This window comes from Osmerus mordax, chromosome 19, assembly GCF_038355195.1.
Source record: "Osmerus mordax isolate fOsmMor3 chromosome 19, fOsmMor3.pri, whole genome shotgun sequence".
Classification (NCBI taxonomy): Eukaryota; Metazoa; Chordata; class Actinopteri; order Osmeriformes; family Osmeridae; genus Osmerus; species Osmerus mordax.
Window position 1 is genome coordinate 309,939 of NC_090068.1, and position 135,019 is coordinate 444,957.

A 135,019-nucleotide genomic window follows, 5' to 3' on the forward strand; every position below is an offset into this window, starting at 1 on the left:
ATGATACCTGCCAATTCTGGGGAAGATTGGACAAAAATTGTAGGAGAAGTAGCGAAAAAACGTGTTTCCTAAATCTTTATTGTACAAAAAAATCCAATATGGCGGCCGTTATAGGTTATTGAGGCTTTTTTGTTCCTCATGAGAAATAAGGCATATCTAATGAATTTCAGAATTTTGGGACAAAAGGGATGCAAATGGCATCACTTTGTAAATGGACAATTGGGGCTTGGCCGTAGCGCCACCTATGGATAATGGTGTGTCATTTGTGGTGTGGTAGTTACTCCTGGCCTATACTATCGGAAACACACTAGATCTAGTGATAACAACTGGACTAAATATCAATAATATTTCAATAACTGATCTACCCCTCTCAGACCATCATTATATACTTTTTAATGTGGAAATTATCCTAACAAAAACCAAAAAAGAATTCTTAGTCCATAGAAGATATTTAGACGATACAGCTATGATGACATTTTCTGAACAATTTGCTCTACATGAGCCGACTTACCATGATTGCTCTCTGAATGAAATGGTAGAGAACCTCAATTATGCACTATTATCTGTGTTAGACTCTGTTGCACCACTGAAAACCAAAAAGAAGTGCACAAGCAGAACCTCCCCATGGCTGAGAAATAAAAATGTTAGTGAAACGAAAAGAAAATGCCGTGCAGCAGAGAGAAAATGGAGGAAAACAAAGATCACTATCCACTACAATATCTACAAAGATACACTAACCACCTTTAACAAAACCATCCGTCTAGCAAGGAGAGAATATTTCTCCAACATTATTACAGAAAATGCCAGAAATTCCAGAGTTCTTTTCTCCACCATTGACCAGCTGCTAAACACTGTCCCTGCCCCACCTCCATCCTCAGCAGTTAAATGTGAAGAGCTTGCTTTGTTCTTCAAGAACAAAATAACTTTGATTAGAGCGAGTATTATTAATAGTGGGGTCGAAACTGACATCAGTAGATTCTGCAACATAACCATGAGCACATTTACCTGTATCACACTTAGTGAACTTTCCAAAATTGTCAGCGAATCTAACTCCACAACCTCAGATATTGATCCTATACCCACAACATTCTTTAAGCGAGTGTTTGATAGTGTCTCAGGTCCGGTGCTAGAGATTATAAACACATCCCTTAGAACTGGCGTCTTCCCAGATGCCTTCAAAACAGCTGTTGTAAAGCCCCTATTAAAGAAACCCAAATTGGATAACAGTCTACTTGCAAATTACAGACCAATATCAAACCTCCCATTTATTAGTAAAGTACTGGAAAAGATAGTTTTAGTCCAATTAAATTCTTTTCTTGAAGAAAATAACATCCTGGAAGTCTCGCAGTCAGGTTTCAGGAAATATCACAGTACTGAAACTGCTCTCACCAAAATAATTAGCGACCTCAGACTAAACTCTGATGCAAATAAAGTCTCTATCCTTATCCTGTTAGATCTCAGTGCAGCATTTGATACAATTGATCACGACATCCTAATCAATAGACTGGAAAAGCTTATTGGGTTCACGGATAGTGTATTGAACTGGCTGAAATCATATATCACAGGAAGGAAGTTTTATGTTAGTTTAGGTGACCATAGGTCCAAGAAACATCAGAACTGCTACGGGGTTGCTCAAGGAAGCTGCTTAGGTCCATTACTTTTTTCTCTTTATATGTTACCACTCGGCGACATAATCAGAGAACATAACATAGATTTCCATAGCTATGCGGATGACACACAACTATATATATCCACTGAACCCAACGATGCAACGGCCATCAATTCCATTACAAACTGCCTGTTGGCAATAAACAAATGGATGAATGATAACTTTCTTAAATTAAATGAAGACAAAACCGAAGTCCTACTATGTGGCCCCAAATCCAAAAGAGAGATGCTTATTAAGAATCTTGGAGGCTTAACCCCCTGTCTTAAACCAGAGGTGACGAGTCTCTGCGTAATCCTGGACTCAGATTTGAATTTCAACTCTCACATTAATAAAGTGACCAAAACAGCTTTCTTTCACCTGAGGAATATAGCAAAGGTACGACCATTCATAAACCAAAATGATGCAGAGAAGTTAATTCATGCTTTTATATCCAGCCGGCTGGACTACTGTAACGCACTTTTCACTGGTCTTCCCAAGAAAACCACTGAAAGACTACAGCTCATTCAAAATTCTGCAGCTAGATTATTAACCAAAACTAAAAGGAGAAAACACATTAGTCCTGTCCTAGCTACTTACACTGGCTCCCTGTTACCTTCAGAATTGACTTTAAGGTCCTTTTTCTCACATACAAAGCTCTACACGGACAAGGACCTAGCTACATTGCTAACTCCTTTATAAACTACACACCAGCTAGAACACTGCGATCATCAAATGCAAGCCTATTAGAGGTCACCAGAAGCAGTCATAAGAAGATTGGTGATTCGGCCTTTGTCAATTACGCCCCAAAACTATGGAACAAATTACCCATAAATATTAGGGAAGCTAACACTCTAGACATTTTTAAAAGACAGCTTAAAACCTACCTTTTTACCGAAGCATTTAAGTAATTTTATCTCAAAAGGGTTTTCCTACTTTTTAAAGTTGTTTTCTCTCTTGAACAGAGATCTTATTGGGATTTTTATTATTGTTTGAATTATTTATCACTTGTATTATTGTTTTTATTGATTTTATGTAAAGCACCTTGAGCTACAATTCTTGTATGAAATGTGCTATATAAATAAAGTCTTACTTACTTACTTACTATCAATGTTTCAGGATTTTGAGAACATTTTCTAAAATGCATTACCATCAAGATCCACAAGGGCCTTCACTTCAAGCCAAGGAATGAGTGGGGGCTTGGTCAGCCCACAATTGCCTGAAATGTTGTGTATGCGTCTCGCCAAGCCCGCGCGTGTGTAAAGGGAAAGGCTGAGTGTGTGAGAATGTGGAGCACGCGCGCGCTGAAGAGCAGGGGAGACATTTCATTGAAAATTTCGTTAGCAATTAGCCAAGCATGCATGTTTCAAATATTCACATAAAATCGACTTTTCATGTTACAGTCAACTTTTCCTCAGATTTGTGTACTAAACATTCTCAAGAGTCTTCAGATGAACTTGTGATTGAATCAAAGTATCAGTTTTTGACCGGCGGATGTGTAAAGCATTATTTTAGCGTTAGCGATAAATTCGATTTGCTTTATATCAATCATTTTTTGAGATATGAAGTTGCCTTTGCACATGGTATCATGTTGTAGTGTCGTCCACCGATATACCAAGTTTAGTGTTGATATCTCAAAGATTTGCTGAGATTTGACCCAAGTTCCTGTTTGGTTACTTTTTTGCTGATTTTGATTGGCTGTGCCGGACAAACGGTTTAGAAAATCAAAACGCCATGGGATAACTTTTGTGAGGCTTGGTCTGAAGATCATCTCTGGTCATTTTGAAGAAGATATAACAAAAATTGTAGGAGGAGTAGGCTTTCAAAGGTTTTTGATACAACCGGAAATAGCGGAAAATCTATATAACCGGAAATTGACGTCATAGGGTGCGTTGAACTCGTCTTGATCCAGGGAATCCAATGGTACCTCATTTTTGAAAATCAGTCATACGGTTCAAAAGTTGCGTGTGTAAACACAAGTCCAACTTTGACCCATTGGTGGCGCTAGAGTGGTCTGATGGGATACATGAAACTTGGTGTAGGTATAGAAGGAACTGTCCTTAATGAGTGTGCCAAATTTAACAAAAAGTTATCCAAGGGTTCTAGGGGCTGCCATTGACTCCCATGGAACTAGAATAATAATAATAAATATAACTGCAAGCAGCAATGGCGGATTCCTCCAAACATTGCAAACCACTGAAAAATGTATATTCTTTACAAATTGTCACTGTAAAATTCCATGCTGCAGACTTACCAATGGGATAGCAAATCTGAAATGCAATACCATCAAGATCCACAAGGGCTTTTATTTCAAGCCAAGGATTGAAGGGAGGGGGCTTGGTGAGCCTACCCATTCCAGAAAGCCTTGTATCTTTTGTGTATCAGGGCGTGGCCTGTAGCGTCACTTATGGGTGATATTGGGCCATTTGTGGTGTGGTAGTTACTCTTGGCCTATACTATCAATGTTTCAGGATTTTGAGAACTTTTTACCATTGCATACAAAATCGGAAATGCAATACCACCAAGATCCACACGGGCCTTTGCTAAAGACCAAGCAATGAGTGGGGGCTTGGTCAACCCACAATTGCCTGAAATGTTGTGTATGCGTCTCGCCAAGCTTGCGCGTGTGTCAAGGGAAAAGCTGAGTGTGTGAGAATGTGGAGCGCGCGCGCTTAGGAGCAGGGGAGACATTACATTTACATTTATTCATTTAGCAGACGCTTTTATCCAAAGCGACTTCCAAGAGAGAGCTTTACAAAGTGCATAGGTCACTGATCATAACAACAAGATAGCCAAAAAACATCGCGAGTAGCCAAAACATGAAGCACACATTGTGAACAACCAAAGTAAGTGCCAAAGGGAAGAACCATAAGAGCATGTAGTTAAACAAGTTACAATTAAACAACATGAACCGCTATAAGTGCAAGTGTACCTGTGGAAAATAGCAAGCAACAGTAATAAAAACAATATATCACAGCGAGAATTTTTTTTTAAAACAGTTACCACTAACCACAAGAGCAACAAGTCTCTAAGCAAGAGTCATTGTGATCCTTGAGGAACCTAACATCGGGTCAAGCGAACAATTCCTAAGTACCGTTGTACTCCCGGAACAAGTGCGTCTTGAGCCTTTTCTTGAAGGTGGAGAGACAGTCAGTATCTCTGATGGAGGTGGGGAGTTGATTCCACCACTGGGGGGCCAGACAGGAGAAGAGAATATCTAATGAATTTCAGAATTTTGGGACAAATGGGATGCGAATGGCATCACTTTGTAAATGGACAATTGGGGCTTGGCCGTAGCGCCACCTATGGATAATGGTGCGTCATTTGTGTTGTGGTAGTTACTCCTGGCCTATACTATCAATGTTTCAGGATTTTGAAAACTTTTTCTAAAATGCATTACCATCAAGATCCAAAAGGGCCTTCACTTCAAGCCAAGGAATGAGTGGGGGCTTGGTCAGCCCACAATTGCCTGAAATGTTGTGTATGCGTCTCGCCAAGCCCGCGCGTGTGTCAAGGGAAAGGCTGAGTGTGTGAGAATGTGTAGCGCGCGAACTGAGGAGCATGGGAGACGTTTCATTGGAAATTTCCTTAACAATTAGCCAAGCATGCATTTTTCAAATATTCACCAAAATTCAACTTTTCATCTTACAGTCAACTTTGTGTAAAGCATTATTTTAGCGTTAGAAATAAATTAGATTTACTTTATTTCAATCATTTTTTAAGATATTAATTTGCCTTCTCACATGGGAACATGATGTAGTGTCTTTCACGTGACACACCAAGTTTGGTTGTGATATTTCAAAGATTTGCTGAGATTTGATCCAACTTCCTGTTTGGTTGCTTTGTTGACGATTTTGATTGGCTGTACCGGACAAACGGTTTTGAAATTCAAAAATCTGTTGAAGAATTCAGTGAGGGTTGCTCTGACGATGATACCTGCCAATTCTGGGGAAGATTGGACAAAAATTGTAGGAGAAGTAGCAACAAAATGTGTTTCCTAAATCTTTATTGTACAAAAAAATCCAATATGGCGGCCGTTATAGGTTATTGAGGCTTTTTTGTTCCTCATGAGAAATAAGGCATATCTAATGAATTTCAGAATTTTGGGACAAATGGGATGCAAATGGCATCACTTTGTAAATGGACAATTGGGGCCTGGCCGTAGCGCCACCTATGGATAATGGTGCGTCATTTGTGGTGTGGTAGTTACTCCTGGCCTATACTATCAATGTTTCAGGATTTTGAGAACTTTTTCTAAAATGCATTACCATCAAGATCCACAAGGGCCTTCACTTCAAGCCAAGGAATGAGTGGGGGCTTGGTCAGCCCACAATTGCCTGAAATGTTGTGTATGCATCTCGCCAAGCCCGCGCGTGTGTCAAGGGAAAGGCTGAGTGTGTGAGAATGTGGAGCGCGCGCGCTGAGGAGCAGAGGGAGACATTTCATTGAAAATTTCGTTAGAAATTAGCCAAGCATGCATGTTTCAAATATTCACATAAAATCGACTTTTCATGTTACAGTCAACTTTTACTCAGATTTGTGTACTAAACATTCTCAAGAGTCTTCATATGAACTTGTGATTGAATCAGAGTATCAGTTTTTTACTGGCGGATGTGTAAAGCATTATTTAAGCGTTAGCGATAAATTTGATTTGCTTTATATCAACCATTTTTGGAGATATGAAATAGCCTTTGCATATGGTAACATGTTGTAGTGTCGTCCACCGATATACCAAGTTTAGTGTTGATATCTCAAAGATTTGCTGAGATTTGACCCAAGTTCCTGTTTGGTTTATTTTATTGCTGATTTTGATTGGCTGTGCCGGACAAACGGTTTATAAAATCAAAACGCCATGGGATAACTTTTGTGAGGCTTGGTCTGAAGCTCATCTCGGGTCATTTTGAAGAAGATATGACAAAAATTGTAGGAGGAGTAGGCTTTCAAAGGTTTTTGATACAACCGGAAATAGCGGAAGATCTATATAACCGGAAATTGACGTCATAGGGTGCGTTGAACTCGTCTTGATCCAAGGAATCCAATGGTACCTCATTTTTGAAAATCAGTTATACGGTTCAAAAGTTGCGTGTGTAAACACAAGTCCAACTTTGACCCATTGGTGGCGCTAGAGTGGTCTGATGGGATACATGAAACTTGGTGTAGGTATAGAAGGAACTGTCCTTAATGAGTGTGCCAAATTTAACAAAAAGTTATCCAAGGGTTCTAGGGGCTGCCATTGACTCCCATGGAACTAGAATAATAATAATAAATATAACTGCAAGCAGCAATGGCGGATTCCTCCAAACATTGCAAACCACTGAAAAATTTATATTCTTCACAAATTGTCACTGTAAAAATCCATGCTGCAGACTTACCAATGGGATACCAAATCTGAAATGCAATACCATCAAGATCCACAAGGGCTTTTATTTCAAGCCAAGGAGTGAAGGGAGGGGGCTTGGTGAGCCTACCCATTCCAGAAAGCCTTGTATCTTTGTGTACCAGGGCGTGGCCTGTAGCGTCACTTATGGGTGATATTGGGCCATTTGTGGTGTGGTAGTTACTCTTGGCCTATACTATCAATGTTTCAGGATTTTGAGAACTTTTTACCATTGCATACAAAATCGGAAATGCAATACCATCAAGATCCACATGGTCCTTTGCTAAAGACCAAGCAATGAGTGGGGCTTGGTCAGCCCACAATTGCCTGAAATGTTGTGTATGCGTCTCGCCAAGCTTGTGCGTGTGTCAAGGGAAAGGCTGAGTGTGTGAGAATGTGGAGCGCGCGTGCTGAGGAGCAGGGGAGACATTTCATTGGAAATTTCCTTAACAATTAGCCAAGCATGCATTTTTCAAATATTCACCTAAATTCAACTTTTCATCTTACAGTCAACTTTTTCTGAGATTTGTGTACTAAACATTCTCAAAAGTCTTCATGAACTTGTGATTGAATCAGAGTTTTTTGACTGGCGGATGTGTAAAGCATTATTTTAGCGTTAGAAATAAATTTGATTTCCTTCATTTCAATCATTTTTGAAGATATTAATTTGTCTTCCTACATGGGAACATGAAGTAGTGTCTTTCACGTGACACACCAAGTTTGGTGTTGATATTTCAAAGATTTGCTGAGATTTGATCCAACTTCTTGTTTGGTTGCTTTGTTGACGATTTTGATTGGCTGTACCGGACAAACGGTTTTGAAATTCAAAAATCTGTTAAAGAATTCAGTGAGGGTTGCTCTGACGATGATACCTGCCAATTCTGGGGAAGATTGGACAAGAATTGTAGGAGAAGTAGCAAAAAAACGTGTTTCCTAAATCTTTATTGTACAAAAACATCCAATATGGCGGCCGTTATAGGTTATTGAGGCTTTTTTGTTCCTCATGAGAAATAAGGCATATCTAATGAATTTCAGAATTTTGGGACAAATGGGATGCGAATGGCATCACTTTGTAAATGGAAAATTGGGGCTTGGCCGTAGCGCCACCTATGGATAATGGTGCGTCATTTGTGGTGTGGTAGTTACTCCTGGCCTATACTATCAATGTTTCAGGATTTTGAGAACTTTTTCTAAAATGCATTACCATCAAGATCCACAAGGGCCTTCACTTCAAGCCAAGGAATGAGTGGGGGCTTGGTCAGCCCACAATTGCCTGAAATGTTGTGTATGCGTCTCGCCAAGCCCGCGCGTGTGTCAAGGGAAAGGCTGAGTGTGTGAGAATGTGGAGCACGCGCGCGCTGAAGAGCAGGGGAGACATTTCATTGAAAATTTCGTTAGCAATTAGCCAAGCATGCATGTTTCAAATATTCACATAAAATCGACTTTTCATGTTACAGTCAACTTTTCCTCAGATTTGTGTACTAAACATTCTCAAGAGTCTTCATATGAACTTGTGATTGAATCAAAGTATCAGTTTTTGACCGGCGGATGTGTAAAGCATTATTTTAGCGTTAGCGATAAATTCGATTTGCTTTATATCAATCATCTTTTGAGATATGAAGTTGCCTTTGCACATGGTAACATGTTGTAGTGTCGTCCACCGATATACCAAGTTTAGTGTTGATATCTCAAAGATTTGCTGAGATTTGACCCAAGTTCCTGTTTGGTTACTTTTTTGCTGATTTTGATTGGTTGTGCCGGACAAACGGTTTAGAAAATCAAAACGCCATGGGATAACTTTTGTGAGGCTTGGTCTGAAGATCATCTATGGTCATTTTGAAGAAGATATGACAATAATTGTAGGAGGAGTAGGCTTTCAAAGGTTTTTGATACAACCGGAAATAGCGGAAAATCTATACAACCGGAAATTGACGTCATAGGGTGCGTTGAACTCGTCTTCATCCAGGGAATCCAATGGTACCTCATTTTTGTAAATCAGTCATACGGTTCAAAAGTTGCGTGTGTAAACACAAGTCCAACTTTGACCCATTGGTGGCGCTAGAGTGGTCTGATGGGATACATGAAACTTGGTGTAGGTATAGAAGGAACTGTCCTTAATGAGTGTGCCAAATTTAACAAAAAGTTATCCAAGGGTTCTAGGGGCTGCCATTGACTCCCATGGAACTAGAATAATAATAATAATAATAATAATAATAATAATAATAATAAAACTAACAATAACAATAGGTTTCCTCCTTACGGAGGAATCCTAAATATAACTGCAAGCAGCAATGGCGGATTCCTCCAAACATTGCAAACCACTGAAAAATGTATATTCTTTACAAATAGTCACTGTAAAATTCCATGCCGCAGACTTACCAATGGGATACCAAATATGAAATGCAATACCATCAAGATCCACAAGGGCTTTTATTTAAAGCCAAGGAGTGAAGGGAGGGGGCTTGGTTGAGCCTACCCATTCCAGAAAGCCTTGTATCTTTGTGTATCAGGGCGTGGCCTGTAGCGTCACTTATGGGTGATATTGGGCCATTTGTGGTGTGGTAGTTACTCTTGGCCTATACTATAAATGTTTCAGGATTTTGAGAACTTTTACCATTGCATACAAAATCGGAAATGCAATACCATCAAGATCCACATGGGCCTTTGCTAAAGACCAAGCAATGAGTGGGGGCTTGGTCAGCCCACAATTGCCTGAAATGTTGTGTATGCGTCTCGTCAAGCTTGCGCGTGTGTCAAGGGAAAGGCTGAGTGTGTGAGAATGTGTAGCGCGCGCGCTGAGGAGCAGAGGGAGACGTTTCATTGGAAATTTCCTTAACAATTAGCCAAGCATGCATTTTTCAAATATTCACCAAAATTCAACTTTTCATCTTACAGTCAACTTTTTCTGAGATTTGTGTACTAAACATTCTCAAGAGTTTTCATGAACTAAAGGCAAACAAATCAACAGTTATTGGCCAAAAAACATTTTTGGTTCCTGCGGCCACGCCGATCACATGACACGATCACATGACACCAAATTGATTGGACATCCTCAGAAGACGGTTCCGAGTCATCTTACCAAGTTTGGTGTTGATATTTCAAAGATTTGCTGAGATTTGATCCAACTTCCTGTTTGGTTGCTTTGTTGACGATTTTGATTGGCTGTACCGGACAAACGGTTTTGAAATTCAAAAATCTGTTAAAGAATTCAGTGAGGGTTGCTCTGACGATGATACCTGCCAATTCTGGGGAAGATTGGACAAGAATTGTAGGAGAAGTAGCAAAAAAACGTGTTTCCTAAATCTTTATTGTACAAAAACATCCAATATGGCGGCCGTTATAGGTTATTGAGGCTTTTTTGTTCCTCATGAGAAATAAGGCATATCTAATGAATTTCAGAATTTTGGGACAAATGGGATGCGAATGGCATCACTTTGTAAATGGAAAATTGGGGCTTGGCCGTAGCGCCACCTATGGATAATGGTGCGTCATTTGTGGTGTGGTAGTTACTCCTGGCCTATACTATCAATGTTTCAGGATTTTGAGAACTTTTTCTAAAATGCATTACCATCAAGATCCACAAGGGCCTTCACTTCAAGCCAAGGAATGAGTGGGGGCTTGGTCAGCCCACAATTGCCTGAAATGTTGTGTATGCGTCTCGCCAAGCCCGCGCGTGTGTCAAGGGAAAGGCTGAGTGTGTGAGAATGTGGAGCACGCGCGCGCTGAAGAGCAGGGGAGACATTTCATTGAAAATTTCGTTAGCAATTAGCCAAGCATGCATGTTTCAAATATTCACATAAAATCGACTTTTCATGTTACAGTCAACTTTTCCTCAGATTTGTGTACTAAACATTCTCAAGAGTCTTCATATGAACTTGTGATTGAATCAAAGTATCAGTTTTTGACCGGCGGATGTGTAAAGCATTATTTTAGCGTTAGCGATAAATTCGATTTGCTTTATATCAATCATCTTTTGAGATATGAAGTTGCCTTTGCACATGGTAACATGTTGTAGTGTCGTCCACCGATATACCAAGTTTAGTGTTGATATCTCAAAGATTTGCTGAGATTTGACCCAAGTTCCTGTTTGGTTACTTTTTTGCTGATTTTGATTGGTTGTGCCGGACAAACGGTTTAGAAAATCAAAACGCCATGGGATAACTTTTGTGAGGCTTGGTCTGAAGATCATCTATGGTCATTTTGAAGAAGATATGACAATAATTGTAGGAGGAGTAGGCTTTCAAAGGTTTTTGATACAACCGGAAATAGCGGAAAATCTATACAACCGGAAATTGACGTCATAGGGTGCGTTGAACTCGTCTTCATCCAGGGAATCCAATGGTACCTCATTTTTGTAAATCAGTCATACGGTTCAAAAGTTGCGTGTGTAAACACAAGTCCAACTTTGACCCATTGGTGGCGCTAGAGTGGTCTGATGGGATACATGAAACTTGGTGTAGGTATAGAAGGAACTGTCCTTAATGAGTGTGCCAAATTTAACAAAAAGTTATCCAAGGGTTCTAGGGGCTGCCATTGACTCCCATGGAACTAGAATAATAATAATAATAATAATAATAATAAAACTAACAATAACAATAGGTTTCCTCCTTACGGAGGAATCCTAATAATAAATATAACTGCAAGCAGCAATGGCGGATTCCTCCAAACATTGCAAACCACTGAAAAATTTATATTCTTCACAAATTGTCACTGTAAAAATCCATGCTGCAGACTTACCAATGGGATACCAAATCTGAAATGCAATACCATCAAGATCCACAAGGGCTTTTATTTCAAGCCAAGGAGTGAAGGGAGGGGGCTTGGTGAGCCTACCCATTCCAGAAAGCCTTGTATCTTTGTGTACCAGGGCGTGGCCTGTAGCGTCACTTATGGGTGATATTGGGCCATTTGTGGTGTGGTAGTTACTCTTGGCCTATACTATCAATGTTTCAGGATTTTGAGAACTTTTTACCATTGCATACAAAATCGGAAATGCAATACCATCAAGATCCACATGGTCCTTTGCTAAAGACCAAGCAATGAGTGGGGCTTGGTCAGCCCACAATTGCCTGAAATGTTGTGTATGCGTCTCGCCAAGCTTGTGCGTGTGTCAAGGGAAAGGCTGAGTGTGTGAGAATGTGGAGCGCGCGTGCTGAGGAGCAGGGGAGACATTTCATTGGAAATTTCCTTAACAATTAGCCAAGCATGCATTTTTCAAATATTCACCTAAATTCAACTTTTCATCTTACAGTCAACTTTTTCTGAGATTTGTGTACTAAACATTCTCAAAAGTCTTCATGAACTTGTGATTGAATCAGAGTTTTTTGACTGGCGGATGTGTAAAGCATTATTTTAGCGTTAGAAATAAATTTGATTTCCTTCATTTCAATCATTTTTGAAGATATTAATTTGCCTTCCTACATGGGAACATGACGTAGTGTCTTTCACGTGACACACCAAGTTTGGTGTTGATATTTCAAAGATTTGCTGAGATTTGATCCAACTTCCTGTTTGGTTGCTTTGTTGACGATTTTGATTGGCTGTACCGGACAAACGGTTTTGAAATTCAAAAATCTGTTAAAGAATTCAGTGAGGGTTGCTCTGACGATGATACCTGCCAATTCTGGGGAAGATTGGACAAGAATTGTAGGAGAAGTAGCAAAAAAACGTGTTTCCTAAATCTTTATTGTACAAAAACATCCAATATGGCGGCCGTTATAGGTTATTGAGGCTTTTTTGTTCCTCATGAGAAATAAGGCATATCTAATGAATTTCAGAATTTTGGGACAAATGGGATGCGAATGGCATCACTTTGTAAATGGAAAATTGGGGCTTGGCCGTAGCGCCACCTATGGATAATGGTGCGTCATTTGTGGTGTGGTAGTTACTCCTGGCCTATACTATCAATGTTTCAGGATTTTGAGAACTTTTTCTAAAATGCATTACCATCAAGATCCACAAGGGCCTTCACTTCAAGCCAAGGAATGAGTGGGGGCTTGGTCAGCCCACAATTGCCTGAAATGTTGTGTATGCGTCTCGCCAAGCCCGCGCGTGTGTCAAGGGAAAGGCTGAGTGTGTGAGAATGTGGAGCACGCGCGCGCTGAAGAGCAGGGGAGACATTTCATTGAAAATTTCGTTAGCAATTAGCCAAGCATGCATGTTTCAAATATTCACATAAAATCGACTTTTCATGTTACAGTCAACTTTTCCTCAGATTTGTGTACTAAACATTCTCAAGAGTCTTCATATGAACTTGTGATTGAATCAAAGTATCAGTTTTTGACCGGCGGATGTGTAAAGCATTATTTTAGCGTTAGCGATAAATTCGATTTGCTTTATATCAATCATCTTTTGAGATATGAAGTTGCCTTTGCACATGGTAACATGTTGTAGTGTCGTCCACCGATATACCAAGTTTAGTGTTGATATCTCAAAGATTTGCTGAGATTTGACCCAAGTTCCTGTTTGGTTACTTTTTTGCTGATTTTGATTGGTTGTGCCGGACAAACGGTTTAGAAAATCAAAACGCCATGGGATAACTTTTGTGAGGCTTGGTCTGAAGATCATCTATGGTCATTTTGAAGAAGATATGACAATAATTGTAGGAGGAGTAGGCTTTCAAAGGTTTTTGATACAACCGGAAATAGCGGAAAATCTATACAACCGGAAATTGACGTCATAGGGTGCGTTGAACTCGTCTTCATCCAGGGAATCCAATGGTACCTCATTTTTGTAAATCAGTCATACGGTTCAAAAGTTGCGTGTGTAAACACAAGTCCAACTTTGACCCATTGGTGGCGCTAGAGTGGTCTGATGGGATACATGAAACTTGGTGTAGGTATAGAAGGAACTGTCCTTAATGAGTGTGCCAAATTTAACAAAAAGTTATCCAAGGGTTCTAGGGGCTGCCATTGACTCCCATGGAACTAGAATAATAATAATAATAATAATAATAATAATAATAAAACTAACAATAACAATAGGTTTCCTCCTTACGGAGGAATCCTAAATATAGCTGCAAGCAGCAATGGCGGATTCCTCCAAAACATTGCGAACCATTGAAAAATGTATATTCTTCACAAATTGTCACTGTATAGAAACATCCATGCTGTAGACTTACCAATGGGATACCAAATCTGAAATGCAATACCATCAAGATCCACAAGGGCTTTTATTTCAAGCCAAGGAGTGAAGGGAGGGGGCTTGGTGAGCCTACCCATTCCAGAAAGCCTTGTATCTTTGTGTATCAGGGCGTGGCCTGTAGCGTCACTTATGGGTGATATTGGGCCATTTGTGGTGTGGTAGTTACTCTTGGCCTATACTATCAATGTTTCAGGATTTTGAGAACTTTTTACCATTGCACACAAAATCGGAAATGCAATACCATCAAGATCCACATGGGCCTTTGCTAAAGACCAAGCAATGAGTGGGGGCTTGGTCAGCCCACAATTGCCTGAAATGTTGAGTATGCGTCTCGCCAAGCTTGCGCGTGTGTCAAGGGAAAGGCTGAGTGTGTGAGAATGTGGAGCGTGGGCGCTGAGGAGCAGGGGAGACATTTCATTGGAAATTTCCTTAACAATTAGCCAAGCATGCATTTTTCAAATATTCACCAAAATTTAACTTTCCATCTTACAGTCAACTTTTTCTGAGATTTGTGTACTAAACATTCTCAAGAGTTTTCATGAACTAAAGGCAAACAAATCAACAGTTATTGGCCAAAACACATTTTTGGTTCCTGCGGCCACGCCGATCACATGACACGATCACATGACACCAAATTGATTGGACATCCTCAGAAGAGGGTTCCGAGTCATCCTACCAAGTTTGGTGTTGATATTTCAAAGATTTGCTGAGATTTGATCCAACTTCCTGTTTGGTTGCTTTGTTGACGATTTTGATTGGCTGTACCGGACAAACGGTTTTGAAATTCAAAAATCTGTTGAATAATTCAGTGAGTGTTGCTCTGACGATGATACCTACCAATTCTGGGGAAGATTGGACAAAAATTGTCGGAGAAGTAGCGAAAAAACGTGTTTCCTAAATCTTTATTGTACAAAAAAATCCAATATGGCGGCCGTTATAGGTTATTGAGGCTTTTTTGTTCCTCATGAGAAATAAGGCATATCTAATGAATTTCAGAATTTTGCGACAAATGGGATGCGAATGGCATCACTTTGTAAATGAACAATTGGGGCTTGGCCGTAGCGCCACCTATGGATAATGGTGCGTCATTTGTGGTGTGGTAGTTACTCCTGGCCTATACTATCAATGTTTCAGGATTTTGAGAACTTTTTCTAAAATGCATTACCATCAAGATCCACAAGGGCCTTCACTTCAAGCCAAGGAATGAGTGGGGGCTTGGTCAGCCCACAATTGCCTGAAATGTTGTGTATGCGTCTCGCCAAGCCCGCGCGTGTGTCAAGGGAAAGGCTGAGTGTGTGAGAATGTGGAGCACGCGCGCGCTGAAGAGCAGGGGAGACATTTCATTGAAGATTTCGTTAGCAATTAGCCAAGCATGCATGTTTCAAATATTCACCACAAATCGACTTTTCATGTTACAGTCAACTTTTCCTCAGATTTGTGTACTAAACATTCTCAAGAGTCTTCATATGAACTTGTGATTGAATCAAAGTATCAGTTTTTGACCGGTGGATGTGTAAAGCATTATTTTAGCGTTAGCGATAAATTCGATTTGCTTTATATCAACCATTTTTGGAAATATGAAATAGCCTTTGCACATGGTAACATGTTGTAGTGTCTTCCTTGTGACATACCAAGTTACGTGTTGATATCTCAAAGATTTGCTGAGATTTGACCCAACTTCCTGTTTGGTTGCTTTTTTGCTGATTTTGATTGGCTGTGCCGGACAAACGGTTTAGAAAATCAAAACGCCATGGGATAACTTTTGTGAGGCTTGGTCTGAAGATCATCTCTGGTCATTTTGAAGAAGATATGACAAAAATTGTAGGAGGAGTAGGCTTTCAAAGGTTTTTGATACAACCGGAAATAGCGGAAAATCTATATAACCGGAAATTGACGTCATAGGGTGCGTTGAACTCGTCTTGATCCAGGGAATCCAATGGTACCTCATTTTTGAAAATCGGTCATACGGTTCAAAAGTTGCATGTGTAAACACAAGTCCAACTTTGACCCATTGGTGGCGCTAGAGTGGTCTGATGGGATACATGAAACTTGGTGTAGGTATAGAAGGAACTGTCCTTAATGAGTGTGCCAAATTTAACAAAAAGTTATCCAAGGGTTCTAAGGGCTGCCATTGACTCCCATGGAACTAGAATAATAATAATAAATATAACTGCAAGCAGCAATGGCGGATTCCTCCAAACATTGCAAACCACTGAAAAATGTATATTCTTTACAAATTGTCACTGTAAAATTCCATGCTGCAGACTTACCAATGGGATACCAAATCTGAAATGCAATACCATCAAGATCCACAAGGGCTTTTATTTCAAGCCAAGGAGTGAAGGGAGGGGGCTTGGTGAGCCTACCCATTCCAGAAAGCCTTGTATCTTTGTGTATCAGGGCGTGGCCTGTAGCGTCACTTATGGGTGATATTGGGCCATTTGTGGTGTGGTAGTTACTCTTGGCCTATACTATCAATGTTTCAGGATTTTGAGAACTTTTTACCATTGCATACAAAATCGGAAATGCAATACCACCAAGATCCACATGGGCCTTTGCTAAAGACCAAGCAATGAGTGGGGGCTTGGTCAGCCCACAATTGCCTGAAATGTTGTGTATGCGTCTCGCCAAGCTTGCGCGTGTGTCAAGGGAAAGGCTGAGTGTGTGAGAATGTGGAGCGCGCGCGTTGAGGGTCAGGGGAGACATTTAGTTGGAAATTTCCTTAATAATTAGCCAAGCATGCATTTTTCAAATATTCACCAAAAATCAGCTTTTCATCTTAGAGTCAACTTTTTCTGAGATTTGTGTACTAAACATTCGCAAGAGTCTTCATGAACTTGTGATTGAATTAGAGTTTTTTGACTGGCGGAAGTGTAAAGCATTATTTTAGCGTTAGATAGAAATAAATTAGATTTCCTTTATTTCAATCATTTTTTAAGATATTAATTTGCCTTCTCACATGGGAACATGATGTGGTGTCTTTCACGTGACACACCAAGTTTGGTGGTGATATTTCAAAGATTTGCTGAGATTTGATCCAACTGCCTGTTTGGTTGCTTTGTTGACGATTTTGATTGGCTGTACCGGACAAACGGTTATGAAATTCAAAAATCTGTTGAAGATTTCAGTGAGGGTTGCTCTGACGATGATACCTGCCAATTCTGGGGAAGATTGGACAAATTGTAGGAGAAGTAGCAAAAAAACGTGTTTCCTAAATCTTTATTGTACAAAAAAATCCAATATGGCGGCCGTTATAGGTTATTGAGGCTTTTTTGTTCCTCATGAGAAATAAGGCATATATAATGAATTTCAGAATTTTGGGACAAATGGGATGCGAATGGCATCACTTTGTAAATGGAAAATTGGGGCTTGGCCGTAGCGCCACCTATGGATAATGGTGCGTCATTTGTGGTGTGGTAGTTACTCCTGGCCTATACTATCGGAAACACACTAGATCTAGTGATAACAACTGGACTAAATATCAATAATATTTCAATAACTGATCTACCCCTCTCAGACCATCATTATATACTTTTTAATGTGGAAATTATCCTAACAAAAACCAAAAAAGAATTCTTAGTCCATAGAAGATATTTAGACGATACAGCTATGATGACATTTTCTGAACAATTTGTTCTACATGAGCCGACTTACCATGATTGCTCTCTGAATGAAATGGTAGAGAACCTCAATTATGCACTATTATCTGTGTTAGACTCAGTTGCACCACTGAAAACCAAAAAGAAGTGCACAAGCAGAACCTCCCCATTGCTGAGAAATAAAAATGTTAGTGAAACGAAAAGAAAATGCCGTGCAGCAGAGAGAAAATGGAGGAAAACAAAGATCACTATCCACTACAATATCTACAAAGATACACTAACCACCTTTAACAAAACCATCCGTCTAGCAAGGAGAGAATATTTCTCCAACATTATTACAGAAAATGCCAGAAATTCCAGAGTTCTTTTCTCCACCATTGACCAGCTGCTAAACACTGTCCCTGCCCCACCTCCATCCTCAGCAGTTAAATGTGAAGAGCTTGCTTTGTTCTTCAAGAACAAAATAACTTTGATTAGAGCGAGTATTATTAATAGTGGGGTCGAAACTGACATCAGTAGATTCTGCAACATAACCATGAGCACATTTACCTGTATCACACTTAGTGAACTTTCCAAAATTGTCAGCGAATCTAACTCCACAACCTCAGATATTGATCCTATACCCACAACATTCTTTAAGCGAGTGTTTGATAGTGTCTCAGGTCCGGTGCTAGAGATTATAAACACATCCCTTAGAACTGGCGTCTTCCCAGATGCCTTCAAAACAGCTGTTGTAAAGCCCCTATTAAAGAAACCCAAATTGGATAACAGTCTACTTGCAAATTACAGACCAATATCAAACCTCCCATTTATTAGTAAAGTACTGGAAAAGATAGTTTTAGTCCAATTAAATTATTTTCTTGAAGAAAATAACATCCTGGAAGTCTCGCAGTCAGGTTTCAGGAAATATCACAGTACTGAAACTGCTCTCACCAAAATAATTAGCGACCTCAGACTAAACTCTGATGCAAATAAAGTCTCTATCCTTATCCTGTTAGATCTCAGTGCAGCATTTGATACAATTGATCACGACATCCTAATCAATAGACTGGAAAAGCTTATTGGGTTCACGGATAGTGTATTGAACTGGCTGAAATCATATATCACAGGAAGGAAGTTTTATGTTAGTTTAGGTGACCATAGGTCCAAGAAACATCAGAACTGCTACGGGGTTGCTCAAGGAAGCTGTTAGGTCCATTACTTTTTTCTCTTTATATGTTACCACTCGGCGACATAATCAGAGAACATAACATAGATTTCCATAGCTATGCGGATGACACACAACTATATATATCCACTGAACCCAACGATGCAACGGCCATCAATTCCATTACAAACTGCCTGTTGGCAATAAACAAATGGATGAATGATAACTTTCTTAAATTAAATGAAGACAAAACCGAAGTCCTACTATGTGGCCCCAAATCCAAAAGAGAGATGCTTATTAAGAATCTTGGAGGCTTAACCCCCTGTCTTAAACCAGAGGTGACGAGTCTCTGCGTAATCCTGGACTCAGATTTGAATTTCAACTCTCACATTAATAAAGTGACCAAAACAGCTTTCTTTCACCTGAGGAATATAGCAAAGGTACGACCATTCATAAACCAAAATGATGCAGAGAAGTTAATTCATGCTTTTATATCCAGCCGGCTGGACTACTGTAACGCACTTTTCACTGGTCTTCCCAAGAAAACCACTGAAAGACTACAGCTCATTCAAAATTCTGCAGCTAGATTATTAACCAAAACTAAAAGGAGAAAACACATTAGTCCTGTCCTAGCTACTTTACACTGGCTCCCTGTTACCTTCAGAATTGACTTTAAGGTCCTTTTTCTCACATACAAAGCTCTACACGGACAAGGACCTAGCTACATTGCTAACTCCTCTATAAACTACACACCAGCTAGAACACTGCGATCATCAAATGCAGGCCTATTAGAGGTCACCAGAAGCAGTCATAAGAAGATTGGTGATTCGGCCTTTGTCAATTACGCCCCAAAACTATGGAACAAATTACCCATAAATATTAGGGAAGCTAACACTCTAGACATTTTTAAAAGACAGCTTAAAACCTACCTTTTTACCGAAGCATTTAAGTAATTTGATCTCAAAAGGGTTTTCCTACTTTTTAAAGTTGTTTTCTCTCTTGAACAGAGATCTTATTGGGATTTTTATTATTGTTTGAATTATTTATCACTTGTATTATTGTTTTTATTGATTTTATGTAAAGCACCTTGAGCTACAATTCTTGTATGAAATGTGCTATATAAATAAAGTCTTACTTACTTACTTACTTACTATCAATGTTTCAGGATTTTGAGAACATTTTCTAAAATGCATTACCATCAAGATCCACAAGGGCCTTCACTTCAAGCCAAGGAATGAGTGGGGGCTTGGTCAGCCCACAATTGCCTGAAATGTTGTGTGTGCGTCTCGCCAAGCCCGCGCGTGTGTCAAGGGAAAGGCTGAGTGTGTGAGAATGTGGAGCACGCGCGCGCTGAAGAGCAGGGGAGACATTTCATTGAAAATTTCGTTAGCAATTAGCCAAGCATGCATGTTTCAAATATTCACATAAAATCGACTTTTCATGTTACAGTCAACTTTTCCTCAGATTTGTGTACTAAACATTCTCAAGAGTCTTCATATGAACTTGTGATTGAATCAAAGTATCAGTTTTTGACCGGCGGATGTGTAAAGCATTATTTTAGCGTTAGCGATAAATTCGATTTGCTTTATATCAATCATTTTTTGAGATATGAAGTTGCCTTTGCACATGGTATAATGTTGTAGTGTCGTCCACCGATATACCAAGTTTAGTGTTGATATCTCAAAGATTTGCTGAGATTTGACCCAAGTTCCTGTTTGGTTACTTTTTTGCTGATTTTGATTGGCTGTGCCGGACAAACGGTTTATAAAATCAAAACGCCATGGGATAACTTTTGTGAGGCTTGGTCTGAAGATAATCTCTGGTCATTTTGAAGAAGATATGACAAAAATTGTAGGAGGAGTAGGCTTTCAAAGGTTTTTGATACAACCGGAAATAGCGGAAAATCTATATAACCGGAAATTGACGTCATAGGGTGCGTTGAACTCGTCTTGATCCAGGGAATCCAATGGTACCTCATTTTTGAAAATCAGTCATACGGTTCAAAAGTTGCGTGTGTAAACACAAGTCCAACTTTGACCCATTGGTGGCGCTAGAGTGGTCTGATGGGATACATGAAACTTGGTGTAGGTATAGAAGGAACTGTCCTTAATGAGTGTGCCAAATTTAACAAAAAGTTATCCAAGGGTTCTAGGGGCTGCCATTGACTCCCATGGAACTAGAATAATAATAATAATAATAATAATAATAATAATAAAACTAACAATAACAATAGGTTTCCTCCTTACGGAGGAATCCTAATAAAACTAACAATAACAATAGGTTTCCTCCTAACGGAGGAATCCTAATAATAATAATAAAACTAACAATAACAATAGGTTTCCTCCTTACGGAGGAATCCTAAATATAACTGCAAGCAGCAATGGCGGATTCCTCCAAACATTGCAAACCACTGAAAAATTTATATTCTTCACAAATTGTCACTGTAAAAATCCATGCTGCAGACTTACCAATGGGATACCAAATCTGAAATGCAATACCATCAAGATCCACAAGGGCTTTTATTTCAAGCCAAGGAGTGAAGGGAGGGGGCTTGGTGAGCCTACCCATTCCAGAAAGCCTTGTATCTTTGTGTACCAGGGCGTGGCCTGTAGCGTCACTTATGGGTGATATTGGGCCATTTGTGGTGTGGTAGTTACTCTTGGCCTATACTATCAATGTTTCAGGATTTTGAGAACTTTTTACCATTGCATACAAAATCGGAAATGCAATACCATCAAGATCCACATGGTCCTTTGCTAAAGACCAAGCAATGAGTGGGGCTTGGTCAGCCCACAATTGCCTGAAATGTTGTGTATGCGTCTCGCCAAGCTTGTGCGTGTGTCAAGGGAAAGGCTGAGTGTGTGAGAATGTGGAGCGCGCGTGCTGAGGAGCAGGGGAGACGTTTCATTGGAAATTTCCTTAACAATTAGCCAAGCATGCATTTTTCAAATATTCACCTAAATTCAACTTTTCATCTTACAGTCAACTTTTTCTGAGATTTGTGTACTAAACATTCTCAAAAGTCTTCATGAACTTGTGATTGAATCAGAGTTTTTTGACTGGCGGATGTGTAAAGCATTATTTTAGCGTTAGAAATAAATTTGATTTCCTTCATTTCAATCATTTTTGAAGATATTAATTTGCCTTCCTACATGGGAACATGACGTAGTGTCTTTCACGTGACACACCAAGTTTGGTGTTGATATTTCAAAGATTTGCTGAGATTTGATCCAACTTCCTGTTTGGTTGCTTTGTTGACGATTTTGATTGGCTGTACCGGACAAACGGTTTTGAAATTCAAAAATCTGTTAAAGAATTCAGTGAGGGTTGCTCTGACGATGATACCTGCCAATTCTGGGGAAGATTGGACAAGAATTGTAGGAGAAGTAGCGAAAAAACGTGTTTCCTAAATCTTTATTGTACAAAAACATCCAATATGGCGGCCGTTATAGGTTATTGAGGCTTTTTTGTTCCTCATGAGAAATAAGGCATATCTAATGAATTTCAGAATTTTGGGACAAATGGGATGCGAATGGCATCACTTTGTAAATGGAAAATTGGGGCTTGGCCGTAGCGCCACCTATGGATAATGGTGCGTCATTTGTGGTGTGGTAGTTACTCCTGGCCTATACTATCAATGTTTCAGGATTTTGAGAACTTTTTCTAAAATGCATTACCATCAAGATCCACAAGGGCCTTCACTTCAAGCCAAGGAATGAGTGGGGGCTTGGTCAGCCCACAATTGCCTGAAATGTTGTGTATGCGTCTCGCCAAGCCCGCGCGTGTGTCAAGGGAAAGGCTGAGTGTGTGAGAATGTGGAGCACGCGCGCGCTGAAGAGCAGGGGAGACATTTCATTGAAAATTTCGTTAGCAATTAGCCAAGCATGCATGTTTCAAATATTCACATAAAATCGACTTTTCATGTTACAGTCAACTTTTCCTCAGATTTGTGTACTAAACATTCTCAAGAGTCTTCATATGAACTTGTGATTGAATCAAAGTATCAGTTTTTGACCGGCGGATGTGTAAAGCATTATTTTAGCGTTAGCGATAAATTCGATTTGCTTTATATCAATCATCTTTTGAGATATGAAGTTGCCTTTGCACATGGTAACATGTTGTAGTGTCGTCCACCGATATACCAAGTTTAGTGTTGATATCTCAAAGATTTGCTGAGATTTGACCCAAGTTACTGTTTGGTTACTTTTTTGCTGATTTTGATTGGTTGTGCCGGACAAACGGTTTAGAAAATCAAAACGCCATGGGATAACTTTTGTGAGGCTTGGTCTGAAGATCATCTATGGTCATTTTGAAGAAGATATGACAATAATTGTAGGAGGAGTAGGCTTTCAAAGGTTTTTGATACAACCGGAAATAGCGGAAAATCTATACAACCGGAAATTGACGTCATAGGGTGCGTTGAACTCGTCTTCATCCAGGGAATCCAATGGTACCTCATTTTTGTAAATCAGTCATACGGTTCAAAAGTTGCGTGTGTAAACACAAGTCCAACTTTGACCCATTGGTGGCGCTAGAGTGGTCTGATGGGATACATGAAACTTGGTGTAGGTATAGAAGGAACTGTCCTTAATGAGTATGCCAAATTTAACAAAAAGTTATCCAAGGGTTCTAGGGGCTGCCATTGACTCCCATGGAACTAGAATAATAATAATAATAATAATAATAAAACTAACAATAACAATAGGTTTCCTCCTTACGGAGGAATCCTAATAAAACTAACAATAACAATAGGTTTCCTCCTTACGGAGGAATCCTAAATATAGCTGCAAGCAGCAATGGCGGATTCCTCCAAAACATTGCGAACCATTGAAAAATTTATATTCTTCACAAATTGTCACTGTATAGAAACATCCATGCTGTAGACTTACCAATGGGATACCAAATCTGAAATGCAATACCATCAAGATCCACAAGGGCTTTTATTTTAAGCCAAGGAGTGAAGGGAGGGGGCTTGGTGAGCCTACCCATTCCAGAAAGCCTTGTATCTTTGTGTATCAGGGCGTGGCCTGTAGCGCCACCTACGGGTAATGGTGGGTCATTTGTGGTGTGGTAGTTTCTCATGGCATATACTATCAATGTTTCAGGATTTAGAAAACTTTTTACCATTGCATACAAAATCGGAAATGCAATACCATCAAGATCCACATGGGCCTTTGCTAAAGACCAAGCAATGAGTGGGGGCTTGGTCAGCCCACAATTGCCTGAAATGTTGTGTTTGCGTCTCGCTAAACTTGCGCGTGTGTCAAGGGAAAGGCTGAGTGCGTGAGAATGTGGAGCGCGCGCGCTGAGGAGCAGGGGAGACATTACATTCACATTTATTCATTTAGCAGACGCTTTTATCCAAAGCGACTTCCAAGAGAGAGCTTTACAAAGTGCATAGGTCACTGATCATAACAACAAGATAGCCAAAAAACATCGCGAGTAGCCAAAACATGAAGCACACATTGTGAACAACCAAAGTAAGTGCCAAAGGGAAGAACCATAAGAGCATGTAGTTAAACAAGTTACAATTAAACAACATGAACCGCTATAAGTGCAAGTGTACCTGTGGAAAAAAGCAAGCAACAGTAATAAAAACAATATATCACAGCGAGAACAAAAATTTAAAACAGTTACCACTAACCACAAGAGCAACAAGTCTCTAAGCAAGAGTCATTGTGATCCTTGAGGAACCTAACATCGGGTCAAGCGAACAATTCCTAAGTACCGTTGTACTCCCGAACAAGTGCGTCTTGAGCCTTTTCTTGAAGGTGGAGAGACAGTCAGTATCTCTGATGGAGGTGGGGAGTTGATTCCACCACTGGGGGGCTAGACAGGAGAAGAGGATATCTAATGAATTTCAGAATTTTGGGACAAATGGGATGCGAATGGCATCACTTTGTAAATGGACAATTGGGGCTTGGCCGTAGCGCCACCTATGGATAATGGTGCGTCATTTGTGGTGTGGTAGTTACTCCTGGCCTATACTATCAATGTTTCAGGATTTTGAGAACTTTTTCTAAAATGCATTACCATCAAGATCCACAAGGGCCTTCACTTCAAGCCAAGGAATGAGTGGGGGCTTGGTCAGCCCACAATTGCCTGAAATGTTGTGTATGCGTCTCGCCAAGCCCGCGTGTGTGTCAAGGGAAAGGCTGAGTGTGTGAGAATGTGGAGCGTGCGCGCTGAGGAGCAGAGGGAGACATTACATTGGAAATGTCATTAGCAATTAGCCAAGCATGCATGTTTCAAATATTCACCAAAATTCAACTTTTCATCTTACAGTCAACTTTGTGTAAAGCATTATTTTAGCGTTAGAAATAAATTAGATTTACTTTATTTCAATCATTTTTTAAGATATTAATTTGCCTTCTCATATGGGAACATGATGTAGTGTCTTTCACGTGACACACCAAGTTTGGTGGTGATATTTCAAAGATTTGCTGAGATTTGATCCAACTTCCTGTTTGGTTGCTTTGTTGACGATTTTGATTGGCTGTACCGGACAAACGGTTTTGAAATTCAAAAATCTGTTGAAGAATTCAGTGAGGGTTGCTCTGACGATGATACCTGCCAATTCTGGGGAAGATTGGACAAAAATTGTAGGAGAAGTAGCAACAAAACGTGTTTCCTAAATCTTTATTGTACAAAAAAATCCAATATGGCGGCCGTTATAGGTTATTGAGGCTTTTTTGTTCCTCATGAGAAATAAGGCATATCTAATGAATTTCAGAATTTTGGGACAAATGGGATGCGAATGGCATCACTTTGTAAATGGAAAATTGGGGCTTGGCCGTAGCGCCACCTATGGATAATGGTGCGTCATTTGTGGTGTGGTAGTTACTCCTGGCCTATACTATCAATGTTTCAGGATTTTGAGAACTTTTTCTAAAATGCATTACCATCAAGATCCACAAGGGCCTTCACTTCAAGCCAAGGAATGAGTGGGGGCTTGGTCAGCCCACAATTGCCTGAAATGTTGTTTATGCGTCTCGCCAAGCCCGCGTGTGTGTCAAGGGAAAGGCTGAGTGTGTGAGAATGTGGAGCACGCGCGCGCTGAAGAGCAGGGGAGACATTTCATTGAAAATTTTGTTAGCAATTAGCCAAGCATGCATGTTTCAAATATTCACATAAAATCGACTTTTCATGTTACAGTCAACCTTTCCTCAGATTTGTGTACTAAACATTCTCAAGAGTCTTCATATGAACTTGTGATTGAATCAAAGTATCAGTTTTTGACCGGCGGATGTGTAAAGCATTATTTTAGCGTTAGCGATAAATTCGATTTGCTTTATATCAATCATTTTTTGAGATATGAAGTTGCCTTTGCACATGGTAACATGTTGTAGTGTCGTCCACCGATATACCAAGTTTAGTGTTGATATCTCAAAGATTTGCTGAGATTTGACCCAAGTTCCTGTTTGGTTACTTTTTTGCTGATTTTGATTGGCTGTGCCGGACAAACGGTTTAGAAAGTCAAAACGCCATGGGATAACTTTTGTGAGGCTTGGTCTGAAGATCATCTCTGGTCATTTTGAAGAAGATATGACAAAAATTGTAGGAGGAGTAGGCTTTCAAAGGTTTTTAATACAACCGGAAATAGCGGAAAATCTATATAACCGGAAATTGACATCATAGGGTGCGTTGAACTCGTCTTGATCCAGGGAATCCAATGGTACCTCATTTTTGAAAATCAGTTATACGGTTCAAAAGTTGCATGTGTAAACACAAGTCCAACTTTGACCCATTGGTGGCGCTAGAGTGGTCCGATGGGATACATGAAACTTGGTGTAGGTATAGAAGGAACTGTCCTTAATGAGTGTGCCAAATTTCACAAAAAGTTATCCAAGGGTTCTAGGGGCTGCCATTGACTCCCATGGAACTAGAATAATAATAATAAATATAACTGCAAGCAGCAATGGCGGATTCCTCCAAACATTGAAAACCACTGAAAAATGTATATTCTTTACAAATAGTCACTGTAAAATTCCATGCTGCAGACTTACCAATGGGATACCAAATATGAAATGCAATACCATCAAGATCCACAAGGGCTTTTATTTCAACCCAAGGAGAGAAGGGAGGGGGCTTGGTTGAGCCTACCCATTCCAGAAAGCCTTGTATCTTTGTGTATCAGGGCGTGGCCTGTAGCGTCACTTATGGGTGATATTGGGCCATTTGTGGTGTGGTAGTTACTCTTGGCCTATACTATAAATGTTTCAGGATTTTGAGAACCTTTTACCATTGCATACAAAATCGGAAATGCAATACCATCAAGATCCACATGGGCCTTTGCTAAAGACCAAGCAATGAGTGGGGGCTTGGTCAGCCCACAATTGCCTGAAATGTTGTGTATGCGTCTCGTCAAGCTTGCGCGTGTGTCAAGGGAAAGGCTGAGTGTGTGAGAATGTGGAGCGCGCGCGCTGAGGAGCAGGGGAGACATTTCATTGGAAATTTCCTTAACAATTAGCCAAGCATGCATTTTTCAAATATTCACCAAATTTCAACTTTTCATGTAACAGTCAACTTTTTCTGAGATTTGTGTACTAAACATTCTCAAGAGTCTTTATGAACATGTGATTTAATCAGAGTTTTTTGACTGGCGGATGTGTAAAGCATTATTTTAGCGTTAGATAGAAATAAATTAGATTTCCTTTATTTCAATCATTTTTTAAGATATTAATTTGCCTTTTCACATGGGAACATGATGTAGTGTCTTTCACGTGACACACCAAGTTTGGTGGTGATATTTCAAAGATTTGCTGAGATTTGATACAACTTCCTGTTTGGTTGCTTTGTTGACGATTTTGATTGGCTGTACCGGACAAACGGTTTTGAAATTCAAAAATCTGTTGAAGAATTCAGTGAGGGTTGCTCTGACGATGATACCTGCCAATTCTGGGGAAGATTGGACAAAAATTGTAGGAGAAGTAGCGAAAAAACGTGTTTCCTAAATCTTTATTGTACAAAAAAATCCAATATGGCGGCCGTTATAGGTTATTGAGGCTTTTTTGTTCCTCATGAGAAATAAGGCATATCTAATGAATTTCAGAATTTTGGGACAAATGGGATGCGAATGGCATCACTTTGTAAATGGAAAATTGGGGCTTGGCCGTAGCGCCACCTATGGATAATGGTGCGTCATTTGTGGTGTGGTAGTTACTCCTGGCCTATACTATCAATGTTTCAGGATTTTGAGAACTTTTTCTAAAATGCATTACCATCAAGATCCACAAGGGCCTTCACTTCAAGCCAAGGAATGAGTGGGGGCTTGGTCAGCCCACAATTGCCTGAAATGTTGTGTATGCGTCTCGCCAAGCCCGCGCGTGTGTCAAGGGAAAGGCTGAGTGTGTGAGAATGTGGAGCACGCGCGCGCTGAAGAGCAGGGGAGACATTTCATTGAAAATTTCGTTAGCAATTAGCCAAGCATGCATGTTTCAAATATTCACATAAAATCGACTTTTCATGTTACAGTCAACTTTTCCTCAGATTTGTGTACTAAACATTCTCAAGAGTCTTCATATGAACTTGTGATTGAATCAAAGTATCAGTTTTTGACCGGCGACTGTGTAAAGCATTATTTTAGCGTTAGCGATAAATTCGATTTGCTTTATATCAATCATTTTTTGAGATATGAAGTTGCCTTTGCACATGGTAACATGTTGTAGTGTCGTCCACCGATATACCAAGTTTAGTGTTGATATCTCAAAGATTTGCTGAGATTTGACCCAAGTTCCTGTTTGGTTACTTTTTTGCTGATTTTGATTGGTTGTGCCGGACAAACGGTTTAGAAAATCAAAACGCCATGGGATAACTTTTGTGACGCTTGGTCTGAAGATCATCTATGGTCATTTTGAAGAAGATATGACAAAAATTGTAGGAGGAGTAGGCTTTCAAAGGTTTTTGATACAACCGGAAATGGCGGAAAATCTATACAACCGGAAATTGACGTCATAGGGTGCGTTGAACTCGTCTTGATCAAGGGAATCCAATGGTACCTCATTTTTGAAAATCAGTCATACGGTTCAAAAGTTGCGTGTGTAAACACAAGTCCAACTTTGACCCATTGGTGGCGCTAGAGTGGTCTGATGGGATACATGAAACTTGGTGTAGGTATAGAAGGAACTGTCCTTAATGAGTGTGCCAAATTTAACAAAAAGTTATCCAAGGGTTCTAGGGGCTGCCATTGACTCCCATGGAACTAGAATAATAATAATAATAATAATAAAACTAACAATAACAATAGGTTTCCTCCTTACGGAGGAATCCTAAATATAGCTGCAAGCAGCAATGGCGGATTCCTCCTAAGATTGCGAACCATTGAAAAATGTATATTCTTCACAAATTGTCACTGTATAGAAAAATCCATGCTGTAGACTTACCAATGGGATACCAAATCTGAAATGCAATACCATCAAGATCCACAAGGGCTTTTATTTCAAGCCAAGGAGTGAAGGGAGGGGGCTTGGTGAGCTAGACCCCGAAGCCATTTGTTTTGAGAATAATGGCTGGCTGATGAAGTTATTGGCTGGCTAGCCAGCTCAGCCAAAACCTAAATGGCTGCTGCAGCCGCCAAAATGTTAATAGCTACAAATGCCTGAAGCTGCCACTTCATGTCTACAGATGTTTATGTTATACTGATTTACTAGATCTCAATATTTTCAAGTTTTAAAAGAGTACAAAAATATCGACAAAACCCTAGTCCTGACAAAACGGCATTCTTACTTCCAAAAACGGAAGATCTAACAAACGTCTGAGTATGCAACATAGAAATTAAGAAAGTATGTGAGAACAACACAATTACCTTTTCTAGTTGTTTCCGCCATTTCAGCTCAGCGTGAGAGAAAAACGCATTGCTTCTTTTACTGTCTATGTCTATGATCATCACTATCGGAAAACGCACAATTTTAATTGGTCATCAATTCACTGTGAGTCCTGTGTATCATAGCAACGAGCACAAGACTGTGGCGAATCCGGTGTGCAAAATTGATTTAGTTTATCATTGATTTTTTGTGTGTGTATGTCTCTATGTGATAGATATAATTATTGTTTGACGCAAATAATTTCATCTTGCTAAGCCAAAAAATATCAGATGGTGGCTCAATTTGGCTTACAAAATATTAGCTGGCTTTGGCTGAAACTCAAATGGCACCGCTTGGTGGCACTTGGCGTCGGCTTCAGGGTCTATGGTGAGCCTACCCATTCCAGAAAGCCTTGTATCTTTGTGCATCAGGGTGTGGCCTGTAGCGTCAACTATTGGTGATATTGGGCCATTTGTGGTGTGGTAGTTACTCTTGGCCTATACTATCAATGTTTTAGGGTTTTGAGAACTTTTTACCATTGCATACAAAATCGGAAATGCAATACCATCAAGATCCACATGGGCCTTTGCTAAAGACCAAGCAATGAGTGGGGGCTTGGTCAGCCCACAATTGCCTGAAATGTTGTGTATGCGTCTCGCTAAGCTTGCGCGTGTGTCAAGGGAAAGGCTGAGTGTGTGAGAATGTGGAGCGCGCGCACTGAGGAGCAGGGGAGACATTTAATTAGAAATTTCCTTAACAATTAGCCAAGCATGCATTTTTCAAATATTCACCAAAATTCAACTTTTCACCTTACAGTCAACTTTTTCTGAGATTTGTGTACTAAACATTCTCAAGAGTCTTCATGAACTTGTGATTGTATCAGAGTATCAGTTTTGCACCGGGGAATGTGTAAAGCATTATTTTAGCGTTAGAAATAAATTAGATTTCCTTTATTTCAATCATTTTTGAAGATATTAATTTGCCTTCTCACATGGGAACATGATGTAGTGTCTTTCACGTGACACACCAAGTTTGGTGGTGATATTTCAAAGATTTGCTGAGATTTGATCCAACTTCCTGTTTGGTTGCTTTGTTGACGATTTTGATTGGCTGTACCGGACAAACGGTTTTGAAATTCAAAAATCTGTTGAAGAATTCAGTGAGGGTTGCTCTGACGATGATACCTGCCAAATCTGGGGAAGATTGGACAAAAATTGTAGGAGAAGTAGCAAAAAAACGTGTTTCCTAAATCTTTATTGTACAAAAAAATCCAATATGGCGGCCGTTATAGGTTATTGAGGCTTTTTTGTTCCTCATGAGACACAAGGTATATCTAATGAATTTCAGAATTTTGGGACAAATGGGATGCGAATGGCATCACTTTGTAAATGGAAAATTGGGGCTTGGCCGTAGCGCCACCTATGGATAATGGTGCGTCATTTGTGGTGTGGTAGTTACTCCTGGCCTATACTATCAATGTTTCAGGATTTTGAGAACTTTTTCTAAAATGCATTACTATCAAGATCCACAAGGGCCTTCACTTCAAGCCAAGGAATGAGTGGGGGCTTGGTCAGTCCACAATTTCCTGAAATGTTGTGTATGCGTCTCGCCAAGCCCGCGCGTGTGTCAAGGGACAGGCTGAGTGTGTGAGAATGTGGAGCACGCGCGCGCTGAAGAGCAGGGGAGACATTTCATTGAAAATTTCGTTAGCAATTTGAAAAGCATGCATGTTTCAAATATTCACCACAAATCGACTTTTCATGTTACAGTCAACTTTTCCTCAGATTTGTGTACTAAACATTCTCAAGAGTCTTCATATGAACTTGTGATTGAATCAAAGTATCAGTTTTTGACCGGCGGATGTGTAAAGCATTATTTTAGCGTTAGCGATAAATTCGATTTGCTTTATATCAATCATTTTTTGAGATATGAAGTTGCCTTTGCACATGGTAACATGTTGTAGTGTCGTCCACCGATATACCAAGTTTAGTGTTGATATCTCAAAGATTTGCTGAGATTTGACCCAAGTTCCTGTTTGGTTACTTTTTTGCTGATTTTGATTGGCTGTGCCGGACAAACGGTTTAGAAAATCAAAACGCCATGGGATAACTTTTGTGAGGCTTGGTCTGAAGATCATCTCTGGTCATTTTGAAGAAGATATGACAAAAATTGTAGGAGGAGTAGGCTTTCAAAGGTTTTTGATACAACCGGAAATAGCGGAAAATCTATATAACCGGAAATTTACGTCATAGGGTGCGTTGAACTCGTCTTGATCCAGGGAATCCAATGGTACCTAATTTTTGAAAATAAGGCATACGGTTCAAAAGTTGCGTGTGTAAACACAAGTCCAACTTTGACCCATTGGTGGCGCTAGAGTGGTCTGATGGGATACATGAAACTTGGTGTAGGTATAGAAGGAACTGTCCTTAATGAGTGTGCCAAATTTCACAAAAAGTTATCCAAGGGTTCTAGGGGCTGCCATTGACTCCCATGGAACTAGAATAATAATAATAATAAATATAGCTGCAAGCAGCAATGGTGGATTCCTCCTAAGATTGCGAACCATTGAAAAATGTATATTCTTCACAAATTGTCACCGTATAGAAACATCCATGCTGCAGACTTACCAATGGGATAACAAATCTGAAATGCAATACCATCAAGATCCACAAGGGCTTTTATTTCAAGCCAAGGAGTGAAGGGAGGGGGGGCTTGGTGAGCTTACCCATTCCAGAAAGCCTTGTATCTTTGTGTATCAGGGCGTGGCCTGTAGCGTCACTTATGGGTGATATTGGGCCATTTGTGGTGTGGTAGTTACTCTTGGCCTATACTATCAATGTTTCAGGATTTTGTGAACTTTTTACCATTGCATACATAATCGGAAATGCAATACCACCAAGATCCACATGGGCCTTTGCTAAAGACCAAGCAATGAGTGGGGGCTTGGTCAGCCCACAATTGCCTGAAATGTTGTGTATGCGTCTCGTCAAGCTTGCGCGTGTGTCAAGGGAAAGGCTGAGTGTGTGAGAATGTGGAGCGCGCGCGCTGAGGAGCAGGGGAGACATTTCATTGGAAATTTCCTTAACAATTAGCCAAGCATGCATTTTTCAAATATTCACCAAATTTCAACTTTTCATGTTACAGTCAACTTTTTCTGAGATTTGTGTACTAAACATTCTCAAGAGTTTTCATGAACTAAAGGCAAACAAATCAACAGTTATTGGCCAAAACACATTTTTGGTTCCTGCGGCCACGCCGATCACATGACACGATCACATGACACCAAATTGATTGGACATCCTCAGAAGAGGGTTCCGAGTCATCCTACCAAGTTTGGTGTTGATATTTCAAAGATTTGCTGAGATTTGATCCAACTTCCTGTTTGGTTGCTTTGTTGACGATTTTGATTGGCTGTACCGGACAAACGGTTTTGAAATTCAAAAATCTGTTGAAGAATTCAGTGAGGGTTGCTCTGACGATGATACCTGCCAATTCTGGGGAATATTGGACAAAAATTGTCGGAGAAGTAGCGAAAAAACGTGTTTCCTAAATCTTTATTGTACAAAAACATCCAATATGGCGGCCGTTATAGGTTATTGAGGCTTTTTTGTTCTTCATGAGAAATAAGGCATATCTAATGAATTTCACAATTTTGGGACAAATGGGATGCGAATGGCATCACTTTGTAAATGGAAAATTGGGGCTTGGCCGTAGCGCCACCTATGGATAATGGTGCGTCATTTGTGGTGTGGTAGTTACTCCTGGCCTATACTATCAATGTTTCAGGATTTTGAGAACTTTTTCTAAAATGCATTACCATCAAGATCCACAAGGGCCTTCACTTCAAGCCAAGGAATGAGTGGGGGCTTGGTCAGCCCACAATTGCCTGAAATGTTGTGTATGCGTCTCGCCAAGCCCGCGCGCGTGTCAAGGGAAAGGCTGAGTGTGTGAGAATGTGGAGCACGCGCGCGCTGAAGAGCAGGGGAGACATTTCATTGAAATTTTCGTTAGCAATTAGCCAAGCATGCATGTTTCAAATATTCACATGAAATCGACTTTTCATGTTACAGTCAACTTTTCCTCAGATTTGTGTACTAAACATTCTCAAGAGTCTTCATATGAACTTGTGATTGAATCAAAGTATCAGTTTTTGACCGGCGGATGTGTAAAGCATTATTTTAGCGTTAGCGATAAATTCGATTTGCTTTATATCAATCATTTTTTGAGATATGAAGTTGCCTTTGCACATGGTAACATGTTGTAGTGTCGTCCACCGATATACCAAGTTTAGTGTTGATATCTCAAAGATTTGCTGAGATTTGACCCAAGTTCCTGTTTGGTTACTTTTTTGCTGATTTTGATTGGCTGTGCCGGACAAACGGTTTAGAAAATCAAAACGCCATGGGATAACTTTTGTGAGGCTTGGTCTGAAGATCATCTCTGGTCATTTTGAAGAAGATATGACAAAAATTGTAGGAGGAGTAGGCTTTCAAAGGTTTTTGATAAAACCGGAAATAGCGGAAAATCTATATAACCGGAAATTGACGTCAAAGGGTGCGTTGAACTCGTCTTGATCCAGGGAATCCAATGGTACCTCATTTTTGAAAATCGGTCATACGGTTCAAAAGTTGCGTGTGTAAACACAAGTCCAACTTTGACCCATTGGTGGCGCTAGAGTGGTCTGATGGGATACATGAAACTTGGTGTAGGTATAGAAGGAACTGTCCTTAATGAGTGTGCCAAATTTAACAAAAAGTTATCCAAGGGTTCTAGGGGCTGCCATTGACTCCCATGGAACTAGAATAATAATAATAATAATAATAATAATAAAACTAACAATAACAATAGGTTTCCTCCTTACGGAGGAATCCTAAATATAACTGCAAGCATCAATGGCGGATTCCTCCAAACATTGCAAACCATTGAAAAATTTATATTCTTTACAAATTGTCACTGTAAAAATCCATGCTGCAGACTTACCGATGGGACACCAAATCTGAAATGCAATACCATCAAGATCCACAAGAGCTTTTATTCCGAGCCAAGGAGTGAAGGGAGGGGGCTTGGTGAGCCTACCCATTCCAGAAAGCCTTGTATCTTTGTGCATCAGGGCGTGGCCAGTAGCGTCACCTATGGGTGATGTTGGGCCATTTGTGGTGTGGTAGTTACTGTTAACCTATACTATCAATGTCTCAGGATTTTTAGAACTTTTTACCATTGCATACAAAATCGGAAATGCAATACCATCAAGATCCACATGGGCCTTTGCTAAAGACCAAGCAATGAGTGGGGGCTTGGTCAGCCCACAATTGTCTGAAATGTTGTGTATGCGTCTCGCCAAGCTTGCGCGTGTCAAGGGAAAGGCTGAGTGTGTGAGAATGTGGAGCGCGCGCGCTGAGGGTCAGGGGAGACATTTCATTGGAAATTTCCTTAACAATTAGCAGAGCATGCATTTTTCAAATATTCACCAAAAATCAACTTTTCATCTTAGAGTCAACTTTTTCTGAGATTTGTGTACTAAACATTCTCAAGAGTCTTTATGAACATGTGATTGAATCAGAGGTTTTTGACTGGCGGGTGTGTAAAGCATTATTTTAGCGTTAGATAGAAATAAATTAGATTTCCTTTATTTCAATCATTTTTTAAGATATTAATTTGCCTTCTCACATGGGAACATGATGTAATGTCTTTGAAATTCAAAAATCTGTTGAAGAATTCAGTGAGGGTTGCTCTGACGATGATACCTGCCAATTCTGGGGACGATTGGACAAAAATTGTAGGAGAAGTAAAGAAAAAACGTGTTTCCTAAATCTTTATTGTACAAAAAAATCCAATATGGCGGCCATTATAGGTTATTGAGGCTTTTTTGTTCCTCATGAGAAATAAGGCATATCTAATGAATTTCAGAATTTTGGGACAAATGGGATGCGAATGGCATCACTTTGTAAATGGAAAATTGGGGCTTGGCCGTAGCGCCACCTATGGATAATGGTGCGTCATTTGTGGTGTGGTAGTTACTCCTGGCCTATACTATCAATGTTTCAGGATTTTGAGAACTTTTTCTAAAATGCATTACCATCAAGATCCACAAGGGCCTTCACTTCAAGCCAAGGAGTGAAGGGAGGGGGCTTGGTGAGCCTACCCATTCCAGAAAGCCTTGTATCTTTGTGTATCAGGTCGTGGCCTGTAGCGTCACTTATGGGTGATATTGGGCCATTTGTGGTGTGGTAGTTACTCTTGGCCTATACTATCAATGTTTCAGGATTTTGAGAACTTTTTACCATTGCATACAAAATCGGAAATGCAATACCATCAAGATCCACATGGGCCTTTGCTAAAGACCAAGCAATGAGTGGGGCTTGGTCAGCCCACAATTGCCTGAAATGTTGTGTATGCGTCTCGTCAAGCTTGCGCGTGTGTCAGGGAAAGGCTGAGTGTGTGAGAATGTGGAGCGCGCGCGCTGAGGAGCAGGGGAGACATTTCATTGGAAATTTCCTTAACAATTAGCCAAGCAAGCATTTTTCAAATATTCACCTAAATTCAACTTTTCATCTTACAGTCAACTTTTTCTGAGATTTGTGTACTAAACATTCTCAAGAGTCTTCATGAACTTGTGATTGAATCAGAGTTTTTTGACTGCCGTATGTGTAAAGCATTATTTTAGCGTTAGAAATAAATTAGATTTCCTTTATTTCAATCATTTTTTAAGATATTAATTTGCCTTCTCACATGGGAACATGACGTAGTGTCTTTCACGTGACACACCAAGTTTGGTGTTGATATTTCAAAGATTTGCTGAGATTTGATCCAACTTCCTGTTTGGTTGCTCTGTTGACGATTTTGATTGGCTGTACCGGACAAACGGTTTTGAAATTCAAAAATCTGTTGAAGATTTCAGTGAGGGTTAATCTGACGATGATACCTGGCAATTCTGGGGAAGATTGGACAAAAATTGTAATAGAAGTAGCGAAAAAACGTGTTTCCTAAATCTTTATTGTACAAAAAAATCCAATATGGCGGCCGTTATAGGTTATTGAGGCTTTTTTGTTCCTCGTGAGAAATAAGGCATATCTAATTGAATTTCAGAATTTTGGGACAAATGGGATGAGAATGGCATCACTTTGTAAATAGACAATTGGGGCTTGGCCGTAGCGCCACCTATGGATAATGGTGCGTCATTTGTGGTGTGGTAGTTACTCCTGGCCAATACTATCAATGTTTCAGGATTTTGAGAACTTTTTCTAAAATGCATTACCATCAAGATCCACAAGGGCCTTCACTTCAAGCCAAGGAATGAGTGGGGGCTTTGTCAGCCCACAATTGCCTGAAATGTTGTGTATGCGTCTCGCCAAGCCCGCGTGTGTGTCAAGGGAAAGGCTGAGTGTGTGAGAATGTGGAGCACGCGCGCGCTGAAGAGCAGGGGAGACATTTCATTGAAAATTTCGTTAGCAATTAGCCAAGCATGCATTTTTCAAATATTCACCACAAATCGACTTTTCATGTTACAGTCAACTTTTCCTCAGATTTGTGTACTAAACATTCTCAAGAGTCTTCATATGAACTTGTGATTGAATCAAAGTATCAGTTTTTGACCGGCGGATGTGTAAAGCATTATTTTTGCGTTAGCGATAAATTCAATTTGCTTTAAATCAACCATTTCTGGAGATATGAAATAGCCTTTGCACATGGTAACATGTTGTAGTGTCTTCCTTGTGACATACCAAGTTACGTGTTGATATCTCAAAGATTTGCTGAGATTTGACCCAAGTTCCTGTTTGGTTACTTTTTTGCTGATTTTGATTGGCTGTGCCGGACAAACGGTTTAGAAAATCAAAACGCCATGGGATAACTTTTGTGAGGCTTGGTCTGAAGATCATCTCTGGTCATTTTGAAGAAGATATGACAAAAATTGTAGGAGGAGTAGGCTTTCAAAGGTTTTTGATACAACCGGAAATAGCGGAAAATCTATATAACCGGAAATTGACGTCATATGGTGCGTTGAACTCGTCTTGATCCAGGGAATCCAATGGTACCTCATTTTTGAAAATCAGTCATACGGTTCAAAAGTTGCGTGTGTAAACACAAGTCCAACTTTGACCCATTGGTGGCGCTAGAGTGGTCTGATGGGATACATGAAACTTGGTGTAGGTATAGAAGGAACTGTCCTTAATGAGTGTGCCAAATTTGTCAAAAAGTTATCCAAGGGGTCTAGGGGCTGCCATTGACTCCCATGGAACTAGAATAATAATAATAAATATAACTGCAAGCAGCAATGGCGGATTCCTCCTAACATTGCGAACCATTGAAAAATGTATATTCTTCACAAATTGTCACTGTATAGAAACATCCATGCTGTAGACTTACCAATGGGATACCAAATCTGAAATGCAATACCATCAAGATCCACAAGGGCTTTTATTTCAAGCCAAGGAGTGAAGGGAGGGGGCTTGGTGAGCCTACCCATTCAAGAAAGCCTTGTATCTTTGTGTATCAGGGCGTGGCCTGTAGCGTCACTTATGGGTGATATTGGGCCATTTGTGGTGTGGTAGTTACTCTTGGCCTATACTATCAATATTTCAGGATTTTGAGAACTTTTTACCATTGCATACAAAATCGGAAATGCAATACCATCAAGATCCACATGGGCCTTTGCTAAAGACCAAGCAATGAGTGGGGGCTTGGTCAGCCCACAATTGCCTGAAATGTTATGTTTGCGTCTCGCCAAGCTTGCGCGTGTGTCAAGGGAAAGGCTGAGTGTGTGAGAATGTGGAGCGCGCGCGCTGAGGAGCAGGGGAGACATTTCATTGGAAATTTCCTTAACAATTAGCCAAGCATGCATTTTTTTAATATTCACCAAAAATCAACTTTTCATTTTACAGTCAACTTTTTCTGAGATTTGTGTACTAAACATTCTCAAGAGTCTTCATGAACTTGTGATTGAATCAGAGTATCAGTTTTTGACTGGCGGATGTGTAAAGCATTATTTTAGCGTTGGAAATAAAAATGATTTCCTTTATTTCAATCATTTTTTAAGATATTAATTTGCCTTCTCACATGGGAACATGATGTAGTGTCTTTCACGTGACACACCAAGTTTGGTGTTGATATTTCAAAGATTTGCTGAGATTTGATCCAACTTCCTGTTTGGTTGCTTTGTTGACGATTTTGATTGGCTGTACCGGACAAACGGTTTTGAAATTCAAAAATCTGTTGAAGAGTTCAGTGAGGGTTGCTCTGACGATGATACCTGCCAATTCTGGGGAAGATTGGACAAAAATTGTAGGAGAAGTAGCGAAAAAACGTGTTTCCTAAATCTTTATTGTACAAAAAAATCCAATATGGCGGCCGTTATAGGTTATTGAGGCTTTTTTGTTCCTCATGAGAAATAAGGCATATATAATGAATTTCAGAATTTTGGGACAAAAGGGATGCGAATGGCATCACTTTGTAAATGAACAATTGGGGCTTGGCCGTAGCGCCACCTATGGATAATGGTGCGTCATTTGTGGTGTGGTAGTTACTCCTGGCCTATACTATCAATGTTTCAGGATTTTGAGAACTTTTTCTAAAATGCATTACCATCAAGATCCACAAGGGCCTTCACTTCAAGCCAAGGAATGAGTGGGGGCTTGGTCAGCCCACAATTGCCTGAAATGTTGTGTATGCGTCTCGCCAAGCCCGCGCGTGTGTCAAGGGAAAGGCTGAGTGTGTGAGAATGTGGAGCACGCGCGCGCTGAAGAGCAGGGGAGACATTTCATTGAAAATTTTGTTAGCAATTAGCCAAGCATGCATGTTTCAAATATTCACATAAAATCGACTTTTCATGTTACAGTCAACCTTTCCTCAGATTTGTGTACTAAACATTCTCAAGAGTCTTCATATGAACTTGTGATTGAATCAAAGTATCAGTTTTTGACCGGCGGATGTGTAAAGCATTATTTTAGCGTTAGCGATAAATTCGATTTGCTTTATATCAATCATTTTTTGAGATATGAAGTTGCCTTTGCACATGGTAACATGTTGTAGTGTCGTCCACCGATATACCAAGTTTAGTGTTGATATCTCAAAGATTTGCTGAGATTTGACCCAAGTTCCTGTTTGGTTACTTTTTTGCTGATTTTGATTGGCTGTGCCGGACAAACGGTTTAGAAAATCAAAACGCCATGGGATAACTTTTGTGAGGCTTGGTCTGAAGATCATCTCTGGTCATTTTGAAGAAGATATGACAAAAATTGTAGGAGGAGTAGGCTTTCAAAGGTTTTTGATACAACCGGAAATAGCGGAAAATCTATATAACCGGAAATTGACGTCATAGGGTGCGTTGAACTCGTCTTGATCCAGGGAATCCAATGGTACCTCATTTTTGAAAATCAGTCATACGGTTCAAAAGTTGCGTGTGTAAACACAAGTCCAACTTTGACCCATTGGTGGCGCTAGAGTGGTCTGATGGGATACATGAAACTTGGTGTAGGTATAGAAGGAACTGTCCTTAATGAGTGTGCCAAATTTAACAAAAAGTTATCCAAGGGTTCTAGGGGCTGCCATTGACTCCCATGGAACTAGAATAATAATAATAATAATAATAATAATAATAATAATAATAATAAAACTAACAATAACAATAGGTTTCCTCCTTACGGAGGAATCCTAAATATAACTGCAAGCAGCAATGGCGGATTCCTCCAAACATTGCAAACCATTGAAAAATTTATATTCTTTACAAATTGTCACTGTAAAAATCCATGCTGCAGACTTACCAGTGGGATACCAAATCTGAAATGCAATACCATCAAGATCCACAAGGGCTTTTATTTCAAGCCAAGGAGTGAAGCAAGGGGGCTTGGTGAGCCTACCCATTCCAGAAAGCCTTGTATCTTTGTGTATCAGGGCGTGGCCTGTAGCGTCACTTATGGGTGATATTGGGCCATTTGTGGTGTGGTACTTACTCTTGGCCTATACTATCAATGTTTCAGGATTTTTAGAACTTTTTACCAGTGCATACAAAATCGGAAATGCAATACCATCAAGATCCACATGGGCCTTTGCTAAAGACCAAGCAATGAGTGGGGGCTTGGTCAGCCCACAATTGCCTGAAATGTTATGTATGCGTCTCGTCAAGCTTGCGCGTGTGTCAAGGGAAAGGCTGAGTGTGTGAGAATGTGGAGCGCGCGCGCTGAGGAGCAGAGGGAGACATTACATTGGAAATTTCATTAGCAATTAGCCAAGCATGCATGTTTCAAATATTCACCAAAAATCTATTTTTCATCTCACAGTCAACCTTTTCTCAGATTTGTGTACTAAATATTCTCAAGAGTCTTCATATGAACTTGTGATTGAATCAGAGTTTTTTGACTGGCGGATGTGTAAAGCATTATTTTAGCATTAGATAGAAATAAATTAGATTTCCTTTATTTCAATCATTTTTTAAGATATTAATTTGCCTTCTCACATGGGAACATGATGTAGTGTCTTTCACGTGACACACCAAGTTTGGTGGTGATATTTAAAAGATTTGCTGAGATTTGATACAACTTCCTGTTTGGTTGCTTTGTTGACGATTTTGATTGGCTGTACCGGACAAACGGTTTTGAAATTCAAAAATCTGTTGAAGAATTCAGTGAGGGTTGCTCTGACGATGATACCTGCCAATTCTGGGGAAGATTGGACAAAAATTGTAGGAGAAGTAGCAAAAAAACGTGTTTCCTAAATCTTTATTGTACAAAAAAATCCAATATGGCGGCCGTTATAGGTTATTGAGGCTTTTTTGTTCCTCATGAGAAATAAGGCATATCTAATGAATTTCAGAATTTTGGGACAAATGGGATGCGAATGGCATCACTTTGTAAATGGAAAATTGGGGCTTGGCCGTAGCGCCACCTATGGATAATGGTGCGTCATTTGTGGTGTGGTAGTTACTCCTGGCCTTTACTATCAATGTTTCAGGATTTTGAGAACTTTTTCTAAAATGCATTACCATCAAGATCCACAAGGGCCTTCACTTCAAGCCAAGGAATGAGTGGGGGCTTGGTCAGCCCACAATTGCCTGAAATGTTGTGTATGCGTCTCGTCAAGCTTGCGCGTGTGTCAAGGGAAAGGCTGAGTGTGTGAGAATGTGGAGCGCGCGCGCGCTGAGGAGCAGGGGAGACATTTCATTGGAAATTTCCTTAACAATTAGCCAAGTATGCATGTTTCAAATATTCACATAAAATCGACTTTTCATGTTACAGTCAACTTTTCCTCAGATTTGTGTACTAAACATTCTCAAGAGTCTTCATAAGAACTTGTGATTGAATCAAAGTATCAGTTTTTGACCGGCGGATGTGTAAAGCATTATTTTAGCGTGAGCAATAAATTCGATTTGCTTTATATCAATCATTTTTTGAGATATGAAGTTGCCTTTGCAAACGGTAACATGTTGTAGTGTCGTCCACCGATATACCAAGTTTAGTGTTGATATCTCAAAGATTTGCAGAGATTTGACCCAAGTTCCTGTTTGGTTACTTTTTTGCTGATTTTGATTGGCTGTGCCGGACAAACGGTTTAGAAAATCAAAACGCCATGGGATAACTTTTGTGAGGCTTGGTCTGAAGATCATATCTGGTCATTTTGAAGAAGATATGACAAAAATTGTAGGAGGAGTAGGCTTTCAAAGGTTTTTGATACAACCGGAAATAGCGGAAAATCTATATAACCGGAAATTGACGTCATAGGGTGCGTTGAACTCGGCTTGATCCAGGGAATCCAATGGTACCTCATTTTTGAAAATCAGTCATACGGTTCAAAAGTTGCGTGTGTAAACACAAGTCCAACTTTGACCCATTGGTGGCGCTAGAGTGGTCTGATGGGATACATGAAACTTGGTGTAGGTATAGAAGGAACTGTCCTTAATGAGTGTGCCAAATTTAACAAAAAGTTATCCAAGGGTTCTAGGGGCTGCCATTGACTCCCATGGAACTAGAATAATAATAATAATAATAATAATAAAACTAACAATAACAATAGGTTTCCTCCTTACGGAGGAATCCTAAATATAGCTGCAAGCAGCAATGGCGGATTCCTCCTAAGATTGCGAACCATTGAAAAATGTATATTCTTCACAAATTGTCACTGTATAGAAAAATCCATGCTGTAGACTTACCAATGGGATACCAAATCTGAAATGCAATACCATCAAGATCCACAAGGGCTTTTATTTCAAGCCAAGGAGTGAAGGGAGGGGGCTTGGTGAGCTAGACCCCGAAGCCATTTGTTTTGAGAATAATGGCTGGCTGATGAAGTTATTGGCTGGCTAGCCAGCTCAGCCAAAACCTAAATGGCTGCTGCAGCCGCCAAAATGTTAATAGCTACAAATGCCTGAAGCTGCCACTTCATGTCTACAGATGTTTATGTTATACTGATTTACTAGATCTCAATATTTCCAAGTTTTAAAAGAGTACAAAAATATCGACAAAACCCTAGTCCTGACAAAACGGCATTCTTACTTCCAAAAACGGAAGATCTAACAAACGTCTGAGTATGCAACATAGAAATTAAGAAAGTATGTGAGAACAACACAATTACCTTTTCTAGTTGTTTCCGCCATTTCAGCTCAGCGTGAGAGAAAAACGCATTGCTTCTTTTACTGTCTATGTCTATGATCATCACTATCGGAAAACGCACAATTTTAATTGGTCATCAATTCACTGTGAGTCCTGTGTATCATAGCAACGAGCACAAGACTGTGGCGAATCCGGTGTGCAAAATTGATTTAGTTTATCATTGATTTTTTGTGTGTGTATGTCTCTATGTGATAGATATAATTATTGTTTGACGCAAATAATTTCATCTTGCTAAGCCAAAAAATATCAGATGGTGGCTCAATTTGGCTTACAAAATATTAGCTGGCTTTGGCTGAAACTCAAATGGCACCGCTTGGTGGCACTTGGCGTCGGCTTCAGGGTCTATGGTGAGCCTACCCATTCCAGAAAGCCTTGTATCTTTGTGCATCAGGGTGTGGCCTGTAGCGTCAACTATTGGTGATATTGGGCCATTTGTGGTGTGGTAGTTACTCTTGGCCTATACTATCAATGTTTTAGGGTTTTGAGAACTTTTTACCATTGCATACAAAATCGGAAATGCAATACCATCAAGATCCACATGGGCCTTTGCTAAAGACCAAGCAATGAGTGGGGGCTTGGTCAGCCCACAATTGCCTGAAATGTTGTGTATGCGTCTCGCTAAGCTTGCGCGTGTGTCAAGGGAAAGGCTGAGTGTGTGAGAATGTGGAGCGCGCGCACTGAGGAGCAGGGGAGACATTTAATTAGAAATTTCCTTAACAATTAGCCAAGCATGCATTTTTCAAATATTCACCAAAATTCAACTTTTCACCTTACAGTCAACTTTTTCTGAGATTTGTGTACTAAACATTCTCAAGAGTCTTCATGAACTTGTGATTGTATCAGAGTATCAGTTTTGCACCGGGGAATGTGTAAAGCATTATTTTAGCGTTAGAAATAAATTAGATTTCCTTTATTTCAATCATTTTTGAAGATATTAATTTGCCTTCTCACATGGGAACATGATGTAGTGTCTTTCACGTGACACACCAAGTTTGGTGGTGATATTTCAAAGATTTGCTGAGATTTGATCCAACTTCCTGTTTGGTTGCTTTGTTGACGATTTTGATTGGCTGTACCGGACAAACGGTTTTGAAATTCAAAAATCTGTTGAAGAATTCAGTGAGGGTTGCTCTGACGATGATACCTGCCAAATCTGGGGAAGATTGGACAAAAATTGTAGGAGAAGTAGCAAAAAAACGTGTTTCCTAAATCTTTATTGTACAAAAAAATCCAATATGGCGGCCGTTATAGGTTATTGAGGCTTTTTTGTTCCTCATGAGACACAAGGTATATCTAATGAATTTCAGAATTTTGGGACAAATGGGATGCGAATGGCATCACTTTGTAAATGGAAAATTGGGGCTTGGCCGTAGCGCCACCTATGGATAATGGTGCGTCATTTGTGGTGTGGTAGTTACTCCTGGCCTATACTATCAATGTTTCAGGATTTTGAGAACTTTTTCTAAAATGCATTACTATCAAGATCCACAAGGGCCTTCACTTCAAGCCAAGGAATGAGTGGGGGCTTGGTCAGTCCACAATTTCCTGAAATGTTGTGTATGCGTCTCGCCAAGCCCGCGCGTGTGTCAAGGGACAGGCTGAGTGTGTGAGAATGTGGAGCACGCGCGCGCTGAAGAGCAGGGGAGACATTTCATTGAAAATTTCGTTAGCAATTTGAAAAGCATGCATGTTTCAAATATTCACCACAAATCGACTTTTCATGTTACAGTCAACTTTTCCTCAGATTTGTGTACTAAACATTCTCAAGAGTCTTCATATGAACTTGTGATTGAATCAAAGTATCAGTTTTTGACCGGCGGATGTGTAAAGCATTATTTTAGCGTTAGCGATAAATTCGATTTGCTTTATATCAATCATTTTTTGAGATATGAAGTTGCCTTTGCACATGGTAACATGTTGTAGTGTCGTCCACCGATATACCAAGTTTAGTGTTGATATCTCAAAGATTTGCTGAGATTTGACCCAAGTTCCTGTTTGGTTACTTTTTTGCTGATTTTGATTGGCTGTGCCGGACAAACGGTTTAGAAAATCAAAACGCCATGGGATAACTTTTGTGAGGCTTGGTCTGAAGATCATCTCTGGTCATTTTGAAGAAGATATGACAAAAATTGTAGGAGGAGTAGGCTTTCAAAGGTTTTTGATACAACCGGAAATAGCGGAAAATCTATATAACCGGAAATTTACGTCATAGGGTGCGTTGAACTCGTCTTGATCCAGGGAATCCAATGGTACCTAATTTTTGAAAATAAGGCATACGGTTCAAAAGTTGCGTGTGTAAACACAAGTCCAACTTTGACCCATTGGTGGCGCTAGAGTGGTCTGATGGGATACATGAAACTTGGTGTAGGTATAGAAGGAACTGTCCTTAATGAGTGTGCCAAATTTCACAAAAAGTTATCCAAGGGTTCTAGGGGCTGCCATTGACTCCCATGGAACTAGAATAATAATAATAATAAATATAACTGCAAGCAGCAATGGCGGATTCCTCCAAACATTGCAAACCACTGAAAAATGTATATTCTTCAAAGATTATCACTGTAAAATTCCATGCTGCAGACTTACCAATGGGATACCAAATCTGAAATGCAATACCATAAAGATCCACAAGGGCTTTTATTTCAAGCCAAGGAGTGAAGGGAGGGGGCTTGGTGAGCCTACCCATTCCAGAAAGCCTTGTATCTTTGTGTATCAGGGCGTGGCCTGTAGCGTCACTTATGGGTGATATTGGGCCATTTGTGGTGTGGTAGTTATTCTTGGCCTATACTATCAATGTTTCAGGATTTGGAGAACTTTTTACCATTGCATACAAAATCGGAAATGCAATACCATCAAGATCCACATGGGCCTTTGCTAAAGACCAAGCAATGAGTGGGGGCTTGGTCAGCCCACAATTGCCTGAAATGTTGTGTATGCGTCTCGTCAAGCTTGCGCGTGTGTCAAGGGAAAGGCTGAGTGTGTGAGAATGTGTAGCGCGCGCGCTGAGGAGCATGGGAGACGTTTCATTGGAAATTTCCTTAACAATTAGCCAAGCATGCATTTTTCAAATATTCACCAAAATTCAACTTTTCATCTTACAGTCAACTTTGTGTAAAGCATTATTTTAGCGTTAGAAATAAATTAGATTTCCTTTATTTCAATCATTTTTTAAGATATTAATTTGCCTTCTCACATGGGAACATGATGTAGTGTCTTTCACGTGACACACCAAGTTTGGTGGTGATATTTCAAAGATTTGCTGAGATTTGATCCAACTTCCTGTTTGGTTGCTTTGTTGACGATTTTGATTGGCTGTACCGGACAAACGGTTTTGAAATTCAAAAATCTGTTGAAGAATTCAGTGAGGGTTGCTCTGACGATGATACCTGCCAATTCTGGGGAAGATTGGACAGAAATTGTAGGAGAAGTAGCAAAAAAACGTGTTTCCTAAATCTTTATTGTACAAAAAAATCCAATATGGCGGCCGTTATAGGTTATTGAGGCTTTTTTGTTCCTCATGAGAAATAAGGCATATCTAATGAATTTCAGAATTTTGGGACAAATGGGATGCGAATGGCATCACTTTGTAAATGGAAAATTGGGGCTTGGCCGTAGCGCCACCTATGGATAATGGTGCGTCATTTGTGGTGTGGTAGTTACTCCTGGCCTATACTATCAATGTTTCAGGATTTTGAGAACTTTTTCTAAAATGCATTACCATCAAGATCCACAAGGGCCTTCACTTCAAGCCAAGGAATGAGTGGGGGCTTGGTCAGCCCACAATTGCCTGAAATGTTGTGTATGCGTCTCGCCAAGCCCGCGCGTGTGTCAAGGGAAAGGCTGAGTGTGTGAGAATGTGGAGCACGCGCGCGCTGAAGAGCAGGGGAGACATTTCATTGAAAATTTCGTTAGCAATTAGCCAAGCATGCATGTTTCAAATATTCACATAAAATCGAATTTTCATGTTACAGTCAACTTTTCCTCAGATTTGTGTACTAAACATTCTCAAGAGTCTTCATATGAACTTGTGATTGAATCAAAGTATCAGTTTTTGACCGGCGGATGTGTAAAGCATTATTTTAGCGTTAGCGATAAATTCGATTTGCTTTATATCAATCATCTTTTGAGATATGAAGTTGCCTTTGCACATGGTAACATGGTGTAGTGTCTTCCACCGATATACCAAGTTTAGTGTTGATATCTCAAAGATTTGCTGAGATTTGACCCAAGTTCCTGTGTGGTTACTTTTTTGCTGATTTTGATTGGCTGTGCCGGACAAAAGGTTTAGAAAATCCAAACGCCATGGGATAACTTTTGTGAGGCTTGGTCTGAAGATCATCTCTGGTCATTTTGAAGAAGATATGACAAAAATTGTAGGAGGAGTAGGCTTTCAAAGGTTTTTGATACAACCGGAAATAGAGGAAAATCTATATAACCGGAAATTGACGTCATAGGGTGCGTTGAACTCGTCTTGATCCAGGGAATCCAATGGTACCTCATTTTTGAAGATCAGTCATACGGTTCAAAAGTTGCGTGTGTAAACACAAGTCCAACTTTGACCCATTGGTGGCGCTAGAGTGGTCTGATGGGATACATGAAACTTGGTGTAGGTATAGAAGGAACTGTCCTTAATGAGTGTGCCAAATTTAACAAAAAGTTATCCAAGGGTTCTAGGGGCTGCCATTGACTCCCATGGAACTAGAATAATAATAATAAAACTAACAATAACAATAGGTTTCCTCCTTACGGAGGAATCCTAATAAAACTAACAATAACAATAGGTTTCCTCCTTACGGAGGAATCCTAATAAAACTAACAATAACAATAGGTTTCCTCCTTAAGGAGGAATCCTAAATATAGCTGCAGGCAGCAATGGCGGGTTCCTCCTCAGCATTGCAAACCATTACAAAATTGACATGACACAGACATGTATTTCATACATGTTGACAACATTTCAAGACAATTGGATCAATGGCTGATTTGAAGTCATTTTTTGAAATTCTTCACAAATTGTCACTGTAGAGAAATATCCATGCTGCCAACATTATGGTTTCTTGAGACTTCTTTGTTCCCCATTGGCAATAAGGCATGCGTATCAACTTTTAGACATTTTGGACTGACAGGGTTAAAATGCCACCCTTTTGAAAGTGACAACTTTGAAGCGTGTTCTGTCAGGCCACCTGTGCTCTGGTCAGGCCCATCATGCAGAGATCCATTCTTTAAAAGCTTTGATTACAACAATAACTTTATGAAAGTCAGAATACACTTTAGTAAAGGACGTGTGTAGTTTATGTACTACTACTGTTTGCTCTGCCCACACACTTTCCCCATCCATGCCGTTTCCCTCTTTCCCAGTGCAGGTGGTGTGGTGGCCACATGAGGTTTAGGTGTAGTCCAAAAGTTGCCTCCCACAATCAAAACATATTAACCGCAACATTGTTTTCAAATTTTCTCAAAGATGGCTTGAAAACCACAGATATTGACTCTCTTCTTGAGTAGATCTCTTTCCAGAATCTCAGTCAATCCAGAATCAAGATTAGCCTCATAGGCAATTGGTCTGGTCTAGGGCACAGCCCACGTTCAGCTCCTTGCAAGTATAGCCTGTGATAGTAAAATGGCCGACTCTCTGTTCCCATTAAACTACACAGCATGCACACTCAAGGTGACCAACAAGATTATATTAACTAACAAACAATAACATTACAAACATCTAACTGAACGAACACAACAACTGAAATCCCTTGCGTAGCTGTTGTTTTTTTAAATGCCGCACTGCATGCTGGGTACCCAAGAGCGCTGACGCTGATTATCTAGCTGTGCTCCGACTGCGTGATATGACGAGATGCAAGTGGCGCGCTAGTCTCCTGCCCGAGTTCAAGTTCTGCCCGATTAGCAAGCTATTTTTACTAATGTTTTGTTAGCAATTGAATGGTAATGCAAGCTAGCTAAAAACAATGTTAGTTAGCTTGGCTAAACTGGTTTTCATAGCAACAGAAATCAACAAATCAGATCAGTCGAACTTTATTCAGAAATGGGGGGATGGCGGGAACATTAAAGGTGTAGGTAAAGTAAAAGTGAAATGGAATGCGTCTTTTTGCCTTGAAGCTGCGTGCGCATCAACAAGACCCCATCTATATGTAAAAATAACATCCAAGCTAACTGCAGCTTTGTATACCATATGTTCCGTGTTATGGTTGTTTGAGTTAAACAACTTGCTAAATGAATTAAATGTCTGTTAAATGTCAAATCCAACTATAAATGTATAAAAGAGAGTTCCAATCAAATCTGAATTTGTTTTAAACCTACGCTGGGTTGCACCAACAAGGATTAACTCTTAAACTAGGTTTAAACCAAGTTTGTCTTTTAATCCAGTTGCACCAAACTTTAAACCTAGTTTAACCTTAGTTTACAATTAATCCTGGGTAAATCTAACCCTTTGGCAATCTCTGTTTAATTTCCATTTAAATCTAGATTAAATTTTAATCTGTTGCACCAGTCATTTTAAACCTAGTCTAAACCTGGATTAGCAGTTATATTTAAACCACCCCTGGAGGAGGTTTATCTCAGTTTTATTGACAACATGGCTGCATATCTTCGCTGGATGGGGTTAGAGGAAAGTGTTCCTCGCAGGAAAATTAGAGATAGGTTAAACCCAATTGAATTCTATGACAACAGCGAGTTTTCACAGCGGTACAGATTTACAAAGGAGTCTGTCATATACCTGAATGGGAAGGTTGGACCAGCAATCAAGCATGGAAGTGAGAGGAATTTTGCTGTGCCACCGCTTCTCCAGCTCCTAGTAGCTTTGCGATTTTATGCTACAGGGTGTTTTCAGATGGTTGATGGGGATCTTTTCGGAGTTCATAAATCCACAGTCTGCAGAATTGTCAGCAGAGTGTCCAAGGCAATTGCAAGTTTAAAGGCTCAGTACATTCACTTTGAACCAAGGAGAGAGACAACAGCTGGATTTTATGGGAGAGCAGGTTTTCCAGGAGTAATTGGGGCTATCGACTGCACCCACATTCCCATTACCAACCCAGGTGGTGGGAATGGGGAACTGTTTCGGAATCGAAAGGGCTACTGCTCAATTAATGTCCAAGTTGTGTGTGATGACCAGGCCCAGATCACACACGTTGTTGCAAGATGGCCAGGATCCACACAAGACAGACGAATCTTTGACAACGGTCAACTTTGTGCACTGCTGGAGAGGGGAGATCCGTGGACACCTAGTGGGGGACAATGGCTATGCATGTCGCCCATACCTGATGACTCCACTTTTGAACCCTCAGACCCAGGCAGAAAAAAACTACAACTACTCTCACATTCAAACAAGAGGGGTAATAGAGAGAGTGTTTGTGGTGTGGAAGCGGAAGTGTATACAGTTGGGACTCCGCACAAAATTGGACACTACCCTGACCATCATTGTTGCAGTAGCTGTTTTGTACAACTTTGGGAAGAGAGTAGGAGATGATCTACCCGAGGAGGATGAGCACCCACTTGAGGATGATATGGAAGATGCTCAAGTGCAGAATGCTGCAAATAAATACATTACACAATTTCAGTTTCAGAATTCATTCAAAAATCTTTCTATTTCTTGTGACTGGCTTAGATCCAGTAGCCTCTGCTTCTGAAGAGTTAGGACCTCTTTCTCTAGCAACAGGACATCTTTTTTTAATTTTTGCATTTTATATGTTGAGCATGCATCTCTCCTTCTCTAATGTGAGAAGCTCCTGGTGAGAGCTAAGCTTAGGGTGCTTAGCAGGGGGCTTCACAGGTGATGCTGCTGCTTCGATGTTTCCATGAGGCTCCACTTGCTCCACTATGATGATAGTGTCAGCTAGACAAAACAAAAAAACATAAAAAACATTAGGAGGCTACCTACAACTATGCACAATGCACTTTACTCTTGAGGTCTCTGACGTCCAATGACATAGGAAATAACTAATTTAATAAATTACCATAGGCTACTAAAGAGAACATGGAACTGTTATTTCTGTAGTATGATGTGCTATTCAATGAGAAAATTATTAACATCTGAGGTGTATGTACAGTAATACATAGGCTCTAACAAATACTTTGTAGGCAAAATTATAGCCTATTTTCGTCATTTTTGTCACGTTATTGCTGCAACCAACGGCGTTGGGGTTCGTAGTTACTTGCAGCTTCTGTGGCTGTACTGTCATCTAATGCGCCGTCATCGTCATAGGGGTTGGGGAGGGGGGAAATCTGCTGCGGGATCATATCAATGATCTTCTTTGACAGAGGATCCGTAGCATTGATTGGTGGTCCTCCGGCAGTTTGAAATTGGCTACGCCTCTCTTCCGCCGCATCTTTTTTGGCTTTAGTCTTGAGGTTTTTCCAGCAGGCTTTAAGTTGCGCCCTGTCCCTCGTCTCTTTAATACCGGTAGAGCCATTGAAGCACTCAGCTAACCGGACCCAGTTCCGCTCCTTCTTTTCTAGAGTACTGCTGTCAGTCCTCTTGTCCTAAATTATTACCCCAAACTCCTCCATCAATTCAGTCAGCAACATCTTTTCAAATGTTGAAAAGTTTGACCCTCTTTGACGTGCCATAGCTAGCTAGCTGGCTATTTGTAACATAGTTTATTATAGCCGCTGTAGTGGTAGCCTAGGCTATAAACGGTAACTAATGGTATCAGTAACGGCATTTATTCAAAAAGCTGCTATAGGAAAAAGAGCGCATGCATTCATTTAGGGCTATTTAGTTCCGTAGGCTATTTGTTAAACATACGTTGTGATTTTGTTTACATTTCGTCGGAATCCATCATGGCGGACATTGAATATAAACTAATCCTGTTTTAACCCTTGTTTAAACTAGTTTAACTAATCCAATTAAAATTAAGATGTGCAACACATCTCTGATTAATTATAAACCAGTTTAAACATAGATTTACTAACCCTAGATTAACTCCAAACCAGGATAAATTTAATCCATGTTGGTGCAACCCAGCCCCAGAGGTTTAAAAGGTTACCTTTGCCTAAACTGACATGCACCAACTCAGAGAACTGAGTTTCAACAGCCATTTACACATTTAGTCTCTATTTGTTACTCTACTCTTAAGGCATGTTTAACTTAATGTCTGCACCTCTCTGTCACCAACTGTCTCTGGAGTGGGGGGTGGGGGCTTCACAGGGTGTCTACAGGTATAAACAAGTTAAATGTAAGACCTTTTAATACCACTTCCAAATGAAATTAAAGACCAAACTTACGATGGAAATACAAATCAAAAGTGGAAATATACAGTCATCTTTCCAAGTAAACACTGATGTCTGTTCAATATGAACAGTATGGTAAAATGACAATAATCGGTTGAGTTTAAGAACATTGACTAAATGTGTGTAATGCGAAAGGATAACACAAAAATGTAATTGCTGTCCTAAATTATACTTATTATTACACTAGGGTGGAAATGGTGGAGCAGAAACTAACAATTCCATGAATCCCATGGAAACAAAGGCAAATGTGTGAGATGTACTGATGTGGAGCACAAATGATCCAAGAAGCAGTACTTCTCTTGAGTGGTTTTTATTCAGATGAATAATCATTGGATTCAGGTCAAAAGTCTATCACTTGAACTAGTTTCATCACTGAAGACACAAAGTCAGCAGCTTGGCATACTGGCACATGGAAAGGATTAAACATTTAGACTTTCAAATTAATGCTGGCTTGTCCTTTTTCATCAATGTCCTCAAAAAAGCAAGCTGCAGAGCTACTGTGTCTGTGGGGTGACTGTCTCTGGAGGGCTGGCAGGCAGGGGCAAGCAGGGCCTGCAGGCAGGCAGGCCAGCTGGATGAAGCTGTCCTGGGGTCAGGGCTGAAGAGAAGCTGTCCAGCTAGAGAGGGGTAGTCCAGCAAGGGGTCTGTGTGGATCTCACCATCCTCGAGTCTGTTGCATCCTCTGTTGAACTCTGTTGAGCAGGCCTCTGCATGACCCTCCAGACCTGTCAAAGTGAAGAAAGGGTCCATGTCAGTTGTGAAAAATGAAGCTTTTCCCATCTACACTTGATACAGACTTCAGTTTTGACTGTGAAATGCAGTGTCATTACTTGAACTTGAATCCAAATGTGTTGACCTCATGGAGACCCATGCAGTCACTCAAAACACGGGTTCGATTCCAGGCTCTGGCAAGAGTATTTACCTCTAAACTGGTCAATATATACACATCTGACAAAAGACCAGCTCGACCTTTGCTTGTAAACAGTGATTCTGACTGTCAGAGACCTTTAAATAGCCTGACTTACCGAAATTGGCTACACTAGCCTGGCTAACGTAGGTCGCTTTCTCAGGGCATATGACGAATGAAACAGGCTCGCCTTGAAAAATCAGATATACTGACTATCTTTAGCAGGCCCTTGTCTACAAAAAGCAGTCCTCCCTGACGTTTTTGGAGTAGAATTGAGTGAAATACAAAATTGTTTACACACTGCCGAGCCTGACTCTGAGGCTAACGTCAAAACAATGTAAGCGCCTATGCGGTCTCCCTGTCGCATAGGCTTATTACAAAGACTTTCACGCCCCAAATCACAATTATGAGCCGACAGGTCTGTGGGGAATTGCTTTTTCTCCTAAAGGCTGCTCTCCTCGACCTTTTTGATGAACAATTCGCCGAGATGCAAAATGACTCACTAATTAAAAACAGAGAGGAAAAAAGCTAGAGCTACAGTAGCTACTTTTCGAGTTCGGTTTTCCGTCACTTCAGAATCACGATCTAAAAGGTCTAAAAGTGCTAAACCTTCACCATAATTCAAGAGTAGTGTACTTTCACAAACCCAATCATTAATTCTAGCTTAAAATGTGTAAAAACAGGACTTACCGAAAGTGGCTGCCTCAAACACGGCTATAACGGGACTCCAGTTGAAAACAACAATGGCCGCCGAAAAAGAATTTATATTCGTAACGGCGAGCTGCAATTGGAAGCGAAATGAAACAGGGGCTAAAAAACGAGGGTGGGGGCTTGGTCAGCACACAATTTCAAGAAAGCGTGTGTGTCAAGGGAAGGCTGAGTGTGTGAGAATTTGGAGCAGGCGAGGGGAGCAATTAGCCAAGCATGCATGTTTCAAATATTCACTAAAAATCGACTTTTCATCTTACAGTCAACTTTTTCTCAGATTTGTATACTAAACATTCTCAAGAGTCTTCATATGACCTTGTGATTGGATCAGAGTATAAGTTTTTGGCCGGCGGATGTGTAATGCATTATTTTAGCGTTAGCGATAAATTCGATTTGCTTTATATCAATCATTTTTAGAGGTATGAAGTTGCCTTTGCACATGGTAGTAACATGTTGTAGTGTCTTCCACGTGACATACCAAGTTTGGTGTTGATATCTCAAAGATTTGCTTAGATTTGACCAAACGTCCTGTTTGGTTGCTTTGTTGCAGATATTGATTGGCTCTACCGGACAAACGGTTTTGAAAATCAGAAATCCCTACGATAATTTTTGTGAGGCTCAGTCTGGAGATCATCTATGGCAATTTTGAAGAACATTCTACCAAAAATGTAGGAGGAGTAGGGAAAAAACATGTTTCTTTAATCTTTATTGTACAGAAAAATCCAATATGGCGGCCGTTATAGCTTCCAGAGGCTTTTTTGTTCCTCATGAGAAATAAGGCATATGTAATGAATTTTAGAATTTTGGGACTTATGGCCTGCAAATGGCATCAATTTGAAAATTGACATATTGGGGCGTGGCCTGTAGCGCCACCTATTGTCGCACATGGCCCATGTTTGGTATGGTAGTTACTAATGGTCTGCAGTTTCAACATGCCAAATTTCACAACTTTTTACGGTACTGGTCTAGGGGCTGCCATTGACTCCCATGGGTAAAAAAAATAATAATAATAATACCACCAATAACAATAGGTTTCCTCCTACCGGAGGAACCCAAATAATACCACCAATAACAATAGGTTTCCTCCTACCGGAGGAACCCTAATAATAAAACTAACAATAACAATAGGTTTCCTCCTTACGGAGGAATCCTAATAATAATAATAATAATACAAACAATAAAATTGGTGCCTCGCAGCTTCGCTGCTTGGCCCCTAATAATAAAACTAACAATAACAATAGGTTTCCTCCTTACGGAGGAATCCTAACTAGAGAGGGTACAATTTCTGGGGAAATTGTAGGGTGTGCTTGATTGCGTCGGTTGCACAGGGGTCCGTTTTTGAATGAAATTTTTACAACTGATATTTCTGTATATTTTATATAAAAATGCATACTTATTATTTATAAAGATTACATAGATTTTTTTGCTGCTCATTTACAACTGAAAATACGAGTGAAGTGTAGAATGAAATAGATGTCTTCTCATTTCCCCTGCAAGAAGCAGCCTCATCGTTGAATCAAAACGAATACATTTGGCAGACGGGTGTAAAAATGTACCTAATCTCTATGACTTAAACGTCATTTTAAGTTTTTCCCTTCTCATGATATTTTCAGGCATTTAGCCTACTCATATTGCATTCATTCATGAATAAACAACCCCTTTGAAGATTATTCTACGACGTTACCCGGCAGTAGAAGATGGAATCGCGATTCAAACAGTACCATCTGCTAACTGAAAATATGCCCCCCAAAACGTAAATAAGCTTGACATTTATTTAGTGGAAAATCGCTCATTCATAAAAAGCTCACTGGTAGCGATCATTGTCAGTAACAACGCAAAATGCGATATAGCCCTGTGTGGAGAAGCTGCCCCGGTAAATTGTACTACTACGGTACAGTACTAGTAGACTACTGCTGTGTTCGTCTTGGTAGCGATTGCGTTGGTTGAATTGGATTTAACGTTCCGTTGTACGGTTTAGGCTGAAATTAATTATTTTCATGAACAGATTGACAACGTTTAGGCTGTGGCAATGAAGTTCAGGTTAGTAGTTAGATAGACTTTTGATTTAAGTAAGGGGAGTGCCGAACATTTTCTGTTGCCGTTTGACTTCCTAAACAGCTGTGTACAGTACTGTAGCTAGATGTTTTTGTAGTGTGTCTCGCGTAAGCTACAGCATTGCAGTGAGCTACACTGGTTTGAAACCACAGGTAATGGTAATTTCACCAACAAATCGTTTACTAATGTCAGAATAAATCCTACAACGAAAATGTATATGTGAGGAATGTTTATTCTAACGATTGAAAACAGATACATCATAGACCACTGTAGTATGTGTTGCCCGGGCAACACAGACTAATGTCATGATGCTAATATTTCAGTGAAATAGTAGACTACTGTTTCCGAAAGTAGATGTACTTCCTTAATAATATCAGCTTATATTGTACATTACACATCACAATTGTGTGTCATATCACAAAGTAAAATGAGTAAATATTTATCACCCTGGCCTCTTCGCTTGTGGCGTTTCTGCAGCTGCCTTGCAGTAAAGCTATAGTTAGCCTAGCTATCCCCCAAGTTAACAGATGCGAAACGAATGTTCTGCCAAAGGTAGTCACGCGTGTTTTCGTGACGTTAGTGACGTTAGTAACGTCAGTGACTGTGACTAGCAAATTAGCCACCGTTAGCTTCACTTTTCGCCACAAAAACTTAACTTAAGCCCAAACCATGCAACGGATCGTAAATTCCAATAGAAGCAACTCAATCGCTACCAAGACGAAACTTTTGACACCTACGTTGTCTATGTAGGCCAAATATTGACTGAGTTTTAGGGGGGCAAAAAGAATAATAATAATATATATGTGAGAGAACAAAGGTTGTGCTCTCGCCGAAGGCTTGAGCACACCCAATAATAATAATAATATATATGTGAGAGAACAAAGGTTCCGCCCTTGCCGAAGGCAAAGCACACCCAACTAGAGAGGGTACAATTTCTGGGGAAATTGTAGGGTGTGCTTGCTTGCGTCGGTTGCACAGGGGTCCGTTTTTGAATGAAATTTTTACAACTGATATTTCTGTATATTTTATATAAAAATGAATACTTATTATTTATAAAGATTACATAGATTTAAAAGCATCTTTTTTTGCTGCTCATTTACAACTGAAAATACGAGTGAAGTGTAGAATGAAATATGATGTCTTCTCATTTCCCCTGCAAGAGGCAGCCTCATAGCTGAATCAAAACGAATAAATTTGGCAGACCGGTGTAAAAATGGACTTAATCTCTATGACTTAAACGTCCTTTTAAGTTTTCCCTTCTCGTGATATTTTCAGGCATTTAGCCTACTCATATTGCATTCATTCATTAATAAAGAACCCCCTTTGGAGATTATTCTACGACGTTACCCGGCAGTAGAAGATGGAATCGCGATTCAAACAGTACCATCTGCTAACTGAAAATATGCCCCCCAAAACGTAAATAAGCTTGACATTTATTTAGTGGAAAATCGCTCATTCATAAAAAGCTCACTGGTAGCGATCGTTGTCAGTAACAACGCAAAATGCGATATAGCCCTGTGTGGAGAAGCTGCCCCGGTAAATTCTACTACTACAGTACAGTACTAGACTACTGTTCGTCTTGGTAGCGATTGCGTTGGTTGAATTGGATTTAACGTTCCGTTGTACGGTTTAGGCTGAAATTAATTATTTTCATGAACAGATTGACAAAGTTTAGGCTGTGGCAATGAAGTTCAGGTTAGTAGTCAGATAGTTTCACCTATTGAAAGACTTTGGATTTAAGTAATGGGAGTGCCAAACATGTTCTGTCGCCGTTTGACTTCCTAAACAGCTGTGTAGATGTTTCTTGTAGTGCGTCTTGCGTAGGCTACAGCGTTGCAGTGAGCAACACTGGTTTGAAACCACAGGTAATGATAATTTCACCAACAAATCGTTTACTTGTAATATAATGTCATAATAAATCCTACAACGAAAATGTATTTGTGAGGAACGTTTATTTTAATGATTGAAAACAGATGCATCATAGACCACTGTAGTATGTGTTGCCCGGGTAACAGAGGCTAATGTCATGCTAATGCCTTAGTGAAATAGTAGACTACCGTTTCCGAAAGTAGATGTGGGCCTACTTCCTTAATAATATCAGCTAATATTGTACATTACATTTTACAATTGTGTTTCACATAACAAAGTAAAATAAGTAAATAGTTATCACCCTGGCCTCTTTGCTTGTGGCGTTTCTGCAGCTGCCTTGCAGTAAAGCTATAGTTAGCCTAGCTATCCCCCAAGTTAACAGATGCGAAACGAATGTTCTGCTACAGGTAGTCATGCATGTTTTCGTGACGTTAGTAACGTCAGTGACTGTGGCTAGCAAATTAGCCACCAATAGCTTCACTTTTCGCCACAAAAACGTAACTTGAGCCTAAACCATACAACGGAACGTAAATCCCAATAGAAGCAACTCAATCGCTACCAAGACGAAACTTTTGACACCTAGGTTGTCTATGTAGGCCAAATATTGACTGAGTTTTAGGGGGGCAAAAAGAATAATAATAATAATAATATATATGTGAGAGAACAAAGGTTGTGCTCTCGCCGAAGGCTTGAGCACACCCAATAATATATATATATGTGAGAGAACAAAGGTTGTGCCCTTGCCGAAGGCAAAGCACACACAATGATCGCTTCCAGCAAACTTCTTTTGAATTAGCCATTTCCCCCTAAATGTCAAGCTTATTTACATTTTTTGGGGGCATATTGTCAGTTAGCAGATGGTACTGTAGTGTTTCAATCGCTATTCTATCTAATACTGCCGGTGACAACGTTGTTACTTAGAATAGCTTGTTTCAAGGGGGTTCAGCTTGTTTCAAAGGTGGTTCTTTATGAATGAATGCAATATGAGTGGGCTAAATGCTTGAAAATATCACTACTGTAGAAGGGAAAAACTTAAGGTGACGTTCAAGTCATATAGGTTAGGTTCATTCTACATAACATTTAGTCATTTAGCAGACGCCCGTATCCAGAGCGACTTACAGTAGCTTAAGTACAGGGATGCTACACTACACTTTTTGTATTTTGAATTGTCCATGAGCAGCAACAAATGTAGGCTATGCTTTTAAATCTATGCAATCTTCATAAGTAATAAGTAGGCATTTTTATATAAAATATACAGAAATATCAGTTGTAAAAATGACAGTTAATAAACGGACCCATCTGCAACTGATGCAAGCAAGCACACCCTACAATTTCCCCAGATATTCTCTAGTTATACCATGCAGTTTGTCATTGATAAAGTAAGGAAACAGCACTTGATTGTCCATGACTGACGTCAACGCAGCAAACCACGAGAAGCAGGAATGTCCGACTTTAAGCAGCCGTTTATAAATCCTCACCAACTGCAAGCAGCAACTCCTCGCTGGTCGTTTCATGCAGCCGCAGCCGATGTTGAACGCACCTATGGTTTACGGAGAGCTTGCCAAAAAATACTAATATATATAATAATAATATTTTACATATCGCTCGATCACGCAAATTTGATCGTGGGAAGCCAAAATCGTGATCGGGATTAAAATTCGATCAATTGTGCAGCCCTACGTTCCACCCCTATTAACTACATACAATTACTAATTTCCCAAATTATGATTTAAGACCTATCTTTCCACAAACCTTTTGCTGTAGGGACAGGTGCATATATTCCTAAGCCCTTACAAAAGCTCATAACAGCCTCTAACTCTCTTAACTCTTATTCCTACTTGAAGCACCTCTTCGCTGTGGAATAATTATTTAAAAGTCCCCAGCTTCCACCTAGATATACTGGACCAAAGCCATGAGTCATGCCTTAAGAAGCTGTTAGGAATGAGTTATGTAGAACACGTTTCAGGTCTCATGTAAATGTTTCCTGTACCTAAAGTGTTACCTAACGACATTTCTACAAGGTAGAAGATTGTTTTAACTCTATATGCCTGCTTAAAATCTCCACTGATATTGTAGATTTAAAGTGACAAGGGTGGAATTGGTTAGAAGGTCTGGTCCATCAGAGGGCTATTCGCCCAATGCTCTGGTGGCCTACTTAAGGAGAGGCAAGAGCCAAAAAGAGGTGCTCAAGTTGCACGACTCACAGGTGAAGTCAGGACCACGAATCAGGCTGTCAACAAGTGTCAGCAAGTTGTGTGAAACTAACTGAGGTTTAGAGGTTAAAAACATGATGTGCGAGAGTTGAATGGGCAGTGTACCATGGATACAACGTGATAGAGACGTTCTAGCACGCAAATTGGAGCTTGGATTATGAGTGAAAAATGCCAACCACCAAAATTACCAACCATTGGGTTTTGTTGAGAAAGCAATTTCGAGTGGAACTGCAATCTCTGATTTTTTATTTAGGTTGTGAAAGTCTTTGTAATTTGAGCGAGTGCGCGTCGCCCGTGAGACTGCCTAGGCGGCAGCCATGCAAGCGTCATAGTAGTTTAGTATTTTCATAATTTTATAGTTTGGTCAATTCTACACCAACGTGAGAGCCCCGTCAGCCTCCGTTGACAATTGCGTCAGCTGTTGTCAATCTCTGATGAGTATTTTCTTAATTTCGTACCAGGGTCAATTCTAAATCAAAAATCAGAAGGAGGGCAGTGTTTTAAAGATATGGCGATTGCGAAGATAGCCAGCGGGTCAGCATATTTTTGTGATTTGTGTAAAACTTGGAATTTGAGTGACACCGCGGCTTGTTTTGACATTAGCCTCAGTCAGACTCGGCTCGCCCACTGGCAGTGTGTCGTAGAGAGGCAGTTAGAACCGAAACTGTACTGTACTGTAGCTAGTGGTACGTGCCAGTGGAGCGAGTGGTACGTGACAGTGGCTAGTGGTACATGCCAGTGGAGCGAGTGGTACGTGACAGTAGCTAGTGGTACATGCCAGTGCCTCCACTGGCACGTGACAGTGGATAGTTGTACGTGCCAGTGCCTCCACTGGTACGCGACAGTAGCTAGTGGTACATGCCAGTGCCTCTGCTGGCACCTAGTGGTACGTGCCAGTGGAGCTAGTGGTACGTGACATTTGCTAGTGGTACATGCCAGTGCCTCCGCTGGTACATGACAGTAGCTAGTGGTACGTGACAGCGCCTCCACTGGTACATGACAGTTACTGTTCTGTTGATAGTGGTATGCAAGTGTCTCGTGGCAGTTGCATTGGGTGTCTTGCAGCTTTTGTTTACTGTCATGTAGCCTAACTGCCCCGCGGCCATTTTAGAATAGCATTGTTTAAGTATGTGTGGCGGCCTGCGGAAACCCGTGGATGTCGCGGCCTTTCATTGTTGGCTATAAGCCATAAAAGATCGAAAATCGTTTTCTGTCAAAATTGAGATTTTTGATGTTTTGTATCGTTAACACCCTAAACTTCATTGTAATGTACAAAAGGTATATGATTACTTATGAAAAACTATTAATTTCAACGGTTTTTGGACATGTCAGCTAGCAAGATTTTCAAGCCATGTCAAGTTATTAATGTAGCCTATACTTAAACTGACATTTACATTCACAACGTCATTACGAACAAAAGGATTTTCTCCCATATCACTTTTTGACACAGGTCGACTTTAAAATGATGTAACTTCAGTTGTGATAAAGATATCTGAGTGATTTAAACAGATTTGTATCCAGGGGAGTTTGTAGTTTCCAATATGTATAATACCCAGAAAGTACATTTGCAATCATAGGGTGTCATTAATTGACAAGGTTCTTCATATGAAAATAATTAACTATTATTAACAACTTTATTTACTCAGAGTATCGAAATGCAAATGTAGGCTACCTATATTGACTTCAGTTATTACAATTAATGATATACGCCACTTGGAGGCGCTGATAACAACACAAAGATGTGCATTAGAGACGAGAGTAAAATAATTTGTTACTAATTCATTACGTGTGTACAAGTCTGCTTTACATTACAGTCACACCATTACACTATATGCAATATAATGTTTAAATCGACTACTTTGTATGGTGAGCTTGTAGTGAGACATCAAAAGTATGGTTTGGAGTCTGTTAGCACGAACAGTTTAACTTATTTTTTTTAATAAAAGTTTATAGCCTGTTCTCCTATTCTAAAATGGCCGCGGGGCAGTTACACATAGAGTTAATATAACTAGAGGAAGCAACTTTTGTCTTCCAAGATGGCGTCCCCATTCATTTCTATGAAAAGTGCTCAGTGGCGCAGTGAGGCAAGCGAGAGCGCAAAACTGGACCGTGCCATCTTTCCACTTCCGACTCTTCCGGTCTAGCTTTAAACAGTGGCTCTTTTTTTCCCTAGCTCCGAGACCTCGTGCACGCTTGCAACTAGCTGTACATGTCATACTTTGCGACAGCCAGTGGCGAGCATAGATTTACATGGTTGCGAGCGTGTGAGCTAAGGCATTGCAGTGGCAGAATGGGGTACAAGTCCGTTAAGAATCAGAGACATGATGCAAACTTTACGTAAATGTATGCTGTCATTGTATAGTATTCCTTTCACTTGGTTGTTAGAAATAGGCTATAGGGCTAAATATAGGGCTATTCTAGATGGAACTCATCACATATGTTGCTATTTTTCTTGTGATTTGAGAATGATTTCCAACGCATTGTATCGGATTAAATAAACTGTTAACATGAACAACTAGCTCCGTCGTTGTTCTCGCCAGGCAAAGAAAGCTCAATAGTTATTTTGGTAACAGAAATCTTCCATAATGCAGATTTACCATAGCTTACTGTCAACTGTATTTTCAAACGAAATGCCACGAAATTCACACTGCCTTCAATTTACATATCATTGTAGAAATGTGGCCTGTGTTTTATATGTTCTACAAAACCAAACGCCTATTATTGGATATAACGTGATCTAACAAGACTTGGAAATAATGTAATAAATAAAATCTTGAGAAATGTGTCTAAAATATACTTTATTTAACATTTGCCTTTGAAAGGGGCATATTAACAGAACTAGGCCTATATACAAGACGTTTCCATCAGATATAAGTGGGGGTAAAACAGTCACTGAGGACCTTCATTGTCCCACAAAAGCAGTCTGGCTTGATGACACGATTAAAAAAAAGAATAATGGGTGTGTTTAACAAAAGCTTCTGAAGGCAAGACTAATCATATTTATATAATTTCTTATTGTGGTTATCAGTTAAAGTATTAATCTTCGTCTTTGCTCCAGATAGACATGTCAACAATATGCTCACACTTAACCTAATGTAATATTTGCCATCATGTTATGTACGTAAAAACGTTCTTGACAGAAAAATCAAATCTGTTTTAAAATAACGGGAATAAACTATATTAACAACATTTCATGTATGTGTGACAACCATTTACTAAACTTGCTACAACAGGGCAGGCAACTCAAGCCATTTCTCCCTGTGCTCATTCATTATGGCTCATTCAATTCCAGATAAATCGGCTATCGGCCAATGTGAACTTTTGTGCTCGTGCCCTGTTAGTATCCGCAAGCACATTTGCAGGCAACTTTTATTGACGTAAGCAAATAAATGGGGTGCTAGTTTACCCATTTCGGATTGGTTTCAAATTAAGCAAAAATCAGGAAAAATTATTTTATGAAAAAGCTAGTAGTATGAGCCAGGTTCGAGAATCGAACAAGAATTATTGGGGGAGATAGTTTTGTAAATGTTGTCTGGAGTTAATAGAAGAGCCGGAAGTCTAACAAGAAATGCAATACCACCTACATCCACCGGGGCCGTTGCTTCAAGCCGAGGGGCGGGGACTTGCAGTTACACGACAGTAAACAAAAGCTGTCACTTTAACTGTTTTCAAAAGCCATTGGTTAATTGACATAAAGTAAGGCCTTAGAAACTAAGCAGAGCGTCTAGACAAGTTACAATCAATTGGCGTATCCATTCTTTGACAACCCTGTGGTGGATGAAGGTGCTCAGATTATACAAAGAGCGTTTATCCCACCAGCCCCAAGGGTGTTCAGAGACAGAAGTAATGCTTCCCTGACCAGTATCTGTGGAAGAGGTATAGGTTCAGCAGGCCCAGCACAGTTTATCTAGATAGATGTTATTGTCATTCTTAAAAAATATAGACATAGAAAAAAACTTTGGCAACTCTTAAGGATGGCAATGAACACATAACAGCAGCCTATCATCCTTCATAGAAAGTAGTAGAAAGGAGAGTAGTAGACTATAATAGTATAAATGACGGTAGCCTAGTAGACTGTAGTCTATGTAGGTAGGCCTAGACTATGTAGTCTGCTGGAATCACTCACAAGGAAGCAAACTCACTGTAGCCAAGCCTTGACCACTGTTCAGTCTGTCTGCATCTCTGTGTGTCTTTGCATGTGGGACATTCTTGAACAGGGTTGGTGACTTAAAAAGGTTTATCAAAGGCAACTATGCCAGGAAATATGAAGGGTGTACCTTGCTCCAAAGCAGGACCTGAATATTATCATCAGTTTTCCAGGTCATCTTGAAACACAAAGAATCAAGGAGACCTTTTATTCAATTGTATAAAGCATGTTCATTGTTAAAAGTAGCCTATATGTTGACAAGCCTATATATTACTTCATCCTCTCTTTCTGGCTTCCCCAATATTATAGGTGCAATATACTGTCCCCATGGGTGTATCCAGGCCCACTGGAAGACTCAGGGGGTGACAGCCTGGTGCCCCCAGGGTTGAAAAAGCATTTCTATAATGCTCTCTAGAGTGGCAAAAATGAGACCAAGTGCCCTACTGTCTGCCATTCACATTGTGAAATATGCTTGAGTGCCCAGGGTGCCCCTTAATGCAATAAATGATAGTGTGCCCTCTATAAATTTCAAAACATGCCTTCATGAGTTCCTTTATAGTAGAGAAAATGTAATGCAGTACCCTATAAGGTGCCCTTACAATGGTCTATATTTGACTGTTCCCGTGCCCTTACTTCCAGTGGAAAAGGGTGCTGTTATGAAGTGCCCTTTATGCTGCCCCTACATGAGTGTCCCAAATGGTGCCCTTTCCAAAGAAGATTAGATGCTGTGTCCAACAGTCTCCCCTTTAATGTGCCCACTAGGGCATGCTTTCCCAAGTGAGGCTGTAAACGACACTTGGGGTGTCGTCCCATTCCCATTGTTACACTGGTGAGAGCCCATGTCGTGCAGTAGCAGCCCTTAACATTTTTCCTACAATTTTCAATTGCAGCCACATTATTTTTTGGGCTATTACTCTCAATCTCCTGTTGAGAATATTGGCCATAGGCTACTGTCAGAACAGTTTCAGACAGCTCATCAAATTACGCTAATTATCAGTAGGCCTAACTGCATTTAGTTATGTTAAGTAGATTTGGTAGGCCTACAATTTACGCATTTTAACGGTCGTAATGGTTTGACTAGTTGTCTCCCTTGCCGTGTTAATTGCGGAAACATTGCCCTTTTTGGGGACAACTCCAAAAAAACTCAAAAGCAATTTACGCTGCTGAAAATAACACCCTTCTGCTGGTTTACGCTTTGCTTTTTGCAACATAACTCCTCTTTTCGACGATCGCCTGATCTGGGCTGCACAGTCTAAGCTTATTGAGGTCTAGCTTGAATTAGCGTTGCCTGTTAGTGGAATGGCTTGAGGCTTAAGTCTAAGTTGACGTTTACCCAAGTGAGACTTATTCGTGTTAGCGCGACTTGCGTTAGCGACATTGATGGAACACCCCCCTGGCGTAGCTACCATAGATATATATATAGACTAGATGTCTTACGGCGGAGTCTAGAACGTCCGCACATGGCAGCCATCTTGCTACAGTCAACTCGCTCACCCATAACATTGTGTTGAAGCTTTTTAAACGGTTGTTTGGTTTGTTATCAACGTCAGAGAAGTCGGTACGCCACTGCATACTTATGAATAATTATGTTATTTTTTTTTTTATATAATAGAAGTATGCAGTGGCATAACAACATCTCTGACGTTGATAACAAACCAAACCGTTTAAAAATCGGTTGAAAATTGAGCAAGTTATGGTCATTTAAAAAGTACATGTAGCTTCAACACAATGTTATGGGTGAGCGAGTTGACTGTAGCAAGATGGCCGCCATGTGCGGACGTTCGACTCCGTTGTCCGGCAACGCGGACGAGACATCTACCCTTTATAAATATCTATGGTAGCTATGACCGTGGTCTGTCAAGCTTGTTGCACTTGGTGTAAATTCAAATCACAAAGTCGGACGTAGCTAAGACCGTTTCAGATCCAGTTGCTCTGGATAAGAGCGTCTGCAAAAAAAAAAGACTAAATGTAAGACCGACGTAAGAGTTAAGACCAACTTCTTTACGCGTGCATACGGCTCTAGATGCAAAACGAATGTTCTGCTACAGGTAGTCACGTGGGTTTTCGTGACGTTCGTGACGTAGTGATGTTAGTAACGTCAGTGACTGTGGCTCGCAAGTTAGCCACCGTTAGCTTCACTTTTCGCCACAAAAACTTAATTTGAACTTAAACCATCCAACGGAACGTAACCAACGCGACACGTTGTCGAGGGAAGAAAAAGAAGCAGTCGTTGTGTGTAAGTGAAACCTTAAAGTTTGAATAAAAGACAATCTCCCCCCGCACACTGTTGAGAGTATCACTTTCTTCAAGTGTGCAACAAAATTGGCGCCCGAACAGGGACCCAACGTGATGCAAAAAGACGTCTGAAAAAAAAAAAGAAGAAACGTTGGAATATGCAAAATGGAGCTGGAGCAGCTACAGGATCAGCTCACAGCTACTGTGTCGGCTAACGATTGAACAGCTAAGAGAGGTGTGTATCCAAGCCAAAGTTTCACCAGATAAGGAGAAGAGGCACACGTTGATCCGAGAAATTAATGAGACAGTGGATAAAGCTTTTGACGAGGAGGAATATGACGTAGCAGAGACATTTGTGCAAGAGTTGTTAGCTACAGCTGAGCGCTTGAGAGAAACCGCGCCCAAACCAAAGAGGGATGAAGAAAATGATGAGGAGCTACAAAGGCTACAAAAACGGTATGCTGAAATGCAGTTTAATTTCCAGACGTCAACCAAAATGCTCGAGGAAGAACTAAGTCGGCTTCGGGAGAAAATTAACAGAACGCCTAGCCCACCAGAGCTTCCATTCCCCAGAGCTCCTGAAGTGGTTATCAGACATGAGTTTCGAATTAATGGCCAGATCGGTGAGCTGGGGCAGAAAGATAAGTTATCGTACACTAACCTCATGCACCAAATAGACTCTGGAAAACGTAAGGGCCACAGTGATTTTGAAATTGTTGAAGCAGTGGTAAAAGCGGCTACACCAGGGCTCAGTTTACGTGAGATGTTCGAAGCTAAAAGTAATTTGACACTGGTGCACTTGAAGACGATTCTCAAAGCCCATTTCTAAGAAAACAGTACTACAGATATGTTCCACAGACTCATTAACATAACTCAAGATGCAAAAGAATCCCCTCAAAACTTTCTTTTTCGTGCAGTTGAACTCAAAGAGAGGCTACTGGCAGCTGCAAAAGATGCCAGCTCAGACGTACAGTATAGCCCAGACCTCATTCAGAAGAAGTTTCTTAGGTCAGTCAGTACAGGACTACTGAGTGATAATGTTAAAATGCAGCTGAAATCTCACCTGGATGATCTAGGAGTGACTGACGAGATTCTAATAGAGAAAATGAATGATGCTGCTGCTGTTGATTGGGAGACACAGCAGAAATTGAAGAAAAGTATCCAGAATAAGCCAGCCAGAATAAATGAGCTACAAACAGAAACAACTACTTACCAGCTGTATAGTGACAGGGAAACAGACTTTGGCCAGCCGTCTGAACACAGCACTTCAGTCAAGGCCAGTGTTAAAAGCCAGAAGATACAAGCTGCAAAAAGTCCAGCAGAAACTGAACTGATGGATGCAGTGAAACAGTTGAGAGAGGAAGTGGCTGAGCTGAGAAAGAATGTTCAGTACTCAGCAAGACCATCTCGCCAGTTCAAAAGCAGAGGGAAGAGGGCATGCAGAGGATGTCAAGACCGGGGAGAAGATGAACAGTGTGACCACTGCTTCAAATGCAGCCTGAGAGGACACTTCTCAAAAGGATGCAGAGGCCAAAGGAACACAAGAGGTAGCACAGATTCAGCTAATATCAAAGGACAGACCGTAGAATATACCTCCCCCGCCACTCCAGAACAACAGAGCGGGTCACCCAACACCCCAACTATTCTCAGAGAAAGCATTTTCCAACTAGAAGAGAGACTGCGAGCAGAAAGGTGTTCCCCAGGTGGAAGATTGGGAGGGTCTGCTTATGTTAACCATATCTCCCCTCGACATCATTCACAGCTGCTGCGTCTTATTGGAAAGAGGTGCATGGTGAGTTGTTACCTAGATGGAGTGAAGACCCAAGCCTTATGGGACACTGGATCGCAAGTGTGTCTCATCAATGACACCTGGAGGAAGAAGTGCATCCCAAAGGTGAAGGTACGGAGCACTGAAGATCTCCTTGGCCCTGGTTCACTTGTGGGGAAAGCCGTCAACCAGACCGACATCCCTTTCCTAGGGTGGGTGGAGGTCACGTTCCAGCTAGACCCATCACATGCTCCAGAGTTCACCCTTCAAGTGCCCATGCTCGTGACAGGTGAGAAAGGAGCAGCAGAAGAACCAATCATTGGTTGCAATGTAATTGAACTGTTATTAAAGAAGGGTGTGGAGGGTCCACATGAAGTAATAACACAGGCTGTGAGAACAGCTTTCTCTTTTAACTGTAAGAAAACTGAAATGTTAGTGAACATTATTAAAAACAGTGACCCTCAGGGCAGTGACGGCCTAGTGAGAGTGGGCAGGCAGAAGGAAGTGATCCCAGCTGGTCAGGTGAGAACTGTAAAATGCGCAGTGAGAACAGGTCCGCTACTGTCCAGTCAAGAAGCTCTTTTTCTGCCTGATGAACATGCCTCCTGGCCAGATGGCCTGAGTATGTCAGAGAGCATGATGACTCTTAGCAAAGGGACATATTCTCGCATAGCACTGCCTATCACCAATAACACCTGTCATGATGTCACCCTGAGCCCACGCACAGTGTTGGGACAGGTTGAACTTGTCAAAGCTGTCTATCCAGTGGACGCCAAGCCAGTCACTTCCCGGACAGCTTCTCCCGTTGAATGTCCAGAGGTCAGCAGAGAGGACGAGCCTGAGCCTGAGAGAAGGACAGCGGAGGACGAGGAAAATTTATTTGTATAGCCCTTTTTACACGCAAGCATGTCACAGAGGGCTTCACATACGCCAATAGAACTGCCCCTCAACCAACCTAAACCCTCAAGGAAGACAAGGAAAAACTCCCCAAAAAAACTCTCAACAGGAGAAAAAAAATGGAAGAAACCTTGGGAGGAGCAATTCAGAGAGGGATCCCCTCCTCCAGAGACGGTTGGTGAGAGAGAGGAGCAGAACACAGGCTAAACATAGTCATACAGTGTCGATGGGTTTTGACACCACTCACCTCCCCCTGGCTCAGCAGCGACAAGTGAAGCAGATGTTAAGGGAGGAATGCAAAGCGTTCGCCAGAGACGATGATGACGTTGGATACATCCCTTCCCTACAACTGAAAATCAGACTCACAGATACAACACCTGTAAGACGTACCTATGTGTCTGTGCCTAAGCCACTTCACAAAGAAGTAAAACAGTACTTAGAGGACTTGTTAAACAGGGGCTGGATCCAAAAATCAAGGTCACACTACTCATCTCCCATTGTCTGTGTGTGAAAAAAAGATGGGAACCTCCGTCTGTGCTGTGATTATAGAGAACTCAACCGTAAGTCTCTGCCAGATCGCCATCCTATTCCCCGCTTTCAAGATATGCTTGATAGTTTACATGGTAGTGCCTGGTTTTCAGTGTTAGACCAAAGCAAGGCCTACCATCAAGGGTTCATGGAAGAGAGTAGTAGACCACTCACAGCTTTTATAACGCCCTGGGGCCTATACGAGTGGATCTGAATCCCTTTTGGCTTGTCGGCCGCACCCTCCGAATTCCAGCGCAGCATGGAAGAGTGCTTATCCGGACTCAGAGATGAAATTTGCGAGCCATATCTAGACGATAACCTGGTGCATAGCCAAACATTTGATAATCACCTGGAAGATGTGAGAAAGGTGCTTCAGCGCTACCAACAGCACGGGGTGAAATTGACTGCAAAGAAATGTGAGCTCTTCAAGAACCAAGTCAAATTTCTGGGAAAAATCGTATCAAAGCAAGGCTACACAATGGATCCTGCAGAGGTAGCCCCAGTGCAAGATATGAAGTGGAGGAAGCCAGCTACAGTGGGTGAGGTGCGGAAAGTGCTGGGATTCATCTCATACTACCGAGCCTATATTCCAAACTTCTCTCGCATAGCTAAGCCTCTCTATTCACTGCTGTGCGCTGAGAAGCCAAGCAGTGAGACCCCAAAAGAGACGAAGAAGCAGAAGGCTGTGGTGAGAAAGACAAAGCAAAGCCACACCAGTGTATCATGTGGACAGAAGAACACAGTACAGTTCTCAGTCAGCTGATAGATCACCTCTCCAGTCCTCCTGTCATGGGCTACCCAGACTTTGAAGAACCGTTCATTATGCATTGTGATGCGTCCCAGGAGGGACTTGGAGCGGTGCTCTATCAAAGACAGGAGGGAAGGTTAAAGGTCATCGCGTATGGCTCCCGCACACTCTCTGCTCCAGAGAAGGATTACCATCTACACTCTGGCAAGCTAGAGTTTTTGGCAATGAAATGGGCCATATGCGAGAGGTTTAGGGATTATTTGTATTATACTCCATCGTTTGTTGTATATACAGATAATAACCCTCTCACATATGTGCTGACAACAGCTAAATTGAATGCCACACTGCTGAGATGGGTGGCTGAATTGGCAGATTTCCGATTTTCAATTAAGTACAGGCCAGGGAAGGCTAATTCTGACGCAGACGGCCTATCAAGAATGCCCCTTGACATAGAGAAGTATATGCTACCCTGTTCACAACAGATACAACCTGAAATCTTGTCCAGCGTCTTCCAAAGGGTTGTCAGTCCACCAGGTGGAGAGAGAGCCGTTGCTGTGTCCAGTGACCATCACCACAGCCATCGCAGAGCTGAGCAGTGAGCGGGGGATGAGCGCAGCGAAGCAGATCGCCCCTCAAGCACTGAAAACAGCTCAAGACGAGGATCCACTGCTGAAGCAGGTGAAACAGCAGGTCGCACAACAGCAGTGGCCGAGGGTGAAGGACGCTCACAGTGAGTTGGCAGTGTTTGCAAGGGAGAAAGCAAAGTCGGTGATAGACAAACAGCAACACGAACACAACTGGTTGTGCCTCCAAAGTTCCGTCCCCTCATCCTGAGAGAGCTGCATGAAGAGATGGGACACTTGGGTGTTGAACGGACACTCCATCTAATCCGTGAGCGCTTTTTCTGGCCTCACATGCAGAGAGACGTTGAGCATCACATCAACAAGGTGTGTAACTGTGTGAAACGGAAAAGACCACAGAAAGCAGTAAGAGCACCACTTACCAGTATTGTGACAACATACCCCTTTGAGATGGTCTCAATTGACTTCATGCACCTAGAGAAGTGTAAAGGAGGATATGAGTACATTCTGGTGGTCATGGACCATTTTACACGATTCACTCAGGCGTATGCTTGTACAAATAACAGTGCTCGAACTGCAGCTGAGAAGATATTTGGTGACTTTGTTCTCAAATTCGGCTTCCCCAGTAAATTACACCATGATCAGGGTAGAGAGTTTGAGAATAAGTTATTTGCAGAGCTCCAAAAATACTGTGGCATCCAAGGTTCTCGCACCACCCCATACCACCCACAGGGGAACGGTCAAGTGGAACGCTTCAACCGCACCCTGCTGACCATGCTGCGTAACCTGGATAATCAAGCTAAAGCAGATTGGAAAAACTCTCTTGCCAAAGTAGTACACGCCTACAATTGCACGCGCAATGAGTCCACCGGATACGCACCATATTACCTGCTCTTTGGTCGGAACCCCCCCCCAAGATGTCAATAGGATTGCCTATTGACATCTTGTTTGGTATCCCTCACAGTGATGGCAGTGCATCTCATGATGACTATGCAAAGAAATGGAAACAGAGGATGGAAGACGCGTACCAGTTAGCCTCCGAGGCTGCAAAGGCAAGTGGAAACAGAATCAGAATGGGATTTATTCGCCATGAAAGTTTGCACAGACAAGGAATTTGCTTTGGCAGGAAGGTGCATACAATAAACATATACCTAAAATTTAAATATGTGGACTATCTATACTAAGGGTACATAAACTAGCAGTACTAAATGGGATTAGAATAGAATTAAATATACAATAAAATAAAATATAAGTTGCCGTAAATTACAATATAAAAATACAAAAATACAAATATTACAAAAAGTACAAATGTAAAAGATACCATTATTGTAATGCAGTGCAAAAAGCAGTGTGTTTTAAGCAAGAAGTCATTAGAGTCAGTGTGGTCCCTTGGCCTTGTTGAAGAGGCCAACAGCGGAAGGGAAGAAACTGTTTTTGTGGCGTGAGGTATTGGTCCTGATGGACCGCAGCCTTCTGCCGGAGGGGAGTGACTGAAACAGGGAGTGTCCTGGGTGGGAGGAGTCGGCCACAATCTTCCTCGCTCGCCTCAGGGTCCTCGAGGTGTGCAGGTCCTCGAGGGTAGGCAGATTGCAGCCAATCACCTTCTCAGCAGTGCGGATGATACGCTGCAGTCTGCTCTTGTCCTTGGCAGTGGCAGCAGCGTACCAGACGGTGATGGAGGAGGTGAGGATGGACTCAATGATGGCTGAGTAGAAGTGCACCATCATTGTCTTTGGCAGGTTGAACTTCTTCAGCTGCCGAAGGAAGTACATCCTCTGTTGTGCTTTCTTGATGAGGGAGCTGATGTTCAGTTCCCACTTGAGGTCCTGGGAGAGGATAGTGCCCAGGAAGCGGAAGGACTCCACAGTGTTGACTGGGGAGTCACACAGGGTGATGGGGGTGAGTGGGGCTGTGTTCCTCCTGAAGTCCACAACCATCTCCACTGTCTTAAGAGCATTGAGCTCTAAGTTGTTCTGGCTGCACCAGGTCACCAGGTTGGCCGCTTCCCACCTATAATCAGACTCGTCTCCACCAGAGATGAGCCCAATAAGGGTGGGGTCGTCCGCAAACTTCAGGAGTTTGACGGACGGATGACTGGAGGTGCAACTGTTGGTGTACAGGGAGAAGAGCAGAGGAGAAAGGACGCAGCCCTGAGGTGATCCGGTGCTGATGGACCGGGAGTCAGAGACTTGTGTTCCCAGCTTAACGCACTGCTTCCTGTCAGACAGGAAGTCTGTGATCCACCTGCAGGTGGAATCAAATCAAATCAAAATCAAATGTATTTGTATAGCCCTTTTTACACGCAAGCATGTCACAGAGGGCTTCACATATGCCCATAGAACTGCCCCTCAACCAACCTAAACCCTCAAGGAAGACATGGAAAAACTCCCAAAAAACTCTCAACAGGAGAAAAAATGGAAGAAACCTTGGGAGGAGCAATTCAGAGAGGGATCCCCTCCTCCAGAGACGGTTGGTGAGAGAGAGGAGCAGAACACAGGCTAAACATAGTCATACAGTGTCGGTGGGTTTTTAAAACACCAAAATCCATTGTTCAACTTTATAGATGTAGGACAGGACCGGGAGACTCGCGACCAGGTCCAGCGTTGGCTGACCGACGACCAGGCAGGTGCTGACAACTCAAACCCCCCACACCACAAGGGATGTGTGTGGGGGGGGACAGAGAGAGGAGAGCAGGGATTAGAGGATGCCAGGGTTAGCGACAGCCCCCCCCCAATTGGAACATGAAATCTGTTCCAGGGGAAGAGAACTCTAAAATAAGTTATACTTATAGAATAAGGATGGAAGCAACCCGTCCCCCGTTGCCTCCAACTAGTAACATACTTACCTTTAACAGTCGTAGAATTGATTAAACAATAACGTTTTTAACCTAATTTTAAATGTCGAAACAGTATCAGACTCCTTAATTGAGACGGGTAGTTTGTTCCAGAGAAGAGGTGCTCTATATGAGAACTCCCTACCTCCAGCTGTTTTTTTCTTAACTTTGGGAACCACTAGATAGCCGGCATCTTGAGATCTAAGTGTCCTTGCGGGGCAATAGGGTGCAAGGAGACCGGAGAGGTACAGTGGTGCCAATCCATGCAGAGATTTGTATGTTAGTAGTAGAACTTTGAAGTCAGCTCTGGCTTGGATAGGGAGCCAGTGTAGAGAGACAAGAGTAGATGTTATGTGATCAAACTTTCCTGATCTGGTCAATAGTCTAGCAGCAGCATTTTGCACCCGCTGTAAATTTTTTAGGTGGGTAATTGGGAGGCCAGAGAACAACACATTGCAATAGTCCAATCGGGACGTAACAAATGCATGTATTAGTTTTTCGGCATCATCCTTTGAGAGAAATATTCGTATTTTGGCAATATTACGTAGATGGAAAAATGCAGTTCTGGTAATTTGCTTAATATGGTACTCAAACGAAAGGTCTGGGTCCATTGAGACTCCTAAATTTTTTACTAGCTGGCTTTGAGAGACTTTGACGCCGTCTATGTCTAAGGTCAGATTGGGAAAATGATTTCTATATTTTTTAGGACCGAAAATTTGAACCTCGGTTTTATCCGAATTTAGAAGAAGGAAATTTGCAGTCATCCAAGCTCTCAACCTATAAACACATTTTTACATAGCATGTGGAAATTCTCCAGACTTTATAGACATATATAGCTGAGTATCATCTGCATAACAGTGAAAATTTACCCCAGAGCTTCTAATTGGGCGTGCTTTGCCTTCGGCAAGGGCACAACCTTTGTTCTCTCACATATATATTATTATTATTATTATTTTTGCCCCCCTAAAACTCAGTCAATATTTGGCCTACATAGACAACGTAGGTGTCAAAGGTTTCGTCTTGGTAGCGATTGAGTTGCTTCTATTGGAATTTACGTTCCGTTGCATGGTTTGGGCTTAAGTTAAGTCTTTGTGGCGAAAAGTGAAGCTAACGGTGGCTAATTTGCTAGCCACAGTCACTGACGTTACTAACGTCATTACGTCACTAACGTCACGAAAACACGCGTGACTACCTTTGGCAGAACATTCATTTCGCATCTGTTAACTTGGGGGATAGCTAGGCTAACTATAGCTTTACTGCAAGGCAGCTGCAGGAACGACACAAGCAAAGAAGCCAGGGTGATAAATATTTACTCATTTTACTTTGTGATTTAACACACAATTGTGATGTGTAATGTACAATATAAGCTGATATTATTAAGGAAGTACATCTACTTTCGGAAACAGTAGTCTACTATTTCACTGAAATATTAGCATCATGACATTAGCCTGTGTTGCCCGGGCAACACATACTACAGTGGTCTATGATGTAGCGTTATCTGTTTTCAATCGTTAAAATAAACATTCCTCACATATACATTTTCGTTGTAGGATTTATTCTGACATTAGAAAACGATTTGTTGGTGAAATTACCATTACCTGTGGTTTAAAACCAGTGTAGCTCACTGCAACGCTGTAGCTTACGCGAGACACACTACAAAAACATCTACACTACACAGCTGTTTAGGAAGTCAAACGGCGACAGAACATGTTCGGAACTCCCCTTACTTAAATCAAAAGTCTATCTAACTACTAACCTGAACTTCATTGCCACAGCCTAAACGTTGTCAATCTGTTCATGAAAATAATTAATTTCAGCTTAAACCGTACAACGGAACGTTAAATCCAATTCAACCAACGCAATCGCTACCAAGACGAACACAGCAGTAGTCTAGTACTGTACCGTAGTAGTACAATTTACCGGGGCAGCTTCTCCACACAGGGCTATATCGCATTTTGCGTTGTTACTGACAATGATCGCTACCAGTGAGCTTTTTATGAATGAGCGATTTTCCACTAAATAAATGTCAAGCTTATTTACGTTTTGGGGGGCATATTTTCAGTTAGCAGATGGTACTGTTTGAATCGCGATTCCATCTTCTACTGCTGGGTAACGTCGTAGAATAATCTTCAAAGGGGTTGTTTATTCATGAATGAATGCAATATGAGTAGGCTAAATGCCTGAAAATATCATGAGAAGGGAAAAACTTAAAATGACGTTTAAGTCATAGAGATTAGGTCAATTTTTACACCGGTCTGCCAAATGTATTCGTTTTGATTCAACGATGAGGCTGCCTCTTGCAGGGGAAATGAGAAGACATCTATTTCATTCTACACTTCACTCGTATTTTCAGTTGTAAATGAGCAGCAAAAAAATCTATGTAATCTTTATAAATAATAAGTATGCATTTTTATATAAAATATACAGAAATATCAGTTGTAAAAATATCATTCAAAAACGGACCCCTGTGCAACCGACGCAAGCAAGCACACCCTACAATTTCCCCAGAAATTGTACCCTCTCTAGTTATGTTTCCTAAAGGCAGCATATAGAGAGAAAATAACAGAGGGCCTAGAACTGAACCCTGTGGTACTCCGTATTTTACAGTGGAGCTCCTGGATGAGCAGCCATCATAGTGGACATATTGTGATCTATCAGATAGATACGATCTAAACCACTGAAGTGACGTACCAGAAATCCCAACATAGTTCTCCATACGTTCCAAGAGAATCTCATGATCCACCGTGTCAAAAGCTGCACTTAGGTCTAAAAGAACCAGGACAGAGATAGATCCCGTCAGAGGCTAACAGTAGATCATTGACTACCCTGGCTAATGCAGTTTCAGTGCTGTGGTGGAGACGAAATCCAGACCCGGAGAGGTTCGTAAAGCTGATTTGAGGAGAGGTGCTCAGTGAGCTGTTGTGCCACAGCCTTCTCTAACATTTTGGAGAGAAATGGCAAATTTGAAATTGGCCTGTAGTTGCTAAGACAACCTGGATCCAGGTTTGTTTTTTTTAGAAGGGGCTTAATAATAGCTTGTTTGAAATCGATGGGGACTTGGCCAATTACAATAGATTCATTAATAATACTAAGCATGGGTGGTCCAATAATAGGGAGAAGTTCCCTACAGAGTTTAGCAGGGAGGGGATCGAGAAGGCAGCTAGTGGGTTTCGAGGAGTCTATCAGCTCGATGAACGCTTCCATAGAAATAGGGTTAAAGTGAGTGAGAGCCTCAACATGCAGCATGCTTGGTATAGGGGAAAGTTCAGTGTTGATGGCCACTCCTCCAGGACTAGTCTGTAGTTTGTCCCTTATTGCATAGATTTTTTGGTCAAAGAAATCTAAGAAATCATTGGGAGAGAAATCTGAACTAACACAGAGTGTACTTTTCTTAGTGAGACTTGCAACAGTATCAAATAGGAACTTAGTGTTGTGTTTGTTCTTACTAATCAACCTAGAGAAATAATCTGATCTGGAATCAGGCACGTTCAGCTGGGAGAGCTTGTCCTGAAGCAGAGCGGGGATGATGGTATCACCCCTGTCTCAGTGTGTCAAAAAGGTGCTGAATCCAGACTTCAACAACTGTGCTCCACAAAGAAGACGCCCACCACTCGACCAACGGAGAGAGGTAGCAGATGAAGAGGAACAACAGGCCAAGGCCCAAGCACCTGTACAGCCTGCTGTCAACCGGCAGCGTCAGCCCCACCAACCTGTTCATCACCTTCACCTCTCACCTCCCCACCACACACCACCAGATCGGGACTGAGATACAGAGGATCCAAAAGACAGTTTCCCAATGTTGCTCGAGGATGACACAGAGACAGTTCAACTGCAAGAAATGGGACACTTGCTGTCCCCGGACGATGGGGGGGATAGAGCAATAGACACTTGCAGCAATAGAGCTAGGAATTTTCTGCAGAGAATTCCGTCCGACAACACATGAACTAAGACATCTCCTGATGGCCAAGCTAGGGACCAGTTGGTCCAAGATTTCAACCAACTGGAAGGAAATGTTTTTTTTACTATGGATTGTATAATCCATAGTAAATAATTTTTATGTTGAATTGGAATGTATTAAATTGTCTGTGAGAAAGCAAGGCAAATGGTCAGTTTATTGTGGGAAAGGAATGTGACTGACGTTTATAATTATTGAATATTGCTTAGATAGACTAGATGCTTGACAAATTCCAGGGTACTCGAAGCTGAAGATAGGTTGGGTATCAGAACTTGGGAGACGCTGTTTGGGTGTACGCTACTTCTGATCCCACTTTTTTTTACCTAGTAAAAAAGTTAATTTCGAGCCCTGTCCATAGCATTTCAGATAAAAATTGCTCTTACGCCCGTGGTTTGAAGCGTTTCACGTATTGCAACTACTTATAAATGTTGGAACATTTTAGCATTAACTGTTCCACAAGGAATGCAGTTTGTTAATTTACCGGCAGGGCACTAGGACTCACTAGGAAACGAGTGAGGAGTAGGTGACAGCAAAAAGTCACTGCAGCCATCTGCATCGGAGTTGATTAGCCAGCAATAGCGTTGAAGTCAAATTAAAACTTTTTAAATGTGTACATTTGTTAATATTGTCGATTTTATAATATGTATGTTTTATTTTATTCCATAATCTCCACAGGAATAACTATTGTACTTTATATCAGAAATACGCCACTACCAGTGTCACTTTCTACCAAGAAGGCTATCCACTGATCGAGACTGGTTGGGTTTACACGTTTGGTTTGACAAAATTCACCCAATAAGATATTCTTATATAACCAAATGAGAATGAACCTGGTCACACCTAACAATTTGGTTATATAAGAATATCTTATTGGGTGAATTTTGTCAAACCAAACGTGTAAACTATGGATTGTATATGGCCAGATGATGCTACCATGCCCAAAATCAAATGCTATAAAGAGAACAGTTATTTATCGGGCCATCAATCATAGCAATAATTGCCCACTGAATATACGTCAAATGAAAAGCAAAGTCTCTTTCAGGTACTATCTGAGAATGCACTATTTAACCCTTGTGCTGCCTTCGGGTCACATGACCCAAAGGTTCATAAAGAACCATCGTTGTGTTTACCAAATTTTACCCAATACAAAAACAAATACAAATATTTTTATTTTAACCTTTGCAATGTGGGGGGGGGGGGGTCTGAGACAGCCCAACGGTTAAAAGAAAATGCTTCACTTTGTTTTGTATGCGGTAAAGTTGTCGCAATACGATGGTGGGTCACAATGACTGATGGGTCAGAATGACCCGAATAACACAAGGGTTAAAATTGTGAATAGGGAATGGACATATTTACTGTATTAATGTAATAACTTATTCTGAATCATTTCTGATGATGTTTATAATGATGTCTACAATGTTTACTGCTTTTAGATTATCATTGTTACATTTTCTTGGGACCCCAGGAAGATGAGCTCATCCCACTTTGGTGGCAGCTAATGGAGATCCTTTCAACAATAAACAATAATAAACAATAAACCCACCCACTGCCACTGATGTCTGAACTTGACAGATATAATTATTTCACAGAACAAATTTCATGAAATGTGTCATGAAATTATTCAATCTGACAAAAAATAATTAAATACTGAAATAAATAAATGTTGAAATAAATACATACTGAAATAAATGATCAAATATGGACACAAATAATTATGTTTTTATTTAATTATTTAAGGTAACATTTCACTTAAATTATTTAATTATTTAATGATATAATTTCGGCACCAATCTTACTTCAACCGTAAATAGTGATTAGTCCAAATTATTCAAATAAGTTGCAAATAAATTGTTGCATTGATGAGAATCTTTCAACAGGGCATAACGGGGAAGAAATGGGACTTGTTTCATTCACAACAAAACAAACTACTGAACAAAGCATACAAGTATTAATTGGAATTTATAAATACTGCTCTTGAAAACCTGTGCACAGAAGTTCAAACTAACAACAGATTGGGCAAGTTAGATTTACACCCAATATTCCCTTTCCAACTCCAGAGTGGGACCCTTTATGCACTCTTGTTATTGTCCCCGTTCTCCACAATCTTGGTCTGTTTTTCTTCCATATTTGCTTTGAAAATATTTGCTCTGTAGAACTTCAGCTCCTTAATACTTTCTTCAATGTCATCCAGTGCTCTGGAGAAAAAACAAAAACATTCAAGCCTCAAACTGATTCTGTATAAATTAGGAATCTGTGTACATTTGTATTCTTTATGGCACTTGCACTAATGTTTATGGGTTACATATATTATAACCTAACCTTTATTCACCACTTCAAATTTGGTCACAAGACATTAGCCTTCCTAAGACCTAAGTCTTTATTGTGGCTAGAATAAATTAAAGGTGTATGAGGGCTGCTCATTCTCCCAAAACATTCTCCCGAACTGGAGTTATCTCCATAACCACCTTTATATATCGTTGAGCTCTGCCCCATAGGGCAGAAGTAACGGTTTAAGCTTAACCCTTGTGTTCTCTTTGGGTCATTCTGACCCATCAGTCGTTGCGAACCACCGTGGTATTGTGACAACTTTACCGCATACAAAAACAAAGTGAAGCATTTTCTTTTAACCGTCGGGCTGTCTCAGACCCCCCACATTGCGAAGGTTAAAAAAAATGCATTTTATTTGTTTTTGTAATGGGTAAAATTGGGTAAACACAACAATGGTTCGTTATGAACCTTTGGGTCATGTGACCCGAAGGCAGGACAAGGGTTAATATTCCCACAGCACAGAATAATTAAACTTTAAAAGGGCAGTAGAACCGTTTTTTCTTATGCCAAGGAAAATGTCACGTCAAAATTCAGGGTGCAAATAAAGACCTATGTACAATGCCTTTAAAAAGTATTCACCCCCCTTGGATGTTTTCCCCTTTTGTTGCTTTTATACATGAAATCATGGTCAATATATTTAGCTTTTTTTATTTGCACACAAAAAAACTTTGAAAGTGAAAACAGATTTTTACAAAAAATTGTCAATACATAAAAAATACTGTCAAGTGTAATAATCTAAAGTGATTGCATAAATATTCACCCCCTTCTGGTCAGTATTTACATATACATTACATTTACATTTAGCAGACGCTTTTACCAAGAGCGACTTCCAAGAGAGAGCTTTACAAAAGTGCATAGGTCACTGATCATAACAACGAGATAGCCCCAAAACATTGCGAGTAGCCAAACATGAAGCATAAATTGTGAAAAGCAAATAAGTGCCAATGGGAAGAACCATAAGAGCATGTAGTTAACCCTTGTGCTGCCTTCGGGTCACATGACCTAAAGGTTCATAACGAACCATCGTTGTGTTTACCCAATTTTACCCAATACAAAAACAAATACAAATAATTTTCTTTTAACCTTCGCAATGTGGGGGGTCTGAGACAGCCCAACGGTTAAAAGAAAATGCTTCACTTTGTTTTTGTATGCAGTAAAGTTGTCGCAATACGACGGTGGGTCACAATGACTGATGGGTCAGAATGACCCGAAGATAACACAAGGGTTAAACAAGTTAAAAATTAAACAACATGAACCTCAAAAGTGCAAGAGTGTACCTGTAGAAAAAGCAAGCAACAATAATATAATTCACAGCGAGTACAAGAAGTTAAATCAGTTATAGCTAACCAACAAGAGCAACAAGTCCCTCAGTAAGAGTCATTGTGTTCCTGGAGGAAACTAATATCAGGTCCAGCAAATCATTCCTAAGTATCGTTGTACTCCCAGAACAAGTGTGTCTTAAGCCTTTTCTTGAAGGTGGGGAGACAGTCAGTGTCTGTGATGGAGGTGGGGAGGTGATTCCACCATTGGGGAGCCAGACAGGAGAAGAGCTTGGGTTGGGAGCGGGCGCTCTTGAGAGGTGGGACCACCAGACGGTTGTCAGAAGACGACCATAGGTGGCGGGTGGGGGTGTAAGGCTGGAGGAGAGACTTGATGTAGTCGGGTGCAGTCCCGTTCACTGCTCGGAAGGTCAGTACCAGGGTCTTGAATCTGATATGGGCCATGATGGGAAGCCAGTGGAGGGAGATGAGGAGCGGTGGTATTTAGTATTTAGTAGATGCACCTTTGGCTGCAATCACAGCACTGAGTCTGTGTGGATATGTCTCAATCAGGCTGGCACATCAGGGGCCTCATGTATAAAAGATTGCGCAGCTTTCATACCAGAAGTTGCCGTACGGACAAAACTTGAAAAGTACCTACGCATAGAAATATTCACATGTATAAAACCGGTCATACGCCAGGTCCTGTGCACCTGGAAAACTGTCACTACTTGCGCCCTTTGTTTTTAACCTGTAGCACTTTGAGATTTAGCTAAATATAAAGTGCATTACAAATACAATTATTATTATAGGGCCGTAAATGCTGTGGGTTCGGAGAACCGGACCATGGCAGAAATTAAGAAGAAATGGTCCGATGTAAAACTCGAAATTAAGAAACGAGTAGTGGCGCATCGTAACAGCATGGCAGCTATAGGGTTAGCGTGACATGCATTTCCTGAGTGATTTTGTTGTTCGTTTGACACACAAGTTTAACAAAAGTTCTTAAGTGGTGGCGGATTAAACAGTAGCATTTCCCGTTTAGGTTTTGATGTGATCATCCACATTAATTATCAAACTTTTATTTTTATGTTTTATGAATAGTCAACGTCATAGACTTATGACAGTAACTGTAGTGGAAACTTTATTTTGTAATCTTTGGTGAGTTTTGGCACTTTTCAGTTCGAATTCGCCACGTTACAGAGCCAGACAAGACTTTGCGGACGGTCCGCACATTCTTACGTCTGCTCAAAAGTTTCTGTGACAGCCCGCACATTCTCACGTCAAGTTAATTTTTATACATCACACCGTGTGCATGAATACCAGTGTATGCAAGCTTTTCGTGCATACGTACCGTTTATACATGAGGCTCCTGGACACTGCAATTTTTCTAAATTCTTCCTTGCAAAACAGCTCAAGCTCTGTCAGGTTGCTCAGGGAACGGGCATGAACAGCTCTTTTCAAGTGCAGCCACAAATTCTAGATTGGATTGAGATCTGGGCTTTGACTTGGCCACTCCAGAACATTCACCTTGTTGTCTTGGAACCATTTCTGTGTAGCTTTTGCTGTATGCTTGGGGTCGTTGTCTTGCTGTAAGATAAATCTTCTCCCAAGACGAAGAGTCAGATTATCCTCCAGGATTTGGTGATATTTTTCTGTATTCATGCTCCCCCCTCTACCTTTACAAGCCTTCCAGGGCCTGCTGCTGAGAAGCATCCCCAGAGCATGATGCTGCCACCACCATGCTTCACGGTGGAGATGGTGTGTTTGAGGTGATGTGCAGAGTTGGTGTTCGCCAAACATGGCGCCTAGTCTGATGGCCAAAAAGAGCTTTTTTTTTTTTTTCAACAGTGGCTTTCTCTTTGCCACTCTCCCATACAGCTTTGACTGGTGAAGAACCCAGGCAACAGTTGTTGTATGTACAGTCTCTCCCATCTGAGCCACTGAAGCTTTTAACTCCTTCAGAGTGGTCGTAGGTGTCTTGGTGGCCACCCTCACCAGTTTTCTGCTTGCCCGGTCACTCAGTTTGTGAGGACTGCCAGCTCTGGGCAGATTTAAACAAGTGCCATACTCCTTCCATTTCTCAATGATGGATTTAACTGAACTGAACTGATGTCCAATGAGTTGGAAATCTTTTTGTAGCCATCTCCTGACATACTTTTCAATTATCATTTTATTATCATGTTGCAATTGTAGTAGGAATACTGATGAACCAAAGACTGGAACTCCCAGACACAGGTGTCCTTATACTACAATCACTTGACACACATCAACTGCACTCAGGTGATATCCATTTCACTAATTGTGACACAGCTGGACCTCTGTTTAATTAGGTCAGTCACTAACACTAGAAGCGCCATTTTGACCCAGTGAAGAGAAACATTTATTGTATCTTCGCACTCGATCAAATTCCACGACCCTGCTTTCTTGACTTTTCCTAGTTGTGTGTTTTATCACCCAGTATTTAAACATTTTCTAAATCCCACCGGGAAAAGCTAATTTGAGGCTATTTCACTCCTGCTTACTGTTAAAGGAGTCACTCACTGCAAACCGAGTTTACCTTGTCATAGTTGAATAACGACAGTTCGGTGGGTAAAATCGACATACAATGAACATCAAAGTCCATTGACACCTTTTCCCTATGCAAATCTCACAATTTGAAACTGCTGCTGTAAAATGGTCGGTTTCAAAAAATCCAGGGGCTCCACCTTTTTTGGCTCTGGTTTGTACCTTTGTCACACCCCAAAATTTGCTGCGCGCTGCTCTGTGTACTTCCCCAGAATTACAAAGAATAACGTTTTTGAAGGATATAAAAAATGGACTATGGTCATAAATGCAGTGTTCCAGGCTGTACAGGGAATGTTGACACAGAGTGGCTGTGATATTTGTCTATGAGAAGATCCCTGTGCAGTTCGACCCTCAATTGCACATTTGCTCGAACCATTTCACAGAGGACAGTTTTGAAAACCTGGGACAATGTAAAGCAGGATTTGCTATGAAGCTGTTGCTGAAAAGAGGTGCTTTTCCGACCTCATTTCATTATGTTCATCACATCCGCAAGCTGTAGTATGATGTAGTCGCTAACAGTTATTAGTAGGGTTGCAAAGGGGCGGAAAGTTTCCACGGGAATTTTGGCTCAGGAATAAAATAAATAAATTTAAAAAAATGTGCCAAGTTTTTTTGGCAAAAGCATATAACAGGGAACTTCAATGTAGTTGAGAACAAGACTATGCACGCCTAGCTCAGCTGGACCCTGAATGCAGCTGGTTGGGAACATTGTCTGCCAGAAACATAAATCTAAACCGTTCTGTTGTTTTTGAACGTGGTGCGTCTGAACGTTTCAGCCATATGCCTGGCAAGTGTGAGAGCACCGAATTGCGTAGAGGCCAAGAGCGGTATTGCAGAGAGAGAGATTTCAATTATAGCTCGCAACATATTGCAAGACATTTTTGGAGCTGTGAACTTAGTTAAAAAATTTGAATTATGAACTATGCACTGAACTAGTTAATTTTAAAATTTGTGAACTATGAACTGAACTAGTTCATGTAGAAAGTGAACTTTCACAACACTGTTTGTCATTACCTAGCATATTGATTACTTGGTAAACTGAAGCCATGTTCATTTTAATACCAAGTTTATTTGTATACAGTACACTAACTTTTTACAGCAGTGAGAGTAGGATGTATGTATGTCCAAACAAAACTGTTTCATTTCATTTCTGTGTTGTCATGTAAATCTACAATTCACGATGCATGTAAATCTACAATTCACGATGCATGTTTTTCCAGATCTTTGTCAGGTTTTTTTTTATTCAATTTTTCAGCAAGATAGCTAGCCTAGAGCTAATTGAAGCTGAGTTGAATCATGATTAGAGATGCAGCAAATCCAGATTTTGGGGTTCGGCCGAATACCGAATCAACTGGTTGAGATTCTGCCGAATCTGAAACCAAATACCGAATCCTACTCACATCATCAGTCCATTAACACAGTAAACACATTTATGATGTAAACAACGTCCACAGTATTCATTTTATTTTAGTTTAACTGAAAAAGAAAAAAAGGCCTAGGCAACATTATGCCAGGAAGACAAGTGGGCAAAACTATTTTGACAATTACCATATGCCTATTTTTACCCTATTTCAAGATCCAATCAATATCCAAAATATTAGCCTTTTAGATTTCTTGAATTGTTTTCGGATGTTTCATACGCAAATGTTTTAAAAGCGGAGATGTTGTGTATTGTTTAGGGTCCTTGCCACCACGAGACAAATTGGCTTTGTAAATTGAACATGTAGCTCTACTTGTATCGCCTTCTGTTGACTGAAAGGACTGCCAAACAACACTTTTTCTGCTCAAGTTATATTTTCACTTTCTCTCAGCTTACTGCATTGAATGGTCCACCTACGTTAACACCTTCCCGTAATCAACTGTGGCGTCATTACGTCGACCCGCGTAGCGCGCGTAGCGCAAGTGTAGGGTCAGAGAATGTCTAATATGGGGAGAACTGTCACTCAGGAAACTTCCAGCTTCTGAACTGGTTGCAGTTCCACTCTGGTTTCATATGAGGGCGCTCACCAGTGAGTGCAGAATGAATGGAGGTCTATGGAGCTATACCCCTTCTCAGGATATCATTTTTTGTCTAGTAATTTGAATGTTGCATTTGAAAGGGGAGGCAAAGAAAGTACACACTGCTGGGTGTTTTTTAAGTCGCTTTTTTGTTCTAAAAAGCCTTTTAAAATGTCAATGACGTCATACAATCAGCATTCATTAGCAGAATGCTAGCGTGTTATGGGCAACAACGACTCACCAAGTAAGAAATCGAAAGGACATAAGTTCTCGTTCATTCAACTTTCGACCTATAATCCATGTTGAACTTGCAAAAACTACAATAAAATCAGAGATTCCTCAACAAAAATCAGGTGAAACAGACAAATTTAGCCGTCTAGCTCCATAGACTCCCATTCATTTTGCACTCATGCCAGCGATCACCCCCAGTGGAACTCTGGTGGAACTGCAACCAAATTCGGTACAATGGGGCTTAATAGGGAGTGGACGGGCTCTGGTAGGGTTCGGTTCAGTGGAAAAAAATTCTAAGGTTCGGCCGAAAACGAACCCCGTCAAAGCCCAATATTCTGCCGAATCCAAAACCGAATCCTGGATTCGGTGCATCCCTAATCACGATAGTTTGGTTGCTAAGCTGTAATGTTACCCACCTAATTCGATCCCGTTTGCTTCGACAACAGATGTGGAAACAACCAACGTTATCCTTTCAAATGATATCTAGTCAATCTGTTGAAAACAGTGTTGTAGACACAATAGATTAATTTGTATGTTTTTATTTCAAGTCTCCACCTTCGATGTTTCAGTGAGTGCTGTTGGCTGTGTTGCATCTTTGCTCCGCAGCTTCACTCGTTGTAAACCAACCAATCAGCTCGCAGCTCATCTATATATTCATGAGCATACCATAAAAGGGAGAAAACCTCGTTTAATTCCAGGGTTGTTTCTCAGGGTGCATTAGGGCACATAGAACAGCACCCAGGCCTTTTTCAGCCCAACCAATGTTACATACCCTATTTGGAGACCTAAAGGAACTTTGTGAAATACCCTATAAAATCAGTTAATGACTCCTTTAAATAGCTGCCAGGTGCGCGTTCGGCCATTTCTTTTCTTGCATTCCAAGGCTCCGATTCTCTTTACTATAAGCAGATGTTGCAAGGGCTCCCGTATGCAAGTCTTCTGTTATTCAGACAAAGTTTAATATATAGTTTATAAATAAACTTAATGTGTTTAGTTTATGTATAGTTTATAAACTCCTCAAAAAACGTTCTGAAATGTTATTTCGGTCGATTATTCCTCCCCTTCAATAATACCAATTGGTATTGTATTTTATATCATTGGAAAGCCTGATTAGTCACCTTTACAACGAGGTACAACTTCTAAGGATCGTGCATTCGTGGAATGAGCAACACAGCTAACCGTGTGGGTAGTGGCCCAAAGAAATTTGCCAAAATCCCCTGCAATATTCTTGTTGGTATTTTATTTACCACTGCTCTAATCCGCTATTCTAAATGATTTGTCAGGCTAGCTGTAGTAGATAGGCCGCCTATTGATTTATCAAATGCAACTCTCGTTTTACATGCGCTACTGCTCTTGCGTAACCCGCCATCAACACTTGAAACCGGAGTCCCAATGTTACAGTAATACAATAGCCTACATAAAACCAAAATACACATTCTCAACCAGTTTGATATTATTTCTGACATTATCCACTGTGTCTTGTCATTCCAAAAGTTGTTCAATTGAATAGGCTAAGCATCAACAGGCTAACATCAAGTAAGCCCTATAGCCTAGAATTTCCAAACAATTATATGTCTCTCTCATTTTAGCAATACTTGGACCGTGTTCTGACAATAAATGAAACATTATATGTTTGCCAGTATAACTGGATCTAATTAGACCATTGAATGTTTATAATGTGTGCAGGGCTCTAGAGTGCGACCAAATTGGTCGCACTATGCGACCAAAATGTGTAAGGGTGCGACAAAAATTTTTCCTAGGTCGCACCGGTGCATCTAACCTCCTCGCATCCGCTGTCTCTCCACAAACAAAGCGTTTGTTATCCTAAGACGGAACTGACACTCATGGTTGGATCATATCGTGGTCTAAACCAATCAGAGACAGAGATGGGGCGGGTCTTTGCCTCTGATTGGCTGTGGTCCAGATATTCCTGTAGCTTCGTGCTGTGTGATTGAAATTACGACCTGGGGCCTGTACTACGAATCAAGATTTGGCGTTAGTGAGGTAACTTCAGGTTCAAACCAGAGTTTTCTGTACTACGACGGAGGATCACTTGTTACCGGGGTAGATCGCCATGGTAACACATGCTGAACGGCTAACCTGGTCGGGAGCAGGTTAAGTTGGAGATCAGAGATCAACCGGTATAAAAGCCCCGCCCACTAACTCATTCTTGAGGATAATGCCGTCACCGTTCATAGAAGATCCTGTGGAGCTTAGTGCGCGGAGAGTGAGAGGTGCGCTCAGAAGAGCCAGAACATTTAGAGACCGACAAAACCCTTTCGCATTCCCTCATGAGTATCTTTATGAAAGATATAGATTCTCAGCAGAGGGAATTACATATCTTTGCCAGCTTCTTTGCCAACATATTAGAGTCAACTTTGGACTCTAATATGTTGACAAAATGAAACAAGGATTTTCATTCTGTCTTCATGCAATGTTCTGATTTCCGTTCTGGAAATCAGAACATTGCATGAAGACGTATGCACATTATATCATATTTTACAACTTAATGCATCATTAGCTCATTTAAATATACATTTACAGGAAACTAGTAATGAAAACAATATTTGACCTAATATTAGTTATCAACTGGGGAGGTTTCATGTTGATATGTTATCCCTATTCACTGGGGTATCTCCCCTTAACCCATTCTGTTGTCCTTGGGTTGCTTAGTGCCTTTTTCTAATCATTTCCATATCAGAAATGTGTGTTTCTTTCAACCACAACATTTCAAACCGAAAAGAACAATGTGTATGGTACCATACAATGCTCTTCACAAGTTAAATAAATCATCATTTCACTACTTTCATTGAATTTGGATGTTTCATGCACTTTTATAGCATTTATCAAAAAGAATAAATAGGACATTGAAAGAAAGAAATGGTGAAAACCCCCACAAAAGACTCAAAATGCACCACAAAAAAGCCACAAAAAGGTATAAAAAGACCAAAACGTCGAAAAAAGTTTAACAAATACATCCTTATGTGTTCTCCCTTCCCTAGGAACACAGAAAAGCCAGCCTTGTTTTTTTAAATTAAAAGCCTCATACTGTATATCGAGCCTCTTATACTCTATATCGAGCCTCTTATACTCTATATCGAGCCTCTTATACTCTATATCGAGCTCCAGGGTTCTTTTATACAGGGCCCTCACATTGTCTGCTCCAACCTGAAACAAAGAACATTGTCCCTTTGCAAGGCACACTTGGAGAAAGTTGAAGGTGTCCATTTGACTACTGTGTTTCAAGGTTCATTGCTTATAATTTGTGTCTTTGTCTTGGCCTTGAAGTGGAGGCCTATAGGCTCAGGGGGAGGAAGACGTTCCTTTAACACCGCAATTTAATGAATTGAGTCATATTTGAAATGAGCACTTTAAGGACTTGTGTCTCATGTTCAGACCACCACCATTAGCAAGTCATTACAGATACTTCAATCACAGCCACACGTTCACACACACTCTCTGTGTTGCAAGTGGTAAATAAAACTCAAAAGTGTACCCCCAAAATGCTCTCTGAGCAGGCAGACACAGTTTCCTGATCATCTAGGACCTCCACTTGAGAAACTAAATGGCATATTTGATCAATATTCAGCAACCACATATGGCATACATACTGGCGTATTACTATTAGTTTCACTGTTACCTCTGTATGGCACAGTGGGACAACAATGGGTGGTGGCAGCAACACCACTGTATTTCCTGTCACTGCAGAGAACAGTAATACATTTCACTCCTACAATATTCATAAATAATTGTTGAATGAACATGGTCACATAGACCACATAGATAGTCACATACTTGAAACATACATATGCTTGGGTTTCCGAGCTGCTGCCACCAGGGTCTGAAGAAATGCACCCTCCACTCCTTCCATCATGGGGCGACCCTGATGGCTGGAGAGGGCCAGCTCCTCAGCAGGAGTGAAGTCCTGTGGAGGAGCCCCCCCCCAGTTTTCATGCCTTATTTTTCTTCCTGTTGGCTGCAAGCAATTTCATTGTTCTATAGGCCCTTTGTAGCTATACCAATATCCTACAAAAGGGACTGACTCAGGCAATTCAGCCTTGTACTTGTTAGCCTTAAAATATGTGCAAGTAGGTATTGCCTACTGCTACTTACAGTTTTGAATTATGGTTTTATATTTATTTTTTATTTGCTCCCACGATCGTTTGCCACTTCCAGGGTTGCAACTAAAATAATACAGCAACAAAAGTTTAACGTTATGGAATGCACACGTGTAATTGTGGTCACATCTTGTGCCTGGGGCACAAGCTATCAATAAGTCATGTAGCTTACGCATTTACAGCGTCTGCTATTTTCTGCCAGCTTGGCAGCAGCGACTTTGTTGATTTTTGTCTGTATTATATGTCTGTATTCCTGATATGTTTGTATTACAATATTTCACGCAGGAGGAGTAGACAAAGTTTGGAAGATTATTGTCGGCTCCTCCTGCGTGAAATGTGCGGCTCTTGTTTTGTCCATGTTTGCGATTGGACATACGGTGCAAACACCGCCCCTTTATGTGAACGCGCACGTCTCTAGATTGGAAAGATCTGGGTTGAGTTAGAGAGTTGATAACCGCCGTCGTGATACCACTTATCGTGATTGCGATTGTTAAGCTTCGCGTAGCCGGGTAACTGAAAGTGATCCAGAGCATGTTGATCTTGATTCGTAGTACAGGCCCCTGAGCACCAGAGAGTCAGTTTAGCAGACCTGGGCATTGTATGGCCCGCGGGCCATAACCGGCCACAGGCTGTCTCAATCCGGCCCGCGTGAGGTAAATCAAAAATTTAAAATAAATAAATGTGTTGAGCGGTGGTAAATATGTAGTCCTGAAAGACTACAGTGATCAGGCGATTTACATATGTGCGCTTGCGCAACCTCACCGACAGGAGAGTTAGCTGTTGGTTAGCCCTCGAAAATGAAAAACTTTGCCACTGATTAACTTTTAACAAGACATGGACTTCTAAGCATCTGTTTACTGAGGTCAAAGTGAAAGCTGTGAAGAAAAAAAACTAACGCGGACATAATAAGAACTTGACTGATTCAGTGGGCGCGGGCTGGCTGATAGTTTGCTAGTTGAACTGCAGACATTTACATTTAGTCATTTAGCAGACGCTCTTATCCAGAGCGACTTACAGTAAGTACAGGGACATTCCCCCGAGGCAAGTAGGGTGAAGTGCCTTGTCCAAGGACACAACGTCATTTTGCACGGCCGGGAATCAAACTGGCAACCTTCAGATTACTAGCCCGATTCCCTAACCGCTCAGCCACCTGACTCCCCAGACCCTGATCATTACCTGTCAGCTGTCCTTCGCATATCCACCTCAGACATTCAGACAGATTTCGATGCACTTGTTCAAGCCCAATGGATTTCTCTCACAGAACAAAATGAACTGAAAAAATGTATTGCTTTTTGTATAAAGTTGATCAATTCCACATCTTTAACATTCTGCAAAACAACTTTTCAGTGTTTGTGAAGATTAATCAGAATCAGAATGGGTTTTTATTCGCCATGAAAGTTTGCACAGACAAGGAATTTACTTTGGTAGGAGAGCCTACCAAGGCAGCCAATTTCGGCGCCAACTAGAAAGTTACAGCATAACATGAGGAGAGAGGAGGAGAGAAAAAGGCAACACCCAGACAATGTTCCTAGAGGAGTACAGTGTGGGAACAGACAAAAACCTCAGCACATAAGCACAACACATTTACAAAACCACGATACTTGCAACGGGGAGTGGGGGGGTAGACAAGCAGCATCTGGACCTGCAGCCATGGTAGGCGCTGGACACAGACCCGCCAGCCACCCTGGGGAAACAAGCAGGCGAAGGCGTTGGATGGGGGTGGGGGGGTGGTGATATCTGTAGTAGGTGAAAGTTAATGTGTGAGTAGGTCTGGGTTGGCGCCCTCGACCTAGGCCACAATCAGTCCGATTCTCCCTATGCAGATTGTGTTGGCCAGGAGACATCCTTGGTCATGACCCGGGAAGAGACCAAACCACAGATGTCGGTGGGGGGGGGGGGGGGGAAGGGAGGAGCAAGATAGTCTCGCTTCAGCGCTCTCCAGGGGAGTTGTTTTCCAGCGACGACCTTGGCCAGGGCTTCTGCTGGTTACGAGGCCGAAAGTGGATAAGATTGGGGTAGTTGTTTTGACGAGTGGCCGCAACTCAATTTTCGCGTCCACCCTTCAGGAAGGTCTCCAAGTCCTCCATCTTCCTTTGCAGAGCCGCAAACTTATCCCTGTTGTAATCAATGCTGCGTTGTAAGTTCACAGACTGAGCTCCAACAACTCTGCCCACCGCATCAATCATATCGGGCAGCCTAACGGGGATTTTGACGGCTGCAGCCGTTTCCTTGATTTTACGATATACAAAGCCAGCGCCTATTCCAAACAGCAGAAAGCCTGTAATCATGGTTCCGAATATGAAGATGTCTTCAATGTCCTCCACGGAAAGCGCTGCTAGACACACAACACGCCAATTCTCCCACGCGTCCATCGTGTAGCCAGCTGTGAACGTCCCGTCCGGACAGTTGGGTTCCCCCGAACCCGAGCTTCTCTTCGAGAAGATGGTGTCAATAGCATTGAGAGACCAGCTAATTAATTCCATGCTTCTAGTTTCGGAGAGTGATGATGAGAGAGTATCTTGAGACAAGACAAGACAAGACAAGACACAGCCAAGCAGGGAAGGTCAGGGAGGGGAGGAGAGAAAAATGCGACCGCCTTCGTCAAGAGCAAGAGCAAGACAGCTGGTTACAAACAAAATGAAACACTGTTGTTTATACTGTTTATTGGGTGTGCTTTGCCTTCGGCAAGGGCACAACCTTTGTTCTCTCACATATATATTATTGGGTGTGCTCAAGCCTTCGGCGAGAGCACAACCTTTGTTCTCTCACATATATATTTATTTATTTATTATTTATTTTCGCCCCCCTAAGGATCAGTCAATATTTGGACTACATACACAACGGCGGTGTCAAAAGGTTCGTCTTGGTAGCGATTGCGTTGGTTGTATTTTTATTTACGTTCCGTTGCATGGTTTAAGTAGAAATTGCGTTTTTGTGGTGAAAAGTGAAGCTAACGGTGGCTAATTTGCTAGCCACAGTCACTGACGTTACTAACGTCACTACGTCACTAACGTCACGAAAACACGCGTGACTACCTGTAGCAGAACATTTGTTTCACATCTGTTAACTTGGGGGATAGCTAGGCTAACTATAGCTTTACTGCAAGGCAGCTGCAGAAACGCCACAAGCAAAGAGGCCAGGGTGACTATTTACTCATTTTACTTTGTGATGTGAAACACAATTGTGAAATGTAATGTACAATATTAGCTGATATTATTAAGGAAGTAGGCCCTACTTTCGGAAACGGTAGTCTACTATTTCACTGAAGCATTAGCATGACATTAGCCTCTGTTGCCCGGGCAACACATACTACAGTGGTCTATGATGCATCTGTTTTCAATCGTTAAAATAAACATTCCTCACAAATACATTTTCGTTGTAGGATTTATTATGACATTACATTACAAGTAAACGATTTGTTGGTGAAATTATAATTCCCTGTGGTTTCAAACCAGTGTTGCTCACTGCAACGCTGTAGCCTACGAGAGACACACATATACACAGCTGTTTAGGAAGTCAAACGGCGACAGAACATGTTCGGCACTCCCCTTACTTAAATCAAAAGTCTTTCAATAGGTGAAACTGTCTGACTACTAACCTGAACTTCATTGCCACAGCCTAAACTTTGTCAATCTGTTCATGAAAATAATTAATTTCAGCCTAAACCGTACAACGGAACGTTAAATCCAATTCAACCAACGCAATCGCTACCAAGACGAACACAGCAGTAGTCTAGTACTGTACTGTAGTAGAAGAATTTACCGGGGCAGCTTCTCCACACAGGGCTATATCGCATTTTGCGTTGTTACTGACAATGATCGCTACCAGTGAGCTTTTTATGAATGAGCGATTTTCCACTAAATAAATGTCAAGCTTATTTACATTTTTGGGGGCATATTTTCAGTTAGCAGATGGTACCGTTTGAATCGCGATTCCATCTTCTACTGCCGGTAACGTCGTAGAATAATCTTCAAAGGGGGTTCTTTATTAATGAATGAATGCAATATGAGTAGGCTAAATGCCTGAAAATATCACGAGAAGGGAAAACTTACATGGACGTTTAAGTCATAGATATTAGGTCATTTTTTACACCGGTCTGCCCAATTTCTTCGTTTTGATTCAGCTATGAGGCTGCCTCTTGCAGGGGAAATGAGAAGACATCATATTTAATTCTACACTTCACTCGTATTTTCAGTTGTAAATGAGCAGCACAAAAAAAATGCTTTTAAACCTATGTAATCTTTATAAATAATAAGTATGCATTTGTATATAAAATATACAGAAATATCAGTTGTAAAAATGTCATTCAAAAACGGACCCCTGTGCAACCGACGCAAGCAAGCACACCCTACATTTTCCCCAGAAATTGAACCCTCTAGTTACTTCTATAATCTTTCCTATTTGACCTACACCAAAATCTAAAATATTTATATACATATTTACAGAATATCCTTATTCTTCTGATAACCAGTAGCAGCTAATCAAAATATATACTTTATTGCTTTTTACAATGGGAGAAAATGAATAGTGAGCAAATTGATGAGGCCCTCCAACACATTTCAGGTTTCTCATGTGGCCCCTTGTAAAAATGAATTGCGGACCCCTGAGTTACGAAGCTGGGCCATGGAGCTAACCCATGGAGCTAGGATTTTGATGCTAGCGAGAGTGTGGCAAGATGATTTAGCCAAGGCCATAGGGCAAGAAGGCCAAATTACAGGTGTTGGCCATCTGAAGGGCATGCGACAGCAAGGTGGGACCCGCTAGACTTTGAGCCATGAAATGTAGTTCAGGGAAGCACTTTTAAACAGTAGCACTTTCTATTTTGAAATGTTTTATTTTGCTTAAAATGTTTTAGTTTGGTAGCTCAGTGAAGCACTTAAAAGATTTTTTTTTATATATATACAGTATGATTGCGCTTCAAATAAAAAATATATTTACCTACACCTTATTCTTGTTTAAGATCATTTACATAATATATATGAATGTATATGGAGTGTGTTAAAAAGGTGACCTTTAAATTGTGGCGACGCAAGGAAACATTTGGGTGCACCTAAATTTTGTGCTGGTGCACCTAAATAAAAAAGTTAGGCGCACCAGTGCAACCAAGGCAACAAGTTAGTCTGGAGCCCTGGTGTGTGTTTGTTTATACTTTTGACTGGAGAAAAATCTTGTCAGCCAAATATAAAATGTTGATATGTTGGGATACTAGACCAGGGGTGGACAACCCTGGTCCTCGAGAGCCGCTGTCCTGCATGTTTTAGATGTTTCCCTGCTCCAGCACACCTGTTTCAAATGAATGGGTTGTTATCAAGCTCTGTGGAAGCCGGGTAATGACCATTCATTTGAATCAGGTCATCGTCATTTATATATGACTATATGTTTGATACATAATAGTATTTATTAAGAGCACAAAACTGTTTACAAGACCAAAAAGATTGATGCTTTTAACTTTATAATACAACTAAATGTATTCCAGGTGTGCATGTCCCCAGAACCACTAGAGGGTCTGAGATTCACCCCCCATAGTCTCACAAAATCTTGTGGGAAAACACTGTTGTACAGTTCATCAACATGAGTTTTCCACTCATTTGGACCAGTTTAATTAATAAATGCAATGTCATTTTGATCATAGTTTTCAGACTTGCCTGTGAGATGCTTTCTTCTGTGGTGCAAGCATGTATTCTTCAGGAAACCACCGTCTTTAAGCATAGAAACACATTGTTATCCTACACAGAACTCTCTGCTGCAATAGATTAGGGTTCACTGAAAAAAACTTAATTGAAAGTTTGCTACTGTCAGTAAAAAAAAACCTTGACCAACAGAGCCACTGATACTGACAAGTTGATTAACGACATAACCTTAATGATAATCAATGATCATGGCATATATATGTTGAAAGTTGTGAACGCGATAAAAAATGCTTAAAAGCTAATTATTTTATTTTGCATGCACAGACATTAACTGCAACTCAACAAAGTAAAAAGTCGAGAGTCTGTCTAGCGAACACTGGCCCTCTCACAGGTCACACAGCTTGTGCAATTACATTTACATTCATTTAGCAGACGCTCTTATCCAGAGCGACTTACAGTGAATACAGGGACATTCCCCGGAGGCAAGCAGGGTGAAGTGCCTTGCCCAAGGACACAACGTCAGTTTGCATGACCGGGAATCGAACTGGCAACCTTCGGATTACTAACCCGATTCCCTCACCGCTCAGCCACCTGACCCCCAATTTGGGGACGGAAACCAAGTGAGGCACCTAGCCCTCTTATGATTGGTCACTTTCAACGTGATCACACCCACAGGGACCTTGATTGACAGCTTCTGTTACAGGGAGCCCAGAGTTGAACTTGCCAGTGGACAAAATAATGGTGGCAACTATTATTGTATTGAATATGTGGTAAGAAAGAATAACCAGTCTGGTATTGAGTCTTTATAAAGTGGGAAATAAACACACAAACACACCTGCAGAGCTCTTTGATGGTGCTCACGTCAATTATTCTGTAGTGTAGATGGTGCATGAACTGCGGCATGTATTTATCCAAGAACTTCTTGTCAGCATGCACAGAGTTGCCTATGTGGAGAGAAGCATCAAAACTGTTCATAGTTAATAGAAAGTGTCTGCAAAATGAATGCATTTTTATAATAATGATGTTTAAATTCTGACAACCACCAAGTGTCTTTTTTCTTTGCTTTTAAATTCATTGTTGAGTTCAAAAAGAAACAAACAGAATGAAAGAACACTGGAGGAGGAAAGAGAGATAAGGACTTTTTACCAGCAAGGGGACAATGGCCAGGTGGGGTGTGTTGTCTGATGAAGGAGAGGAACTCGTACTCTGCCTGCTGCAGGGAGACCTTACTGTCCCTGACAGCCTGTGTAAGCCCTGACTGGGGGAGACAGAAACACACTGCAATAACTGCAACACACAATAGGTCAAATTCCATGAGAGTCTAGTTATAAAGAGATTCTATCTCTTCTGATTACAGTCCTTTTACAGGACCAAAGTTTTTCCTGCATTGAGAATTATGAGGCGGTCGCCTTCGTCAAATTCTGTGCCGCCTCCAGCTCTCGACAAAACTCTGACGGGTGTCTTCATGGAAAACACAATTTCCTAACAATTGTGCTATCAGTGAATTTCTGTCGTTTATAACTGCAATTTCAGCACAACGCCGATGTGATGGAACTGTATCGTAATAAGAACAGTGCACCGGGAAAAGCGCTGCGAAAACTGCCCTGATATTTAATGGTAGTTCATACAGGTGAATATTGTGTCTTTTGGATCCAAGCCAGTCTGATTTCATAAAAAGGTTTCCGTTACATCCCATCAGTGTAGTGCAGGGGTCACTAATTGGCGGACCGCGGTCCGGGTCCGGACCCAGGCGGTTCCCTATCCGGACCCGGACCTATAACCGATATATTATTATGGAATTAATTCATTTTGACGGAACGTTTCCATTTCAACCGGCACATCTTTTTGTTCCAACTAAATGTGGTTTCTATCTTACTTGTCCAATACAAAGGTCCAATCAGGAGCTTTAATAACTGTAATCACCATGACAACTCACTCACTGAAAGTTGGTTGCAACCTCTGTGGGTCAGGTTGTGTGTGTCATTCGCAACAACGCAGGCTAATCAATTTGCTAACAGTACATGTTTCTTCCTTAGCGAAAAACATGGCGTGCTCTAAACCCGGCGAAAATCCAAATCCAAAAATACCTAATTTCAGACAAGTATGCATTTGTGCTGCCGGTGGGGCGCACAAAACCGATGTGTTTAATGAGACGGTTGCCCTTGTCAATAGTGGTAGCTAATGTGAAACGTCACTATCATGGCCGTGGGAACTAGGGAGTGCTGTAGCCCCCTGACAGCACGAGAATTTCCAATGATATGACTTGAAAATTCACCACCGCGGCACAGCCCAGCCCCGCAGTAGCGGACTGGCCATCGGGAGCACCGGGAGAAGAATAACAATGGAAAACCAGGCTAAGAAACGTAAGGGTGGGGCTGAAACATTAAGAGACAAAATGACATCACCTTCACTAGACAAGGTTTTACCAATTGAAAAACGGCTATGTTCATTTTACATAAAGCTCAAAAAACTTTTGTGCTCAAATAAAGGCAAAAAAAATTGTCTTGCGTGCTACGCGCGCTCGCATTAAGTATCCTAGCGTTCTCACGAACTAGCATCACATCAAACAGAATGTGCATGACCTATTTTTACTCCCAGTCCATCCCTACCACCCCGCAACATTAAGAACCCCCCCCCCAGCAGCACCCCCCTGATAAAATATCCTATGTTCCCGCGGCTATGGTCACTATGACGCAAAGCATGGACACTTTGAACAAAATTACCCCCAGAACTCTGAGGTAAGGGCCAGAAAAATAAACCATAATTATTCTGGACCCTGGACTGAATGGAAATTTGGTTAGTGGACCTTTTTGGGTTTCTAATTGAGTACCCCTGGTGTAGTGTATTCAGCTTTGCTTTTTTTAAAGGTTAGCTAGCTAGCAGCATAAAATGAAAAACATTAGTCCATTGATTTAAAGACGCCTAGTTCATTAACATCTTCCGATCATCAATATTTCTGCACTCAAGATTGTAATGAATGATTGAGAACACTATCACAATTAATGTACAGTATGTATCAGAATACTACAGAGTTTCTTAAGGCATGAATGTTTAAAAAAAGAAAGAAGGTTAAGACACTTGTGTGCAACAGATGGACCTACTTTTTATAGAGATACTTGATGCAATGTGGCCATCGATGGACCAGACCAGGAGGCCTTGGACTACAAGGACTTCATGAAGAGGTTTTATAAAATGAAAAATATGAGACAAAAATGGTCTGCCTCTGGTTGGAAACTGTGTAGGGGAAAACAATGGCTTTAAAACCAGATTGTGATCCAACGGGCCGCCGGCAGGTTGTAGCTTGTTAAGTTGTCTAAATCTTCTAAACCAAAATAAAAATTTTGACTGCTACACATGCCATATATTGTTGGAAAGCTATGATTCTTGTGATTCTATTGATATAAACCATTTTTACAACCAACGTCTTTGTCCGCCCACGAGCATGTCAGCAACGTGAAAGAAAAAACAGACTTCTTACCTATTACGGCTCAGAGTTGTCCAGTTATGCAAAACATCTCAACAAAAATGGTCTGGTTACATTTACATTTAGTCATTTAGCAGACGCTCTTATCCAGAGCGACTTACAGTAAGTACAGGGACATTCCCCCGAGGCAAGTAGGGTGAAGTGCCTTGCCCAAGGACACAACGTCAGTTTGCATGACCGGGAATCGAACTGGCAACCTTCGGATTACTAGCCTGACTCCCTCACCGCTCAGCCACCTGACTCCCTTTTGGTTACATTCCCAAAGATCAAAACTATCTAATCATGTAAAGTATTTCGTCCAAAACAATGTATTACATCCATCAATAGCCATGATCTCTTGTTGCATCATTTTACATTTGCCGACTGAAGCATCCTTTCAATCACATTCATTTGGTCACAGCTCTGGTTCTGGTTCGAATATTTACCAGAGCTTGTCAAAATGGCCACTGCACTCTGACCTTTTGATTGACACCTCATTTGAACTAAAAGGGGCTTCCTGCCCTGTCCATAGCCTTCTAAAGCCAACCAGGTGACTCCCAATATCTGTGCATCCTGCCCCTGGCTGACAGAAGGAAAGTTCTTTCTGCATGAATCCTGGCGAATCAGATAAAGCACTCCAATGTGTTCATGCTTCAGTTGTGTTTCAGCAATACTAATGGGGGATTTAGCTATATTATATGATAGTTCTAAGTACCACCTTTCATTAGAGATAACAATTATGAAAAATAATACCTTTTTATCTTAAGTATTTTACCTTGGTTACCAAGGGTCCTTTTGGATTCTCCATAAGGCCCTTTTAGAAAACGCCTGGATGTATTCTAAGAAAAACGTGTCAAATATGAATATATTGTGGTATTATATTTGACTTTTGACTTGAATTAGGTAAGGCTTCATGCTGTGGTCCAATTTTGTCTTCCAGCTAATACCCACCACCTCTAGGCCTCTTCAGGCATGGGTTTTCAAAACAAAATCCAGGCAGAAATAAAACGTTCAATTTCACTGTGTTCAAGCTTCTATTACTCAACACCAGTAGGATTTACAGGGGTCCTGACAACAGGGGAAAGACCTGCGGAGTCACCTTTCAAAAGAGACCACAATCATGCATGTACTCCAAATGGTTCAAGAACGGCTTTCAATTTACTTTGGGTATGCTGTTTAGGCATTTTCAGGCAAATTTAACAGGATTCTAAAGAGGTTTGATATGTTCAACTACTCTGTAACAGAGCCACATTTTGCAGATTATGAAATGTGTATACAACCTTTCGTTTTTTTATGCTTTAATGTGATAATTGTCATTTTCTTTTATCATAAATATTAGAACCAATAATTGCTACTTGTAAAAAGTGTTCACTTGAGCCAGTTGAAGGCATGCACACATGATCAGGATGTTACCACCTCCGCCTCATTTTGAGCCAGGAAACCTCCTGAGGACCACATGGTCTGGGAATATACTTTGCCAATGATAAATGTTACTGCCTTCAGAAAAAAAAGAAGTGTAACTTGAGATCTGACTGTGCAGGATGCAGTTTTTCCTTACCTGCCCATGGTGCTCTTTACACCAATCTGACATTCTGTCCAGCAGCTCACTTGATTGGTTGATTATCAAATTAGGACCCTGTCATCACAAGAGCAACATTTTTATGCATCCTTATGTCTGTGAAAACTGTAACCAACCTTATGGCAATTATGCAGATGTTTTACCTCAGCCAAAATTTTCAAATCTGAGTCTGTAATGATGCATGCCATCTCAATAATCTGGTCCCTCTCAATGTCAAGACCTGTCATCTGTAATTGGGTAAGAGACATGGGATTAGAATCCAATCACATTCCAAAACATATTTTACAAGCATAGGATGTAAGAATACCAGTGCAGATTTATATTCTTCGTGAAACCTCAGCCATTTAACACATGTTTTAATAAATTGTGTTGGATGTTTTGCCACAATGGTTTTGGTTTTTGGATTAGATTAACAGAAAACACCGTGGTTGATGACTTAATGAATCAATAGTATCTACTTCCAAAAGGAACAGGAACGCAAATGCTAACGGAATTTCACACTGAAATTCGTGTGCATCATTCCCATTTCCACGGTCTTAGTGTTCTCCACCGTTCTCAGTCAGAGCAACAAGAGTGACACAGACGGGAAATTCAGCAAGGAAACTGATTTTATGGGCTGGCAAACAGTTAGCTAGGCTACTGCTAAATTAGCAAGGTGAACTGTTTCAGTGTGGCAAGTGGCTGCAGCAAATTTCCCAACTAATGTTCACAATTTACCTCTAAATCCACCCAGACCATTCTTTGAGACATCCCGGCGTCAGATTTTGAAGACGATATTCCCTTGCTAATTGTGGACATATTATTTAAACAGTAACTGGATCTCGTTTGTTTCCAAGTCAGACCTGCTCTCCGAACAGGGGTATTTGTGCAATACCGCGCACTGTTTCTTTGCGAATGTGTTGTGCTCCAAAGTAAGAAAATACTAACTTGAATGCTGATGGGTCTAGTTGAAAAGAAGTTCACAACACTAAACATACGTTCCAAACGACCAACCGTGCACCCTGTCTGTAACAGGGTCCGCATAAGCGTGCTGACTCAGTCCCCATGCGATCAAACTGTCGTAAAATGATGCATGCTAATTTAGTAAAACAAAACAATAAATAAACAAACATTGGGAAGGACTGATGAATAAATACGTTTACTGTGTCGATTGTTTTTATCATATTGTAAGCGATTAAATTCAATTTTTGAATCACTGACTGGCTGCCGAATGTTAAAATCAAGCCCCCACCCCTCGGCTTGAAGCAACGGCCCCAGTGGATGTAGGTGGTATTGCATTTCTTGTTAGACTTCCGGCTCTTCCGGTCGTTTTTATTGTATTAACTCCAGTCAACATTTACAAAACTATCTCCCCCAATAATTTTTGTTCGATTCTCGAACCTGGCTCATACTACTAGCTTTTTCATAATTTTTTTTTCCAGATTTTTGCTAAATTTGAAACCAATCCGAAATGGGTAAACTAGCACCCCATTTAATTGCTTACGTCAATAAAAGTTGCCTGCAAATGTGCTCGCGGATACTAACAGGGCACTAGCACAAAAGTTCATTGGCCGATAGCCGATTTACCTGGAGCTGAATGAGCCTTATTGAATGAACACAGGGAGAAATGGCTTGAGTTGCCTGCTCTGTTGTAGCAAGTTTAGCAAATTGTTTTCACACATACATGAAATGTTAATATAGTTTAGTCCCGTTATTTTAAAACAGATTAGATTTTTCTGTCAAGAACGTTTTTACATTCATGACATGATGGCAAATATTACATTATGTTAAGTGTGAGCATAGATTGTTGACATGTCTATCTGGAGCAAAGACGAAGATTAATACTTTAACTGATAACCACAATAAGAAATGATATAAATATGATTAGTCTTGCCTTCAGAAGCTTTTGTTAAACACACCCATTATTCTTTTTTTTAATCGTGTCATCAAGCCAGACTGCTTTTGTGGGACAATGAAGGTCCTCAGTGACTGTTTCACCCCCACTTATATCTGATGGAAACGTCTTGTAAATAGTTCTGTTAATATGCCCCTTTCAAAGGCAAATGTTAAATAAAGTATATTTTAGACACACTTCTCAAGCTTTTATTTATTACATTATTTCCAAGTCTTGTTAGATCACGTTATATCCATTAATCCATTTTGTAGAACATAAAAAAACCCAGGCCACATTTCTACACTGATATGTAAATTGAAGGCAGTGTGAATTTCGTGGCATTTCGTTTGAAAATACAGTTGACAGTAAGCTATGGTAAGTCTGCATTATGGAAGATATCTGTTACCAAAATAACTATTGAGCTTTCTTTGCCTGGCGAGAACAACGACGGAGCTAGGTGTTCATGTTAACAGTTTATTTAATCCGATACAATGCGTTGGAAATCATACTCAAATCACAAGAAAAAAAGCAACATATGTGGTGAGTTCCATCTAGAATAGCCCTATATTTAGCCCTATAGCCTATTTTTAACAACCAAGTGAAAGGAATACTATACAATGACAGCATACATTTACGTAAAGTTTGCATCATGTCTCTGATTCTTATCGGACTTGTATCCCATTCTGCCACTGCAATGCCTTACCTCACACGCTCGCAACCATATAAATCTATGCTCGCCACTGGCTGTCGCAAAGTATGACGTGTACAGCTAGTTGCAAGCGTGCACGAGGTCTCGGAGCTAGGGAAAAAAAGAGCCACTGTTTAAAGCTACACCGGAAGAGTCGGAAGTGGAAAGATGGCGCAGTCCAGTTTTGCGCTCTCGCTTGCCTCACTGCACCACCGAGCACTTTTCATAGAAATGAATGGGGACGCCATCTTGGAAGACAAAAGTTGCTATGGTTAAAATGCATTACCAGAGAATGTCTGAGAGAAATGCTCGGGAAACTTCCGGGTTCTGAACTGGTTGCAGTTCCACTCTGGTTTCATATGAGGGCGCTCACCAGTGAGTGCAGAATGAATGGAGGTCTATGGAGATATTCCCCTCAAAATCCACTTTTCTCAGGATAAAATTTTTTTTCTCGTATTTTGAATTCGAAAGGGGAGGCAAAACAAATACACACTGCTGGGTGTTAGATTTTTTTTGAAGTCGCTTTTTTGTTCTAAAAAGCATTTTACAATGTCAATGATGTCATACACATTGTACGGCCAGAGATACTGCTTTACGGAAAGCTCTGTTCCGAGGTGTCAAAAGTATTCACATTCATTACTCAAGTAGAAGTATAGATACTAGGGTTTGAAAATACTTCTGTAGAAGTTGAAGTATCAATTCAAGCTTTTTACTCAAGTAAAAGTATAAAAGTACTGGTTTCAAAACTACTTAAAGTATAAAAGTAAAAGTAGTAAGGGGAAAAAATGCCATTAAGGACAAAAGCTTAGGCACAGGGGTCTATAATGCACGACCCCACCTCCCCCCAAAAAAACATTTTTCCAAAGGTCATAATGACTTGTTATATTGAAATGTTAATGTTGAAAAATGTGGGCTGCACCAGTTTATGCCCATTGAAAATGAACGCATTTTAGTACAATGCAAATACATTAAAGAACCATATATGTGTAGCTTACTACTAAGCATTAACATGTGTTTCATGGAGTGGAAGATATGATGACTAGTTGCCTATAAGTATTGTAATGCTGCAAAAAGTCAAACTTCAGAGGCATGTTACATGTCCTCCGACATATCATCAATGCGACGTTTGATCGTGTTATCAGAGAGGGGGATTTTTTTGTAGGCTGGTAATATGAGCGACTCTGCTAAAGTGTGTGGCTTTTTAGATTTAGGAAACAACTCGGCAACTAAAAAAAAACGAGCCTTTTGTAGTTATGGGAAGTTCAGATCATTTTACTGATTCGGTTCTTTGAATCTTGTTCAGTAAAATGAACAAATCTTTTTTCGAGTCATTCGTTCATTTCAACGGGGGGGGGGGGGGGGGCTATCCGTCCACTGCAAACACGTATCATATTCTCATGTAGGTTAGTGCATGACATGTGCACCAGCAGATACTATTTTAAAAGAAATTCCTGCATTAAAATAATGTATCATGATAGTTTGTATGATTTGGTCATTTATTATCACACTAGCATTTAATTATCACGGCAAACAATTACACTGCACTGTTATGCCCCAACTTTAGTGGCCCTATGGGGCGAACAAACATTCCGCCACTGACCCAAAACAACTACTAAGAACACCTTTAAAAGTACCAAATCCATGGGATTTATTAATACAACATAATTTCACAACTATTAGACAAACATAGCAACAAACTCCCAGGCTAAGAGGCAGCAAGACCAGCAGTCCCCAAGCTAGAAGCCTCTCTTGCAGCAGGAAACTGGAGTCTTTATCTGCTGCTTGATCACCTGGCCAGGTGCATCTCATCTGGTAATCATGGGGAACACAACCTGGGCGGAGCTACAGAAAAGGGAAGGGAGGTGACAAACAAAGAACACAACACATGTGGCCGTAACATGCACTAAACTGTAAGTGTAAATGTAAAGTGAAAATAACAAAACCAGTCAGTATGATGACTTGAGCGAATATCATTCATGTGTTACTAAAACAGCGGCCACGCGAAAGTGAATGAGGAAACTGTTTCCTCTACTAAAAAATACAATATGGGTCACGTGAAAAAAGGATCCAAAGACTCGTAGAAAGACCGAGTCGGGAAATGAACGAATCGTTTGTTTCCTCTAGCTACCAGTACAGAGCCTATGCAGGTCACGTGAAAAATTATCCAAAGACTCGTAGAAAGACCGAGTCGGGAAATGAACAAATCGTTCGTTTCCTCTAGCTACCAGTACAGAGCCTATGCAGGTCACGTGAAAAATTATCCAAAGACTCGTACCCGAAGACCGAGTCGGGAAATTAACGAATCATTTCTGTTTACTTGGACGAGCCTATGCAACAGTCCCGATGCGCGGCAACGAGAAAATGAACGAATCACTCTTTGAGAGACTCGTTACTCCCAAGTCCTTGTAAGGATTTGTTCAAAATGAACGAATCGTTCACGAACGACACATCACTAGCCTTTTGTGCCTTCTCATACACGCACGGTAGAAAGCATATGTTCGCTCTGTGTGGTATTCTGTGTTTTGAGTCTTTTAAAATATTCAATGTCTTTGTTCTGGTGTGCCGGGTGCTTGGTATCCAGGTGCCTTGCCAATTTGCTAGGCACCATGGCTGCATTAGCCAACATCTCCCTGCAGACCAGGCATACTGGTGTGGGGCACGTTACCTACGTTATAATGCCTCACTTTTCTCTTTGCTGAATTCGATTCCGATGTCTGTTCCTGTGGAGGTGGATGCATTCTCTTTAAAAACGTATCCATTGCCCCTACATGCACTCCTCCATCTGCTGTCAATACGGAATAACGAACAAAGTCAACGAAAGAACTGTTGTTGACGTTAAGCCCTGAATCAACTGTGAACTGTAGCCGATTGTTGTTTGTGCTGCATTTTTTATTTATATAATATCAATAAAATGAATTAAAAAATGTATTGTTATTATTTTTTTTATGTCATTAAATGATCAAGCCTTGGGCCATTCCGCGGCACCCCTGAGCATGCGTCACGGCACCAACCTCCTCGATGGTGCTTGGTTCGGACATTTTGCTCGAGTTCTCTTGAGTCTCTGCCACGGACATCTTCGTAGGCTACATACGTCTGCTATTTCCTTGCTGGAGTTTGACGTGATTTTGTGTCATGTGCAGGTGATGGATCACGTATAAACCAATAGGGTGTCGGAATGGTATATGTTTATACTTCTCATCCAACCACAATCATATTCACTCTATCCGGATGGCGCATGAAAATGTAAGGAGTAGGAGTAGAAAGTCGTCTGAAAAATAATTACTTCAGTAAAGTATAGATACCCCAAATTTCTACTTAAGTAAGGTAACTAAGTATTTGTACTTTGTTACTTGACACCTCTGGCTCTGTTCACTTCCATGTTTCTGTTGAGGCATCGACAACAGAGCTGACAGGGTAGGCCCTCCCTGTCAATAGACATGCTAGAAAGAGTTTTGGTTTGCTAATGTTGTTGATAATGTTGCTAATGCTCTGACATTCAGGGGCCCGTTCTCCGTACGTCGCTTATTACATCCGAGATCAAATGAGACATCCAAGATGACATCATCTTGCTTATCATGATCTGGCTAATTCGGTTCTTCGAACACACTTGTTGTTTATGATTAGTATAGCTGGATTGAGTTATACGTTGGTCTAAAAGGGGGTATGTATCGATAGTAGAAACCTTGATCAGCAACGCTGCTATTGGCTGCTCACATAAGTCTATGGCTGCTCACCGTGGCCAAAATGAGCGCCCTGTTTTTTCCGCAACAGAGCCAACAGAGCAACAGCTTGCTCGAAGGTTACTCCGAATTTGAAGATTTTATCAGAACGCCAGGGAAAACCTCAAAGTCTGCAAAATCAAAGAAAGAGTGCTGGCAAAAAGTAGCAGACCAAATTAAATGTAGAGGAGTGACGCGTTTTATCGCTTATTACAGTAAGCTAGGCCTATGTTTTTTTTATTTTCATACTTTCATATTTTCATTTATCATCTTTAATGTCATATGATGTGGTTTCAACAAATGTATTATGTAAATGACACCCTCACAAAAAACGATAGGCTATCCTCTCAAAAAGTATAGGCTAGCATATCGCGCTGTGCTTAAGGAGCCTATCTATCACGCAATGAGCAATTAATTTGTTAAATTCTGCTAATTATTCTTGCACCTTCTGCAACAGGTTCCTGTAGTAAAAACGGGAAAGACATGTCTGTGACAGACTTCCTGTATCACCTCTGCTTGTAAAGCCTCAATCTAATCGTGTTTACATAAAATAAACCTGCTCCCGAGCAGGTTTAAGCTTACGGACCTGTTGCTATGACAGCAAGTCCAGGATGAGCTTCGAAGAACCGAACAATCCAAGATAATGACAAATCGTCAACAATCAAATCCAGCTAACTGAGTTAGCGACGTACGGAAAACGGGCCCCTGGTTCTGCTTCAGATGCCTTCAAGCGGGATCTCTGGTCGTAGTCAGTCCTTCACTAACCAATCAGCATTCATTAGCAGAATGCTAGCGTGTTATGGGCAACAACAACTAATGCCTGGGACACACTGCCTGCGATCGGCTGCCGCCTTTTTTCTTTCGGCGCTTCCAGGCCTTTACATGTGGTTACCCTGATGAAAAAATAATTAAATTAAAAATAAACGGATTGATCTGTTGAGCTAGCATGCCCGTAGTTGTTTTGTTTGTTTGAGAGAAACGAGTTGTCACGCGTTGCACACAACACACATGCATGCAGACATAGCCTACTGAGAGAGAACCCCCAAGTCGATTTCTAAAATCAGCATCAAATGAATTCTCGAAGTTGAAAAGCATAGGGAGTTGTATGACCCCCAGCAACAATTTTACAAGGACAACGTAGATAAGGATCAATGCTATGGAAGCAAATTGTTACCAAAATTCAAATGCAAATGCATTTCCAGAAATGCATTTGCATTTTAAGAATGTGGCTGCATTATTTGACTCATAAATGAAATTAGTAATCAATCATCCTATTTGCATTTTAATTTTCTTCTTCAAGAGTGCTCAATCTTTCACTTAATTAAAATGAAAAAGAAATAGACATTTGAGATTTAATTTTCAAAACATGCCCCAGCAAATAGATACCAAAATTCAATTTGAAATGTAAAATTTGAAAATTAAAATGCATTTCCAGAAATGCATTTTCATTTTAAGAACGTGGCTGCAAAATCGTGACTACAATTCAAATTCAAATGCATTTCCAGAAATGCATTTTCATTTTCAAGAACGTGGCTGCAAAATCGTGACCACAGTTCAAATTCAAATGCATTTCCAGAAATGCATTTTCATTTTAAGAACGTGGCTGTAAAATCGTGACCACAATTCAAATTCAAATGCATTTGTAGAAATGCAAAATGAATGAAAAAGCATTCTGAGCGGTGCAGCAGAGTGACGTCAGTAGCCGCTCTTCTTCAGCTCCCTGCTGACCGAGCTATCCATCTTGTTCGGTAGGGGGCGGTGTGCACATCTGCATTGCATTACATTGCAAATGTGCCGGGAAATTGATTGAATTGCCGGGTCTTTAGAGTAGCGTTCCCCAACCGGTGCCCACTGGTCCGCGGACCGGTACCGGTCCGTGGGTCATTTCGTACCGGGCCGCACAAAAAAGAATTAATAACATTATTTCCTTTTAATTGATGATCAGAGTCTGAAAGACGTTTTATTCTGAAAAATGACCTGATTCTCTCCTTCTCCGTGGGCCTTTTCCCCTGAGCAAAAAAGCTCTGCAAAGACGTGTTTACTCATTTTTTAGCAAGTTTGTGGGCTTTATTGAACGGTATCATGCGCGTCTCTTCCTCTTGACACATGACAAGTGATAGTTACCACTCAATGAAGCCTGTTTGAGACAACAACTCTATCGGTGTTTTGGATGAAGGCTATCCTGAGATTGCCACTAAAGCACTGAAAACCCTGCTTCCATTTCCAACATCAAGCGGGATTTTCTGCCGTGACAGCAATCAAACAAAATTATGGAATAGGCCTGAACTGGATATAAGGAACGCACTTCGGGTGTCACTGTCGTAGCTTATAGTCACACACAACAGTGAGACTGACACATCGAAAGCTAGCTAGTAACAATATAACGATGGAAAACCAGGCTAAGAAACTTAAAGATCAATTGAAAAAACGGCTGTTTATTTTACCTAAAACTCCAAAAACTATTTTTCGCTCAAATCAGCTAAACTATTTTTCTCCGCGCGCTCGCATTAGGTGTGGAAGTCACTAACTAGGATCACATAAAACCCAGAATGTGCATGCATTAACAGCGCAGCTGTCCAGGGCCTATCTTTCCTCCCAGTCCGTCCTGCCGGTCCGTGAAAATATGTCTTACATGAAAGCGGTCCGTGGCCCAAAAAAGGTTGGGGACCGCTGCTTTAGAGGACGCATCACAGACCATGGCGCTCCCTCAAATTGTGCAAACACTGTTAGAATTAGCTGAACAGGTAGAATCTAATAATATATCTGAGTCTGATGCCCGTGACCGAGTAGAACAAGTCATAGAGAGCTTGGCTGCATACTCTGCCGTCACAGATTTACACATTAATAGTAGATCTGCCACTGTTTTAGTCATTGTTTGACATCAAGTTGCTCAGTCTGTGATGCGTCCTCTAAAGACCTGGCAATTCAATCAATTTCCCGGCACATTTGCAATGTAATGCAATGCAGATGTGCACACCGCTCCCTACCGAACAAGATGGGTAGCTCGGTCAGCAGGGAGCTGAAGAAGAGCTGCTACTGACGTCACTCTGCTGCGCCGCTCAGAATGCTTTTTCGTTCATTTTGCATTTCTGCAAATGCATTTGAATTTGAATTGTAGTCACGATTTTGCAGCCACGTTCTTAAAATGAAAATGCATTTCTGGAAATGCATTTTAATTTTCAAATTTTACATTTCAAATTGAATTTTGGTATCTATTTGCTGGGGCATGTTTTGAAAATTTAATCTCAAATGTCTATTTCTTTTTCAATTTAATTAAGTGAAAGATTGCGCATTCTTGAAGAAGAAAATTAAAATGCAAATAGGATGATTGATTACTAATTTCATTTATGAGTCAAATAATGCAGCCACATTCTTAAAATGCAAATGCATTTCCGGAAATGCATTTGCATTTGAATTTTGGTAACGATTTGCTTCCATACAATGCTGGGATATAGCCAATGCCATGTTTATGTACCATGTCAGTGTAAAGGAAAGCTCAGAGTAGCAGAAAGGCTTGGTGACCGGCGCGGAGAAATGCGCGTCTGGTGTGAAAAGCTTTTGCTCAGTCGTAGCCGATCGTGGCGCTGCGCGGCGCGTCCAGGCGCTTCGCAGCCAGTGTGTCCCAGGCATTACCCTGTAAGAAATCGAAAGGACATAAGTACTTATTCTGCCCTTGCGGTGCGCATCTATGCAGAGCTAGACAGGTAGCTAACAATTCAACTCCAGTAACAACAAGGCATGACTTTTCTTACAGTTTACTGGTTCTTGATCTTTTTTGTAAAACTGAAAATACAACACAAATGTATGGAAGCATACATTAGTACAACACCATATGACATGCCATCAAAGGAACATGAAAACGCTTACTGCGAATCCTATACAAAGAGCTAGCTACTAAATGTTAGCTGCTTGGAACGTGTCCTGACAAACACGTTATCGAAGAAATAATGTTTCAAAACACATTTCCTGCAAATATAATATAACGTAATTTAACCAATTATTCATACTGTACTTACAGATAAATAGTTTCCAAGGCAAAACATAAGACAATAACCACCAAAAACAGTTGAGTTTAGATGCGCGTCTTGCTTTCAACTGCCGACGTTTATCGTTTTCCGCCCCTTGCATCCTAGGTACCAAATACATCCCGTAGGGGGCGACACACACAATGTACCTCAATGCAACCTCAATGCAAAACAAATTAAACAAAGGAAGGCAGCACAGTACTTGTTAATTCAACTTTCAACTTGTAATCCATGTTGAACATGCAAAAACTACAATCAAAACTGAGATTTCTCAACGACAATAAGGTGAAAGAGACACATTTAGCCGTTTATCTCCATAGACTCCCATTCATTTTGCACTCGACCGCGATCACTCCCAGTGGAACTCTGGTGGAACTGCAACCAAATTCTGTACAATGGGGCTTAATAGGGAGTGGCCAGGCTCCTTAAACAGGCTCTGGCATTACCCTCTCGTCAAAATATAGAGTGACCATGACGTACTTCCGGCTATGTATTCATAGATGCCACCTACGTCACTTCCAAATAGAACGCCGCCATATTCACGACCGATCTCGCCCAGTATGGCCGCCCACATTGCCCATTTGAATGAGAGAAAGAGATAACTCGAGAATATTTCAATTTTAGGCACCGATCCTTATTTTTTACCCCCAGTTTTCTTTTGTCCCGTATTATCTGCCCCAGGCTTGCCCCAATTGGCTTTCCATGACAGAGCTATAAACATTTATCATGTGCATAACCCCTTCCCATACTGGGATAGCTTGAAGGCTTTCAAGATGACGTCCCCAGGACGTCCCCTGAACGTCCCCGAAAGTTATTAGGACGGCGCAAGGGAACGTCCCCATGACGTCTTTTTGTAGGGTTTCACGTAAGATAGAAACCACATTTAGTTGGAACAAAAAGATGTGCAGGTTAAAATGGAAACGTTCCGTCAAAATGAATTAATGCCATAATAATATATCGGTTATAGGTCCGGGTCCGGATAGGGAACCGCCTGGGTCCGGACCCGGACCGCGGTCCGCCAATTAGTGACCCCTGGTCTATGGTAACCAGTTGTTCCAGAAGAAGCCAAATCTAGATGTTACCTGAAGGCCAAGGTGGTTACTAAGTCCGCCCGGTCCCAACACAAGCTTTTCTCCTGTCTGGCCCCCCAGTGGTGGAATCAACTCCCCACCTCCATCAGAGACACTGACTGTCTCTCCACCTTCAAGAAAAGGCTCAAGACGCACTTGTTCCGGGAGTACAACAGTACTTAGGAACGGTTCGCTTGACCCGATGTTAGTTTCCTCAAGGATCACAATGACTCTTGCTTAGAGACTTGTTGCTCTTGTGGTTAGTGGTAACTGATTTACATTTTTGTTCTCGCTGTGATATATTGTTTTATTACTGTTGCTTGCTTTTTTCCACAGGTACACTTGCACTTATAGCTGTTCATGTTGTTTAATTGTAACTTGTTTAACTACATGCTCTTATGGTTCTTCCCTTTGGCACTTACTTTGGTTGTTCACAATGTGTGCTTCATGTTTTGGCTACTCGCAATGTTTTTTGGCTATCTTGTTGTTATGATCAGTGACCTATGCACTTTGTAAAGCTCTCTCTTGGAAGTCGCTTTGGATAAAAGCGTCTGCTAAATGAATAAATGTAAATGTAAGTACGTAACTGATTTAATGATTTAACTGAGTAATTTTCATGAGCTAGAATAGCTTGTGGTGTAAAGCAATGGCCTTTGGTGTATTATGTGTTTTGCTCACGATCGAATCCCACTTCATGCGAGCCTGCAAATGTTTTATTTTGTCTCCATTTATTTTGTCGTGAATGGTAATGTAGTGCGTACGTAGCTTATACTTTCATATTTGCCGCAGCAAATATGAGATCCGACTTGAAAATAGCCAGTAATGTTTGTGAATTTGTGATCGAGGCAGACTGATAGGTGCATGCACCGCTGGGAATCCAGTTAGTTCGGAAACCAGTAGGGACACAACACCGGTACAGCCTGGAACACTGCATTTACGGCGCTCCATTTTCAATATCTTGAAAACTTATTAACTTTCTTATTTGTAATTCCTGTGGAAGTACAGAGCAGCGCGCAGCTAGCTAAAAAAGTGTCGGAGATCTACGTGACCTCCGTTTATGTTTCTGGACCAGAAAACCAGAGGGCGGGTAAATGTAAATTTTGGGGCGTGACAAAGTTGATGCTTGCACTGTTTCAAAAGCTAGCGTTTGCAAGTTGCAGTTTCAAAATAGTAGTGAGAAGTGAAATTTTGATAGGAAACAGGTTTCAATGGACTTTGAGGTTCACTGTATGTCTATTTGACACACCAAACTGTCATGTTTCAACTATGACAAGGTAAAATCGGTTTTGCAATCAATCACCCCTTTAATGTTCACACGATTAACAGCAAAGGCCTAACCTATGTGGATCCTGACATGTATTGGGATATTTAAAACCAGCAAACTTATAGCCTACACACAGGTAAAAACACAAACACATTATGAAACTTTAGTTTTACAAAGGCAACATATATGCAGACATGAAACAGGCCACAACAAATGCCTTGCCTATTTAAATCATAATCTGTCTGTTCTTATCTTAAGCAAATCTGGCGATTACTTTGTTTATGTCAATCTCGACTGTTGGACAGCTGCTCCTCTCCCATGCTTGATCGCAAGAAAATCTTTATTAATTAATTTCGGCTGAAAGTCCTCTCTGCCTTTCACTGCTTATCGGAATTGTCAAGTAAATACGATAAAGAATGGCAAGGTTGGGTAAAGCACGGTCCATGTTGTTGTCAATGAGAAATGGTAGGATGCTGTGTGTGTTTAGTTCATGTTTTTCCATGCTCAGCTCACGGTACATAGTACGAAATGTAACAAATTCATCAACCACATCATCGGCCTTAGACAGATACTCTGAATAGAACTCCGCTAGCGCTCTAACTTTCCGAGCAGCATCAGGGTGACAAATATGTTTCAGGTTCATCACAGCAAATTTCTCAGCCATTCTCCTGAAATCAGCAAAGAGATGCTCAAACTGCGAAAGTTTACTCAACGTCTATCCTACTGTACGTCTTCTACGTCATGTAAACAAATTGAAAATGTATATATATTTAGCAAAATTGTCTACCATGGATACAATCAACGTTTTGTTGCCAAAGAGAAATTCTGAAAAATAAAAATACAATTTTAAAAATCATAGATCGCGGGGCTCCCTCCGGGGAGGGGCCCGGGGTTTTCGGCGCCCCCGCCCCCACCCCCCCCCCGCTACTGTTACTGGTTTAAAAAAAAATATATATTTTTTAAATTTTTCATGTTTTGTTTCAGTTATCGGAACCAAAAACAAACCCACTCTCTTGGTGACTTTTTAAAGACATTTTTCGACCGAAATGATTCATGGTAGTGATATGCAAATGATGTTGTCACGTAGCACAAATCGGAACCAATCAGTAGCTTTTTCTGTCAGGCAATGCAAAGCTATTCAAGAAAAAGCGCAAATATTCCTTCATTCCGGCAGCGCTCCCTCCTCAGGCCGGGAGCCCGTCTACGGACCATATTAGACATTCTCTGTCTGGCCCCTCTCAACCGGAACTCTCTCCTCAGACCCCTGAAACCGGAACCAGAGCCCATATTAGACATTCTCTGCTCTCTCCTCGGGCCCCTCTTCTCATGTGTATCCGAGGTATTAGCGCCACCACTGGTCGGAGGATACTGTAGGCTATTTATATTAATAGGCTAACTCACATTGAACTTCGGTTTTACCATAAGTCAATAGTGTTTAACATAGCAGATATTACCATTGCGGCTAGCGTTACGTATGGCGAACATTACAAACATTATCATAAAATATTGTTTTAAAATGATTAAATTAGCTGGCTAATTCACAGGTGAGGGTGGAGCAGCACAGGGAGACTTTCAAAAGTTTAGGTATCATTTTAGATCCAAATAGTCTTTGGGTTTGTGGTAAATTACCATTAAAAACATTAACAAATGGGATCATGATGGAGATTATTACGTGTAGTCACAAATTAGCATGTCAAATGCCAGCGCACCTTGTAACATTTAATATAATTAAAAATAACTTTAAACTCCACGAATGTGACTGATGATAATATATGGAAGAGAGTAGGGCCTACATACTGGTAAACTGATGAAATGATTTAACAATTTAGTCAGAGTTAGTGATAAAGAATCGTGAAGTTGTAGAAACTCCGCCCTGTGCGTCTCATGATGCCGGTGAGACCAGTCAAAATGACATTTTTGATGGTAGAGAAGCTAATGATTTAGTGATTGGTTTACAGGAACCAAAAAGTACCAAAAAGTAGAAATAGATATAGATAAATTAACTAAGGAACGCAAAGATATGGGGCTTAAAATATACCAGGCTGAGAAAGAAATAAAATCGCTTAGAACTAAATTAATCAAATCGACGGAAAGACAAAGTCTGGTCAACGTAGGCTACGTAACATAAATAGAAAAAATAAGAGGAAAGACGATCAAATAGATCACCTTAAAGCTCAATGTAAAGGGAATTTGCAAGTAGCGCATGAGTTTGAGTAGGTAAATACAGAGTTCAAAACAGAGAGAGAAAGACTAGAACATTGAGAACTTCCAAATGCAAAGTCTTAGGGTAAAAGATACAAAGAAAAGCAAAAACCTAAAGAGGAAATATGTGGCTTTACCGGACAAAATTACCGATTTAAATGACCCAGGATCGAAGTGTTAAAGCTGAAGATTAGACCAGAAGCGCGTTAGTCTCAACGTTAGATGGTCGTGTATTTAATGATAAAACTAGGCAGACCGTAATGGAGCTGACTTCAGTATTAGGGGTAAGTACAAAGTAACGGAAGTAGGCTAATAGATGGCGTTTAAAAAAATATATCAGGATTAGAAACAGAGCGTTTACCTAGCGTGTCAACGTGTAAAAATGTAACAGAGGCAAGACATGTATCCTTGCAGCAGATTAAAGGTAGGTTGATAGACAAATACAACCTCACTCTTACAACAGACGGTACTAGTAAACTGGGCTACAAATTCGGAACCGCTGGGGTTTGTTTTTCTGATGGGACTAGGCTACATTTAGGTCAAGCAGAGAGCAAGCATCCGGCTCTGCCCAATGCACTTTCGACACAATTGTTGAAATGGCGCATGTAGTCAATCTTTTTCAAAAATTACAAATTTTATAGGCGATAGAGAAAGTACTGAAAATAAATTTAATGAAATACTCTCTCAGTACCGTATGCAAATATTGCCAGAAATAGTCGATGGTCAGTTACTGACTCAGAAATGTCTAAACTTGCTGTAGTAAATGAATTGTTTTGTGGGATGCATGTCATTGATGGACTGGCACATCAAACAGGTGTTACTTTAGATATGTGGGAGACACTAGTTTTTAATGGAGATAAGGTAGGTAGGTTGCGTAAAGTTAGATTCAACCCTTAAATCAGGGGGGGGGAGAGTGGTACCGTAAGGCTCATCCGTACTTATTTATAATACAATTTAAGTTGAAAGTTTTTGTCTGTCATAAACAAACAGAAGTGTTCAAATCAAGGTATTTAAAAAGACACAACAAGCACCCAACACCCAAGCCCTGTTTAAGGTTAAATACACCCCCAAGTGGCCAAAAATTTACATTACAGCAGTAGCGCCAAACGTGATAAACATTTGCATATTTGTGGTCTCGATTTAACATTATTATTTATAACAAAGTACCGGACACCGTTAGCTCGCAATGTACAAAGAATGTAAGTCATGGAGTCAATGTAAGTTGTGGAGTCAGGTGGCTGAGCGGTTAGGGAATCGGGCTAGTAATCTGAAGGTTGCCAGTTCGATTCCCGGCTGTGCAAAATGACGTTGTGTCCTTGGGCAAGGCACTTCACCCTACTTGTCTCGGGTGAATGTCCCTGTATTTACTGTAAGTCGCTCTGGATAAGAGTCTGCTAAATGACTAAATGTAAATGTAAGTCATATTTCCCGCCCTGGCTAGAAGCAGAGCTCTGTGACGTAGAACAATGGCGTTCTTAAAGGGAGCTTGACAGCCTCTCGGTGCCACAAAACTCAAGGCTTAAAGCGGTGGAACGTTTAAAAAAATCACCTAAAATCACGCCTAAAAACTGGATTTGTGAGAAACTAATAGAGGTAACTGAAATCTGACTTCGGATTAGTTTAAGTTACGTTAAGAAAAACGGAGCAAATCTGATAGGAAATTTTTGGTCTGTCCCCCCTAAAGGATGCTTATCAATATGCTGTGTCTGGATGGGTGAATGACGTGAAAGTGCGGCACCTGGCCACCAAGGACTTAGCTATATTTAATCATGGGAAATGTAAGTATTTGGTGGTAGTTTACTCTGACTAGGTAGCGAGTTGTTAGCTAAGTGGCCAACAGCTAGCTAGCACTAATCTTAGTGCACCTTAGCTCACTGCTAGCTGTCATTAATCTGGACAATGTTCTTTCATGTCAGATGCAGGGCTTGACATTAACTTTTTGAGGCACTTACGTTCCATGCACAAAAGTCACTTGTCCGAGACCTTTAAATAGCCTGACCTAGTGAAACGGGCAAAACTAGCCTGGCTAGCGGCAAATTACAAATGAAACAGGCTCGGTTAAATAAATCCATGATTCTGGCTATTTTCGGCAGGCTTGTATCTACAAAATGCAGTCCTCCCTGACGTTTTTGGTGTAGAATGAAGAGAAATACAACATTGTGAACACTGCCAGTGAGCGCCCAAGACTCCAAGGCCAACGTCAAAACAGTGTAACGGGGGACCAATACATGGCTGCCGCCCACTATGCGGGCGACGCATTCTCACTCAAATTTCAAGGCTTTCGTGAACCAAATCAAAATTCTGATGCGACAGATAAATGGGGAATCACTTTCTCTCGTAAAGGCTGTCCTCCTCGACCTTTTTGGTGCAAAATTCACCAAGATGAAATTATCAACTTCACAGAAACACCAGACATCCCAAGTCTCCCGGAAGTTCCGGGAGTCTCACGCATTTCAATAGCGGCTCCTTGACGCCCGCAAATGCTATACAATCTCCCGGAAATCTGGGATTTTGAGCGAGCGAGAGACTGTCCAATGGTCATTTACGTCGGAGACAGTTGCATGTCGCGCATCCCGATTGCGTCCCGGGGGGGGGGGGGGGGGGTGTATGTGTTGATCGAGGGGGTAGCCTACACCATCATTAGCTGGGTCACAAGAGATTTTTTTGGTGTCGCCTTGTCACGATCCGCTATTGCCGAATTATTCACTGATGAGTGGCTTCTCAATTTGTCTTATCTGACCAATATCTTTTCATCCCTCAACGAACTGAACTTGAAATTACAGGGATGGCACGACAATGTTTTCCTTAATCGGAAAATGTTCAGGCTTTCTAAAAGTCCTTGAAGCTGTGGCTTGTACGACTCAGAAGGCCACACCCAAGTCACTACATGCCACTGTGTTGCAGCATGTAGAATAAACATGATGTTGCGGCCACACAAGTAAAACACCTCTCTGCGCTTATTCAAACTAATCTTGCTGCGCTTATTGAGAACTTTGAACTATTGAGATCGCTATTTTCCAACAGAGAGGTATGCCATTCGGAATGTTAAAAGGTGGATCCAGAGTCTTTGCTTGAGTTGACGCTTAGTCCTGCAGAAGAAACCGAGTTGTTGCAGCTCAGCTGCGATCGCACTCTGCAAAGATGCTATGGATCTGTGACCTTATCACAGTGACGTGCGGTGAGGTTCGTGGCTGGGGAGGCACTGACTCTTTCAAAGTCAGATTTACAAATATAGGCTATGAATTCAACAGAGTAGCATCAATTCATCATTCAACTGGCTGCTTGCATATTGACTAATGGTTATGTTTCATATCCCATATCAGCATTCTTTACACACACATAAGTAAGGTAGCTACATATTTGGCCAAAGAAAAGCGTTAAATTTATAGCGGCTCAGAGAGAGCGCATGTGCTCTGCACCCTCCGTGTTCTTAATTTGCCATCACAATTCCACAATTCATACTCATTCAATACAAATGAAAATATATACAGTCCATAACAAAAAGACAAATGTTGTTTTATTCTTTACAATAACTTAATTTTTTTTTTTCTGGTTTTATATATTTTTTTTTACTTCTTTCACGAGTTCAGTAATCACACCATAGATTGAATAGATAGTTTTTATTGAAGCAGAGCTGGTAGCAGAGCCAAGCCCGATGGTGGAGGAGGCTGGTAGCAGAACCGAGCCTGGAGCGGTTGGTGGAGGCCGGTAGCAGAGCCGGGCCTGGTGTCCGGGCATGGACTCGGGGTGTGGCGGAGAGTCCTAATGGGTCACGGCCGAGCAGCAGCTCAAGCAAATCCCCAAAAGGAACAGACTCACCTACGGGCTGCAGCGAGGCTGATGCAAGCCTGACTGTGGTGAAGGTCGGGGATGTTGGTCCTGACGTATGAGCGGTATGCCTGGGGAGGACCAGCGACCCAGGAGCTGGATGGTGTGGTCAGCAACGCCCTGGCTGGAAGCAGAGGAAGCCGTACCGATCCTGAATGAATGTGCGGAATAGTGTGAAGGGTCAATACCTGATTTGGCGAGGATGATGGTGGAACCAGTAGCGGGAGGCGACATGTACTGATTCCGTGAGGAATGGTGAGCTGAAGGGGAGGGCGTGGCTTCTTGGTTTGGAGAGAGCCAGATTATCCAGGGACTCAGGGCGCAAAATACGAAAATTGCGGAAAATGCCGCCCCTCTCTTCTTGGCACACCGGGCGGCTGCCCGGTCTGCCCGTGCCTAAAACTGCCCCTGGCTGAGTACTCTAACCAAGTTTGAGAGCGATACCAACTCAGGTTGAATGCCCGAGGACCTTGGCTGAACATGTGCATGGGGTAGGTTTGCAGAACTGGCTGCATTGGAGTGCTGTCATTCAAACCATGCTCACCTTCCCCCACAGTTAAACTTGGAACTTTGCGTTAAACACTGATGTGTATTGTTACGTACGTCTCCCGAAAGAGGGAACGCAACGCCCCACTGCGCACAAGAACCCCTGGACCGGATGGTGGGATATGGAGTCGTGGTGCAAAGTGAGGGAAGCAAAGCCAACTATGTCTTCAAACAGTTTATTAACTGCTAAATAAACGAACAGGGGAAAAGGGGCTGGGCACGACCAAATCAAAGAAAGCAAAATGATAGTTTCTATCCCTACCTTATCACAGCACTCACCCTAACTAGCACCGTAGTTCTGGTGCTTTACCCAAAAATACAGGGGTTGGTCGGCCCAGGTCTTACCGACTGTATATAGACAACAGGTTCCTGCGGGTAGTGTAAGCCCCAGGGCCTCTTGCCTAAAACACGTGGCTTTCCCCTTTCCCCCTGGGAACAAAAGTAAAAGGTGTTAACCCAAATGATGGCAAACAACAATGAACAAAGTTCAACACAGCAGCACACGGGGGGGGGGGGGGGGGGGGGGGGGGGGCGGGGGTGGAGCGGAGTCCTGATCTGGGGCTTCGACCAATCAGCCACTGCAACTGGTTTAGAAGCCATCTTGCCCAAGATGACAACCCTAAAGGAAAAGAGACCCCCCCCCCTCTCTCACACACAAACCACAAACAAATGGACACAGAACCACACTGGAGCACTGGGGACGTAACAGTATATTTTTTAATTTACATTTAGTCATTTAGCAGACGCTCTTATCCAGAGCGACTTTCAGTAAGTACAGGGACATTCCCCCCCGAGGCAAGTAGGGTGAAGTGCCTTGCCAAAGGACACGTCATTTTTCACGGCCGGTAATCGCACCGGTAACCTTCTGATTAATAGCCCGATTCCCTAACCGCTCAGCCATCTGACTCCTCATTGCTTTTTAGAGGCGGAATGTCGTCACTTTGCCATAACATAATCGAAATGAACTGTGAGAGATGTAGTGTATGGTCAATGCACACTGGAAAGCAGCGTAGACTTATTTCAATACACCATTTAAGCTCCTGCGGGGCACATAAAATGACGTGGACCTTGAGAATAAACTCGTAAAACAGAGAAGTATCGTCATGTAATCCATTTATTTCAACAATGTAACTGTATTCTAAATACCAACTGTTTAAATTGTAACTGTAATGGAATACAGTTAGCCTACTCATAATTTGTATTCTGAATACCATATTTCTTCGATTAAACAAATCGCCGTTTATTCGAGGGCGGAGTTAATTCGAGGGCGGCGTTTAATTAGTACGAGAGATTTAGTGAATTGTAACTGCAGTGCGGCCATAGACAAACAAAGAATAGACAAGGAGGTCAAACACAAAGCCTAGTGTAAAATTGAAACCGCGCGTGTGTCTACATTGTGTAGAAATCTGAAGCAGCATGCCAAAACTGTCGGGGAAAAAATAAGCAAAGTTTTTAACCAATATCAAAATGTAAAACAGCACGGAAACGGCAGCAAAGTATGATGCAAAGTGTTTATTCGAATCTAACACAAAGGATTGATTCCAACAAACGTGAGTATACCCCGGAGTCTGACTGGAATTTTTCTCCGGACATTTGCTTATATATTTACTCTCCATTATTTTATGATATTTTGTCATTGGTACATTATAACTGGTCACAGATGCATTTATGTATTCACACCCGGTTGGTCAATTGTCACAGAATTTACATTGCCAGTACTTTTCCTCTATCTTCCCCTTCCAGGGCCTTCGTGAGGCCTTTTGGCCCAGCTGCACAGGGATACTGAGTTTAAGGACATAAATCTGTCCCCTGATGTCTGGCGCTTGTAGTTCTCAATATCTGGGCTTTGTAGTCCTTCATGGGAGAGGCCTACACACATACTTCTCTCTCTTGCACTCAAACTCTATCTATCTGGACTTCCACATTTTGGCCTTTATATCTTCTACGTTTTAGTCAACTAATCAGACAACAGCTTTGCATCTGGTTTTCATTAATATAGCATATAAAAGTAATAAAGGTGATTAAGAAGTTCATTTTCAATCATATAATCCATAATTATTTCTCCATCTTCATAATTACAGCAGTGTGATGTTTTTTCCACAACAAAACGTTCTTACACTTTAGCTTTCAAACAGAGAGCTGTGCAGAAAGCACTCACCAGCAGCAACATATCTGTAGCACGCGAACTTGGGGTTGATGAAAGGCAAATTCGCGAGTGGTGAAGTCAGCTACCTCGCTATATTGTAGGCCTACATGCAATTGTCGCAATTGCATTGTAATAATGTATAATTAGTTTTCAACCAATGTCATAATTTAGAATTATATAATTGCTTTCAGTATTATTAAGTGACTATTTGGTAAGAGTACAGTGCCTTTATTTTGAAGGCCTTTTGGAACCCTCGTGAGTGAGAGTCGACAAGCTAACGGTGCGTGTCCACTACAGCGGAGTGGGCGGTGCGGGGCGGCGGCTTCCAATTCATTTTTTATTAAATCGGGCGTTGAAGCTCGCGTAGGGCATTGTGGGAAGGCAAGCGGAGCGTTGCAAGTTGGATTTTCTCAACTGTATGTAAATGAGAAGCGTGAAAACGCTAGCATTGGCCAATCGGATTGGTTTCTTGTTTCTTGTAACGTAGCAACTGTTGGTCATGGTAAACATTTCTAGGTTTTACAATTTCAAGATGGAGGAGAAACTTATCGTATATGTCTGCACACCCAGTTCTGTTCAGAACAAAGTTATGTAGTGACGAGCCTGAATTTAAAGATTACATTAAAATAATAATGCATGGTGCAGGGTTGCCGATGTTGTCAGTGTCCCTGGTGTGTTTTTATACTTTAAATTCAGTCTCGTCACATTACGTGACTGTTCTGTGCCACTGCTAGAGCTAGCTCGCTAGCTCAGCCGAAAAACGTCTGGTTGAGTGACCGGTCGCGTAACATGTATTGTATTGTAATCTTGAACTAGTAAAATATTGTCTTTTTAAACTAATGTTGTGTAAAGTGTTTTTTTGATCGATATTGTGAGTAGCCTACATGAACCCAAGTCTGCACGTTTGGCCATGACTACAACAGTGACCTTAGAGAACTACAACTCTGTATTAACTTGTCTAACACGCCCCTGAGCGTGGTGTACTGTGGGAAGGCAAGCGGTGCAGAGCGTTAACCCTTGTGTTATCTTCGGGTCATTCTGACCCATCAGTCATTGTGACCCACCGTTGTATTGTGACAACTTTACCGCATACAAAAACAAAGTGAAGCATTTTCTTTTAACCGTTGGGCTGTCTCAGACCCCCCACATTGCGAAGGTTAAAATAAAATAATTTTTATTTGTTTTTTGTATTGGGTAAAATTGGGTAAACACAACGATGGTTGGGCTGCCAGGCGGACCAATCTGGAAACAGGTCTGGTATAGTCCCGGTCCTTCACTTGCACTGTCGTCGATCTGATCCTCCCATCAGCTCCCGCAGTAGTGTGGGTTACCACCCCCACTGGCCACAGGGCACGAGGCAGGCGCTGATCAACGATCATCACCACAGTTCTGGTTTGGAGGTTGTCGGTTTCCTTGGTCCACTTGCTTCGGGGCTGAAGACTAGGCAGGTACCTGCGGATCAAGTGTGACCAGAAATGTTTAGCCAGGACCTGACTGTGTCTCCAGCGTTTGCGTGTCAGTATTTCAGAGGCAGGGTAGACTGTCTGAGGTAGTGACGAGTCAGGCCGCCCCATCAGAAGGCTGTTCGGGGTCACTGGGTCCACGTCTGCTACATCAGATGACACATAGGCAAGTGGTTTTGAGTTCAGTATCCCTTCAATTTCTGTCAGGACTGTTCTCAGCACTTCCTCTGTGACTGACTGGCTGCCGAGTGTCACGTGGAGGGCTGCTTTTAAGGACCTTATTTCTCGCTCCCAGGTGCCTCCGAAATGAGGTGCCAAAGGAGGATTGAACTGGAATCTGATTTGCTGCTTGGCTAGCAATGACTGCAGATCTGGCTGCAGGGCAGTGAAGGCCTCCTTCAGCTCCTTTTGGCCACTCTTAAAGTTTGTCCCCTGGTCAGACAACAGCTCATAGGGTTTCGCTCTCCGGGAGACAAACCGGCGGAGTGTCATCAAGAACGAGTCTGTGTCAATGCTATTCAGCAGGTCTAGGTAGACTCCCCTTGTGGTCAAGCATTTAAATATTATGCCCCACCTCTTCTCACTACGACGACCAACCCGGATGATGAAGGGCCCGAAACAGTCAACACCAGTAGAGTGGAAGGCCGGCAAGAACAATCGGAGGCGGGAAGGGGGCGAGTCAGCCATCCTTGGAACCTCTGGTTTCCCTCGCCACCTCTGACACTGTGTGCAGTGGTGCTGATGTCGCTTGATGGTCACCCGTCCTCTCAGGATCCAATATTTCCTGCGAAGCTCAGCGAAGACCCGCTCCACTCCTGGGTGACGAAGGTCTTCATCATGACGCTTTATGAGAAGGGCAGTGAGAGGGTGTTTAGGGTCTAAAACCACTGGATGTGTTACTTCTTCGTCCAGTCCCTCTCCACGGCACAGGCGCCCACCAACTCTGAGAAGCCTGTCAGCATCCAGCTCAGGTGATAAGGTCAGGAGTCTGCTCGTGGAGGGCACTGGTTTCCCTGCAGAAAGGGTTTTGACCTTATCTGGGAAGGTAGACGCTTGGGCATCTCTGTACAGGCTGATCTCAGCCTCTCTGTAGGTATCAGCCGAAGGCTCCCCCTGCTGGCCGGCCGCGTAGGCCCTGCGCTGTAGCGTCGACAAGATCTTGAAAGGTCTGAAACTGTGTGATGTCGGGCTGATTGCTGCCTGCCACCGCATGCGCACAGAATGTCTGCTTCCTTTCTTCCTCGTCGCTGCCACTCGCAGTGATCTGGGGGGATGCTGGCCAGGCGTCAGGCTGCTCCAGCAGAAAGGCTGGGCCTTGACTCCAGCGGGATGGCTCTGCCAGCTGCAGGAGTGTCTTACCACGTGTGAGATCATCAGCTGGGTTAGCGTTCGTGGGTACATAACGCGACTTGTGGATGTCGGTGAGCTCTTGAATCTCAGCCATCCGTGTGCCGACAAAAACTTTATATCGGCATGAATCAGATGTAATCCAAGTCAGCATGGTGGATGAATCAGTCCACATATGAACATGGCGGACGTCCAAAGTGAGCTCTCTCCTGAGCGTTGTGGCTAGCTGAGCTCCTGTGAGGGCTGCACAGAGCTCTAGTCTAGGCATGGACTGTTGCTGCTTCGGTGCTAATCTGGAGCGGGCTGCTAGGAAGGCCACCTGTACTTGTCCAGAGGCATCCTCTGTGCGCAGATAGCCTACCGATCCGTAGGCCCGCTCAGAGGCATTGCAGAACATGTGGATATCTCTCCAGGCATTGGGTGAATCCAAGATCATCTGTGACATAACATCTGGGGATGGAGATATTCCCTATGTGCTTCAACTCGCTTTCTCACTCCTTCCATGCTTGCAGAATGTCAGCTGGCAGCAGAGGATCATCCCAGTCCCTCTGTTTCTCCCACAGCTTCTGGACGAGAATCTTCTCTCTGGTGGTGAATGGGATGGTATATCCTAATGGATCATACTGGCTGGCGAGAATGCGGTAGATGATCCTCATAGTGGGAGCTGCCTGGCTCTCCGTCTGACACAAGTCAGTGTGTCAGACTGACAGTGCCACTGTAGGCCCAGGGTTGACTCCTTGGCATCTGACGGTTGGTGGGAAAGCCAGAGCTCGGTACTGGCTGACCAGTCTGCGGCAGGGAGATGACCGATGACCTGAGGGTCATTACTGGCCCATTGTCGCAGAGAGAACCCTCCTTCTTCCAGCAGCACTCTGAGTCTGTCAACCAAACCTTTGGCATCCTTCACGATGGCACAGCTCTGCAGCCAGTTGTCCACATAGAAATGGTGCTCCACTACATTGTGCACTTCCTCCTGTGGGTCACTGTGGTCAATGACATGCTTTTGAAGGGCGAATGTTGCACAACACGGGCTGCACGTCGTGCCAAAGGGAAGGACATTCCACTGGTAGACTGTCACTGGGGTGTCACGGACCATGTCTCGCCATATGAATCGGAGGAGGCGTTTGTCCTCAGGCAACAGGCGTATCTGGTGGAACATCCCCTTAATGTCGCCAGCAAAGGCAACTGTGTGCTCCCTGAAGCGTAGCAACACTCCTAGGAGGGATGTACCCAGAGTCGGCCCTGCCAGCAGACACTCGTTTAGATTGCCACCTTGGTACTTGAATGAGCAGTTAAAAACTACCCGATGCTTTCCATTGTGGCTGACCAGATGGTGTGGGATGTACCACGACTCGGGTGACTCGTTCAGTCTGTCTGATGGCAGCCTAGTGACATATCCAGCATCCTCTAACTTCCTAATTTCCTTATTATACACCTTGGCGAGCTCTGGGTCTTTACTCAGGCGCATTCAGTTCCTCGCAGCATTGGCAGGACTGCTTGAGGTGGAGCCCTTAGCAGTGGTGTGGATTTCTTCCTCAGCAGAGGGGTTGCATACCTGAGTATACCATCTACGTCCACTCTCACTGTATTAGCCTGCAACAGCTGCACTGCTTCTTGGTCACTCCTGGAACGGACCACCTCCTTCTCACTCCTGTAAGGAAGAATGTCCAGTGGCCACAGATTCTCTACGTGCTCACGCAGCTCAACAGCGGGAGACTTAAGAGCTGTGAATAAGCACTGTTGAGGGGACAAGCGGTGCTGTAGCAGCTTAGTTGGTCCTTGTATTGTCCATCCCAGCCTGTTTTTTATGGCGGCAGGTCCACCGGGTGGTCCCAGGCGCACTGGCTCTAAGGGAGTAATCAAGTGGGGGTAGTTTGATCCTATCAAGAGCAGTGGCTGGACATTGTCGAGGGGCTGGAGTGGGAGATCTCGCAGGTGATGATACTTTGCCACTGGATGGCTGTGGCGGGCGAGTCCCAATGCCTCCGCTGTAAAGGCACCCTCTATCTGAAACTTCCTCTTAGGCTGTGAGGCGGGTGAGAGGGTGAAAGTGACAGTCGCTCCTGCTATGACCTGTGCATCATTCTTCACAGTCCTGAGAGAGAGGTTCTCCGGCTGTCCCACTAAGCCAAGCTGTTTGGCAGCAGCCTGCAGCAAAATGGTCCTTTCGGATCCATCGTCCAATATGGCATAAGTGGTCAGTGTGCGTGGGCCGTGGCGCAGGAGTACTTTAACTACTTTCAACAGAACACTGTTACTGTGACCTGGTCTGTCTAAGTACAGTGTCTCAGTTGAAGTTTCTGCCACCACTGGTGGTTTCTCACCTTCAGTGTGAGGTCTGGCGTTGATTTCGTGGAGTGCTGTTAAGTGCTTGCCTTTGCAGGTTTGGCAGGTGACCTTTAACCTGCACTTGGCAGCCTGGTGTTTCCGACCACATCTCCAACACCGTTAATTAGTCTTGATCCAGGCTGTCTTCTTCGCACTTGTTAACCCCTTGAAGTTACTGCACTGATTAAGGTAGTGACTATTACTGTCAAAGTCCAATAAGGTAGGCACAGGCTGCTTCCGTGGGTGGGTATGCCTCCTAAAATTGCTTCGCAAGTCGTGTGGCAACTTAGAGAGCCTGGCCACATGTGAGCCACAATGGAGTTCGATGGCTCCCCCATCTGATCCAACAAAAGCTTTGAGGTCTCCGCTGCGAATATCTGGCTCATCCATCACCTCGGCTATTCTCTTCAGTGATAACTTGTGGGGTTGACCATAGTGCTCTATCAGTGAGTGCATGGTGTCACTATAAGGACGGGGCGAGTTACAGTATGAATCTAAAAGCAGAGCTTCCTCAAATCTTAAGTGGAGGTGGATGTGGCTGATGCAGGACTGCATGCAAGTTCAGGCGTTCCATGGCCTCAGCGATGTAGTCACGTCCACTTGGCTCTGCTGACTGATGGACCGGAGCCTGTGGCAGTGGGTCTTGGAACGATGATATACGGGCAGCACACCCATAGCTAGGTGGCTGCGAGTGGGGCATAGACTGGCAACTGAGGTCTGAAAACAAGGATGGTGCTGTGTCTCGCTGGATGAGTAGGAGCTGACGAGGAGTAGAATTAACTGTTCTGTCACTCTGCATCCTGTCTGTCCGAACTTTAACTGTCTCCGTAGTATCCTATTGTGCTCACTCAGGGCGCGGATTGTGCTGTACGCATCTATGGCTGCATTTGCAGGTGCTAGGGGGGTGTGCACAGAACCTCTGGTTGCGCTGGCAGCTCCTTGCACAAGCCTCTGTTATTCAGTCTGTTGGCCACGAGTAGCATTATGCTCATCCTCATAATTTTCCTCATCATCATCCAATAACTGTGTGTAGCTGGTCTGACAACGATGAGCTGCATACTCAACTTCAAAGTCAGCCAGATGAACCGGCGGTCGGATGGTGTGGGGTGAGTGATGTCCTGCCTCTGGATCAAACTGGTCTTCACCTCCAAACATCTTGTTCGTCAGTAATCACCGATCCCGGGTTTCGGCACCGAATGTTATAGAGGGGGTTGGGGAAATTTGTAATCACTGAGGGTCATCCGATTAGAATGGGAAAGAATGGAGGCTTGGATATCCAGATTGATTATTAACACTTTGTATTGTATTAACACAAATGAGGAATGTATTGTAGGTGGGTGAGTGCGTGTGTGTGTGGTTCTGAAAGTAAAGTACAAACAGAATGTACGTTAATACACGACCCTGTATGTTGCATTTAAATAATGAATTATACAGGGAACTAACTAAGTAATTAAATGCTACTGGCTTACTTTAAAATCAACACGGGCATGTACGCTAAATGAAAGACTGCTCAACATGTTAGCATCGGTAAACTTCAACACTCGTATTTGTACATTAGCAGTTTATGCTAAGCGAGTTCACGAACAGTACCATCATGCTAGGTTAATCAAATGACACTCCTCATGACAATTATGAGCAAGGTAAACTATCACGAACATATAATGACGAGATACAAAGTCAACTTACGTATACATGGACGCACACAAATTCGACAAAGTCTTCCGTACAGTAATTATCACTCGAAACAAACTGCCACTCCATCTATTCGTGCCATGAAGCTGTAAGGCAGAGTTTCTGGGTACATGTACAGCTTGTGTCTCTGTAAGGTCAAGAGGTCATGAAGTCTGAAGGTTACCGGTTCGATTCCCGGCTGTGCCAATGACGTTGTGTCCTTGGGCAAGACACTTCACCCTACTTGCCTCAGGGGGAATGTCCCTGTACTTACTGTAAGTCGCTCTGGATAAGAGTGTCTGCTAAATGACTAAATGTAAATGTAATGTAAATGTCATGCAGCGAGGCCCCCTCTGAGCAGAATATAGCATGCAGTCCAGACAGTGGGGAGATAGTGAGGAAAATCATGTACAAATAGGGCTTATGTGATTAACGACCACTTCACCTGTTGAACGTTCTAGTGTGTCAATACACTGACCACGGAAGACCCGTTAAGGAAGCAATTCTGTGCATTCTATATCTGTACTGTCCAACTCATGTATTTAAGCATGATTGAGAGACAGAGTCTTCACTCATGCCATCAGCTCGTCTTGAACTGATTGTTTGATCCGGGCCGCTCGACTAATAAACCAAAGTCAACTCCTTTCCTTTGTCATGACTCCTTCCGGCCTGCCTTCTCCAGAATTTACATCTTATCAGAAGCAAACCTAAAACTATACCGTGTGGAGTGGAGTCACATGACCAAACAATTACCAAATATGGTCATTATCCAAAACATGCTCTGTCTGGGCAACTTAACAAATAACTACTATTGACTTTTTAACAGTCCCTGACTGACAGGGGACCCAAAAAATTGAAAAACTAATATAAATGACAAACCTTTTTTAATTAAAAAAAAAGAAATTATGTGGCCCAAAATTCCTGCCAGCGCCCCTGTGTATTGAAGGACTGAAATTCTTTGTGTCCTTTCCAATATGTAATGATGGTATTCAATGACACAAATCTGTGTTCTAGAACGAGTGGTCTGGAGTCGCAGAGGTCCGATAATATCAGCTTTAATGCAGCAGTTAGAAATCAACACGTCCAGAGCTCTGGGGTTGTCTACGTTTCCCTACCCACAACAGAGTTTGGGCTGGTTCACAAAGTCCAACTGGCTATCTGTCCCTCCCCAGCATATCTTTATACAATGCAATTAAAACAGAAAGATGAAAAGAGGGTTGAGCTTGATCTCTCGTGCATCAGGGAGTTGATCTTGCCTACGCATCCCACCTGCTCGGGTGCCGTCTCCACCCTGTTTCAAGGTTGTTTCTGAAAATGAAGAGATAGACACAAAGAACAGCCTGCTTCCCACACCCTGTGTGAGACACCATGTTTAAGCCTGAGCACACTTCTCAGTTCATAAGACAGAACTTTAATAAGAACAATAAATTCTTTAGTATTCCGTTACTCCCCAACACTGCTAACTGGACAGTAACAAAGAAAGGTTTCAGTAACAATATCATAGTATTCTTTACACTCTGTAGAAGTACACGCACTTCACATCTTCAGGGTATTATTTACACTCCACTCTTTCAACTTTACACACACTTTGAAATATGCCCCCAAAGCCAGTTTGTATTCAGACTCAATCAAAAGTAGATCCTTGTGTAACTTACTCCTGAGTTGTTTAGTTTCTCCCCACCACTGGCCCTGAAACTGGGAATTAACTATACACATACACATCCTAACCCTTTACGGTATTTACAAGTTATTTCAGGGGGGAAAAGGTAGGCCTACCTGACTGTCAGCGTTTGTGACAGGCAGTTATAGTCAGTGCCTCGATTTTGTTCACATTTCGGTAAAACTTTCTAAATAAACATTAGCTAGCTATGAACCCTCCTAAAAGGACATGTTAACACAGCAAAAATGTACATGCTAACACATATGTTTTGGTCATGTTAACATGATTTTCGAAGACATTAAATGCACTGTTGCTGTTCCATAAAAATGTTGCCTGCAATGTTAACAGGTGTTTTTTGGTTCACATTATGTTTTAAGACATTAAATAACGCACTTATGGCTTTCCATAATACACCGTTATTGACAAGCTCTAGAGAACGTCCGCGATTCGCGAAAAGTATGCAAAGCGCCGGATCCGATTTGTGTATTATAGCATTTGCAATTTACTTTTCTTGATTTACAGGAGTGATGTTTCGTTCGTGAACGATTCGTTCATTTTGAACGAATCATGACTCGGCAGTAACGAGTAGTCTAAGAGAGTGATTAATTCATTTTCTCATGGCCGAGAAAAAAAAAAGGTAAAAATAACAAAACCTGTAATTATCACTTGTGAACACAACGAATATCACACACATCTTACTCACACCCGTCGCTATGGGCGAGCCATAGGGGGCCGGGCCCGCCCCCAAAAATGCTTGTGCCCCCCCACTTGATGCACAGATCTGTTAAAAAATACAGTAATTTTATATTACGTATCATAGTTGCTAATTTTGTGTTGCATTAATGTTGCATTCTTTATCATTAAAATATAGAGAAACAATGGTGTGATTTAGTTTGATTGATGGGAATCTACACTGCAACAGCCTATCACGGCCTTACTAAAAAGAACGTTAGGCTACGTACGTTGCTTACGTCAGTGTAGACGCTCAACAGTTACCGCACATTTTTTAAAACTGGATGAGTTTTCGCTGGTTTCGCTGATGCTAGCTCCGTGGAGCCCGACCCTGGGCCTGGCAGGTCAAGTGCAACCGCGACTGGAGTAGCATTTGGGCCACAACAACTGCCTGTTGAATCAGTGGGTGTGAGTGACCTCGGCACAGACAAACCCAAACAGGTTGTGTTGAGGAAATATCCAGTTAAAATGTTTGGTTCAAAAAAGCGATCGTTTTCCTATAGCTGGTATTTGAACAGGGACTGGCTTGAGTACTCGGTGGAAAACAGCAATATATAGCCTACAGTATAGGCTATCTGGTCATATTGCTGTTGGTTATGTTTAACTTGATGTCAGTAATATTAATCTATCAAGCATTGCACAGTCAGTCGGTGAACAAGTTTAAGAAAGCTTTATTGCTTGTGGCCGGCCCACAAGGAGACAAAAACATCATACGTCATTGTGCTACAAAGTTTGTCTGCTAGCATGTTGTGCTAGCTACCTATTTAAGCAGCCCCGCTCTTTACAGTCATTGGTTAAGACAAAGGCATGCAAATGTCCCATGGCTCTTCTTCATTGGCTCCCTTGCATAGACCTGGCGCGCGTGTGTGCGTGGAAACTTAGAGTTCTCTGACCCTAGGCTTGACCATATGATTCACTCAGCACAGATAAGTTTAACACATTTATTGCACCTCTAGTAAGATAATGGTCAGCCTAGGTCAGTTTGTTTACATAAGCCTAGTGTTACCCAGAGTTCATGCTGGGAGAGGGCTCTCTACTGACAAGGAATACTGAACACAGAATCATTCTTATTACAGGATAACAGTTACATCTTTAACTTTTCTAACAGTTCCCTCCTGTTTATCCTGAATAAAATGTGTTATTCCAAAACCACGCCTACACACAGTCAATAAAATCAAAAATACATCATATCAAAATAATTCATAAAAATCTAAAATGTGTAATATCGAATAAGACTATACACCATTATAGTCTAGTAGCGTGAATGCTTTGACATAACGTGGGAAACCCATGGTTTTGGGATTAAAACCCGTCATCACCAGCAGTGGTCACTTGACGTCTGATGCATTCACCGGCAGACCTGGACTTCATCTCAGATCTCCGTAACCACCAAAATCAAATAGAAACAAAGATTGCAACAAAGAAATCAATACAGAAATTATCAGGATATGAACATGCCTACTTGTTGTCAACATGGTCATCTCTAGAACCATCAAACATTCAGTAGACTGTCAGTCAGGTTTTTCTAAGACAGTCGAAACTAGGCCCTAATTGTGCTCTTCCTCCCCAGGTTAGGTGATAAGCAGTTCCCTCCAGGTCAGGGAGTCATAAACCTCAGTTAACCAAACAAAAACCTGTTTAACCCTTAAGTCACCCCAGATTTTGTCTCCAGATGGACTCCCCCGGTTAAACTTATCTCCATTTTATAGATGGCAAAAGAAGCTCACCCTCCCTCGAAGGTGATCTCCTACAGAGCGGTTAAGACCTTAGGTCAACAGGCATTTCTCTCCAGCCTGCTGCTAAGACACACATCCTGAAATCTCCCTAAATGTTCTCAATTTCTGTTTCTTTTCAAATTAATATCAATTTTCTGTAGTACAAACTGGTTTCTCAAAAACAAAACATTAAGCTTTAATGCAACTCCTAAATAATACTTCATCAAGTCACATAAACAAAACAGTATTGTTATCTCCTCTTCCGACAGTCTATAACTGTTCTCAAAACATTCAAACTTCTGCCCTGGAACATAACAAATCAGCTGGAACATCTTTACGTTACTGGTAGAACGTATCATGATAGGAGTGTTTGTACCTAAATTTTATTCCACAGAAAAGTTTCTAACATATCAAGATTAAAACTTCACTTCTGAATCTATTTACCATTTGCATTGTTACCAATGAAACAGTTAAATCATTACATCAGTAGTCATAGCACCATGTAGTCCATAAGTATTTCAACATACAAAACAGAACGTCTTCCCAAGACAATGCCCATTGTTATCACAAAGTCCAATTTGCTGAAACAGATGCCATGATTGTGTATGCATGATTGTGTAATCTTCTCATATGCAATGTAGTCTAGTTGATTAAAACGGCAACCCCAAGCACTGTACTATAGGCACAGCGCTGAGTTTTCCTTGCTTTAACGCCATCAAACAAAGTGCACGCTTTGCAATGAATCACGTGTACCATGCCATCTCCTCGATTATCACCTCTGAAACTAGCTAGGAATGACCCTGTTCACCTCGGGTCATTTCCAGGACTTTGTGTCCAATCTGTCACCACAATCCAGTCTCCTTAGGTCAGCAGACCTCTCACTGGATTGAGACAGCATCTCTCGCCTGTCTATGAATTTCAGAATGAAGTAGACTACACAGTAATTAAAATTACATACTCACAGAAGTCAGATGAAAGCAACTGACTCGTCATTGGCCCATTCCTGAATCTTTACAACATTTCTTCAGCTCAATAAAGTTCATGCATATTATGTTTTCTCTCAAATAGGGTATGCTAAAAAAGTTTTTTCTTACAGTTTTTCTTGAATAGTTTGTAAATCTATGTGCTGTAAACACTCTTTCGTTATCTCCATCCCTCCTATTTGAGACATGATTCATCCCATGGCTCAAATCAATACATAACGAAATAGATTCTTAAGTAACATAAGTTCCTCCTGTTAATTTACATAACCTATCATTTTGGTGATACTTCTTGCAAATCTCTCAAGACAGTGTCATCCACATTTCCTAATGTTAAGACATCCTGTATGGCTGCCTCTTTTGCCGCCACATCTGCTGTAGCATTCCCAGAAAAATAAAATCAATGTTATCAGTATGAACTTCTAATAGAGAAAACGAATTCTTTATAATCAATATCTTCCCTTGTAGCTCATTCCCTTATTCATCATGCAAGAGCAATTCCCTTTTCAAACCATAGTATAGGGAAGACTATTATGAATATTAGCAACAGGAAGCTACATATGGTACCACGGATGTCACAATACTACGGACAAGGAAATAGGTCA

At 41.4% G+C, this 135,019-nt stretch overlaps 1 protein-coding gene across 2 annotated transcripts; it reads right to left on the bottom strand.

Moving 5' to 3' along the window:
* Window positions 1-79,687: 79,687 nt before the first annotated feature.
* On the bottom strand, window positions 79,688-102,415 carry smfn (small fragment nuclease). 2 transcript variants are annotated; one of them, XM_067257024.1, is made up of 7 exons: window positions 101,875-102,415; window positions 101,301-101,384; window positions 101,137-101,214; window positions 97,262-97,373; window positions 96,951-97,059; window positions 96,131-96,184; window positions 79,688-80,181 (listed from the first exon to the last, which is right to left on the bottom strand). In XM_067257024.1, exons 1-7 carry the CDS (start codon window positions 102,178-102,180, stop codon window positions 80,055-80,057), a joined length of 870 nt encoding a protein of 289 aa, XP_067113125.1. In that variant the 5' UTR covers window positions 102,181-102,415; the 3' UTR covers window positions 79,688-80,054. The 2 variants fall into 2 exon arrangements, with proteins under 2 accessions (XP_067113125.1, XP_067113126.1); XM_067257025.1 differs by having other exon boundaries at window positions 102,085-102,379.
* Between the last annotated feature and the right edge of the window lie 32,604 nt (window positions 102,416-135,019).

Excerpts from the sequence above, each read along its gene's own strand:
- smfn (XM_067257024.1), bottom strand. The coding sequence starts at position 102,180 with ATGCGGACCCTGTTACAGACAGGGTGCACGGTTGGTCGTTTGGAACGT. Across the intron at positions 97,060-97,261 it reads TGGCCATTGTCCCCTTGCTG|GCAACTCTGTGCATGCTGAC; the intron begins GTAAAAAGTCCT and ends CTCTCCACATAG. Across the intron at positions 96,185-96,950 it reads ACCATCAAAGAGCTCTGCAG|ACGGTGGTTTCCTGAAGAAT; the intron begins GTGTGTTTGTGT and ends CTATGCTTAAAG.